The 144,179-nt window shown below is 38.9% G+C and overlaps 3 protein-coding genes, 1 long non-coding RNA gene and 3 pseudogenes across 4 annotated transcripts in view; 3 read left to right on the top strand and 4 right to left on the bottom strand.

Annotated features, from left to right (window-relative positions):
- LOC141840864 (tRNA threonylcarbamoyladenosine dehydratase 2) overlaps nt 1–31,738 on the bottom strand; it is a 41,502-nt gene extending 9,764 nt beyond the window's left edge. The window contains exons 1-9 of the mRNA XM_074728950.1: nt 31,565–31,738; nt 31,320–31,381; nt 24,403–24,508; nt 22,136–22,283; nt 19,845–20,057; nt 16,706–16,840; nt 13,173–13,307; nt 10,916–11,131; nt 10,005–10,129 (exon numbers count right to left, since the gene is read on the bottom strand). Of these exons, the coding sequence (XP_074585051.1) occupies nt 10,005–10,129; nt 10,916–11,131; nt 13,173–13,307; nt 16,706–16,840; nt 19,845–20,057; nt 22,136–22,283; nt 24,403–24,508; nt 31,320–31,381; nt 31,565–31,656 (1,232 nt within the window). The 5' untranslated portion in view covers nt 31,657–31,738. The remainder of the gene's footprint in view (nt 1–10,004; nt 10,130–10,915; nt 11,132–13,172; nt 13,308–16,705; nt 16,841–19,844; nt 20,058–22,135; nt 22,284–24,402; nt 24,509–31,319; nt 31,382–31,564) is intronic.
- Nucleotides 31,739–75,353: 43,615 nt separating this feature from the next.
- LOC141822965 (plasma membrane ATPase 4-like) lies at nt 75,354–85,146 on the bottom strand (annotated as a pseudogene).
- Nucleotides 85,147–95,548: 10,402 nt separating this feature from the next.
- Nucleotides 95,549–96,620, bottom strand: LOC141832733 (uncharacterized). Its single transcript, XR_012602138.1, has 2 exons — nt 96,542–96,620; nt 95,549–96,076 (listed from the first exon to the last, which is right to left on the bottom strand). It is a non-coding gene; the product is annotated as an uncharacterized LOC141832733 (long non-coding RNA).
- Nucleotides 96,621–101,926: 5,306 nt separating this feature from the next.
- On the top strand, nt 101,927–103,718 carry LOC141822956 (uncharacterized; annotated as a pseudogene).
- A 401-nt stretch (nt 103,719–104,119) lies between these two features.
- LOC141822948 (uncharacterized) lies at nt 104,120–106,183 on the top strand (annotated as a pseudogene).
- A 631-nt stretch (nt 106,184–106,814) lies between these two features.
- On the top strand, nt 106,815–115,937 carry LOC141822938 (putative methylesterase 14, chloroplastic). Its single transcript, XM_074710236.1, has 6 exons — nt 106,815–107,205; nt 107,773–107,948; nt 111,151–111,390; nt 111,456–111,599; nt 111,944–112,078; nt 115,284–115,937. Exons 1-6 carry the CDS (start codon nt 106,815–106,817, stop codon nt 115,560–115,562), a joined length of 1,365 nt encoding a protein of 454 aa, XP_074566337.1. The 3' UTR covers nt 115,563–115,937.
- Nucleotides 115,938–116,007: 70 nt separating this feature from the next.
- Nucleotides 116,008–117,533, bottom strand: LOC141843344 (phytolongin Phyl1.1-like). Its single transcript, XM_074731426.1, has one exon. The coding sequence runs from the start codon at nt 117,075–117,077 to the stop codon at nt 116,271–116,273; it is 807 nt and encodes a 268-aa protein (XP_074587527.1). The 5' UTR covers nt 117,078–117,533; the 3' UTR covers nt 116,008–116,270.
- Between the last annotated feature and the right edge of the window lie 26,646 nt (nt 117,534–144,179).

Below are 144,179 nucleotides of genomic sequence, written 5' to 3'. Positions count from 1 at the left end.
AATTTTGTTCTTTTCTATGGAAGAACGATAGAGAAGCTTGGTCATGTTGGTAGGGAGTGTGTACCAAACTTTGTCCATCAATCATGATAGGGAACAATGAGTTTTTTTGAGATAGACGTGGAGTAATTTCACCCCATTCTGAAGCACAACTATTGTTTTTTATTGTCATTATTGTCTATTAGGTTTTAAAGTCATGCAATCAAGTTTACAAAGCACGTTGGTCACAAGGAGTTCTTCCATATTTATGAAGTGGATTACTTTTTTATTTTTATTTGTTGCTTGGCACAAGTATGTTTGTATTACATTTTTCTTCCTCATTGATTAGGGATAGCAGATGTTCCACATAGACACAATAAATAATCTTTTATATGAAGATTTTATTGAGGTCCACCTTAAACAAACTCAAGTTGTGTCATTGACGGGAAGATGGAAGCCTAGAAACTTGAAAAAAGTTCTGAAAATGACTAAAGAGAATAGATCCATGGCTTGTAAAGCAGGTCATATTTTTTTTACTAATAGTCATAAATAGGTTATTGCAAAACTTGATAAGTACCTCATGAATGATATCAATGATACAACTACTGAGAATTGAACTAATCTACAATCTAATGCAGAGAAGGAAGAGCATAATTGAAGAAAATAAATTAAAAATAATTTCAGATTGGCGATTCAACAATAAAAAGAAGCAAATTAAAGAATAATCTAGAATAAAATGTCTGCATTAAATTAAAATTTTGAATTTTTTTTGTTATTTGCTAATTATATCTTCTATTTAGGAAATAAATAGGGAATTTAGAGATATTTTCTTATCATATTTGCCTATTTAGAATGTTTATTTATCTAATTTTAGTTAGGTTTATAAAAGGAGTTTCCTATTAGAATATTTATTTATATAATTTTAGTTAGGTTTATAAAAGGAGTGCAGAATCATTTATTTTAATTATCTTGAATTGAATTAATAAAATTTTCACTTATCTTCTATAGCAGAGGATAGTGTTTTATTCGTCCATTATGTTGCATCAATTGGTATTAGAGCCGAAGCTTGCATTCCGTTCTATACCTCCTTCCCCAACCAATCTCTAACTCTGGTGATCTCCTTCTCTTCGTTGACACGATTTGCTCCTCCTCAAGCTTTAATCACCTCCATAGCTCATCTACCCACATCCACTGCACACCAATGATTTGCTTCGATCAGCCAACTTCTCTTCCTCTGGTAGATCAACAACTAGAAATTTGATTATTTTTTTTTGTTTAGCCTTTAAAGAATTGCTACTAGAAGAAAAAAAAAAAACTTCAGACCCCTTGGCACAACACTCTTCTAACCAATACATGGACTTTGTCGTGTAGAGGCTCGCATCAACTCCATTTTAAAATTACTATTAATTAAATTTAGCAACTAATCAACTTCTATACATTATCTATATAACTCATATATCATCGTATTTCTGTATAGTTTTATCATCAACTCTGTTTGCTTACCTGCCTATTTTGTCACAATTCCAAATCATTTTAGTTATCTAATTTCCAACTTGTTTCATCATTATTTTATGAGTTCTAACTTGTTTCCTTAAAATTACTATATTACTTAATTTATAAATCTCATTACTTGCATTTCCGCATTGGTCTATGATATCCCTAGCATTAGAGAGATAAATACTAGACGTGACGTTCTTGAATACAAGCTTAAGACCCTCTCATGTAGAGTGGAAGATCTACAACAATTTAAAGTTTATGTTGTTGGTACAAGCTTATGGTAAAAGACAAGAGTCCTGAGCCCGCAAATCACATATCACACATAACTCAACAATCATCTAGCATCGGTCATGCTGGGACTATCAATCGGTCATTGATGAACCACTTCCACGACACCCAAATCCAACCTAGATCTAAACCTATATCTATACCAGAAATAGATACTGCCCATTTAAATTAGACACCCCTAGTTTTGATGGCCAACTAAATCCAAACACATTGTTCAACTAGATCGCTTAGATTGAGGACTACTTTGACCAAAACGATGTGACCTAAACTAAACAAGCATGATTTACAAAAAGTAGATTCAACCAAGAAATATTGGCATCGTGTCCAATATTAATATGCCGCAAACAGCAAAGAACCAATCCCACAATGGATAGAGATGAAATGGATTTTAACAAAAAAATATGTTCCAATATGCTTTAGAAATCAAAAGAGATTAAGCAAATTAGAACTAATTGTAATTGAATATCTAAGTAAATTTGAAAACTTATGAATATGTTGTAACCCCAAATTATACTCTAGCAAAATCTTGATCCGCTTCATTAATGCCTTGAGATATGAAATTAAAAGACAAGTCAAATTATTTGCCCTAACCTCGATCGAAGTGGTCGGACAAAAGGCTAAAAAGATTGAGCAATTTGTGAAAGCTGCTATCTGACAACCATGAGGCCTCTCGTCCAATAGCACTCCTATTTATAGGGCATCACTACAATCGAGTAAACACACTGGCTTGCCCTAGATCTATTATCTATCAAGTAGAGATGAATATAGAAGGTAGCCTAGTGCACAAAGCTCCCACCAATGCGGGATCTTGAGAAAGGTCTATCGTATGCAGTCTTATCCTAAATTTGCAAGAGGATGTTTCCGTGACTCAAACTAGTGACCTCTAGGTCACACAACAACAACTTTACTGTTGCACCAAGGCTCCCCTTCATTTTAGGAAAAACGTTTAATGTTTGAATTGTCATAGTTAGGTTTATGTAGCATTCAAGTTCCACACAAAATGTTAGCCTTAGAACATGAGCACAACCCTGAGGACAAAATGTCACACTCCCCAACCTTAGGTAGTGACGAAGAAATTAACCGCATTGACAAGCACCATAAAAGTGAGAAAATTATAGAAGTGACCATAGAACCTAATATAACACATTGTATTCTTTTCACACCCACATTTGACAACACATAAAAACATACCAGCATCTTCCACACATGCAAGAGTAAGTCTTGCAAAATCATGATCGATAGTGGGAGATGCATGAACATAGTTTCCACACAGGCCTTTTTAGGATTCAAGTCAATCCTAAACCACACTCGAGCCTCTTGTTCACACAGCCCTTACAAGGTAGCATGAGTAAATTAAACCTTCCTTCTAGTTACACAAAGGTGTTTGGTTCCTATATTGGTTCATATGAAGATAAAATGCGGTGTGATGTTCTTCCTACGAGTGTGACTCATGTTATCCTTGGTTGACCCCAACTTTACAAAATCTCTATTACTCACTATAGATGAAAAAACACCTACTTTTTTAAGCACAATGGCCAAAATATTTGTCTATACTCATCCAAACCTAGCAAACTTAGTACAAACCTAAGCTGACATCAAAGCAACCTCTCCGCCTTATCACACTGCCTTAATTTGAAGAAGGAAAGGAGTCAGGACTCATGGTAGCATTAATCTCAAAACATCATAATTGGCCCTGGAGATTCACTAAAAGACCTTTGCTAAAGTGAAAGAGATTTTAAATGAGTTCTAGGATATAACTAGTGGAGAATTATCCAACGAACTCTAGCTTGTGCGCACGATACAATATGTCATTTATATAATCCCATGAACACAAATGCCAACCTACCACACTATCCTATGAATCCCCTAGAGCATGTTAAGTTAAATAGGCAAGTCGAATTAGGGAAAGCACGAGTTTGTGCCTCGTTCTTGCCTTATTGGTCTTGAAAAAGTACGGCTCGTAGAGAATATATATAGATAGTTGTGTCATCAACAAGATCACAACAAAGAATATGTTTCCCATACCGAGACTTGATAACATTGTTGACTTGATAGCAAGGGCCTGTTGGTTCTCCAAGATCGGCTTGTATAGTGGCTATCACCTAATTCAAATCAAGATTGTCAATGAATGAAACCGGCCTTCAAGATGCAAAATGTAGTATATGAGCAGTTAGTAGACTCTCAAATGTTCCTAGTGCCTTCACGAAGTTGATGAACCAAGTCCTAAACCCTTCGTACGAAAATTTCTTATGATCTATTTTGATGATATCCTAATCTATAGCATGACACACGATGACCAGCTGAAGAGCATTTGCCTTGCCATGAAGACCCTTAGGTAAAAAAAAATTTGTTTAAGTTGTTTGTCAATATGAAGAAGTGCTCTTTATTACAACTCCAAGTTCTCTTAGATTTATCATTTCTACATAAGGCATTTTGACAAATCCAGAATAGTAGCCCGAACAACATACCTTTTTAAAGGCTTAATACTTTCATGGCTTTGCAATCTTTTATCATAACTTTAGTACCGTCATGACTCTTGTAATAAACTGCCTAAAAAAGGAGAGTTTCAATGGACTAAATCTGCCTCAACAACTTTTAGGGAGATCAAGGAAATGATGACTAAGGCTCCTATCCTTGGATATCCTAATCTCTCCAAACCATTTAAAGTGTCTTGCAATGCATCTCCAAACCTTTTAGGTATAGGGACACGCTGAGCCAAGAAGGTCACCCGATTGTAATTTTTAGTGAAAACTCAATGAAACTCAACAATGTTATTCTACCTACAATAAAAAGTATTATGTTATTATCCAAGTCCCAAGGCATTAGCATTATTACCTACTACCCCATGAATTCATTTTCCATTCAAAGTATAAAACACTAAGTTTCATTCGATCTTAGAAGAAATTAAGTATTACACATACTAGGTTGGTTGAGTTCCTATAAGAGTATGCTTTTGTTTTAAAACATCATTTTAATGTGGATAACAAACCAAATGATCCACTATGTTGTGTTGTCGCCACATTGCACACCATGAATATGATAGTAGAAGGATTCAACCGACTCAAAGATGGATATATGACACTTGTCCTAACTTTAGGATAATTTTTCAAGATGCAAAATGGAATGATTATGATTTAGTAGATTTTGTAGTTTGGGACTGTTATCTATTTAAGGGCACATGAATCCTATATGTTCTGGCTTTACTTAAAGGTTTCCTTATTTGGGAATTGCATGCAAGTGGCCTAGCTGGACACTTTGGAAAAGACAATACTATTGCCCTTGCATTAGATCGATTTTATTGAATCTTGGTGCAACAAGACTTTGAATTATATCACAATGTCGCACATGCCAAACGGCAAAGATAACTAATCAAAATCTAAGAATGTACACGCAACTATCTATACCCTATATGTCTTAGAAAGACATTACCATGGACTTTGTCTAAGGACCACCTAGACCAACCGAAGCCACAACTCGATTTTAGTAGTAGTAGACAATTTTTAAAGAGGAACATTTTATTCCATAAAGTAAAACAAACGATGCATCATAAAGTGAAATTGTACATTTGCATGGATTACCCACACCTATAGTGTTAGAAAAAGATGCGAAGTTAGTTATTTTGGAAAAATCCTATATAAATTATTTAAGAACCAAATTATTTTTTTTTCTGTATTTCATCTGCAAACTAATGGAGAGGCCACATTGTTAATTGTGGTCTAGAAAACTTAAAACTTAGTTGAGGTGTTTAGCGGGTGAAAATTCAGATATTTGGGACTTAATCTTGCCACCTACAATCATTGGTCATAGTCCATTCCAAATCATATATAGGTCAAAAGCTCATCATCATATTAACTTGATTCACTTATCACCGCTTCTTATTCTTTAGAGTCAGCTGAGAGTTTTATTGAGCATATTAAAGAGATTCATACCAACATTAAGAGGAAAATAGCAATGAGACTTAAAATTTAAGTGGATGCATATCATAAGTTTAAAGAGTACAATGCAGGGAACTATATGTGCTTATCCACGTTTATCCATAACGTTTTCCTAAAATTCCTTCAAAAAGCTTCATGCTCACTCCTCTCCTTCATTTCAAATTGTGAGAAAAATTAGGACTAACACTTACATCGTTGACTTGCATACTAATTTTAACATCTACCTAATTTTCAATATTGAAGACTTACTACCATATCAAGAAACATTTGATCCTTGGAAAGGACTTTCAGAAATTGATGTCACTTGGATTACTAAAGATGAGCTTCAACATCTCTCTCCCAAGCTTCTAGAAGAAATGTAGTAACTACCCGAATCAATTTGAGATATGTCGCCACTTTGTACCAATATGCAGGGCCAACAGACTTAATTTATAAGCTCCATCTCTCCAGAAATAGTGTGCAGAGTCATGACTCATTTTTCTTGAGATGATATAGTTAAGTACACTTTTTGAGATTGGGTTTCTGTATATAATTGCTATGATTTTGCACTATAATAACTACCGACTCTAATTAACATCCACAGAGAAAATGAACGTAAATAGATTTCAAATGAGAAACCACTGAAAAATCTCAAATCAGCGCCATATGTTCAACTTCTTTCTTTGTCAAATAATGGAGCTTTAGTTGGATCAATTTTCCTATCCTAAGGTAGCAAGAGGAAACATCCAGCAGCAGTACTATATCTCAAGGTGGTAGAACATGCTTTGTGTTTCTCATAAGTGAAAAGTAGACATCTCTTCATTCATGGCTTGATTCCAATAGTGATCTCCAAAAATTTTGTGGTGTGACTTGGGAATTGTAACAAAGGACAATGAGAAGGCAAACTAATGAAGGATTCAAATGTCCAAAAGAAATGGCATTTGGCAATGAAACACATAGAAGCACACTTATTGCGAACAGCAAGAGATTTGACAAACTTGGGAAGCATTTAGGTCAGTCAAGGACAGTCACTAGTGCAAACTGAGAACTCATAGAACGTATGTCATTACACCAATGATAGAAATCTATTAGAAGAATGTTGGAGTCAAATGGCTTTTGTGGAGACATATGGAATTCACTTTGGATTCATTATGGATACACGAGAAAATGGTGAAGCAAAGGTCAAGGAATAGTTTCAACAAATACAATATTGACTAAGATATACTAGTGATGCAAGAGGATCCGAAAATTTTTATTATTATTTTTGATAATTTTTGAGTTTTTGGATAATCAAAATATTTTGGTAATTTCTATGTTTTGTATTTTAGTATTTTGAGTCTGTTTAAGATTTTTAGGATTTAGCATCTGTTAAGATTTTTAGGATTTAGCATCTGTTAAATTTTTTTCTTTTCTGTTAGGATTTTTTTCTTTCTTTTGCACCTTAAGATTTGGAGTAATTTAAATAATTATTTAGTTTATGTTTAGAGTTATGTTTTGTGGATTAATAATATTGTCGACAATGTCGTTTATTTTTCTATTTCTTAGTATTCTTAATCAACAAATCTTAGAAGATCATTTCCGACGTTCATAGTTGAACCAACGGAATTAATATTCTCCACAGGATAATCGCTATCCCGTCCAACGTCAATTGGTATCAGAGCCTATCAAATCCGATGGATGGTTGTCGTCGTCATGATCGTGATCGTGATAGGCAAATTCCGACTGAGGAAGCCTTGCACTATGGTCGTAGCACCCGAGACGAGATATTTGAAGATGATATACAAAGGCAAGTCACGAAATTATCACAATGTCTAGCGGCGCAAAATCTTAAAGGTCGTAAGTTCTCTTATCTTAATTCGGATTCTACTTTTGTGAAACCTTATCACAATTGCGAGAACCATGGTCAAGAAAAACGGTATGGAGATATTGGCTTTCCAGTTGATCTTCTTGAGTTTTTTGGTACGTTTCAAGATGAAGAATTTGTTGATTAGATTAACAAAGTGGAAAGAATTTTTTATTATCAAGAAGTGTCCGATCGCATGAAAGTTAAATTGGTTGTCATCAAGCTCAAGGGTTGAGCATCGACGATCACGAGACCGACAAGGCAAGGTCGAGATCACGGATTGAGAGAAGATGAAAAAAAATAAAAAGTTACTTTCTTCCCTTTGGTTATACTCAAACTTTGTTCCAGGGGCGATTAGGTTTCATCATGGAGGATGATTGACAACCAAGATGACCTGGACAAATTCGAAGATGAATTGGAGGAATTTAACCCAAAGTTCGCTTCTAAATCTGAATCAAAAGAAGATAGTGATGCACACGCCGATGTGCGAGAAAGTAAGCACAAACACTCCAAGCGAATCTCTAAGATAGAAGATCATCAAACAAACCTGTTAACATTCAGATGCATATGGCAATAATAAAGGTTCATACAAGGAGGAGGCAAATTTTAGAAATTGGCAAGCATTTCAAAATTTCTTACTAAATGCTAAACAAAAATCAAGAAGAGTTGATGAAGACATGTTCGCAGGAGAGAAAGATCTTATATCAAAGAAAAAACAAAGCAAACATAAAGGTGATCCCATGGTTCCTCCTGAACAGAATTATAGTGAATCTGGAAGCTTAGGGAAACTCATTAATGTAGGTGTGGGAGATGGTGAGAGGGAACGCCGGCCACGCCAACCATACATTGGTGGACGCCAAGGTGGTTATAGAGGTCGTGGTGGTTACAAAAATTGGGAGGGTGGAGACTCTGAACGGCCTCCACGGTGAATGTATGAACGGAGGAGTGGTACTAGTCATGGATAAAACATGATGGATATAGCGGCGGCAACTAGGGAACAACAATTGATGAAACTACAACACAATTTGAAAAAGAGGAAATTGTTAATGTTGATGAAAAGATTATTGTTACTAAGAAGCGGGAGATGGATCAAGTGTCATCATCTGAGTTGAACAAGGATAGCACAGTTAATGAGGAAAAGGAAATGGATAAGGAGATGACTTTGGAGGAGTATGAGAGAGAAAAGCTTTACTTGCAATGAAAAATGAAGAAAGAAAAGTTAAATTCGATGACGAATTGTAGTCCATGAAGCAACTATCAATGAAAAAAGACAACAATAAAATTTTCATTAAATTGGGTACTGATAAGGACACAGGAAAGAAGAAAGAAGATGTCGATAAGGATGGAAGGAGCAAAAAAGCCAATGAGCATAACCGAGTTCTTTAAGTCAATTGATGAACCAAAACCAAAGGAGGGTGATAGCATCGGAGCTGATCCAATTAAGGACAAACAAACCACTGATGTGCAAATTTTCAGCATTTATACAAATATTACGCCTAATTTCACAGGCCCATTGAACGATGAAGACACATCTTTTGAAAGGAATTGTAAGATTGAAGATAACAACAATTTGTTCATTTCTGATGTTAAGGAAGATGAGGTGGCAGAGCATCTTCAGGAAGGAACCACATATATTCCGATAACCAATAATACTAATCTACTTTCTATATCCAAGTTTTTAGATGAGATGGAGCATGGAGGCATAGTCTATACTTTGTTGCCTTGCAAGAACAATACGATAGACATAGATCCTGATTTACAAGCAGAAGTGCAACCACAATTAGGAGGTTTTATTGAGTTGATGCTAAATGATCTTCCTCTTGGGCTATCACCTGACACTACTCTAAACTCGAAGATAATTTTGTTCAACTCGAGACGACTGATGCAAGAGGATCTAAAGATTTTTATTATTATTTTTCATCATTTTTATTTTTTGATAATTTTTGAATTTTTTGGTAATTAAAGTGTTTTTGTAATTTCTATCTTTTGTATTTTAGTATTTTGAGTCCGTTTACGATTTTTAGAATTTAGAATCTGTTAATATTTTTTTCCTTTCTGTTAGAATTCTTTTGCACCTTAAGATTTTGGATCTATTTAAATAATTATTTAGTTGATATTGGGTTATATTTTGTAGATTAATAATATTTTTGACAGTGCCGTTTATTTCGTATTTCTTGGTATTCTTCCAAATCAACAGATTTTAGAAGATTATTTTCAATGTTCGCAGTCGAACCAACGAAATTAATACTGTCCACGGAATAATCGTTATCCCGCCCGATGTTAACTAGTGACAAAACACTAGATCATAACACATAAGAGCAGAGAAAAATTCTATATGCCTAACTTCAAATGCAACTATAGCTAGAATATGAACTATATAAAATTAGAATATAAAAGAGAACAACAAATAGTCAATTAGAAAAGTTTTGCAACAAAGATATTTCCCTAACAAATTAAGCATGCATAAATCAATAGGGAATTAATACCTTACAAGCATTAACTCATTAACAGACCGCCACATTTTGCGCCCAACATTTGTCAAGGATTGATCCCTTGCACTTCTTCCATGCCATAACTCTTTGACGACATACATAACTTCTTCGACATCAACCTTAAATTCCATCAAGAAGAGTTAAGGAATACTAAAAGAATTTCAAGTTATAATAAATTCTGAAAAGGTAGAATAGATGTTCGGCCATCCATATTCTAAAGAAAAAGAATACAAATACCCTTGCTATTGATTTAACATTACAATGATTTTCTAGTTACCATAAGTAAATAAAAGAGCCATCATTTAAGGCAATGCCTTACCTAGGTACTAGAGAAACAAATATACCAAGCATTAGAAGACACATCGAACATCCACACTAAATAGTGGAGCCTAATATTACCTCAAAATATAAATATCATTGTATTTTAGCCGCTTAATGTCTTCTCCAGAAAAAAGAAAAACAGGGACTACATTAATCAATTTTCTTTGGCGTAGAGTGATGAGTTAGTTGCATTCTATTTATTTATTTTTTTACTTAATCTATTTCATATGTAACTTTGCAATCATTTGGATATCCATTGATTATAAATAACAATATGGTTGAATATTTTCTATGATTTTATATTGATGGAATTCTCTTGCACTACTATGATAGTCAGTAATCTAAGTAAAAATTGGATATCTTTAGATCTATATCATACGGTTCTGAATAATATAAGCATGCCTTTGTTTCCCTCTCTCTCTTGCTGATTTTTCATTTATACTTTTACACTAAAATAACACTAAATCACCACAAAGTACATCATCCAATGACAAATTGACTGAAGAAAACAGAAAAATATAAATAAATGCATATGAACACCATAGCAGTGAATACTAAAAAGGTAAATAATGTGAATGTCATACCAAAACTTCAATGGAGGAGCCATAAACTGACTCTTCATGCTCAACAAGGCGGTTATGAAGAATCCGATAATGATCCAAATCCAAATTAACCACAGGTTCCATTTCAACAGACAATCCCGATAACATAGTCACAACATATGAGGCCATTATTTGCCCAAAAATTGCTGGAATAGTACCCAGAACAGGTATGATACGAACTCTGAAACCTGGCACTATCTGGCAACATAGTTTAGTTGATATTAGATGCCCCAACTAACTCCAACTTATAGCTTTAATAATGTACTGCAATCATCGTAATTACAACAAAGAGAACATATCTGAATGTCATGAAAATCTGGAATGTAACTGTCAAAATTTGATATTCTATGATCTATAATTGATAATCTTAATAGCTTAAGTGCAATATAAACAAAAAATTACAAATAATTCACCACTTCTAGACCTAAGACCCTATTAAGGCATATAAATGTTTTGTAATTTTCTTTTGGATGAAGTTCAAAAGTTTCAGAAGAAAAGCACAATCCAGAGAAAATGAAAACCTGTTTGGGATTAGGAAAAAAATAGCAATTTTGAAAGAGATAACAACTATGAAACCTTGAACGGAAACAAATAGTGTCATCTTTCTAGATCAAAAATTCTATTGTAAAAATCTTGAAATTGATTGATTTAATAATTTTTTCATCTTGAAAGTGATGAATGTATATAAAATCTTGACCCCTTTCAATGCATGCAAAAATATTTATCAAATATAACAAACTAGCATAATATTCATACAACGATTCTATTTTAAATTTTTTAGCATAATCAATTATATTAATTTATAGAAAATATAATATTTGTCATATAATTGAATAATTTACAACTCCAAGTTTGCATTCAAATACACCAACAATAAAGTATAGACTTTCTATTTTAGAGCAATGGAAAAAGAAAATCTGTTAAGAAAAGATATACAATATCAAAATTACTACAGTAACAGAGTTAAGATAATTTGTACAATAAAAAGTAAAAAATTTGAAAGTAATTTTAGCAAGATACAATCTAGATACAACATTAAATAAGTTGATAAGGAAACCAAATTTGATCAACAAACATTCAACTTGCTAAATATTTTTACTTTATTGATATCAATATTCAGCCAGATTTAATAAATGCATTCCATCAAGCCATACACATTCCTATGAAGACTCGATAGTAGCTTGGTTTAAGTATGTTGTCACAATTGAATGTCATTAATATCAAATAACATTCAACACAGACATTTCCACAACTTGGGAGAGCCCATCAAAGCCCACATTTGTTATTTCACCCTCTCATAAATCATTAGGAATATAGAGAAAAAGGACACTTAAATAGCCACAATTTGGGAAGTTCATTAAGAAAGGAAAGGAAAATTAGAAAGGACACTAATTCCAAAAAAACAAAAATTCTACAAGGATTTATTTGCCATAGTGATGCCTGCATCTGTTATGGTTCTTAAAAATTATAGAAAAGCAAGTAGACCTGACAAAAAAGCAGGAGACTTATTCATCCATCAATTCAAGAATTTTTCCTGTATGAGGAAAACATGTAGATGAAAATTTTAAAATGGGCTACTGAATAACTTTCCAATCTGGTAACATAAAGCAATCAACCATTGGAAATTGAGAGAAGATGAAGAGAGAAACCATATCAAGAGAGTGAGACCAATAGGGGATAAATTCGGAGGTCACGGGCTGTAAAAACATCTTCCTGTCACAAAATGGTTCATAGATTACTAAGATGGGAAGTGATTAGAGAAAATGGATGATGTTAAAAGCAAAGGGGATTATGAGGATTTAAAAGGATAGGGAAAGAATAGGACAGTTTTGTTGCCGGACAAAAGAAGGTAGAGACCACAGGAATCAAGGCAAGAAGATTGGGGCAATAATGATATAGATACAAATTGCAAGAATTGGGGGATAAGGCGATGATGTAAAAGATTTGGTCTCTGGTAACACTTTGATGATTACTAACTTTCAACAGAATTTTCAAAATAAAAAAAAAAACCCCTTTTTAAAAACAACTTTTAAAAATTAAAGTATTTGGAGATTTTAATGGTTACTTGGACGTTAAACATATTTTATTCACTCATTTCCTATTTATTATAAAACAAAAACTGAAAATTGAAGATTTTTGGATTCCAATGGAGCCTAATATCCCCATCATGCCTGTGACTAAAAACAATGTCAATTAGGTAAACAATGAAAAGAAGAGACTGCTAGAAGAGATTTCAAACCTGATAGTCTGAAGGATTTTCTTCTTCTCCAGTTAAACTTTTAAAAGGAAGCAACTTCATCTTTGGTTTCTCCAAAGAAAATACCACAGGTATTCCACCATCAATCCCATGGTCTTTTCTCAAACGGTATCTGACCTTTAAGGAAAAAAAGAATAATTTATTCTCAAACAATTTTAAAATAGATTAAAAAGGTTAAGAAATGCAAATACATTAAAAAAGATGGGGAAAGAAGAAAATGGCACATAATTAGTGCATAAGACTCAGCTAAGAAACTAAAACCATCATTTAGTAACAAGAACTATATGGGAAAGTTTTTCGTCTAGTGCTTTTGTTAAAAGTTTAGAGGAGCTTGTCTCGTTGATGACAAATTTAATGCTTCAACATTTGTATGTCATTATCATCCAGTGCAAATGAAAGAATTGTCATATTACCCAAGGTTTTAAAAAGTGACCTCACCAATCAAATATGCAATCTCTTACCATTTTAGACGTCAGATTGCATTGCTTATTACAATATGCAGTCCTAGGTGGCTCTTTGCAATAGCTTCCTCACCTAACCCCATCATCAACCTCAATCCTCTCCTCTCTTGTGCAACAGTCATCATCTAGAAGGCCTACTCTTATATCTATGATGCCTTCTTGATAGCTACCACCTAAGGACCCATCATATCTACCAAGCTCCTTGTAATCATGCCCTCTCCCTCGTTACCCTCAATCAAGGTTTAAAATATCGAGCCGTACCGAGGTTTCGATCCCAGACCGGAACGATACAATTTCGGTACCGTATCGTACCGTGCCGGTATAGTTTCGGTATTTTTAAAATATAAAATATATTAACTAAAATAAAAAATTTAATCTAAATATTTAAAAATAAAAAATAAAATATTTTTTAAAAATAATAAGCTAATTTTATGGATTTTATTAAAGCCTATTTAAATTATCCCGAACTATAGCTAGGAATTGATTATTAAAACTTAATTAAATCCTAAGTTAAAAAATAAAAAAATCAAAAATCGCGCATCGCGCGCTGCCCGCGCGCGGAGGCGTCGTCGGGCCCGGGCGTCGCCTCCGGTGGCGTCGCCGAGCTCCGAAGGCCTTGGCCTCGCCGCACCCAAGCGACGCCTTCGTGTTTCCCGGCCAGAATCGCGGTGCCGGTGCCGGTCCATCGGCGGAACAGTAAATTTCGGACATATCGGGCGGTTCGACTCGGTATTTTAATCCCTGCCCTCAACATCACCACCATCAAAAAAACCATGGGTGAGATATTAATAGTAAGCACTATTAGTAGTTTAATTGTGATCAGAAAAAATGTGTAGCTGCACTTAGCAAAGCATTGACAAATTGGATAATGACAATGTTCTTAAGTGATCACATGGTATGGCCAAGAACCTTTTTGGACTTCAACTTTATCTACAACTTATCTGCATACCTAACAATGAACTCTAGAGAGGTCGGAGGACTAGTTGCACCAAGATGAGCACTCTTGTTGTATACCGAGGTTTAATTATGGAGTATTAGGATATTGGAGAGTTAATTGAGGTGATTAGCAGTATTTATGATTGAACTGGTATGTGTATAAGCTAATTTTGTGGCACTTAGATCTAATTTGGTTTCAATTTGGAGGGAGAATAGGTCGACATTGATTTGGGTTTCATCTGGTTCAGACTAAATTTAGAGTTTTGGTTGAACCAATGTTGAAACCCATCTGAACCAGTTTGATTCAGTTTGGTTTAGCAGATTAGGTTGGGTTTGTCAACAACGTATATATTAAAACCCTCCCCAACTCCTTTTCAATCACACAAACCGCTTCCACCAATTCTCACTCATGACACCACCTCCCTAGTTGAGATCTATGGGTGAACCACCCCATTTTCCTAACTTTGAAACTGCTTGACTGCCTCCCTCCTATTTCAAATAGGAACTGTAGAAAGATTGCTCCACAGTTTCAGCAGTGAGTGTCGAGTTAAGTAGAAATTGAGGTAAAATCAAGAAACCTTCCCACTTTCTCATGCTTTTGGGTTCTTTTAGGAATATATTATCATTCTGTTGTTTGTACATGATATCAGCTTATTGAAAGGTAACAATTGAATGATATGATTAGTGTTTAGACAATAACAATCTTTTACTCAAAGTATGCTCATCTACCATTGTGTAAGGATTTATTCCATTGAATTGGGTTTCCAGCCAAAAATGATTTGTCAATGAGAGGACAAATCAAGGAGATGAGCTTATTGTATGATTCTTTTAACCTATGTAACGTGTTGTGTTGCCTTTAAGATCTTGAATGCAATAAGCGTCGTGAGAGGTTGAGGGATAGTGCAGTCAAACAAGCACTTTGCATGCAACAGTAACAAGAACAACCACTACCAAATGTGCAAACTGTTTTGGATTTGATCATATTGATCATTCCATCATTGAACATGATGAAACCACTATCAAATGTCCAAATTATTTTGGATTCAACCAAGGTTTAAAATTTTGAACCGTGTTGGAGTTTCAATTTATGATCGGAACGATTTGATTTCAATTCCGCATCATGTCATACTGATATGGTTTCAATACTTTTTTAAAATATAAAATATATTAATTTAAAAATACTTTTATTAATTGATGTTTACTATTGAGTTATATTTAAGATATTGAATGTTGAGCTTAAATTTTAATATTATCTCATGAACTATTTGATGCTTATTGAGTAAAAGTCGATTTAAGTTTAAATGAAATCACTAAGTAAATATGGTAGGATCAAATAGGTTTAAACTAGATATAAACTAGATTTATTTTGATTAATTTAAAATTAAACCAAATGTATATGTAGAATAATTTAGTTCATTAGTAGTAGTATATTTTATAAAATCAGAAATTACATTATATTTAATTTCTTTTATCTTTCTTAATAATCTATCTCCTGCACTTAAAAGTTTTTTCTCTATATTTACTTTGTGGACGAATAAAGAAGGGAAAAAGATTTTTTTTCTCCATCCTTAAAGAGGTTAAAGAGATTTTTTTCTCTCTTTACCATCGTGGACAATTGGATGGGGAAAAATTAATAAATGGAAGGAAAAAATTAACGAGGAAAACAATAATGGATGAAAGAGGAAAAAATTAAAAATGAAAAAAATTAATAGGGAAAAAGAATTACATATTTATAAAATAAAAATTTATCTAAAATTAAAAATTAAAGAGATAAAAAAACACAAGGTCACTGCAGCCACCACAAACCTCACGAGGTCGCTGCGACTCGCGGAAGACTCACTATGCCACTACCAATGTCTATCGGTGAGTGAAACTGTCGGTGGGTGAAACAATAAATTTTGCCTGTGTTGATTGGTACGACTTGGTACTTAAATTCATGGATTCACATTGATTATTCCATCATTGAACATGAAGAAAAGTTCATGTTGACAATAATACCAAGACATTTGATCTTCCAAATGAAATAATCCTTGATTTTGTCAAATGTGAAAAATAATAATAATGGATAAACCTAAAAATAAATCATAAGTAGAAGAAGCATGTGAAGTATATTATTACCGCTCGAGACAATGGGTCATTGATTGATTCTCTCAAGTCAGCAACACGAATTCGCGTTGGATCAGCTCTAGCACCAGCACCCATTGCTGAGAGAACCTTCAAACCTCTGCGCACACAAGCAGCAAGGAGAGCAACCTGAAAGATGACATAACCATCTAATAAGAATAAAAAACCAGAAACCAAATCTCAAATTACTGAGTAGAAAAAAGTAATTTTCATCCTTTAACATCATGCAAAGCTAATGCATAAGGACAAAATTGTTCTATATTGTTCCATATTATCTTTGAGATGCTAAGTGCTAGTTATGTTATAAAAGCTTATCAAATCTAAATGTGAAGGCAATCTTAAGTTAGTGCTCCAAATCTTTCAAGTCAAACAAATACAAAGATTCCATCAAGAGAACTTGTTTATCCATTAATCTTAGGCATTGCCCTAAGACCAAGAAGAGCATCCTAGGCCACTCGTGGCCTCCATCTCGCTCTGAAGGGAGGCAATAAAAGCTTTGTTTCTTGCACCACATAGAACGTCAAGCACCTAGGCCCAAAGTTGGGTTCTCAACCTCACTACTCAAGAGACATCATCGACTACTGCTCATAGAGAAATGTTTTACCTCTACACTTAAAGTTTGTTGCCACTACGGAGGAAAGGTGCATTTTCTTCCTAGGAGGTGTTTCAGGTGTTTAGGACTTGTTCATTTAAATGAATAAGTTAAATATAGATGGATGGGTGGATGGACTCCTATATCCATCAGTTTGATTGTTCAGTTGGACAGATAGATTGATCAAAAGGGATAAGTATTAAAATTCTATTTTATCCCTAGGTTTTGATAAGCCCAAATCAAGCTAACTGCAGGAAAGACGAATGTTGATAATTCCTATAGCAAAGAATATAAGAGGGGCTTTAACCTTCACTAGGGGATGGGATTCAAGAGGCAGAGTGCTTTCTAAAGTCAGAGTTATTCCTATATTTCCTACTACTTGTGTTGATTCTTACTCCTTTGGATATTACATGCACGAGCAATTATGATGTCTTTACTTATGCACTGAGCAAGCTAACGCAAAAACAAAGTGTGAGGATTTATCAATTGTCTCTTTCATTTATAGTTTCAATGAATGTCGAAGGTCAATTTAAATGTTTTATTGGATAGGTACATAGAGCTATATCACAGAAATAATATGTAAAGATAAAACATGTAGCGATAAGATAATATTTAGTTGGGAAAATGCAAAAAATTAAATTTAGTGCATATTATTTTTCTATTGCTTCCTACCACCATTTCCATATATATATATATATATATATATATATAGAACCCATTATATTGGTCCTTCTGTCTTCCACTGATACTTATGTAGGTATGCAATGATTAACACTTTTTATTAGGGTAGTATGAGATGAGGTTGAGTCAAGTCAAATACTTGTATACTTGTATCATCCACTTATATCAATTCAATTTTTTAACCATATCATCTCAATAGAAAGGGAGCCTTGGCACAATGGTAAAGTTGTTGTCGTGTGACATTATCGTTACGGGTTCAAGTCGAAGAAACAACGTCTTGCAATGTAGGGTAAGGTTGCATACATAAACTCAATATGATAAAACCCTTCCCTAGGACCCGCATTGGTGGGAGCTTTGTGCACCGGGCTATCCTTTATTATCTCGATAAATTTTTCTTTAATTTATCATCCAATTGGAGTGCATCTAATTGCAATCGGATATTGGAATTTGTTATTCTATCTAATTTAATTACTATAAACATCCAACTTAGCATTCTAATCTCTCCTATAATATTCTTTTACATCTTACTTTCTAACAACCCGATACTTTGATCCATATGATTGGCATGTTGTACCAGGATCTTATAAAATTTCCTTTTTTGCCTAGGCATCACATGAAGAAGCTTGCGGGTTTCACAAACATGATAACAATTGTCGTGATCTTCTTTTTATTACTAAAATTTTCTTTCATCAATTCAATTATAGTCTTACTTAGTCAACCTTTAATTTTCTAAAGTTGTTCTTCACAATTCAAATTTTTTATTTAATTTATTTACACGCTCATCAATTAACATAATATATTCTACAAATAAATACACAAAAACATTTATTTTGAACATAAATGCATTTATCTACCACTAGCATAAAAAGAGCATATAACAAATCTTTAATAAAAATCTATAGTCATACAAAAATCATTTGGCACTCTCCCAATAACTCCAACACTAATAACTACATCCATTGTTTGAAATCTCATACCGTGACAAGCGGCACAATCGAATCCTATCATTCCAATAAATTAACAAAACTCGATACTACTTGATATATGCATTGTCTACTATGTCATTGTGTCAATCATGTCAATCGTGTCATGACAACACTCGACATTCCTTGGCATAATACATCACAGGTTAAGATGAATTAAAATAACGTTGTAATTTTTAAACTTCTGCCCATATAAGAGAATATTAACATTTTAGATAAAACACAAATTTTATGACGAACATAAATACATAGGTGTTTTATCTTCTTTTTCTTCTTTATGTTCATCCTTCTTTAACCTCCAATTTGCCACCAGCACAATACATCAAAACCTTAAATAGTATCATTCAACTCCAATACTGAAACTCTAGCACGACTCAAAATTTTATTCCTTACTACATCACCATATATTTCCTTAATTATAGTGTATCTTTCTCTAATATCTACTACAATATATGTCATGAGACTGTCATTAATTTTACTAAAATCAGTATAAATCATAGGAAAATATTTCATTATTCAGCATATTTTCCAACAGTTGTCACATTAAAAAAAATAAAGTTTTGTTGATAATCTCCTAGACATGAAACCATGTTAATTCCAAAGATATTTGTCTCGTATCTTCTACTTCTAATTAAGTAGATTTTTATAAGACCTGCTAAAACCCCTACTCGCTACCCAACTTCTCCCCTCCCAACCTAAGTCCTCCCATCAAACCTTGTTACATCACATTGACTCCTGAAACCATCCTACTAACTACTACCATCAAAAGTAAATAGATTAAGCAGGAGTGAACCAAATATTTGAGTAAATCTAGTGCTGATACATGAATGTGAACTTTATTGGTTCACAGGCTAACCCTTTTGCTGCAAAAGAATACCTTGGTGTCAATATTGTCGATGCAATCAAGAACAAAGTCAGGGTAGCCTGACAGAATTTCTTCCTCAGATGATGCATCATACATCTGAACTTTTACTTCCACATGACTCTCAGGGAATACGCTTGCAAAATGCTTTTGCAGACAAAGGGCCTTAGGGGTTCCAACATCCTCTCTGTTGGCCACAGCATGACGATTTAGTGATGAAAGTGACACCTAAGACACAAAGGCGAGATTGTTAGATAAGCCATTGGAAAATATACTTTTAGATAAATCAAGTCATATGAGCCCAATCATCAATCAGTAACATGAATCAATGCCCTCTCTTAAACTATATACAAGTCTGCAAATAACAAGCTCATTTGGATCCATTTAACTTATGTTAAAGACTTTAAAACAAAGTTAGCAATGAGTGATCACATTCCGACATTTCATTGACATAAACTGAGAATCAGGAACGCAGGATAGATAGGAAGCCCAACTGGAGTTAAGCAATATCCCATTCAAGGATAGATGAATGAGTAGTTAAGGTTTTTTTCTCTTTCATTTTGTACTTCCCATCATTTAGTCATCATTGAATTTGAATGGATGCAAGAAAAATAAGCTATCTTGGCACCACATTCTTATAAAGTTCAGTAAATTGATACGAATTGATTGAATCATTCTTAAATAATAATAATAAATAAAAATGTATTGGAAATTCATGACAGAAATAAAGTATAATAAGATTTTACCAACCCCTGAAGAAGAAGCCTTTTGACAACCCTTGATTGTGTTTTTCTTGACCACACAATGCTAAAATATCAGTCACAATTTAGCGCATAATTAACAACACAAAACATGCTGCCTAATGTTTACATAGAGTGACCTACAGCACCTAATTTTTGTACAATTTCAGTCAACTAAAATCCAAGATCCATCGAATTTGCAGTTGAATCAACTGAACACTCCAGTCGAACAAATCATCCCTCGGTCGACTCAATCTGCTCGAGAATCGTGACTATACTAAGCTTTCACCTCACAAGCCGACATGAAGTTCTAAGATCGGACTTGACTGCAGACTACGAACAAAAATAAGAAGGAACCTGTTGTTCCTCAGTCAAAGGCTCTTTACAACCCAAAGTAACTAATCCTACCCATATCATTCCACGATATTGGCCAAAGACATGAACTCGAGATTATAATTCATACATAATCTCTCACTAGTCATCAAGTCTTCATTTGTCATAGCTTTACGTTGTCCGAGAGTCCACCTCTCATCATCTTTAGTCTTTCAAATGCATCAATCCATCCTTGATAGATCACTTATGTATTCCAACTCTTTAGTTCGCCTCTTATCAGTTCCTTAATCGTTTCAATCATTCGAATGTGTGAAGCTTACTCCAGATTCGCTAGGTCACCAATGGAGCTCTCCTCGTTACAAGTCATCAAAGTTCTCGACTTATCAACTGCTCTATGCTCCTCTTCCTAGAGTGCAAACCATAATCACCTTCGAGACAATAACTTTTCTTTTCTTTGTCTATTCCATGAACCAAACACAACATTAGATATTATTGTAGTCATGTGAAAGCCCACTATATATATATATATATATATATATATATAATATATATATATATATATATATATATATATATATATATATATATATAAGATATTATCATGATAATGCATGTTCATGATCTCACTAAATTTACAACTTTAGACAAATAAATATATGGAAGTTATATTAATTTATCTAAAACAATAAACAAGAAAAATTAATTCAGTTACATGCTTGTTTTTTACTTGATCTTCTGCCAAGACTATTTCTGTTTTGTATTGGGTTTTCTGCTGAATGTATGTTGTTCTAGATGGCTTAAATCATATGTTGCCCTGTTTGTACATCCATGTTATTGACCAATCCTAGAATGCCAAATCTGTCATTTTGAAGTCTGAATATTGCTAGCAGCTTTATTTTATTTACAACTATTCTTTTGTTTCTGTTCTGCCTGTGATCTTTGCTGGTCTGACCAGAAACAAGTCGGCATCCAACACTTAACTGGCTTAAAATTGGGTAGTTCTCACTTGAGATAATTTTTTGAGTTGGACTAGGCTGGATAAACCTGAAAAGAATGGGGTAATAAAGAGCGTAGTTTTTGAAAGATATCAACTGCATATTTCTTAATCTTTCATTTATTATTCTGGATTGGGACCTTTTTGCAGGTGCACTAGTTGCTATCTTAAGCATACAATTGTGTCAGATTGTTGAAGCCGTCCTAACCAGGAGTTTTGAGAAACATGGAGAGGGGTACCTGGTCAAAATCCACAAGAAGGAGCCTGCCAATACCAGATCGCAAAAGCATGGAAGCAGCATGACTACCAACTCCACCAAGACCAACAACAATAACATAGGCATCCGATACTTTTCTTTGAAACTCAAAACCAAAGAATTGGATGTTCCTGAAAAAAAAAGGAAAATGATCCCACTCAGAAAGAAAAAGAACAGAAAATATGTCATGCATCAGCTGTGTACTAGTCCTAAATGAACTGAAATAAGAATACGATGCACCATCCATATACTGGTACAATCAAATTGTACCTTAACCAACCTTATTTTAGTACTAATAGTTAGAATGAAGTAAATTAGCCAGTTATCCAAACAAAACATAGAATTTATCAAAATATAGATTTTTCACTAATCCTCTGTCCATATATTAAAAGAATTAATCTTATTGCTGAATTTGTGAGCACACTTCAATTATGTGATTAAATGAAGCATGTTAGCTTAACTAATGACACAGCAAGAGTAGACTGATTGTGACAATGATTACCTTTTCAAAATTATACCCATGCTTGCAACTGATTCATGCATTATCAGATTGATTCTAATAAACTGATTCAATATGAACCTGCAATACGAATGAATATTTTCTTTATGATCATTAGTCCTTACTCTTCTATTCATGACCCATGATTATACTCTTGAATATGATTACTGTTCTTTTGAACATTTGGTTACTTTCAGTCTTTCTTAGCATTGTTTATTAATTTCTTAAAAATCTGTTTATATAATAAATTTGACTTTATCACTCAATTTAAATGCCTATTTAACTTGATGTTTTTTATTATTAATTTAACATTATATTTGACTTTCTGGTAGAAATTCCCACACACTCATCCACAAAATGCAAGAGACCATGTATGTCAACAGTGGTACCTTTTTGGTATTCAAATTGTCATAGGTAAGGATGGGAATCACTGTCCTTTCAATTATGGTAAATTTGTGCCACTACATCTAGAGTAATAGCTTAATCTGTTATACTTCTTTTTTGTTTTTTTTTTATGTTGACTATGGCTCTTGTTAGCAAGGATTGTGATTGGTTTGCCATTGGATAAAAGCATGAGAAAGGTGGTACGAAATGTTGTTCAAAGTGGATAATTCTCCTTATATATTTGAGGATACTATGTTCTTGATTATAACATCTCTTTACTTGATCTTTGGAAATTATTATTGTTTGCCCAAATTTATTAATCATTTATGTTAAACTTGTACCATATCAGCACCAAAGATTGTTGGAGACATATTATCTAAATTGCTTCTGTATTTGATTTCTATACCTCATTATTTGAAATCTTTGCTTTTAAACCTTATGTTTGACCTTATTTAGGAGAACCTCACTTAGAATGTCACTGGTATGTTGCAATAATTTTCGTGTTCTAACAAGAGTAAATATGCAGAGCAAATGAATGGGAGGAATTCTAGATTGATAGTTGATATGTATTATTCTGTTTATGTCAAAAGAAAAGGATGCTCTTTTTGATAATTTGTAACAACGATTTATACACGATATAATTTTTACTGTTACTTCATATCTGAGCATAACATTCATATTTGCTATAGCAATTCAATATGCAAAAGATGGAAAATAGCTGAGCAAGTTAAAATTAATAAATTTGGAAGAAAACCACCTTTTATCTATTAAGATTGCTTGAAGAAATCTTAGCATTTTAAGTATAGTCATGCTATGTTAGCACAATAATCAAAAGTATATTTTTTATTATAAAATTTCAATTAACCCAAAAAATGGCAACATTTTTAATCATTCCTTGTATTTTTGCTTGTCTCAAAGTCCTTCCTTAATTTTAGATACTGATTTCAATTTGATTCTTTACCAAGAAATTGTAAATCCATATTTTTTGGACAAGATGCCGAAAGCATAAAATCATTCTCAAACTTTCCCACCATTATGGACATGTGGATATATTTTCTTTCTCATATTTTAGGAGAGAAGAGATTCGTCTAAACAAAAAGAACTAGGGCTCCAAATTAAGGAAATCATAAGTTCAAGGACTAATCTGAAAATGAGGTAACTTAGGAGTGAATCATATATGTAGCTTACTATCTACTCATTGTACCTTTTCTAAATAACCAATAGTTGTACGAGATGCTTGACTCCCTATCGTTCAAAGTGACAAAAATAAACTTCTAATTTTTCTAGTTTCCATGCACAGTTATCCACAGATCTAGTTTATATGTAGCAAATATGTTTCTTGACTGAATCAGAAAATTAGTAATCACCTTGTTAATTGCTCAGATACTACCTCATCTTCTAAATCTAATCCATGCAAATTCTTTAGACTATCCTGACAGCTAGTTCTGCATCCTGCAAGTGTTTTTTTATTATCTGCGCAAAGTTAAGATGGATAAAGGTTAGCTGACATTGAAAAATGTGATGACAATAATATCTACAGAAGGCAAAAAAAATACATGACATAGATTATAGAATTCAGATCATACAGGTCAAAAGATGCAAAAAAAAAAAAAAAACCACGATGACAACCAGTCTTATACTAACCTGTATGACATAATGTATGGTTTGAGTACTAAAATTGTGCATTAAGAACCTCTGAAAGCAAACCTATTTTAGTTATCCATTATAGCATCAGTACATCTCCAAAGAATAGTCCATGAATGAGCTAACAGTCTCAGTCAAATGTCATACGTGGATGCATCATTTGTCTCTACTAAACTTTATTAGTGCAGTGTGTACAATCAATCCTCATTCTTTAACAAAACTGATCAATTTCATTCTGCTCACATGGAGCACGAGAAGAATATAAGCAAAAACAAAATACAACATGCTGAAATGAGAACCATACAACACATGCTGAATTTCAGAGTTTGAATCCATCCATACCAGTATCAGTGCTCCTCCTCACTACAACCATGCAAGAAGTGTTGTCACTACTTTCTAGCTAAAGAGGAAGAGCAAGACAAAAGGAGGCGGATGGAGTGAAGATGGCATGAAAGTTAGAAGAGGTTAGGAAGAATAGAAGTACTACTACAGTTTACTACATCTGTCAGTTCGTAATTCTCTATTCTACATAAACATTAAATGCCAAATAGACCTCTCAGATGATAGAGTTAAATGCAAAGATTGAAAATTATTAAATTTGGAGACATTTTAGTTTCAAGAGATGTGAAAAGCAAAAAATATGAGTAGTGTTCCTTATTTATCCAATGAAAATTTGGGAAATACATGTTCAAGAATATAATAGCTATTATCACACATATATTGTAACCCTCTAATTTAACCTCACTGAATGAGCCATATGCTAATAGAGGAACTTTGTAAGCTTAATGAATTAGCAACTGTTAATTTAGGTTTAAGCATTGTGGACTAGTTGTTAGGCTTTCAAGTTAATAGTTAATTCATCCAAACAAGTGGTGACAATTGATATCAAAGTAGACCGAGGGGCTATGACTTGAGCATTTGGGCGTTGTCAGGACATGAAGCCTTAAGTGGAGGGAGATCATAACACTCCATTTTAGTGCCCATACAGCGAGTTGTAGGCTAATAGAGGAGCTTTATAAAATTAGATGAGATAGGTATTATTAAGTGAAGCTGAAGCATATTATGCCAATGGTTGGACATAGCAAGCTAATAGGTCAATTCTCTTATCTATCTAAGCAGGTCAAGACAATGATGTAACACCTATTTTGAGAGGAAAAAAAGGCAAAGGCCTAGTTGGAAATTGTAAAAGCTTAAGGTTTTTTGGCAAAATTGCCAGTTAAATCCCTAGCCTCTTCTCCCTACCCTTGCTTCATCTCCATCGATCACCCAAAAACATCATTCTTCCCTTCTCACGAGCTTGGTGACTCGATCAACAACCCATCCCCCATGTGACCATGTGACCAAGCCCATTCTCAATCACGCAATCAAGAGGATCAATTTACCACTCATATAAACTTCTTCCTCCCTGTGAGATTCAGTAGCCTTAGTTGTTGCCAACACATTCTGACTTCAGCTGCAACGATGATCATGAGAAAAGGTCATCCTCACCTAGAAAGCTTTTGTTGTCGTCATCACTCCCTCCCCAAAAGAGTGTCAAGTGGTTGCCTCAAGCAATCAATTGGTTGAGAATTGGTTGAGGATTGATATTTGTGAGAAAAGGTTACCCGACAACACAATCCCTACACATGCCTCTATTTAAGCTAGATGAACGCGTTCTAGCTATCACTTCTTTGGGCATCTACCAACGAGCCCTTTGTGAAGCTATTAACCAATATTGGATTGACCATCTCTTCCTAACTATTCTTTAAACTTGAAATTACTAATGATCATAGTTATTTAAGGTGTGAGATGTCCAAAAGCTTATAGGTGTCATGGGGCCCGAGCCGCATGGCCCAAGGTGAGATGCATGCCTTACCGAAATAAAGCACTCTGGGTATAAATTTTTACAATTCAAACATATATAGGGAATTTCTACCAAAATATTTCACTAACAAAACTATTAAAAAAATAACTCGGTGCACGAAACTCCCACCAATGTAAGATCTCGGGGAATGGCCAATTGTACACAGCCTTATCTTGCTTTGCAAGATGCTATTTCCGAGACTCAAACCCGTGACCTCCACCTCTAAGTCACACGACGGCAACTTTACCGTTGCGCCAAGGCTCCCCTTTATTAACAAAACTATAGTCCATAAAATATTAAACAATAATGTAAATATAAAATTCACTAGCAAATAAATACGTTATACGCATAATTCAAATTAAAGAAAAAAATTTCAAATATCTAAATCATCAAAATCTTCATCATCTTCCTCAATCATATCATTATCAACATCGCCAGATGTTTTAGATTTATAGCTAGCTGAATCTTCATCAATTTCCTCAATATCAATTTCTTCCTCCTCTTAATCAATAAGTTGACTTGTAGAAGATCTTCTCTTAGTTTTTTTGATGTTGTTGCCCTTACTTCTGTTGAAGAAGATGAAGCTTGAGATCTAAAACTATAGGCATCTTCACCAACTCTAGAAGCTCATGCAACTTCACTCCAAGTCAAATTATCATCATCAAATACTAAATAATTTGCATCTGTACATCTCGCTTCAATGAAGCGAGAAAAATCGCACCTGTCTCCTCTCACAAAGCGCGCGCTGAAGCAGACTTCTTTCAAGCGGTGCGCCTGGGTCACTACCAGGCACAAGAGGCTCGCTTGGCTGCGCCTAGGTGCAAATAGGCAAGCGTCTTTAATAACTATGCTAATGGCATCCCATAAAGGGTAGCCCGATGCACGAAACTCCCGGGATCCCAAGGAAGAGTCTATTGTACGCAACCTTACCCTGTTAATGGCATCTCATAGGAGGATAAATTGTTTTAATGCTTGTGGGTTACAACCTTAGAAGGTTGCATATTGTTGAGCATTTGCATGCTTTGTGGAGTTTAGTGAGTAATTGATAGTAAACTTGGACATGTCCTAATAAATATAAATTTTGGGATATTGTGATATAGATAATTAGGAAACTATATTGCATGATAATTGTACCATAAAAGACATTTTCTAGAAACTACAACTTCCTAAGTAGTCAATAGTCTTGACACCTAAAGCCTAAAGGTCAAATAGAACTTATATACTTAAATCGATAAAATATGGGATTAAAGAGTTTAATCACTTAAGGACACTATCATTATCTGCAATATAGAGAAGGATTATTGAATAATTGAAAGTTAACTAACCTAATCAAAGAGAAGGATTATTAAATAATTAAAAAACTATCTTAATCAATTAACTAATAGTTATTTATTTTAATTAATTGATAATTCAGTTGAAATAAATTAATGTGTTAATTTATAGAATAATTATGAAATAAAGGATTGATTTGGATAATTAAAATTTAAGAGCTCAAATTGAAAATTAATTAAAAGGGTGGTAAAAATTAAGAGCCTAAATTATTTTAGAAGGGTGGTAAAAATTAATTTAGAGTAGAAATAATTTTAAAATTTACAAGAGTTATAACATTTTAACAGATTGAGAATCTTTTTTATTCTAAAATGAGTTGAATGATTAAAAATTTACTTCCTAACTAATCTCTACTTAATTAGATCTAATTTATCAACCAAGATTAAAAGTTAATTTTTGTAAATATAACCTAGGATTAGATCTATATAACAAGTAATCTCCAACCCGAGACACCCTCTCTCTACATGCCACTATTGTCAATTGCCAACTATAATGATGTATGGGTGCACTAGTTCATCCCTAATCAAATACTAGTACATCCACATTATAACAAGAATTAAAATAGTGTGGATGACATAAAAGTCAAGCAAAGAATTGTGTGACTTCCACAAGGGAAGAATGATTTAGTTTCCTCCTATTGATGTTTATACAGTTAGAGAATGGATGCTAAAAAAACATGCTTCTACACATGAAATGCATTCCCTCTTTGTACAATGGCAGTGTCACAAACATGCTACAATATGCACACGTTGCAACAGTCCTAAACCACACACATAATGTCAATTGTCATGGACATGGTCCGCAAGTTGGTTGTGTCTAGCATTAACCACCACGATCGATTAGTCAAGTGGGTCGCGAATGGCATTGATCGTTAAGGCCTTTGTTCGTGCACTAAGCATCCGAGGCATCGACCATGAGAACTTTATCGGATAGAATCATACGAGGCATCAACCATGGATTTAAATTTCATGTCATGTAGATCAGCACAGGCGGAATTTACTTTTCCGTCCGCCGACCAGCAACAACATCATACCAGCACCGCCACCGTGAGGTCATGGCGGCCTCGCAAGATTGCAGAGGGTGTCGTGGCCCCGCAATAGCCCTCAATGGGGGCGCAGAGTGTTGTCATGACCCCACGACAACCCTCAGCGAGGGCCCAGAGAGTACCGCAACCCCACGACAGCCTTCATCTAGGGCATGGAGAGTGTCATGACCCCAGGATGGCCCTTAGCGGGGGCGCAAAAGATGTCGCGACCACGCGGCGGCCCTCAGCGAGGGCGCGAAGGGTGCCAAGACACCGTAGTTGCCCTCCGCCAGGGGGCAGAGGCTGCCCTCTGTGCAGGCGTTGAGGTTGTTGTAACTCGCGGTAGCCCTCCTCCACGGCACGAAAGGTGGTGCGGCCCCGCAACTACCCTCCACCTGGGCGCGTTGGGTGTCCGCAACGGCCCTCCTCCGAGGCACAGCGGGTATCGCGACCCCACGACGGCCTCCGTCGGGTTGCAACACTTGCGACTGCTACCACGATTTTTTTAAGTTAAATTTTTATTTTTAAAATAGGTCTGTTTTATTATAAATAAACTATTAATTACAAAACTATTATATAGTTGTTAATTATTTATAATAGTTATAAGCATAATATATTATTAATAATAGTAACAAAATATTATGAATTATTTTAATTTTTACGATAATTTTTAAAATTAATAAAATATTTTATAAAATAAATTAAAACTTTAATATATGTTGAAAATTGAATATGAATTTAAAATAATCTAAAAATTTTCTAAAATATAATTCTTAAACATTTCAAACAAATTTTAAAAAATTAAAACTTTAAAATACATACAAAAAATAATTTAAGACTTTTAAATAATTTTATAATTATCTTTAAGCATTTCAAATAATTTTATAATTTTAGATTTAGTTTGAATTTTGAGAATTACTTATTTTTTTAAATAATTTTTAAATTTATACCTTTATGTAGCTGTTGCAAAATTTTAATAGGCATTATCTAATAAGAAAACATTAAAATATGAACTCAACACCTAAAATATAACATCAGTAATGAGAATATATAATAATTAAATATTAATAAAAATAATTTTTACTTAATATACACTTATATTTAAAAATTAAAAAAAAAATATTGAAACCATATCGGTACGGCATAATATAGCACCGTATCGTTCTGGTCCGGAACTAAAACTTCGGTATGCTTGAAATTTTAAACCTTGGCATCAACCAATCACGACTTCACTTGCACATTGGCCTTTTCACACAAGGCTTCAATAGTGTGGAATTCATGAGTAACTTGAAGTGGCAATCGATGAGGACTTCATCCACAAGTGAGCCTAAGCAGCATTGACCATCACATATTTAGTCCACTAACTAACCACACAAGGTGTCGATCGTCATGACCAAGCCTTTTGCATAGGCCACTCAAAGTGTCGAGTGTTATGCACTTATGAGTCAACCTCCATGACTTGTCTCACAGCTAGTCATATGAAGCATCAGCCACCGCAACCAAGCTTCTTGCACAAGCCACTCGCAATGTCAACCACCCCGACTATGTATTCTTAGAGGGTGTATGGGAGTAGCCATAAAGAATTTAATGATAGAATGACAATTAGAAAGAAGGAAGACAAAATTAATGAAAGGGAGATTGATTAATGAGAGAAAATAAGGAAATCTAATGAAAGAGATGGAAAATTTATCATGATGCTCATAAGTACCACTATCCAATGTCATTGTGACATGTTACCCCAGCTCTCAAGTCATCAAGTTAGAAATTGCACTTTTGTGAGCAGTGTGACCTTGCTACTTTTTTCTCTAAGACAAAGTATGCAGTGTTAGTGAGAAGACCAGCCACCCAAGTGGCAATAGTTAAGACAATAGTTAAAATTAATTGGCTGGGAAGATATAAGACAAAGGAAAAAAATTATACTATCAATCTTCCCAATTATCTATCTTCTCATATCTATCTTCTTAATCTACTTTTCTCAGACAGAGCAAAGCCAAGCTTAATCTTCTCTCAGTATGTATCTTCTTAATCTACTTTTTTCTACTAGATGGAGCAAAGTTAAGCTTAATCAAAAATACTGGAAAGATGAGCAGAATAACCTGGTCGATGTCAGATAATTTGGTATTAGCACTGCTCCATGTCCAGACTGAAGTCAAAACCTCTCCACAGCAGGCTGTTATGTGCAAACAGCACCTGTCAGGAGTGAACTTTCACCTAAATTGGTGGGTTTAAAGTATTTGCTTACCCGATCAGTCATGTTCAGTCTGTTTCTATTTGACAAAGTTACTTACTTAAATCATGCCAAAATTAAAGTTACCCGTTTGGCATCACTATTATGTGCCTTGCTATGTCGACTATAAACAAGAAATATGATCTGAATAGCATTGTGAATATAGTAGTAAAAGCGACCAAAACTTATAATTGGGACCACATCAAAATAAACTCACCGATCATGCCATTTTGTGCGTTAAATTGGGAAGAAGATCGACCTTTCTGTTTCTCCTCCTTTCTGCACAACCAACAACGGAACTATTGAAGAAAAAAAATATTTTCAAAGATAAAAGACACTGATATGGCATGATCATGCCAAATAATATAGATTAAATAAAACAAAACTCAAAGGAGTAGACTTTATATAAAAAAAACAGCTAGTAGCGGGCATTCACAACGACGAAAGAATGCTCAAACACACCTAGAAAGAATCCTAAGAAGCGCGAAGGTGCAGAAGGAGCCAAGGAGGGTGCCCGTTCCAATCAGAAGCCACTGCGTCGATCTCTCCGCCATTCCCAAGCCCTGTCTCACCCAATGCTCGTGGTTTTAAACCCTAGTCTCCTAGCGCGGCTGGGGAAGGGAAGGAGTGGGAGACTTATTCTATATATTACACATAATTATAAATTGTTATATGTTATATAGCATATTATTAAATAGTTATATATGTATTTGTTATTTACTATTATATTTTATGGCATTTTACGCATATCATGCTTTTAAATTTATCAAATTACGTATTTTTTTCTAAAATCCCCTCCATCTGAGCACGTTAATCTCACACATTCAATTGCAACTTTTCGATTTACCTCTTTATAGATGATTATGAGATCGACCATGTGAGATCGTTGGAGACGTAGATTCTACCTTTTTGCTGAAGTTTGAACTCACGCGTTCCCTTGACCCACCTAAGCCATTGAAACAAATTTGAAATCTAAAAAAAAATAGATCGCATTCTATAGGATTGAATAACTACGTTTTTTTGTTTTTGCCCAAGGCTACGGTGCAGCAATAAATCATCTCTCAGACATCAATCATAATTTTGAAAAATTAACGAATAAATTTCTCTTAATGAGTAATTGACCTAAGAACGTTTGACTGAAGGGTCACTCGTTGTGAATACTTCTCGATTTATCTTTATATTTGATAAAAAATTTCTGTGGGATCAAATCGATTACCTCAAGATTAATTGACATAAATTTAATACTTAGAGCTAACTAAAAAAATAACTTTTTATCTTCAAATAAGGTTGAATTTTTTTTTTTTTAGAAACTTATGGTTAAGTTAAATAGCATATGAAACTAAGATTTGAGAACATGATTATATTTAAAAGAGGTTCAAAAAATATATTGATATTGGTTTAGATTAAATTCGATAAACTTAAGTTTATTAATGAATTTTGATCGTAGAACAGGATCTAAATTTTAAAAAATAAATATGGTCAAAATTGTGAGAATACAAGAATGCACTGACATTGTTGTTAAGTGAATATGAAAGCCTAAGTGCATCAGTGAGTATGTGATAAAACTACATAACGCTTAATTTGTTTCAGAAACTCACAACAAAATAAAAAGAGTATGGAACCAAGATTGAAAAGGTATGGTTATATTCAAGAGAGTTCCAATAATACATTAGTCCTAGTCTAGATTGAATCTGATAAAACTAAATTCATCAATAAATTTTGATCAAAATTTATTAATAATTGTACAAGATTCAGATTCAAAAACTTACTAATGATTATATAAGATAAATTGAGAAAATTTGAATAAGGTCTGAATCATAAGAACCCCAAAAATATGTGTTATTATTAAGTAAATATAATAAGGTTGAGTTCATTAGTGACTTTGACGCACATGTAAAATCATAACTATCACTCTAACTTAAACTTTAACAAAATATCAAAATCACATGCAAGCTACATGCTTAGGGCATGACTATATTAACATAGTCGACTCAACCTAATTCCAATTAATTATTTTATCTAACAACAAGCCATATAAACTTGATTCCAATTGACTAATCTACATTATCACATATGTCATATGATGGTTGTTGTCTTCCTCTACCAACAATTTTGTTTTATCTATAATCAACAATCCGATTGATTATCTATTTGACTATTTTAGTCAACTCCTAGATAGAGAGCAACCATTTTTCACGAGATAGACCTTCAGCGACTACCTAGTTGACTTAATTTATACTAGTGGACTAAATTTACATTCAGTCAACTACACTCCAAACATAAACCTTTGTTTCTAAGTAGAACATCCTAGCCAACTACATTATCAACTCAACAATCCAATGTTGATGCAATCATGCCTATGAGTTATAATTTTAATGATTGACATTAATAAAGCTTAGAGCACAATATAAAAATCTCACTTGTGCATCAAGTATGCAAAAAAGTCCTTACAAGTAAAAAGACATGATGTGAGGCAAAAGGAAGTCCAAGAAAGTCGAGAAGCGAACTCTTGACGAGAGAAAGTCCTTACAAGTCAGAAGGTTGGATGTAAGACAAATAAAATCCAAGAAGATCAACGATCAAACTCTTGACAATAAAGGAAAGAACGAGCGCATCACAGATTAGATACGCGAAAGGTAACTTAGATGAATGCAGTAAAAACCTCCATCAGTCGACTGATTATAATATCCAATCGACTGATATGGGCATCAGTCGACTGATACTAAGTTTTTTAGCCAGATTTAAAATTTCAGTCGATTGATATTCATGTCAGTCGAATGTATTTTAGAATCGACTCAACTGGTCCTTTACATCAGTCGACTAATTCTGTTTCGGGAGTAAACAGAATAGAATCGACTCGACTGATTCTTCACATCAATCGACTAACGCTATTTCGAAAGCAAATTTAATAGAATCGACTCGATTGATTCTTTACGTCAATTGACTGATTCTATTTTAGAAGCAAACAGAATAGAATCGACTCGACTGATTATTCACATCAGTTGGTTGATGCTGTTTCAGAAGTAAACAGAAGAAAATTAATTCAACTGGTGACTCGATTTATCCATAATAGTCGACTGATACATAAAATCAGTCGATTGACATTTGAAATTCGATAAAATCAGACACGATTTCAAAAGGTTCAGAAGTCGTTATTTATCGATGACCAAATTAGTCTACTGGTATGAGAAAATCAATCGACTGATCTCAAGAGAAACTAAACATGTTTAAATGGTGAGAGTTAGTTGTTGATGGACACTGTTCATGTCATTTTACTTCAAGTTCTCTTGCTACAGTGCTGAAGAATCCATCTGGTGTTCCACTACATAACTTGGAGCAATTTCTAAAATAAGAAAAAGCAAATCCATCAAGATCATTGTAAAATTTCTTCTTCTTCTTCTTTGTTGTTTTTAATTGTTCTTAAAAAATTATAATCCTGCTATAAGAGGGTTTTTCTACCTTCGGGATTTGTCCGAGAAGGAGAAGATTTAGTGAAAGTTGTGAGCTGAGAGTGGATCCTTAGATTAGTCACCTCAAGGAGGTGGATACTAACACTACAAGAAAATCGGTCTTTATTGATGAGTTAGGATTTTTATATACTTTATCGATTCAATTTTGGGTTCTTTCATGAAAATAAATTGCTTAATGATTTAATTTGATTATATTTGTGGTATATTGCATAATTTGAGGCTTGATTAAAATTTTCATGATTTAATGGTGAATTTTGCATTAATTGAGTTTAATTGGTTGTAGGGCTCAAATTGAACCAAGATCGAGCTCAACCATGATTGAATCGAGCCAAGATTGACCCAATTGATCGATCCAACTTCATGAATCAAGACTCAAGTTCGATTAGGATGGAACCCATGCGAACCGGAGCCAATTTGGAGCTAAATTGAGTGAATTTGGTGGAAACGGGCTAACTCAGACTCAAGTCAGGCTAACCGAACCCACTGCTACAGTACCCTAGCTTTAAAGAGAAAGCTACAGTGCTGAAAATCGCGGTTACTGTAGCACGGGTACTGTAGCAGCGCCGTCTTCCTTCGTTTTCTTCGTTTTTCTCAATTTTTTTTCATCGGAAGCTCGGATTTCTTCATCCCAATTCGATTATCGGATTCCAGAGAGCAACCACGACCCTAGTTTGGCAGAAATTGATGGTGATTTCGTCCGGTGGGGGTTTCGCCGGAGGAGTCCGTTTCGCCACAAATTCCAGCCGGTTTCCTTGGATTTAATCCACCGGAGCATTCAAGAATATTAAGAGGGGTTCTCCGAAGGTTTTTGATGGTTCCTGAACTTCAATGTGCAAGCGATTCAAGGGATTTTCAGCTGGAACCTTAAATCTTTGTTTCGGCTCTGTTCGGCGTGTTTCTGAGGGTTTCAGAGCTGCATCGATCAGGAGTTGAATCAAAGCAGTTCAAGCTTGGTTCGTGAGAAGCTAATCTGGGATTTCTGGTCTCTTGATCGGTTCTTGTGTGACGGCAAGAAGAAATCAGTTGAGGGAAGAATCCGAGCTGCCGTTTTATCCCTGTTTTTGCCTGTAGTTTTGTTTCTGTCAATTTCGTTTCTGAACTTCATTTCTTAGAAATATTGTTAACTTGGTTATGTGGTTAATGATCAGTTTTGTTTGAATTTAGATTTGCTTTAAGAATTGCTTGGCTTTGTGTTAACTTTTTGTTCAAATTTAGCCACAAAAACTTAGCCACTGATAACCTGCTCATTACTGTTTCGTGCCCAACAGCACTGTTCCATGCCATTGTGTTCTTTATGTATCAGTTTACTAGGTAGGTTGGTTTGAGTAGGGATTATATTGCTAGCTAAATTGCTTTGTTTGCATTTCATGCTTTAATTGTATGTTTCATGGTTTTGATGATAGGTTTAGCTTGCTTTAGGGTTTTATTTTTAGCATTTTCATTTATTTACTGATTTTCATTTACATTTCATTGCAAAACACCAAAACCCCCATTTTTATTAGAAAACCCAAAAAGAACGACATCGAAAGCTCAAATTAGGCGATTTTCTACTAGTCCTTGGAAAAATACGACTCGAGGCCCCTATACTTCATTTATTTGCATTAATTGTGGGTTTTCGATAAAATCTATAAATTCTAATTTGCAACCCTACTCGTGACATCGGTCGAAAACCGTTGCAAATCTAGGGTTGTCATACACCATTGTGAAACCGATGTCGTTGAGTGATATTACATCAGTTACAAACCGATGTCGTTGAGTTGTATTACATCGGTTACAAACCGATGTCTAAAATGTCAGACCTTTTACAACGCCTTCATAGACATCAGTCGATTTTCTCATAGACATCGGTTTTCCACCGATGTCTATGACTGTTTTTGTTGTAGTGTAAGTAAATCATTTGAGTTAGTGTTGTGGTCATAGAGTGGTTAGTTGGCAAGAAGTTTCATCGACAAAGATCTAATGTGAGCGAATTGAGCTATTCAACCCTCCCTTCTAACTCACAAGGTCCTAACAAGTGATATCAAAGCAAGGTTGCTTTGGAGGACTCACATCCAAAGGAGTCAAGCTTAGAACAACAAAATATCGTTGAATGAAGGTTATAATACTACACGGCCACCATACTTTGAGGGAAGCAATTTCGCATACTGGAAGAGCCGCATGGAATATTATCTGAGAACTGAAATAGATATGTGGTTCTCCATAACTGAGGGCTTCTCCAAACCAACAGATGAAAATGGAAGAGTATTAGAATCCACACGATCGCCCACTGAACAAAAATGGAAGTCACAAGCAAATGTTAAAGCGGTGGTTACCTTGTAATGTGGACTGAGCTCTAAGTAGTGGATTAAAGTCGGTCCATCCAAAAGTGTGAAGGATCTGTGGGATACGTTGATTGAACTTAACAAGGGCACCAAGGATTCTAGAGTTGCAAAAAAGGGACATTCTCATCAACCAAATGCAGAATTTCATGATGAAAGAAGGTGAAACCGTGAGTCAACTTCACGGAAGGTTCAAAGAACTGCTAAATGGACTTCATGCCATCAGAGAAAGGTTAGAACATAGAGATATCATCAGGTATGCCTTGAAATCCTTTCCTAGAGATTTATTGTGGTCATCTATGGTGGATGCCTACAAAGTTTCAAGGGACTTGTCAATTATTAAACAAGATAAACTATTTTGTGAATTTGAATTGCAATATTCCGTATACTTGCGGAACACGCATCAGTTTGACCATACCAGTCGACTGAAGTGGTAAATCCAGTCGATTGGTGACTTAAAAATTAAACTGGTATAAGAGGTGAGTGCACTTCATGGAAGAGGCACTGACCCTCATTCAAACTCCAAGCTCTTGTGCTCTAGTGATCAAGCAACCACCTGGTGTTCAACCCTAAAGCTTGGAGCAATTTTGTGAAGAAGAAGAAGCTCTCTATATTGTAATCATCTCTTTTCTTCTTATTCATTTTTGTACTTGATTTGTGTAACTTGGTGTAAGAAGGTTTCTTCGCCTTCGGTGTTTTAACCGAGAAGGAGAGGAATAGTGGAAGAGTGGCTGAGTGAAGATCCTTAGATTAATCGCTTCAAGGAGGCAGATACCAAGTAAAATACTCTTGTTAGCATTCTAGAGTTGTGAGGGAGTGAAGAAAATCTTTCCTTTATCGATGAAAGTTCGAAGAGAAACTATTCAACCCCCCTTCTAGCTTCACAAGGTCCTTATAGAAATGACTTTGGTTGGTGAGCTGACCTTCTTCTTGGATTTACAAATCAAGAAAACTAGGGAAGGTATATACGTTCATCAATCTAAATATGCAAAAGAAATCTTCAAGAAATTTGGAATGGAAACGCCAAGGAAATATCTACCCCTATGGCCACCAACATAAAATTAGATAGTGATCCAGAAGGAAAAAACGTTGATCCAAAATTGTATCGTAGTTTCATAGGTAGTCTTCTTTATCTTATGGCTAGTAGACCTGATATTTTATTTGTGGTAGGTATGTGCACAAGATATCAATCTTGTTCTATGGAGTCGCATTTTAGTACAGTTAAAAGAATTCTACGATACTTGAAACGAACACAGGATGTCGGACTATGGTATCCTCAAATTGAAACTTTTGATCTTGTGGGCTATTCTGATTCCGATTATGCCGGCTGCAAATTGGATCACAAAAGAACTAGTGGAGGATGTCAGTTTCTTGGATCGTCTCTAATAAGCTAGATCAGTAGAAAATAACATTGTGTAGCACTCTCAACAACTAAAGTTGAATTTATCGCTATAGGTGAATGCGTTTCACAACTATTATGGATGACTCACACTCTAACAGATTATGAACTTACCTATAGAAATGTTCAAGTTCTTTGTGATAACGTAAGCACTATAAATTTGACTAAAAATCCAGTTCATCATTCTAGAATAAAACACATTGAAGTAAATTATTTCATACGAGATCATGTAACTAGGGTGATATTGGACTTAATTATGTTGAATCAAAATCAAACCTAGTTGATATTTTTACTAAACTACTTTTCGAAGCCGAATTTAGCTACTTAAGATGAGAATTGGGAATGTGTTCCATTGCCTAATCAACCACTCCTCCATGATCACTATAGAACCTAAACTAGAATGCATCTCTCACACACTTAGGAAATACCTTGTTTGTGTATTGTGCAATCTAGATGGGATGAGATGCTAGGATTATCTATTTGGTTCATAATGATTGTTATGATATATTACTTTGGGCTAAATGGCAAAACTTTTAAGGAATCATTCATTTGACCAAATATAAGAAAGACCGATACAAAATTAATGTGTATTTGGTTCAAAGATCATAGTTGGACATTCCAATGCTAATTAATCAACCCGATATCTTGATTAGGACTAACAACCTAATGATACGTCACTAAGAATATATATTTACACCTTACTGAAAATCCTACAATCCTAAATTTCATATGGAACAACTAATCTTTAGACATTCAGTCGACTGATATTAGTAATCAGTCGATTGAACGAATACCAATCGACTGTTTAAGAATACTAGTTAACTGGTTTGCTAAAACTTTCGACACAGTAGCGAATTGATTCGATTGGAATTTATTCCAATCGACTAGTTGATTAAAAAGTTCAGCACAGTGACAAATTGACTCGACTAGATTTCCTTCCAGTTGACTGGTTGGTTAAAACGTTCGACACAGTAACAAATTGACTCGATTGAATTTCATTCTAGTCGACTAGTTGGTTAAAACATTCAGCACAGTAGCAAATTGACTCGATTGGATTTCATTCTAGTTGACTAGTTAGTTAAAACATTCGGCACAGTAGCAAATTGACTCGACTGGGTTTCATTGCAGTCGACTGGTTGGTGGAAACGTTAGACATAGAAACAAATTAATTCGACTGGGCTAACTTATAGTCGATTATGGTTTGATACAATCGACTGATTGTCTAAATCAATCGACTGACTTAACACCCAGTGCGAGTTTTAAAATGCTCGATGCCATCGCGATTCAACCTAAACCCTAATCTCGTAACTTTTTCCGCTACGAGTCAATTGTTCTCCTTTTCGTTCTCATTCTTCCGACCAAGCTTCGACATCGCCTCTCCCATTTCCTTTCCAATGATCGTCCTCCAGCCTCCTTCACGTCGACAATCTCTTGGACATTCCGTACGCTGTTACCCGGCAAACCCTACCCTTGTTCCTTTGTTGATTCATGGTCAACGAGATTCTAGTGCCTTTAACCCTCATTTTCCATCTTTAGGATTGCATTAACCATTGTCGTTGGCAGACACTCCAGCTCCAAACTCGTATACATGACGACAATGGCCCCTCAGTAAAATCCTAACCCTACTCTCCTTCCACATTTCCATGTTGTTTTTATCTCTAATCCAATATTGTTGATGCATTCATTCATTCATATACACATAAACATAGACATGTTGAAGTGAGTCAAGGTCCTTCTAGGACCTCCTCTAAGGGCAAGGGCCCTAGTGAACGACCTAGTTCGTTCAAAATCATCTCTGCTTGTTATTTGCATGATAAATTTTTTCGTGAGTAGTGTCCTGATGTCATGGATATTGTCACGCATTATCATTTAGAAATAATCATATTTTGTGACAGTCCCATGCATTTAGATCTGATTGTTGAGTTCTATGATAACCTCCGTTGTGTCAGTGATGACCCTCCCTTGTATTGATCTCATGTGGCCAAACATGAACTTGATTTCTCTCCGATCATTTGGCATTCCTTTTTAGGTTTTCATCCGGCTGACAACGACTTTGTATTTTATCCAACTCTTTACAAGCCTCTTTTGAAGCCTTTTGATCATCTAACCATGGATCATATGTTTGAGTATTTTTTTTCATCGAGCTCAACCACTGAATAAGAAAATTTTCTCTACTCAGGGTCTCTCGGCTCTCGATAATGTCCTTTATAAGGTCATCATCGGATGTGTACTCCCTATTGTCATGCGTGGTCTAGCTTTCATGAGGCTCAGTCATCTATTTCTTTTATATGCATTTCGTCATAGGTTAGATGTCGATATTAGTCTCAATATGTTTCATTGCATTGTGCATTTTACCAAACTCATTCAGAAGAAGATCCACATGTCTTTCCCTCATCTCATTACTGCATGGTTTGCATCTTTAGGCATTGATGTGACTAGGAACAGGACGAACATAAAAGCCCTTATTGATTACGATCGGATTGGACTACGCAATTTCTCCCTAGCTAGGATAAGGGAGGATTTTCATACCATGGAGTGGAATGACAATCATGATGATCATGCTGACGAGCTTGATGGTGAGGAGCTTGAGGGAGCACCGCCTTTGCCACCACGAGATGCCCCTGACGATGATGAGTTCTTGGTGGATCAGGACAATTACTTGGAGGCATCTATTGAGTCCCTCGACACTCGGGTTGAGGAACTACGCCTTGAGCTTGGTGGTCGTTTTAACTCCATTGATGTGTCTGTTGCATATCTGACCGGGATGTTTCAGTCATGGATGTCAGGTCATCCTCCTCCGTCGTCTTCTACTTTCGGTGGGGCATCTGTCAGTCGTGCTCCTCCGGATATGGACTTTGATTAGGCTTTCGTCTTTCACTCTAGGGTGTTTGTATTGTTATATGCACATTTATACTATGCATTTTATTTTAGCACCTTCTGAGTGCTTCTATGTGTGTGATAACTTTTGACGTGAATGTGATCATTCCATTTTTTAATCTAGATCTTAACCCTTTTCTCTAATGTGTGGTTGTATTTGACTTGTGTGTTTGTGTATTGCCTCCATGCTTCCCTAAATTTTTGGATACATATTCCATCTTCGTTGTCTTGGTTGTTGTGTGTGTGCTATGTGCACTTTTCTTTCGCGTGCTCATTATGTGTGCCTTATTTTAGGGGGAGGTGACCCTCATTATGTTTTATCTTCTCCCTCTTATATTGTCCTCATATTTTGATATTTGTCAAAGAAGGAGATAACTGTGCTCTAAAACTTTCGTGTTGCAAACATCAAAAAGGAGAGATTATTGATGCAATCATGCTCATGAGTTATAATTTTAATGATTGACGTTAGTAAAGCTTAGAACACAATATAAAAATCTCACTTGTGCATCAAGTGTGCAGGAAAGTCCTTATAGATAAGAAGATCGGATATGAGGTAAAAGGAAGTCCAAGAAAATCGAGAAGCGAACTTTTGGTGAGAAAAAGCCCTTACAAGTCAAAAGACTGGATGTAAGGCAAATGAAGTCCAAGAAAGTCGATGACCAGACTCTTGGCAAGAGAGGAAAGAACGAGCGCATCACAGATTAGATGCACGGAAGGTAACTTAAATAAATGTAATAAAAATCTCTATCAATCGACTGCTTATAATATCCAATCGACTGATATTGGTGTCAGTCGACTGAAGGCAATATCAGTCGACTGATACTAAGTTTTTTAGCCAGATTCAAAATTCAAGTCGACTGATATTCATGTCAGTCGAATGTATTTTAGAATCAACTCGACTAATCTTTCACATCAATCAATTGATTTTGTTTCGAGAGCAAACAAAATAGAATCGACTCGACTAATTCTTCACATCAGTCAATTGATACTGTTTTGAAAGCAAACAGAATAGAATCAACTCGACTGATTATTCACATCAGTTGACTGATGTTGTTTCAGAAACAAATAGAAGAAAATCAATTTGACTGATGACTCTATTTATCCATAACAGTCGACTGATGCATAAAATCAGTCGATTGACATTTAAAATTCGACAAAATCAAACATGATTTTAGAAGTTTCAGAGGTCGTTATTTGTCACTGACTAAATTAGTCGACTGGTATGAGAAAATCAGTCGACTGATCTCAAGAGAAATTAACATGTTTAAATGGTGAGAGTTAGTCGTTGATGGACACTGTTCATGCCATTTTGCTCTAAGTTCTCTTGCTACAGTGCTGAAGAATCCATCAGGTGTTCAACTACATAACTTGGAGCAATTTCTAGAAGAAGAAGAAGCAAATCCATCAAGATGTAGTTTTTTATTATTCGTATAAAACTGTAATCCTGCTGTAAGAGGATTTCTCTACCTTCAAGATTTGTCCAAGAAAGAGAAGAATTAGTGGAAGTGGTGAGCTGATAGTGGATCCTTGGATTAGTGCCCTCAAGAAGGCAGATACTAAGTAAATCATTTGAGTTAGCGTTGTGGTCATAGAGTGGCTAGTTCACAAAAAGTTTCATCAAAAAGATCTAATCTGAGTGAATTGAGTTATTCAACTCCCCTTCTAGCTCACAAGGTCCTAACATCTAATTGACTTGTATTAATCATAGTTGACTAGATCACCAACTATGAGAAAATTATGGTTGAGTCTACACCTAAATCAATATATATATCTAAAACCCAAACTATAAGTCTCTTATAAACTCTAAACTCATTTAGAGTTTATGTGTCATGAGGCCTTGTCTTCGAATCTTCTATGTTTGCTAAGAGACCTTGCCTCTAGGTCTTTTTCGTCCACTAAGAGATTTTGCCTCTAAGTCTTCCTTTATTAAGAAACCTTGCTTCAGGTATTCCTTATTTGTTTTGTATTTGATTCATCTTAACTTACTAGGACTTCTAATTGTCAAGTGTCTAGTCATCTTTAACCTTCTTGAACTTTTTCAATTGTTAAACATCTAGTCACTTTTAACTTTTTTAGACTTTTTCAACTACTAAACATTCAATCACCTTTTGACTTTCTTAGATTTTCTATCTATCAACCTTTGTTGATCTTCTCCGATCACTAAGTATCCAATTGACCTTAATTTATTTCTACCTTTTCTATTCATTGTACTTGCAATAACATTTCAAATATTTTACATCTGTACACTTAACAAATTTCCTCAATAAATATAATATAATTCTAACTTAAACCTTTTACCCAAATATTAAAACTATATTGGTTGAACTGATCACTTAGAGTACAATTACATCAACAATACCTCAACATCATTTAATCAAATTCGACCACTTAAAACTAAATTGCATTAACAAATACTTTCCATGACTTTACACTCGATTGAATAAGTCCATTGCACACCTAACACATTTCATTTTGCACTGACCCTCAACTTATAACGTTTAAAATTGCCCGCTTAACATGCTTTATCAACACATGCACCCCAATGATCAAACAAATTAAGGAATGGATAAAAGCGATCAGACACAAGAGTTGAATGGAGAAGATGATCAACTAAGAAGAGTACTTATTATGTATCTAAGAGATTCCAATGTAGGAAATTTGTATTATTGTTCCTCCCATTAGCCATTAGCCATTAGCCATTAGCTTTTGCCTAGAGTATAAGTGGCCAACTAGTGGGTTGAAATGCTCATAAACCCTGAACAATAAAATGGACCATGCAGGTCACTACTTTAACCCAAACATATTGCTTGTGATATTATTTGCAAAATGTAAACATTATTAAATATATATAAGTTTGCATGGGTTAGTTAATGATTTACTGATGTGCATAGGGTTCATATTCGTATTTATACTTTATTTGTACATCTTTCTGAGTTTATTGTTATATCTTGTGTGCATTGCATTCCTTATCCGTGCATTTAGGCATATATCTTGCATTTCCTAGTTCGGAGATCTGCTCTTGTTTTTACATGTTTCAGGATGGAAGATGGAGCAAAATCGAGCAAAATCGGAGTTACCATTGAAGACAAGGCAAGACAGGGCCGTGTCTCATAGGCACGGCCGTGTCTATTCAGCTTCCAGGTCATGCTTCACAGGGCACGGGCGTGTGCACAAACAGAAGATCAACAAGCCTTGGCCATGCCTCACTGGCACGACCGTGCCAACATCCCCATCAGCAGCAGAAGAGGCCGTGTCTACCAGACACGGCCGTGTTTCAAAACAGAAGCCAGCCGAGGCGTGGCCGTGCCTCACAGGCACGGCTATGTTTCCAATCAGAGAGAAGCAACTGCTGTTGGTCGTGCCTAAAAGGCACGGCCGTGTGTCAAAACAGAGGAGTCCCTGCAGCTGGCCGTGCCACACAGACATGACCGTGTCCAGCAAAATGAGAAGAGACGGGCTTTGGCCGTGCCTCACAGGCACGACCGTGCCTTCAAACAGAGACCCAGCTCTTCTGGACCGTGCCTCAGAGGCACGGCCGTACCTTTGAACAGAACCCTGACTGCAGTTGGCCGTGCCTAAGAGGCACAGCCGTGTCTCATCCAATGAAGGTGCCCACACGGGACCGTGCCTCCCAGACACGGCCGTGTGGGCGGGGGTGTGCTGACTCGGAGACTGCCTATAAATAGGTCCTCTTAGAGACCTAGAAAAGGGGGGAGACCTTGGAGAGCCACCGGAGCTGTTCTAGAGCCACCGACGCCTGTTTTGGAGCAAGATTCGACGATCCATCCACCGATCCGGCTGCTCCATTCCTTCCACATCTCATCTACGTGGAGATTGCAGTCCGAGGAAGAACGATAAGTCTTATTTCCTACTTTTCATTGTTGTATCTCCGGATTAGGATGAACTCCTTCTTTCCTTTGTATTGTAACCTCCATGATATGGAGTAGTTCCCTAGATTCTAGGATGTAGGATGAATCAGATGTATTGGATGGTTGTACTTTGGATTTGTTAATCTACCGATTTCAATGATTTGATTGTCTATTGCCTTGTGGATTTATGCTTGTGTGATGAATGATTAAATGTGTGTGTATGAATCCATGAGGGTAGGGATTAATTGTGAATGGAGGAATCATTAGGTCGTACACCGGGGCGCTTCGTGACAGGAAGAAAGCCTTGAACCGGGCGAGTTTCCGAGGGGTTTCTTGATTCATAGTTAGTTTCTATGAGGGATAGTTAGCGGTCATCCATTGTTGGGGAGAGGTCCGTAAAAAGATATCCTGTGACAGGGGATAGGGTTCTTTTAGTATTCCGGGGCGCCTGAGTGACACAGGAAAGCCTTGAACCGGGCTTCTAGAACCATCTCAAACCGACAATGATGACGTAAGAACACCAATGCTTTATTCCGAGGATACCTGACGAGGTCGAATTGGATATATTGGTTAGCATCCCTACAATTGAACAATTATTGAGGAAAGGTAGAGGATCCAAGTCAATCAATCAATACTCTGAGGAGTCCGAAGTCCTAGGATCGTTTCACAACCCATTGTCACAGTCGATTCCTTTCTCCGGCTCTAGGATAAAGTACTCTAGAATACTCCCTTCTCCCCCACAACTGCTCATGCTCAGTTTTCTCTCCACCTTTTTGTGCTAAATCTAGTAAGTAATTCCACGGTCCCTATGGATCGATATTTTTATTACTTGACGACAACCCGTATACTTGCGGGGAGCCCATCATCATGGTTTTGGATAATAATATAGTGCTTCAAGGAAGTTAACTAATGTACCAACATACTGCAACATTTTAGTAGCGAAAGGTGAAATTGCCACTTTGATGATCCTTTCAGGGCAGCCTCATACTTCTTGAAAGGGGATAAATCACTAGAGCTTCGTCCAACAACAATAGTGCGTACCGAGGAGTGAGACAACCAAACATATTGATAGCAACACTCCTACAGAAACCATCTGCACTAGCCCGTGGAGACAACATACTGCAACATGTTTATTGAAGCGTACATCGATGATAATACTTATCATTTTTGATGATTGAATCAAATTCTTCCTCTCCCTTGGCATGCATATGCATTTGGCCTAATATTCATGGAAGAGATGAGCAATAAGTTTTATGCAATAAGTTTTATGAGATGACCATCTATGTCAGTTTTTTTCTTAAAGATCCACTTACACCCAATGGATTTGATCCCCTTAAGTGGATCAATCAAAGTCCATACTTGGTTAGTATACATGGATTCTATTTTAGATCTCATGGTCTCTAGTCATTTCTCAAATTTTGAGCTCATCACAGCTTTCTGATAAGATGTAAGCTCATTCAAATCAATAAGCATAACATCATCGTGGTCAGACAAGAGAAATGAATATCTCTCAGGTTGACAATGTATCCTATCAAATCTGTGTTAGTGTCAGCCCTTAGTGCCAATCATGAAATGGTTGTTTAGGGAACATATGTATCATATTCATTAATAAAGGCAAGATTTGCTTATTATACTTATTTCTTATCCGTGCTATATGAATAAATATAATAGTGTCCTTGAGTAGTAGGTTCTTATCTACAGCATATCGATTGGTAGAATTGATAGTGAGAGTCTGTAGACATATATAGAACACTACTCTTATCTATTCCTAGTTGAGCATTAATATGCAAGGACAATATTAATGCGTTGAGACTAGCATGTAGGTCAATTGATGACTTAATCTCATAAGTCATGGATATGTGATATCACGTTGATATATGGGTACATATTAGAGACTATGTACTGAATTGACCCGTCATGAGAATGTTTCATGGATCGTTATATGAGTATCATAAACATTCTCATGTGACTATTAGTATGAATAGTCCTTAGACCTGAAGTCACTACAGTTTCCTACATAATGAGTTGTATACTTTGACTTCGTCAAACGTCACCCATAACAGGGTGACTATAAAGGCGATCACTGGGTATGCAATAAGTTATGCGGAGGGATGTGAGTGATGTAAATGAGATCTATCTCTTCCATATGACAGAAGTGATATCTATGGGCCCCTTGATAGAGTAGGATTGCAAAAATACATTATCATGCTCGAATAAGTCAATATGAGATATTAAGCTTATTTGATTGAGTAGTCTACTTGGAGATTAAGATATTCATGATTGATAAGAGGATGACACGGTCTATGTCTCATTGATCAATCTAGATATCAAGGATAGAAGGACTAAGTCATACAAGATAGTAGTCATGGAAAGGTTGTGTCGGATCTCGACATTCTCGTCACTTGGGTAGCAATGATGTATTGCTAGATGTCGCTCATTGCTTATGTCTCTAAAATGGTTTTAAAGACATTGCCAACGTTACGAGAACCTATTGGGTCACACACTTTGGACATGTGATTTGGAGATGATTCATGTGATGGATCATTAGGCCATTAGATTGAGTCTAATATAGATTAGACTCATTGAGTGGGACTCAAGATAGACTCATTGAATTAGACTCGAGTTGGACTCAAGTCAATTCGGATTGAGTGAGACTCGAGTTGAACTCAATTCAACTTGAATCCATTAAGAGGGCTGCATAATTATCATGCATGAGATTAATAGGGTATTAATTCTCTCATCATTAAGAGGGTTGCATGAGCATCATTAAGAGGGTTGCATGATCATCATGCATGGCATGCATGGGATTAATAAAGGTATTAATTTCATGGAATCCCAAGAGCCAAAAATCCTTCATATTCCATGGTTGGATATAAAAAGGATTGAGAGGCTCTTGAGAGAAGGATCTTGGTCTTCTTCCTCTTCTTTTCTACCTCTTGGCTGAACCTAACATTGTGGCTAGCACCACAATCTGGTTCCTCTCCATCTCAGTATTTGTGTGAATACCGTGGAAGCGTGAACACACTGATCATGCTGAGATCTGTCAACCTTTGAAGCAAGAGTTGCTGTCGGGATTACGAAGGACTCGCATCAAAGGTAACCTCAATTCCAGTAGATAGAATCGATAAAACGAATATGATTTTCACATGGATCTCTAGAGGGATCCTTTTTCCACTGCGTTTATGTGGCTAAAATTATTTTTAGGCACACGTAGATCCCTACAATCTACGTAGAGTTTGGTCTACTTGAACAGATTGTTGCTCCACAACTTCTTGTGTAACAAATTTATGATCCACAATACTTGGTGGTGCATGTTCAATTTCTATCAAGGCCTTAGTATTATTTTCTATATCTTGAATTTCTTCAAGATGGATTTTACTCCCACTAGTTCTTCTAGAAATAATCTCTCATTCTAGAAAAATATTATTTCTAGTGACAAACACTTTGTCTTGTGTGGGATTGTAAAAGTAATATCCCTTCATTTCATTGGGATATCCTACAAAATAATACTTATCATATTTGGGTCTTAATTTATCTAAGACTTGACATTAAACGTAAGTCTCACAATCTCAAATCTTCATAAAAGACATATTGGGACTTTTTCTAGTCCATATCGTATATGGTGTCTTTATGATGACTTTAGATGAAACTCGGTTAAGTGTGAAAATAACTGTCTCTAGAGCAAATCCCCAAAAGGAAGTAGGAAGATCCATTTGACTCATTATCGATCGTACCATATCTAATAAAATATGATTCCTCCTCTTGGATACACCATTCCACTGTGGTGTTCCAGATAGAGTGAGTTGAGATATGATTTCACACTTAGCTAGATGGTCATGAAACTATTGACTAAGGTATTCATTCCTCCATCTGATTAAAGTATCTTAATATTTTTATCAAGTTGATTTTGTACTTCATTCTTGAATTCCTTGAACTTTTTAAAGGATTCCGACTTGTGTTTCATGAGATATACATAGTCATATCTACTGACATTATCAGTAAAAGTAATGAAGTACTGGTAGCCTCCTCTAGCTGCTACATTGAAAGAGTCACATACATCAGTATGTATGCATTCTAACAAGTCCATTGCTCTTTCATCGTGTCCACTAAAAGGATTCTTTGTTATCTTGCCTAGAAGACAAGATTCTCATGCCTTATATGATTCAAAATCAAATGATTCCAAAAGTTCATCCTTATGGAGATGTGATATATGACTCTCATTAATGTGACCCAAGCGACAATGCCAGTGATATGTTTGGTTCAAATTATTAGGTTTGAACCATTTGGTATTTATGTTATAGATTGAGTTTTCGAAGTCTAGAACATAGAGTTCATTTATCAGAGGTGCACTACAATAAAACATATCATTTAAAAGTATAGAACAACATTTGTCCTTTATTATAAATAAAAAACCTTTCTTATCCAAACAAGAAACAAAGATAATATTCTTAGTTAAAGCAGACACAAAATAGCACTCCTCTAGTTATAAAACAAGTCCAGTGTGCAAAGATAAGGAATATGTTCCTATATCTATAACAGCAACTCTTGCATCATTACCTACTCGTAGGTTCACTTCATCCTTTATCAATGCTCTAATCCTTCTTAGGCCCTGCACATTAATACAAATGTGAGATGCGAATCGGTATCTAATACCCATGAAGAAGAAATAGAAAGATTGACTTCTATAACATATATACCTAAGACAGAAGTCTCACTTCTTTTCTTCTTAACTTCCTCTAGGTAAAGTTTATAGTTCTTCTTCCAATGTCCAATCTCACCACAGTGGAAGTAGGTCTCTTCCTTAGGCACCCTACCTTTGAATTTTAGTGCAGTAGTCTTGGCCTTGCCTTTAGCTTGGGTCTTACCCTTACCTTTGAGCTTCCATTTACCTTTGCCCTTTTGTACCATTAGTGCGATATTAGGCTTAGTCTTCTTGAGAGGTTCAACAATTCTCAACATGTTGAGCATCTCAGGCAATGGTTTATCAATTTCATTCATGTTGTAGTTCATGATAAATTGATTATACCCTTTTAGCAATGATTGCAGAATAAGGTCAACGGTCAATTCTTGACCCAATGAAAATTCTAATCTTTCAAGGTTCTCAACTTACCCAATCATTTTGAGTACATGAGTTCCTACAGAAGTTCCTTCTTGTATCTTACATGAAAATAGGGTCTTAGACATCTCAAACCACTCGTGCCTAGCTTATCCTTGATATAGTTGTTTAAGGTGCTCAACCATATCATGAGCATCCATGTTCTCATATTGTTTCTGGAGCTCAGAGTTCATGGTGGCAAGCATAAAACATGACATATCTAGTGCATCATCCTGATGCTTCTTGTAAACATCTTTTTTCACACAAGTATCGGTAGTGATCGGTACTCTGGGAATGGATTACTCTAAGAAGTACAGTTTTGTTCTTGCTTGAGAACAATTCTCAAGTTTTTATACCAGTCTAGGAAATTAGCTCCGTTAAGCTTGTCCTTCTCATGGACAGATCGCATAGAGTATTGGATGTATTTGACGACATGGTGATCTATAATAATAAAATACAGAAATAAGTATCATATCTAAATCATTTAATTATACTTTTAATTAAATAATGTGTCCACTGAATTGTAGAGCTTTGGTAGGGACAAGTCATAGATGTGGGCAACCGCAGTTCACCCACACTACTAGCTACAAACCTAATAGTGATAATATTCTTGTGGGACAAGATCCATATTATACTTTATCTTGAGTTAGCTTTGGATAATCACCTAAGACTTAGTATAATTTAAGTAGACAACGTTTACCAATTACATCTTATGCAACTCTTGTATAGTTAGGTGAACAAGACTATTTTGTTTGTTTGCCCAACTTTTAAGATATGTCTCTAAGTTCTCAATTCAATTGAGGTAACTTAGTTAAGTCTCACCCAAGTTTAATAGTCGGACATCACAATTATCCAGTTACACTTTACCAAGATAAATCGAGTCAGTTTGCTTTAGCAAACCCAACTACAATTGATTGAGGCAGTAGTGAGTACCAAACTTTGGTAGGCATATTGAGTCGACTTAATTATGATAAAATACTAACTAAGCATGCATCACATACAATCATGACATATATCAATATCTAAGTATAAATGTGACGTGGTTATGACCCATCTACTATGATCTTCTCAAGGTAGTGAGAAGATCGAAAGATCAATATAGGGATAACATCTTCTCCAAGTGCTTCCTTTGGTCATCCTGTGTTGTATGCATTCTTCTTGTAACTTCATCATCTAGTAGACTAGTACTCCTTATTTTGTACATTACAAATTAAAGAAAACTCGAGTTACATTCGAGTCTAATCTTATTTTACAACTAGAAATATAAAGGTAAAGGCATGACACGCAGATCGTATTATGAATTACATCATGCACACACACACAAATCTAATCTCATTGGGTAAGAGCCCGCACCATGGCATATAACATCCACAATAGATCTACGACATGATTTACTATGATTGCAAATACGACTTATAAGTCAAAACCTCACAGCGGTCCCGCTAGTCCATCAAGATGAACCCGAGACCCTCCACAATCTGTTAATACATCCTTGCGATAAAAATTACACAATCTGTTCACAATAATTTGTGAAAGTTTTTTACAATCTGTTTCTACTAGATTGACGCAACTGCATCAACCATCATGAAGATCTTAGGTTATAATAATTTGTCGAGTGAAATCGAATTATAACACGTGTTCATAATATGTATGAAGATGCTATAATCCTTTAGTTTGATCAACACAAACTGTTGCATACTCGATAAAATGCTCAAACGATCATGCAATTCATAATAAAACAGGTGTCCAACTTTTATATCATATATAAGCACTAAGCTTTGTATGATCTTTCACAAGTGGCTCTGATACTACTGTTGAGATCTCTTATGAAAAAATAATAATATACGCAGCGAAAAATATGATCCCTTCCAATGATCCATGCATGCAAAAAATTCGTACAAAGTTCTAACTAAGAGTTATACCTTTATTGCATGCACTTAGCATATCCCGTTAGTCCTTAGTTCTTCAGATCTCTGCACGATCAGAATGGTCGTGCCTCTAATAGTATCCACACGAACATGATCTCAATCTCAAAGATGAACCATCTTAGTTGTGCTGGTAACTTGGAATGGTTCACAAGATAAGAGAACCAAAAATACACCTTGTGTGTTTCGGCCAAGGAGAAGGAGAGGAGGAAGAAGAGCGATGATGAGCACTCTCCCTATTTCAAAATTACAAGAAGTCTTTTTGTATTCATCCAATGAATACAAAAGGTTTTTGCCCCTTGAGCTCCCCCTCCTCTTAATGCCCATGAATCACGATTAATACTAAAATTCTTGGTATTCTTTTTAGCTCTTCATCTTCTGTTCATCTAATGAATAGAATGTATCTTGGCATTCCTCTTTAATAATATTTTATTAAATCTTTTAATGAACATTATCCATTATAAGTGGTTGAGTCTAATCTAAATGAGTTTAACTCAGATTAGACTCAATCCCATAATCCAATTAGATTCATTTGAGTTTAAATCAATTAATCCAATTTTGGATCATATTTTAGTCAAACTAAAATCAATTTATCTCTAAAACATCGTGTTCTTTATATGTGACCGAATAGATTCTCATAGTATTGACAATATATCTAAACTGCTTTAGACACATAAATAATGAGCGCGCGACATCTAGCAATGCATCATTGCTATTCAAGTGACGAGAAAGTCGAAATTCAACCTAACCTTTCCATGTCTATTATAATGTATGACTTTGTTCTTCAATCTTCGATATCGAGATTGATCAATGAGGCATAGACTGTGTCATCCTCTTATCAATTTTTGTGTTTCTTGATCCCCGAGTAGACTCACTCAAGCAAATAAGTTCAATAACTCATATTGATTCATTTGAGCATGACCATACATTCTAATAGTCTTTATTCGATCAAGGGACTCACAGATACCACTTCTATCATATGGGAAGGATAGATCCCATCTACATCACTCATATCCCTTCGCATAATTTATTGCATACTCAGTGATCAACTTTATAGTCTACCTTGTTACTGGTGAGGTTTAACGATACCAAATTATACAACTTCTTATGTAGGAAATCGTAGTGACTTCAGATTTAAGAATTATTCATACCAATAATCACTATGAAAAAGTTTATGACACTCATATAACAATCCATGAAACTTTATCATGGATGGTCAATTCAGTATATATTCTCTAATATATACTCATGTGTCAACGTGATATCTTATATCCATGACTTGTAAGATCAAGTCATCAATTGACCCACACGCTAATCTCAACGAATTAATATTGTCCTTGTATATTAATATTTGACTAGGAATAGTTAAGAGTACTGTTCTCTACATTATCTCACTATCAATTCAACCAATTGATATGATACAGATTAGAATCTACTACCCAAGAATATTATTATATTTATTCATTTGGCACAAACATAAAGTAAATATAATAATCAAAATTTTATCTTTATTAATAAAATATAATACAAAAAGTTTCCTAATCAATCATCTCATGATTGATTCTAGCTAGGACTAACAGATACCTAGTTCATTAGAAATGGCTTTCGGAAATTGATGATATATGGATCATTGAAGATGAACTTAGAGAGTTCTCGCTTGAGCTTCTAGAAGAATGGAACAACAACCATTTGATTCAATTAGAGAGATGCTGCCACCTCATGTCAATGTACGATGTCGACGGACTTGATTTCTAAGCTCCATCTCCTCACTCCATGGAGTCAAGTTCTTTTTGATTAGGAAGAATAATACAGAAAAGAAAATAAATCATCATAATAGGTAACAATTAAAGAAAAAAATTGAAGATAATTCCAAATTAACACTTCAATAATAAAAGAAAGTAAAAGGAAGAATAAAATGATTGTAATAATTAGATATTGATTTATATTTTATATTTAGACAATAAATAGAAAATTAATTATAATCTTACTAAATTATCATTTTTTCCCTTTATTTAATATATTTATTTCTATATTTATTATTGAGTCAAGCATCGAATTTCTACTAATATTCTTCTCTGTGTGAGAGTTTACTCCTCTCGTTGAGAATTGTATTTGTTCTTCCGCTGTGCTACAACAGTTTCCGATCAGTGGGTGTTAGCATACCAATTCATGTATATTTTATGATTAGCAGTTCAGTGATTAGTTTTCATATCATTTTCACTTATCAATTAGTCTATTTAATTTGTGTGTTGTTTGATCACAAATGAAAGAGGCAGAATTTGTCTCCCTGTTTTCTCTATATGCAAAACTTGTTTGTTTATCATCAAGGCTAAGAATGAGGCGCTCAGAGAGAGAGAGAGGGGGAAAAACAAAGATAAAGAAAAATACAACCTTTCGAGTAAAGACGAACCTTTGGAATGAAAATTATTCATGTTGAGATCCGCTTCTGGGTGTGCAGCTTCTTCAGCACCTCACTTAGGGGAGCTTGGGTAAGGACGAAGGGGGGGGGGAGCTTCCGAGTTCTGTGAGCACAAGAAACGTGAGTAGGAAGGCCAGAGGTTGTCCCAGCGCGACCACTCCAATGCTTAAGTTAGCTTCTGTCGAAGGAGGGGGAAGAAAATGAGAGTGAAAAGAGAGAGTGTGTGAGATCACATACCTCCCTTCAATACAGAGATATCCTTTTATACAAGTTGAAGGCTTTATGTCATATCATGGATGTAATTGGAGTCCCATCACCGTTATGAATGTGTCAGGAAGTATGGTATAGTCAGCGTATATGTCCCGTCGCTGACTGATATTTAAGAGGGTCCTATCATACACATTTGTCAAGGCATTGGCCATGATGAGTTCGCCAAGGTGGCAAGAGGACATTCACAACCGTATGATGAAGGAGTGGTCTTTGGAAAAGAAGGAGAAGGCTGTATGAGGCTAGGACGAGACGGAGCAGTCGGCTTGTTGATAACAGGCATTTTTACATATTTAATTAGAGTTATTTTGGACCGGTTTGACCATATTTCATGACATAAATAAAGTTTGTTGGGCTGATTCTTCATTTGGATGAATTTTTTGTATCATTCTATTTTTTTATTAATTTATGGGAATTTATGGATTTTAATTGTTCTATTTTATTTTGCAGGAAAATTTGAATGAAAATAAAAATAATTGGAGGATTAAATTGCAAGGAATCAAGTTGGGCTCGTGCTCAATTGTCTTAATTTGGCTCAGCTCTGATTCATTAGGTTCAAAATCAATTCAAGTGGCTCAATCAATCCACTCCAATGCAACACAATCTAACTCAATTGGGTTCCAAATTTAACTCAAACCACAGCCCAATTAAACTCAAACCACAGCCCAATTAAACCCAAATCACAGCTCAATTAACCCGGGTCATTTCCATCAGCCGATTCGGTTCAATTCCAGCTGCGGTTAAACACCGGTTCAATTTGGCGGTTCAGGCTTTGGTTCAGTGCTAGGGTTTAAAATCTCACCGGTTCACACATCGCAGAAGGGGGCTCGAGATCGCGTTCACTATTCTCTTCTCCATCGCGATTACTTCACTGTTCATCATCTTCGCCGAGCTTCCTCCTTTCTTCTCCGATCAGACACAGAAGTGGCGGCCAGAGCTACGTTGGATGAGCGCCGACCATCCATTGGATCCTCCACCGTGAGCGGTGCGTTCCGGTGTGAGATTTCGTCCCCGGCAACGGCGCCAAAATTTTGATGCGGTGTTTTGCTATGGGAATTATTATTATGATTTACATTATTTCCCTTTATTAAATGTGTCACTTATACCCATCAAAATTAATTATTTATTTACCAAACCCCTAACTATCGCTAAAGTAGTAAAGAGAGGTCCGGATCATCTATCTCGGACTCAATGATGAAAACTGTCCTAGACTTATATATGGTGTAGGGGTTTCTACTTATTGAGTTTTATTCATTTTCATAAATACAAGCAATTTCATTTATTCACAATTAAATTAATAATTAACAAAAGAATTCTAATATACAAAGTTTACATTCCTAAACCTACAATTATTACACAATGATACATTCACCTTATACAAACCAACCCACTAACAATATACATCTAAACAACATATCTACAAATTCAAACAAGAATTCACACGTGCCAAAATACAATAACCACTACAATCACTTTTATATACAATGCTAACAACCTAGTTCAATATACAACTACAACATACAACATGATGTCACTCCTACAATATGTACATGCATACAACATACATGTCATACAAATGCTATAACATACAACGCATATCTACAATACATTCATTACACAATATCAATATTCATTATACAACATCATACAATATGAGTTCGATACATACAACATACACCATAAATTCTACCCAACCTACAATTTATTAACCTAATGATCATGATCTTATTCTAGAATTACAACAACATAACTGCAACTATATACATCTCAAATATACATTTCACACCACTCAATCCATACAACCCATGTACAAGCATCGAACCGGTTCCATTGACTAGAGCATTAATAAGATTTCGACCAACCACAATTCCATTAAACTAACCATCATGCATGAGGACAACAATCACAATGTAACAATGCTGAATCGTTTATTCCATTCAATGTCAACATCCATACATGAAACAAGATTTGGCTCTATCAAACTACAACTCAACACCCATAAACCAACAATTGCAATTGCAACATTAAGGATGAATCATACAATGAAAACCATGAATAACAGTAAGTGAGCCTATCCTAACCAACAAAACATTTTTCCCCATTCACATCGAGCATTCACAATTTAGACAACAACCATCAAGAACCAAATCCACATCAAACCACAAGGAATAGGTTGTGATTTACTCATGTTTACAGAACATCATAACTAAGAATGATTCAGAAGTTAAGTTCTAAATTAGGATTAGAGTCAAAGTTAGAAAGAATTTAAAGGTTAGGAATCAGTGTTAACATTAGGGTTAGAGTTCAATGGGGGGTTTTGATTCGATAACTGAAAGCAAACCGGAACAATTAAACACAAGGAACACGAATAAACATAGAACAGGAGAGAGTGTGGAGATTTTCTTCCCTCCCCAAATAGGCACAGCACAAAGGAAGTAGAACGTTGGTGGAATTGCGCTAACAGGACCATGGACCTCCGCTGTCCCCGGAAATGGCAAGGTAAGGATCGATTGTCTCCCTGTTTATGATCCTGGCGGCGATTTGTAGCAGGTATTAGGGCAGCGGGTGAATGATCTACGCCTTCATCTATCCGATTGAGTCTCGCTGGCGGCGATTTGTAGCAGCGAGATCCATGGTCCTGTTAGCGCAATTCCACCAACGTTCTGCTTCCTCTGTGCTGTGCCTATTTGGGGAGGGGAAGAAAATTTCCACACTCTCTACTGTTCTATGTTTATTCATGTTCCTTGTGTTTGATTGTTCCGGTTTGCTTATGTACGAATCAAAACCCCCCATTGAACTCTAACCCTAATGTTAACACTGATTTCTAACCTTTAAATTCTTTCTAACTTTGACTCTAATCCTAATTTAGAACTTAACTTCTGAATCATTCTTAGTTATGTTGTTCTGTAAACATACATTAAATCACAACCTATTCCTTTGTGGTTTGATGTGGATTTGGTTCTTGATGGTTGTTGTCTGAATTGTGAATGCTCGATGTGAATGGTGAAAAATGTTTGTTGGTTAGGATAGGCTCACTTACTGTTATTCATGGTTTTCATTGTATGATTCATCCTTAATGTTGCAATTGCAATTGTTGGTTTATGGGTGTTGAGTTGTAGTTTGATAGAGCCAAATCTTGTTTTCATGTATGGATGTTAACATTGAATGGAATAAACGATTGGCATTACTACATTGTGATTGTTGTCCTCATGCATGATGGTTAGTTTAATGGAATTGTGGTTGGTCGAAATCTTTCTAATACTATAGTCAATGAAACGTTTCGATGCTTGTACATGGGTTGTATGGATTGAGTAAAATGTATATTTGAGATGTATATAGTTGCAGTTATGTTGTTGTAATTCTAGAATAATCATGATCATTAGGTTAATAAATTATAGGTTGGGTAGAATTTATGGTGTATGTTGTATGTATCGAACTCTGATATTATATGATGTTGTCTAATGAATATTGATATTGTGTAATGAATGTATTGTAGATATGCGTTGTATGTTATAGCATTTGTATGACATGTATGTTGTATGCCTGTACATATTGTAGGAGTGACATCATATTGTATGTTAAAGTTGTATATTGAACTAGGTTGTTAGCATTGTATATAAAAGTGATTGTAGTGGTTATTGTATTTTGGCACATGTGAATTCTTGTTTGAATTTGTAGATATGTTGTTTAGATGTATATTGTTAGTGGGTTGGTTTGTATAAGGTGAATGTATCATTGTGTAATAAATGTAGGTTTAGGAATGTAAACTTTGTATATTAGGATTCTTTTGTTAATTATGAATTTAATTGTGAATAAATGGAGTTGTAGATAGGAATGAATAAAACACAATAAATAGAAACCCCTGCACCATAGGTCTAGGATAACATTCTGTCATTAAGTCCGAGAGAGACAACTCGGACCTCTCTATATTACTTTAGCGATAAATAGGGGTTTGATAATAAAATAAATAATTAATTTTGATGGGTGTAAGTGACACAGCAAATAAGGAAATAATGTAAATAAATAATAATTCCCATAGCAAAACACCGCATCACTTGTCTCATGTCCGACTGAGTCGACTCGGCTAGGAATAGGAGCGCCAGGGGCCAGGATCGACTCGAGGGGTTCGGCGGGTGTTCAAGGGGACGAGATTTTGAGCCGACTCCGCCTGAGGGTGAGGAGTCGGCTCGGTCGGCTTCGAGAGTGGGGGACCTTGCTGAGGAAGACTCGGAAGAGTGGCAGAGGCCTTTTATCCGGTTCGGATCTGATTCCCCTGACTCGATATGTCCGCATTGGCTTGAGGAGGAGGTTTTGGAAGATTCGGCTCGGTATGGGCTATAGGGTCCATGCCATTGAGTTTGATACGGTCGCTCCTCGGACTTGACTAACCACGCCCTACTCCTTACTACCATAACACAACCCTCTCCACCAGTCTAGTCGAAGGAGACGTGAGCTTGACTGACTAGACCAGCATGTGTGGCGATCGTGAGTCAAGTCAGAGTCTGGCCGATGCTGTGAATAGTTGCACTATGTTCGTCTGCGAAGCGGTGAGGTAACGATCCACGTGGCCTCAATGATGACAAGCGTGGTTTCCCATGCTGCCCACGGTGTAACGCGCTGATGATGTGGTGACGTCATTTCCAAGGCATCATTAAGGAAGGCGGGCCGGCGTGATGTCCGATGGGACGCGTGAATCGTCATCATAAGGCAGCAAATCCGCTTAGAAGGGTGAGATTATCGGACGGTTGTCAACGGCTCCCGCTCATTCTCCGCCGACTGATCAGACGGCTCCAATCGGCTAGGGTGTAGGATATATGGGGAAAACGGCAGTCGTGGGGCGGCTACGCGATCCTTCTTTCAGTTCTTTGTCTTCCCTCATTCGATCTTCCTTAACCTTCAGCCTTCAGGTGCTCTTCTTGCCCTCGTTCCTTTGGATCAAGTAAGTTTTGATTCCTCTTCCTCTTTTATTAGCAAATGGCTTTAGTCGGGGAGGTAGGTCCCTGGTACGAATAAATCGAGTCCACCTTCCCCCAGTCATCCATCTCTCTGATGAGATTGGCTTATGAGATTCCGACGAACCTTAGGATTATGGTACCCGAGTTGAGCCAGAGACCTTACTCACCACCTCCAGATTGCTTAGCTTTTTTCAAAGGCCAGCTCGAAGGTGGTCTTCGGTTCTCGGTTCCGGAATTTTTCTGAGCCGTCTCGACTTATTTCCATATCCCGCTCAACCAATTCGCCCCTAATTCCTTTCGACTCCTTTGCGGAGTTGCCTTTGTCTTTCGCCTGTATGGAATTCCCTTACGCCCTTCTATCTTTCATTTATTCTTTTATCCGAAGAAGAAGGAGGATGGTGTCTTCTTCTTCAACGCTAAACCTGGGGTCAACTTTCTGGATAAGTACCCGACCTCCCACAAGCATTGGAAGGAGAAATTCTTCTTTGTCCAATTCCCGAATCCGCTTCCTTCTCCTGCCTGGTGGCAGCGCGAACTTCCGACCCCTCCTATTCTGAGATTCCGTAGGACCGATCCCGAGGTCATGGCGATGGCCGAGTCATTGAAGGGACTGAAGTTCGACGTCAATCGGCTCGTGACTGAAGAGGGATTGCTGTACCGGGGGGGGGGGGGGTCTGAGCCCGATAGCGGCAAACCTGTCACAACCATTTGGTAAGAACTAGGAGCGCCCAAACTTTTGTAAGAACTAACTGATCTTTTCTGGTTTGTGTGCAGCTGACGTCTGGATGGCGGCTTCAATGAAGAAATACTTGAAGTGGGACAAGGCGGTTCTCGGCGCCTTCGCGACTCCTACTGCTCCAGCCACTACTCCAGGTGCGGGGGCCCGAGAACAAGAGAGGGCTGAGGTTGCGGCGCCCGAGATCGAAGTCTCAAATCGGGCCGAGGAGCCGGCCCGGGAGGAGGAGGGGGCGTGAAGGACGCAGGCCGAGAGGGAGCGTCCACCTAAGCCCTCCAAATCCCACAAGAAGCATTATCACCAATCCTTGGGGAAGGAGGAGAAAAAGCCGAAGCGCACAAAGAAGGTAGGCGCTACCGAGTCCGGTGATGACTAGCTATTTGACCGGATAGATTAGGATTATTTTGGACCGATTTGACCATATTTCATGACATAATTAGAGTTTATTGGGCTATTTCTTTATTTTGGAGAAGCCCCAGCGTAGGAGAGGGCTGAGGAGGTGGTGCCCAAGACCGAAACCTCTAGTCGGGCGAAGAAGCCAGCCTGGGGGAGTCAGGAACGCACAAGGCGCGAGTCGAGAAGGAGCGTCCCCAAAAGGCCTCCAAGTCCCACAAGAAGCATCATCACCGATCTTCGAAGAAGAAGGAGAAAAAGGCGAAGCGCGCAAGGGAGACCAGCGCCTCTAAGGCTGGCAAATCGGCCCCGAGTCCATCTGGCCTTGAGCCGTCATCGCTACCGGCCGACTCGAGACGATTGTCCCTGTCGGTAGAGGCTAGTCGCCCGGCTCCGGAAGAAGAAACGGCTGCGACTGTGGCCGAGATAGAGGCGGGAGCGATCGAGCCGACCGCTCCAATAATGGAGGCGGTGGAGAGGGCGCCAACTCCGGGCGACCAAGTATCTGGGACCGAGCCGGTGGCCATGGTTTCGGTGTCGGGTGCCAAAGGACCCGTGGGGTCGGGTCCTGCCGATTCTGCGGAAGGGGGGCAAATCTCCCTCCCTTCAACTGACTTTTGCGGGACGCAAATCGCACAAGTGCCCGCGGACGTGCCCTTCACCCACGAAGAAACGCGAAGCGTGATGAACCGCATCCGCTCCCTGCGTTGGGCGGATTCCTTTCGAGGGATCACCCCCTCGGAGCTTAGCTACCGTGGCAACTATCATTTTATGCGGGTATGTTTATTGCTTAGCTATTGAATTAATTTCAATAGAGATAATCGATCCTTATACACAGTTCTGGGCCGAGCACTTGGAGCTGCACAGCCGACTCCTCCACTTGAACCACCAATTCACCGCGGTGGACAAGGCGTTAACCGAGTTGAAGGCCCGAGTCCTTGCGTTGACTCAGGAGCGGGACGAGGCGCGGGTGAGGGCGACCAAGAGCAACGAAGAGGCTGACCAATACCGAGCCGAAATACTCGAGGCTCATGACAAGGTGGAGGCCCTAGAGGGCAAGCTGGAGGAGACTCGGACTAAGGGCCGAGAGCTATTACAACAGACTCGAGACCAGCTGGCCAAGCAGGAGGAGGATCTGTCCCGGATCCTCGAGGAGTCTACCACCTTGAAGAAACAGGCGGAGGAGGCCGCCGAGGGGCGTAGACGCCTAGAAGCGGAGCTACAGAAATCTCGGACCGACTTGGAAGGAGTCCGCGTCGAGGTGGCCGCCTACAAGGAAGGGGAAGCTGGCCGCATTAAAGCCGCTAAGGAGGCCTGGTTGCAGTCTGAAGAATACCTCGACCAATTCAAGCAAAAGACTGCCATCATGCTTCAGCGAGGGTTTGAGGGGGCGCTGAAGCAGGTGGGCGAGGCGGGGCTATTCCCCTCAACTTTTTTCTTCGACAGTTTAGACATAAATAGAGTATGGTCAGAGTTACCCGAATCTGAGAGGAAGGGGTGAGGGTCTAAGGTGTCATTGTAGAACTTTTATCTTTGAACTTCGACCTTAATGAAAAACTTTTTATCGCGTCTACTTTATAATGGAGATTCGATCATGTTGAGGAGACTTTGTGTTTGTAAACGCTTGGTCCCTGCCCCTTGAAAGCTGGAGACTTCCCAATCGGGTCTTACATATTTCGCACATAAGTGATGGGGATACGGGTCTTCAATTTCTCTAAAGGAAATTCTGAATGGAATCAGGACGCGGGATCGGCTTAGGTGAGCCCTCATTTCGAGCGAGGATCTTCACAAGGATCTTGCCAGAGATGCCTACTTTATTCGGACGGGGAACCGTTCCAAAGTCTCACTGTCGGGACATTATTGAAGGTGGTCTCTGTTGGGATCGATGCGTTCGCTAGAGGGGGGGTGAATAGCATTTTTTGATCTTTCTCTGTGAGATAGTTAGCGGAAGCAAATAATAATAAGAAAGAAAAAGATCAAATGCTAACCCGGTTATTTACTTGGTATCCACCTCAGTGAGGTGACTAGTCCAAGGATCCACACACACCGCCGACGATTCCACTATGAAAAATCTCTTTTTCAAAGAGCACTTTGAAGGCGGAGAAACCTTTACAAATCGATCTCTTCCTTTCACAGGATGTTTAATGAAGTTTAGAGGAAGAGGAATAGAGTTTACAAAGATTGGAGTTCGTGCAAGAATGTAAGAGAATGAATCACTGCTTCTCCAATCGTCAAACTGTGTTTTTATAGAATTATGTACATCAGTCGACTGCTCCAAGGGTCTGTCGACTGATGGACTTCAACGGCTCTTTAATCTACGTTTAATTGCCCAATTATCGCCCCAACGGTAGTCTGTCAGTCGACTGCTGCAGTGTCAGTCGACTGATGTCAGTCGACTGATCCACTCGACCAGACTTTCTGTTGCCCGCCAGTCGACTGAAACTATAGTCCAGTCGACTGATACTTTTGAGTTCGCTATGTGTGTGCTTCTGATCAACCATTAGTCGACTGGATCACAATGCAGTCGACTGACCAAGCTGAAACTTCCCTTTCAGCTTCTTCTTCAACGCTTAACCTTGACGCAAGCCTTCAAACGCCTTCCACAAGCCTCATGCCCTTCCTTGCATTAGCTTGAGACGTTTCCCTCAGCTTCGTCATGCTAAGTCTTCCTTTGCCAAGAGGTCGCGCCTCTGGGGCTTCACCATTTGCCAAGTCTTCCAACCTGGACTTTCCTGTGAACTCAATTCACACACGTTAGATCACCAATATTGCCTAACTTAAACTCTTTTTAGTCAAACATTAAAATCCAATTCACTTGGGGCAAGATTGCACTAACAGTCTCGTCTACCTGGGGCGGCTCACGACGCTTCTGAGTCCGAGTAGAATGAGAGCTGTGAGCACTCGGATCCCAAATGGTTCGGCAGTCCGCACCTAAGTTCCTGGACTACTCGATGAGTGAGGATTGACTTATTGATGGCACGCTGTGGCGGCGCGCACGTGCGCAGGATGGTCGGGGTCTTTTCCAAGGAAGCATTTAATGAAACACGACATCCGATGGGACCTGCGGATTATCATCATGATGGCAAAAGATTTGCTTAGGGTTTTGCGCCCATCATGTGGCTGATGTCGTCCTTTGCTTTATATAACAGCTCGATCAGACGGTCATGGAGTGTCGAGGTTTTGAATAAAAAGGGGGCTGAGGGGTGGGCGCACAGCGCCTTTATCGTTGTTTGTGAGGTGATTTTGGGACTTCGTCTTCTTCCCCGACGCTCCGACGAGCTGTCTTTCCTCTCCTGTAAGTTCTGACCTGCGTCTCCTCTTGGCTTTGTTACCCATCCCGTAAAAGTCTACGTTTGAGGTTCTTTAGGGATGTCGTTAGAGTCAGAGGACGTTGAGCTAGTGTCGTCGGAGTCGGAGGAGGTTGAGTGGGCGTCGTCAGAGCTAGAGGAGGTGGAGCGGGCATCGTCGGAATCAGAGGAAGTCGAGCTAGTGTCGTCGGAGTCGGAGGAAGTCTGGCACGAGTCAACAATCTCTGCCTTCACCGTCGAGTCCCTTTTCCTCCTTAAGCAGATGTACGCCATTCCTGATGAATATAAGCTTAAGGTCCCCAAGCACTGACACCGTCCTAGCCTTCTTCCTTCTGGTTACTTGACCTTCTTTTTGGACCAGTTGGAATGAGGACTTAGGTTTCCTCTACCCGAGTTCTTTCTGGAAGTCTCGAGGTACTTCGGTATTCCTCTGAATCAACTGACTCCGAATTCCTTTCGACTTCTTTACGGCGCTTTCCTAGTTTTTAGAGTATACGGAGTTCCGTTGAGTCCGAGTGTCTTCCATTTTTTCTTTTTTCCTAAGATGAAGGAGGACGGCGTATTTTACTTCAACGCCCGAACCGGCTATAATTCCTCGACAACTATCCTACTTCTAACAAGGGTTGGAAGGAGAGGTTTTTCTTTATTCGCCTCCCGAGTCCTTGTAATCTGATTACTGAATGGCAAAGGGAGCTCCCGGATCAGCCGTCATTAGGAGCTTATATGATGTGAAACCAAAGAGAAATATCTCAAGAACCTACAACGAATTGAAGGAATAAAGAAAGGAAAGTCTAAATCAAGAAGAAGGATGAATAGAACCTTGACCTGATACTTAGAGAAGTCGAACCTTGGTATAGATGAAGAGGAAAGACACCACAACCTTGGGATGGAGGTTGATAAGTCTTGAACGCCACAAGGGGATGCCTTGATAAATTCTAGTTCAATGAAGAACCAACAAGTGAGAGCCTCACCTTGCTTTAGATTGAAAATATGCCAAAAAATACATGTGTGACCATCACCCACTTTATTTATAGCTATAGGGTGACCTAAAAACCCTAAAAGGCCAAAAGGAAGCTCATTTAGTAAAGGCCTATGTAGACTACTTAGCCATTTTTTGCTTATGACTTCATTACAACTCAAATAAAGCTAGAAATTGAGCATAAATTGAGCCTATATATCTCTACTACATAAACATGAGACTAAGTGACTTCTTAAGTCCATCGAAGGCTTGAATTAAGTTGACTAAGCCGCATGACTTGCTCTTGATCAAACCTTCTTCAATTATAACTTTGGTCTTCACATCTTCAATTAGCACATTAAGTGCTTCCTTCATCTTCTTAGTCTTAGCTCTTGTAATTGGGCCTCCATTGATGCATAATGGATCATCAACAACATTTAGAGTGGGTTGAGTATGATCCATATTAGCTTGTTGGACAACTTATTCACTTGGGTTGACTTCATCATTATAAGGAGGACTCGGTCTTCTAAGAAGCGTCTGGGTTGCTGAGTGGTCTAAAATACGATGTCGAGAGACTTGTGGGTGAAGAGGGACTTTTGTACCGAGCCGGTTTGAGCCCTATAGCAGCAGAGTTAGCTCAGCCGATCGGTAAGTCTGATTATCACTTGGGCCTCCGAGACCTGATTTAAGTTGGTTTCTTATCTTGCAGACGAGCTTTGGATGACTTCTTCGATGAACAAATACTTGAAGTTCGACAAGGGGTCGTTCGAGACAATGGTAACACCTCCCGCCTCAATCGAGGCTCTGGAGGCAGAGGCACTCGAGGGTGGCGCAGAGAGGCCGGCTCCTGCTGCGGCTTTGGCCCGGCGGTCATCTTCCAGCTCAGGCTCGAAGCGCCCTTCCACCTCAACCAGTAAGGATAACCGGCCGGAGAAAATAATGAAATCGGCTTTGGCAGGGTCCAAGCAATAACAGCCGCAGGCCACGATGGAATCGACATCACGAGGGGCGGATGAGATCATCCACCTAGATTCCGATTCTGAGGCTGCCATACCAATGATTGTGCCGAAGGAGGCCTCGGAGACGCCGGGGCAGGTATTGACTCCGGACGAAGTGGCGGTCGAGCCGAGAGAGCCCACACCGGCTCAACAGGAAGAGATGACCGAGCCACGAGGAGCATCGTCGGCCCGGGTCAACGAGGCAGCGGGCGTGATTGCACCTGATGTTGTCCCTTTGGGTCCATCCTCGGGAGCAACGGGGATTCCGCCGCCTTCCAATCTTCAGCCAGAGTCCGAGCGGGAGCCTTCAAGAACGAGACTCAGTGTGGCAGCGGACGCGCCCTTCCGGTAGGAAGACGTTACTGGAGTTATGGACCGAATACGGGCCATGCGCGGCACGGACAACTTTTCGGCACTGACCACCCTGGATTTGCTAAACCGTGGAAGCTGTGACCTAATGAGAGTAAGTTCTATAATGGTTTTTCTTGCCCTAGCTGCCATCTAACAGGCGAGGTATGCTGTAGGTCTGGGCTGAGCACCTTGAGTTACACCATCGGCTGCCTGAGATCTATCGATACATTCACTTCTTGGAACAACAATCCGAAAACGTGTCGGCTCGGGATTCGGTACAGTGGTGAGAGCTTAGTGACGCCTGCGCCACGGCGGCTGCTGCCCACGCGGATGCGACTGTGGCTCGAGTGGAGGCGACGGAGAGTTTCCAAGAAGCCCATCGCTACCGAGTCCGGATGTTATCGGCTGAAGACAGGGCGAAGACTTTAGAGCTAGCGGTAAAGGCCAAGGAGGAGGAGTTGCAGCAACCCTGGACCTAACTGGCCTAGTGGGATAAGGAACTGGCGAATGCGCGAGAGGACTCCTCTTGAATGAAGGAGCAGCTTAAGGACCTGAAGGAAGGACAGCAGGTCGTTGGTAATCTCCTGGCCGAGTCTAGAAACGAGCTGGCGGCCTATAAGATTGACGAGGAGGAGCGACTCAAGGCAGCCAAAGAAGCCTGGGTGGAGTCATCGGAGTTCATCGACCAGTACCAAAAGGAGACGACGAAGATGCTCCAGTACAGCTTTGAAGGAGCTTTAAAGCAAGTGTGTCAGGCGGGGGTGATTCCTCCTAGCACCTCCGTATACTTTTTGGATATTAACAAGGTGTGGACCGAGCTACCGGAGTCGGCTAAGAAGGGAAACGTGCCGAGGCCAGCTAAGAAGAAAAATGCGCCGAGGCCATCTAAGAAGAGTATGCCGGAGCCGACTAAGAAGAGTGTGCCGGGGCCGGCTACGAAGAGAAGATGATGTACCCGGTCCGACGACTTATGTAAATTGCTTTCCCCTTTTGTAATGAAAACATCTTCTTGCTGTCAGTTTTGTACTTGTTTGTCTTGCTAAGGTATTCCACATAATTCTTCGGCACCTATTGTCTTCTTTCACGCGGTCGAGGCAAATCGCTGAGTCCGATATACCTAGTGTTTTAGGGAATTGTGTAGAGAGACTAATGAAGAGCGTCGCCATTGGGGGGAGAAGAAAGGCGAGGCCCTGCGGAACCGGGATTAGATCCTCCCACCTTATGAAGTGAGAGCCCGAGACCGAGGGGTCGGCTCCAGTTATCCTCGATTCGTGCAAGGCTAGGCCCTTAAGGAGGGGGAGGGGGGGCGGGTATAACCAGAGCGAGTCGACGTCCGGGCGCAGAGCTCGACGCTTACAGCGCTTGGGACGGGAGAGTTTTACCTCGTGGAGAGTTATCGGAGTCGGAACAGGCGCAAGACCCGAAATAGGCTTCGCTATGATTGTATCGACTCCGGGGGAGGTTGAGTCTTGTCAAGGACATTTGTGGAGGGAGCAGGTTCGAGACCTGAATTGAGCTCGGCCCTAGCTCGGCCCTAACTTTCCCGTCTCAGTTAATAAGTCGAGAACATATTTTCTCTAAGATAGAAATATACCATTTTTACTCCTCATAACTTTAACACCTAAGAAATACTTTATCACCCCTAAATCTTTTGTATGAAACTGAGTGAGAATGAAAGATTTGAGAGATGAAATTCGCGTAGTATCACTACCAATAATCACAATATCATCCACATACATAACTAATAGAATAGTACGAGCTTTTGATTGATTGTAGAACACAGAATGATCAGACTTTCTTTTCTTCATACTAAATTTTTCAACAACCTGACTAAATTATCCAAACCAAGCACGAGGACTTTGTTTCAAACCATACAAAGTTTTTCGAAGACGACAAACTCGCCCCATCTCCCCTTGAGCAACGAAACCAGGAGGTTGCTCCATATACACCTCCTCTTGAAGATCACCATGAAGAAAAGCATTCTTGATATCAAGTTGATGTAAAGGCCAATGATGAGTAGCAGCAAGAGAAATAAATAATCGAACAGATGTCAATTTTGCAACAGGAGAAAAAGTATCAGAATAATCCACACCATATGTTTGAGCATAACCCTTAGCAACAAGACGATCTTTTAATCTAGCAACTGATCCATCTGAATTGACTTTAACATTGAATATTCATTTGCATCCAATAGCTTGTTTTCCTGGAGGTAGATCAACCAAGTCCTAAGTATCATTATCATTTAAGGCTTTTATTTCCTCTATCATTGCATTTCTCCAACCGTAATGAGATAAGACCTCACGAACAGTTTTAGGAATAGAAACAGAGTCAAGTGAAGCAATAAAAGAGCAGGAAGAAGACGACAAAGCCATTATTAGAAACAAATGAAGAGATAGGATAAGTACACTGGCGTTTACCTTTTCGTAATGCAATAGGAAGATCATCATTCGAAATTGGATCTGATGACGAAGTAGTAGATGCAGGACATGAGTCAAGAGGTTGACGTCTGGAATATACTTCAACAATAGGAGGCTTGACAAGAGCTGGTTTTTAAGATAGGTGTGAAGGATATAACAGAATATATCAATAAATCATTATCTTCCTTGTGAGAAGTCGAGATATGTGAGGATGAGAAATAAGACGTGTCCTCCATGAAAGTAACATCGATTGAAACAAGATATTTATTAATACTAGGACAATAACACCTATAGTCTTTTTGAAGACGAGAATAACCAAGGAAAATGCATTTCAAAGATTTAGGATCTAGTTTAGTGATATGTAGACGAACATCTCGAACAAAATAAGTGCTACCAAATATCCTAGGGTTGACAGGAAACAATGATTTGTTAGGAAACAGAATTTTATAAGGAATCTCACCATGAAGAACAGAAGATGACATACGGTTAATGAGAAAACATGCAGTGGAAACCTCGTCTGCCCAAAAAGATTTGGGAACATTCATTGAAATAAAAGAGCTCGTGCTGTTTCAAGAAGATGTCTATTCTTACGTTCAGCCACACCATTCTGGGATGGAGTATCAACACAAGAGGTTTCATGAAGTATACAATTCTGACTCAGATTGAAATTACTGGACGTATATTCCTTAGCATTATCACTTCGTAAAGTACAGATAGTCATATTGAACTGAGTTTTAATTTCCGCAACAAAAGCACAAAATAGAAAAAATAATTCAGAACGATTTTTCATTAAATATAAACAAGTTACACGAGAATAATCATCCAAAAAAGTGACAAAATACCTAAATCCAGGTTCAGACAAAATAGGACAAGGACCCCAAATATCAGAATGAACTAACTCAAAAGGACTAATAGCACGCTTATTTATCCTTGGACTTGAACTCAGACGGTGATATTTTGCAAACTGACATGGCTCACAATTTAATGAAAGCACGCTACTATATTGTGGACAAAATTTCTTGAGCAATGGAAGAGATGGATGTCCTAACCTACAATGAGCCTCAAAAAGAGAAGTGTCCTCGAGCAAGCAAGAGATCTTGGAACAGATGTATCAAGAATATAGAGACCTCTATTTTCATGTCCTTTACTAATAGTCTTCTTCGTCAAAAGATCCTGAAATAAATAATGATCGGGAAAGAATGAGATGCAACAGTTAAGATTGCGAGTTAACTGACTAACAAAGAGAAAATTAAAGGATAAATTGGGTAAATGTAAGACAGAGGATAAAGAAAGCAAAGGAGTGGGATTGATAGTTCCAGACCCACGAACGCAAAGAAGAAGATCCATCAGCTAAGGTAACAATAGGAGTATTGGATTTTTGTGTGAAAGTAGAAAAGAGATTAGAATTACCTGTCATATGATCCGTGGCACCAGAATCAATGACCCACTTAAAGGATGAGGAAACAAGACATGTATTGTGGTTACCTGAATCAGCAATAGCAATGATAGAGGAAAATGAAGACTTAAGTGATTCCTGATATTGAGAGAACTTGGCAAATTCTTCTGCAGAGACAAGCACCGATTTATCAGAGGTATCAGGAGTTGATGCAATATGAGCCCGATGTTTTTGCTGATTTTTATACTGAAGCTTTCTGCACTCAAACTTTGTATGACTCGGCTTGCGACAATAGTTACATGTAATACCACTAGAATTTGATATCTGAGTTTCAGAAGTTTGTGAGTCTCCTCCTTTGTTTCTATTGTGAATAATTGATCTTTTTGATACATAATTATTATTGCGACTCACCAAAGCACCACTAGGTGGAATAGGTGTGGTATTTTCTGTACGGAGAATACGGCTAAACACTTCTTGTAGCGAGGAGACCTCAGAACTAGATATAATTTGTGATTTAGCAGATTCGAAGTCAGGTGATAAGCCAGCAAGGAAACTCATGATAGCCATCTTCTCTCGTTGACGTTGTTGAACCTTCACATTAGGACTAAAAGATATTAACATATTAAGCTCCTCATATGTCTTTTTGAACGCTATAAAATAATTAATTAGAGGTTAATCTTGTTTTTCCACATGGTAAAAAGTTTTGCAAACCTTAGACATACGGGTGAGATTTCCTTTCCCAGAGTACAAAAAATCTAGATAATCCATCAATTCTTTAACAAATTCACAATGATTAATCAACCCAATTACCTCATTATCAATGCAATTTCGAATCTGAAGGAATAAGCGAGCATCTTCTCTGAGCCATGTCTGTTTTGAATCATCTTGTGGTGGATCATCAGTCAAATGTTCATCTTTGTCAATACTTCGTAAATAAAGACGGACAGTTTTACTCCAATCTAAATAGTTTGAACCATTTAACTTATAATCCGTAATTTTAGACACCACAGACACCATATCCATCACGATTAAAGGTTTATGCTCAGCCATAAAATTTTATTCACAAAAGAAGTCAAATAATTCTTAATGCTGTGAGACGAAGAAGAATACCAAATTTGAAGGAAGAAATCGAGGCAGTAGCGGCAGACCAAGAACTCACGGCGATCAGAATAGGGATTGTTGTAGTTACTGGAGGCTGAGTGGAGACACCAACGGTGGAACTGAAGCGGCAAAATAGAACAAGAAGTCGAACTGCGGCAAAACTTAACGGTGGAACATAACAGAAAGCCACCAGATGAAATTGCAGTAGAAAGGGCACGATTTTAAGAAATCGCGGCTAGGGTTTGAAGGGGAAGACGGCGGCCAGCGTTTTTACTTAGAAGAACTTGCGATGGAGAGAAGCGGAGGTCTGTGCGACGGCAGGGGAAAAGTTGCAACTTCTAGGGTTTTCGGGGCTTCTCAGGCGGACGGCCGGCGCTAGGAGAGGTCTCCAGAACAGCGGGGCGGCAGCGCTAGGTTGGACCGTCTATGCGCGACAGCGGAGGCGGCGACACAGCAGAGAGGTTACGCTGTCGTTCCAATCTCTACACCAGCAGCCATGCGTGAGCGAGAGAAACCGAGGGATCTCGATTTGCGTTCGCGATGGAGAGAAGTCGGCGCCAACAATTCTCTGTTTCTCTCGCGGGGAAGGAAGAGAAATCGGCGCCGAGAAGAAACTCCCGGAAATAAAACGGGCGTAAAAAATAAACCCTAATTTTGCTCTGATACCATGTTATAAAATAACTAAAGAAATCTTATTTCAATTACAAGATATAAGGCCCTATTTATAGTTAGAGTTTAGGGCCTATTCTAGAAAAAGTCTATAAAAAATAACGAATATTTATAACTAATAAATCGAATAAAGGCAACATAATGAACTTCATCTTACGAAAATGAAATGAACCAAATTGGTTTGGTTCTTAATGGAAGAGATTTTGACAAATCGAAAGCGATGATGAGTTTCGTCTTATAAAGACGAAATAAACAAAACTGGTTTGATTCAAATCATAGATGATTTGGTTATTGAACCAAATGATTCAATTTTGAACCAAATTGAACCAACTTGGTTTGGTTCATAATGGAAGATATTTTAGCAAAATCAAAAGTAATGAGGGGTTTCGTCTTGTGAAAACAAAAAGAACAAAACTGATTTGGATCAAATCGGAGATAGTTTGGTTACTAAATCAAGCGATTTGGTTTTGAACCAAATTGAACCTGGTTCCCTACAGTAAACCCTAAAATTTTGATTCAGCCTCTTTTTCTTTCCCTCCGGTTCGTTGCTCACACGCACACGCGACCCGCCGCCCACGATTCCTTCTTGCGCCCAAGTTCGCCAGTGAGAAGGTCGGAAGGAGCATGTATAAGGGAGGCCTAGTAGCGTGGGAGCTCCGATCAAGAGAGGAACCCTAGTGCCGCCATTCTTCTTCTTCCCATATCACGTAGCACGCAGTGTCGTCCCCTGCTTCTCTCGAGCATTGTTCGTGCGAGCGTCACCGGCCGACCATTCCCTCGCGTGAAGAAGACTATGCGTCGCTCCTCTCTGATCGTTATTTTCCCTAACTTGGGAATCACGATTTTGCTAAATGGAAAAATGCAATCGTGTCGACCTTTCCTCCCAATCACACGATCAGGCACTTCTCGACCGACCGCGTGAGAGAGAAGATCGTCGTCGTTCTTCTTCTTCCCTGAATGCGCAGCACGCAACGCAATCCCTTGTTTCTCCTAAGTGTGGTCGCCGCCTTCCTTCTTCACCACCGAAAGCTAGCCACCGGATTCAGGGGATTCTGCTCGGGTACTAGCCGCCAGTTCCTTCCCTGATCGCTACATCAACTCGATCGTGAGGCTTCCCTATTGGCATCTTCCGGTGGTTAGCGACCAACCACTGAAAGAAAGGATCCCAGCTGCGTCTCCTCGCTTCTTCACTGCCGATTGACGAGATCATGGTCGGAAGCTCGTGAAGCGCACCCGAGCTTGCTGTCCCCGATTAGAGTCGCTACCAAAGCGTCAGGGTTTGCTGTCGGAGTGTCAGATTGCTAGAGTTGCTGCTGGTTTATAGTCGAGTTTTTCCGCTAGAAGCTTGTGAAGTATTCGGAGAACGTTCCATTAACATCAAAAAGGTTTCAACCATTTGCCCTAAATCGGCAATCAAAAGTTGACCACCGAAAACTACACCGAGAATACGATTATTGGTGATAGTTAAAAAATCATGAAAAATATCTTCGACAAGTGTTGTTAAGCGTTTTTGATATTAGGATTTTCTCTTAAATTGATTATTGCCAATCATTGTCTAGTACCGAAGATAGTGACGCGACTCATGACTTCGGAAGCTATGCAGAAGAGAACTTAGCATGGATCACAAATAGAGACAGAACTTTGACAAGGGCCGCTCGATCGATGTCAATTCCAATCTCGCTGAGCATCATACGCCAAGTACGCATAAAATATTTATTATTCTAAAAATTTTAAATTTCAATTATGTCATGTACTTATTGTATTCTACATACATGTGTCGCGAGTGTTGTAATAATTAGGTTTAATTATTATTGTATTTTCTTCCGCTGCGCACTTTTGCGAAACGTGTAAACACGCGCAACACACTGAGACGATCCCAACATTAGGGGGCGACAATGATGACCAGAGTCGAATTTCCAATACAAACATCGACGTGTGGATATTCGCGGTTGAGGAACCGGAGGCGACTATGATTGAAGGGGAAGATAGGCGATTGAGGAGGTTGGGGTTGGGAATCTAAGCGCGAGGAACAGATGGCAAAGGAAATACTTGTAAGCTACACGGAGATGCCTAGCCAAAATCACAATTCTAGGAAGAGAGAAGTAAGGGGGCGGTGAGGGTTCTGTTGGACCACGTTGCTCACTTAGTAGAATTCAACAATGACCTGGCTCGCCAGGTTACTTTTTTAAATATATAATAAAATATTAAAAAATTTATAGAGAATATGATATTTTAGTAATTAATCCTAAAAAATATATGAATCCTAATTGAAGATTTTACACCATAAATTTTTGCATTCACTTCATTATGGGCCCATGATTTTATTTTGTTTCTCACTCCCAAAGTTATAAGTCGACAAAATTTAAAAAATATTAAAATTAATGTAGTAAATAAAAATTAGAAAATTAAGGTTGGGAAGTATCATTATTTGGCTAAATTGAGACATCGGCTATTTGGAAAACCCAAAGAAAAAAAAATGGGACCAAAATATTTTAGAAAATCTAGAAATTGAAAGGCTCAACAATCTTGTGGAGCTTAATCTTCAAGAATGAAAAAGAGGCCAACTAATTCCGGCTATGTTTGTAACAGTGCTAGGATATTTTCAACTCATTTCCATGGGTGATACCCTTAACTAATGTTTTGGCTTAGCAAATCTAACTGCCCATTATGGTTTTTAAAAAGATCATAACTCAAATACAAAATGCACACCATAAGATAGCGTAAAAACTCAAGTAAGGGCACTTTTATTTTTTACTTAGTTCACAGTCTCTGACTGCTACTCTAAGGCCCATAGTTTTTTACTGCTTTCGTTGGGCACTAATAAACTCGTTCTTGCAACGATAAAGAGTTTCACCTCACAAAAAATATAGGATAGTAACACTTTTACCGTACTAAGAATTAAGTACAATAGATGAAATAAAATAAAACCACTATTTTACCGACAAATGAATTAGCAATTGCGTGAGGTTGTTGGTGCAGCATCTCGACGTTGCGACAACATCTTGGGAGCTTTGATTGCGTGAAGATTCGCCATAGAATGAGCATGAATGAATGCGTTTAGGTTTCCCCTCACAGCTGTTTATATGGACAGATCCAGGCGCCTGGATCTCCTTTCAGGCATCTCCACGTTGGTCAGTCGATTTGTTGTCATAGCTAACTTAACATCTCCGGGCACTTATATCCCTTTCGGGCACCTAGAATGCTGGCGTGGAGGTTATAGGATCAGCCTTGGCTTCGTCGCATCTTATCCTTCTCCGAACGCCTAGAGTCTTCTGAGCCCTTGGAAGCTGAGGTGTTCCTGGCCAATCTTGACTTACCACCTCATCTGTTTCACTGGCCCGAAACGTTGACATCCGGGCGCCTGGATCTCTTCTGGGCGCCTGAATCGTCGAGGCACTCAGATCCAATAGGGGCGCCTAGAACGCGAAGTTTCAATTTCTTAACTTCCTGCATCACAGAGTTAGCACAAGATATATTCTATAAGAAATTAAAGTTAGATAGTTTTACAACTATTTTGTTTTAAGTTTCTAATGAAATCCTAGGTCAGACCAGCGTCTACTGTTCCCTTCAAGGGAACGGATCCTCACCTACTCCTCACAGGAGAATTTACCTTCTGCCAACCATTTAGTTCTCCAAACTTGATTGGATTTTTGCTCAGCGTCTGATCCTCGACCCCTAAGACTTTCTTTCAACGTCCGGCCCTTACTGACCCATAGATCTGTTAGACGTCCGGTCCACTGACCTACCTAGACTTCCTACTTAATGCTTGCCCTTGATCTGCCAAGTGTTACTGTCCGGCCCACTTAACTAGGACTTCCTTACTCGGTCCATTGACTAGCACTTTTTTGCCCAATCCACTGACTAGGACTTCTTTGCCTAGCCTCCAACTAGGATTTTTCTATGCTACCTGCACACTTAGATCAACTCGTTAGTTAACCACACAACCTTAACTCGAATCCTTTGTCATGATCAAAATACCGATTCGATTATCTAGTGCTCGCTGCACCAACATTTTCTACTCTCTCAATTTGTTATCACAAACTCATTGGTGGAACATAGACATGATTTGATCATCATTTGTGGCAAAAGGTCATACACTAAACGCATGCGCCTCACATGGTTGACCCCACAATTGTCTGTAGAGAAGTAAATCAGGAAGCTGAAGTTGGTCCCCATATGGGAGGATAATTCCAAACTTCGCCAGGAATCGACCCTTGCTCAATGTAACAAACCTACCATATAGTTATCAACTCAGCCATACCCTAAAGGCGTGATTTGATCATCATTTGTGAAAGATGATTGGTATGTCTGAAGATCATCAAATAATTGATTATATTTGTGCATCCTATTGATACAACATCTCCAAAATCATGCATTATTATTTGTTCACTCTTGTATAATATAGGAAATCAATTGGTATGTGCTTAAGTTTCAGGAGCATCTATTGGTCAAGGAAGTTTGTCCTATTTTATTGTCTACCATTTAATGTTTTCTTCTCTATTGTAAGATGATTCTCACACTATGATGCAAGAGCATCCAACAGCACGATTAATTTATGTCCTCTGATATAGTTATATTCCTTTCCGAACAATGACGAAAAGAACTCGAGGCTACCAGCCTCCCTTTTGGGCCTTAAAGGATGATTGGGACTACCGACAAGGAAGATGACCAACCCGTGGCCTCCTGACGTGGTTGGCACGGTTGGATTGCAGCACTATGATTTACTTGAACTAGTTCATCAAAACATATTTGATCTTTTAACTTTTTCTTTTATTTATTTTAAATTTTTAGGATTAGTTTTCTTTTCTAAAAATTAGTTTAATTTTTATCTTTTTAATATTATTATTTTTCCTTTCTAAATGTGAGTTTAGATTTTATCTTTTTAATTTTTTACCTTTTCTTTTTTCCGTTTCAACTTTTTTTTATTTCTTAGACTATTTAAATAGTGGTTCTTGTAAAAAATTTGATTTAATAATATTTTTTACTTGTGTCATTTATTTCTCTATTTTCTGATATTCTTTTGAATCAACAGATGTTAAACAATTAATTATCGATATTCGTAGTCGATCAACGAAATCAATATTGTTCGGAGGATAATCGCTATCCCGCCTGATATCAATTGATATCAGAGAGTGGCGTAAGGAACGAGCATGGCATTGTTGCGGTAGCAAAGCAACGTCGCATTGATGTGGTTCTGAATGATGAATGCATGAGATTCTTGCTATTGTTTGCTTTGGTGAGAAGCATTGCTTTTTTTTGGACTTCTGGTGCTACGTCCTCAACGATGAAGCCTAAGAACTCATCTCGTAGATCAAGCGTCTTCTAGGTCTGAAATTTTCAAATCCTGAGGAGGTGTCGAGGGTGGTCAGTCTACCCAAGGCTATTGATCCAGACCGCCTTCTTAAATGGTGACCCGTGAGCCCGATAGACAGAAGTTACCATTTATCACGTTCAAGTTCGTCAAAAATTTAGGGACTCAAATGCTACTGCCGATTTTCTTAAGTTCAAAATCTTGGAGTTTGGCTATTGCACGGAAAATGTTGGCGCAGGGCCACTCCTTTCTGTAGATTTGCAACCTCTTCTAAAAGTACTATGTTCTAATTGCATTATTAATTCAAAAGCAAGTGCAAGGATTATTAAGGACAAGTAAACTAGAAATCATGTTGACGAGGTTTATATGTTGACCAACCTCAACGAAGAGTTGATAGCAGTGGAAAGGCTTTCGAGAAAGTCAGTACAAAGACTAATTGAGTTGAAAAATGAAGTGCTTCTACTTGTCAACGATTATAAGGACATACTTAAGTTCAAAGACAAAATTATGAATCTTTTTCTTGAGCGACCACCTGACACTACTCTAAATTCAAAGATGAGTTTTTTTAGCCTGGGGTGACTGATGCAGAAGGATCTAAAGATTTTTTTTTAATAATTTTTATTTTTAATAATTTTCAGGATTTTGGTATTTAGAGTAGTTTTAAAAATTTCTATAGTTTATATTTGAGCATTTTAAGTTTACTTAGAATTTTTAGAATTTTGAGTATATTAAGAATTTTTTCTTTCTATTAGGAATTTTTCCTTTTTGTACAAGTTCGAATTTTGGATCTATATAAACATCTTGTTAGTTGATATTTTAAAAAAATTAGTTTAATAATATTTTTGACAATGTCATTTATTTCCCTATCTCTTTGTTATTCTTCCGAATCAACAAATTTTAGAAGATTATTTTCGGCATTCGTAGTCGAACCAACGGATTCAATACTGCCCACAATATAATCGATATCCCGTCCGACATCAGTGGTATTAGAGCTCTTAGATCCAATGGATCATTGTTGTGGTCATGACAGCCAGATTCTGACTGAGGAAGTCTCGCACCATGATCGTAGCACTCGAGACGAGATACTTGAAGATCTATAGAGACAAGTCACGGAGTTATTCCAGCATCTAGCAGTCCAAGAACTTGAAGATCGTGAGGTACGTTGTCAAGCTCGTGATAGGTAGGTTTCAGTTGAGGAAGCCTCACACTAGATCGTAGTGTCCAAAATCTTAAAGGTTGTAAGTTCTTTTCTTTTAACTTGGATAAAATTTTTCTTGAGAAAGATAAGGATGATAAGATCGAATAGTCGGTGATCTAATTTATGGTGAAGCCAATATATAATGAGGTATTTTGTGATGATGATTGTGAGATTTTGGTCACATGTGAGATTCTAGATGATAAATTATCTGAGGATGCAGTGCATGTTTTATCAGAAGTACAATAACTGTCCAAAGATTAGGCTCACATTAGGAGGTAATTTAATTAGGTTAATTGATGATTATGGGTTTTCCCGAAATAGTAAGTTAGTTAGACTCACATTAGGTGTTAATGAAGAAAGGAATGATGTATGAAAAGATTTAAAACTCTGTTTAAGTCTAAATTAACCAAATGGTGGTAATTTGATTTAATTAGGTTAATTTATATTTAATTGGAATTGTTTAATTAGATTTGATTAGATTAACTTTAAATTCGGCTGGGGTTTACTTTGTCGTAAAATTTAATATAATATTGTATTTAGATGATGTTGTATTTTTATAATTTACAGGACCTTGATTTGTGAATCCTGTTGTATTTGAGGGTTCTTATTACGACATGCGTCATACCAAGTGGGTACTCCTGCACTTGATCAATACAGATCTTTTTATAGTGCATGATTTAGTATAAATCTGTTATTAATTATCCTGTTGCTATTCTTATTACATTCGTTGTTTGATACTTATTGTTGACCTTGATATAATCCTATTGTCATCAATACAGTTTCATTAATTGTTGTTTATCTGTGTTTGACTTATTATGATTGATGTTGTGTATATCGTGGTAGATGTAGTAGTTATCTGTTGAATTATGCATCATAGCATCATAATATGTTAGCTCTCACTGCCTGTGTGAGTGAGAGCATTATCGCACTGCCTGTGTGGGTGCAACGCACTGCCTGTGTGGGTGCAACGCACTGCGTGTGTGAGTGCGACTAGGACTAGCTAGATAGCTCTCCTAGAATACTGCCCCTCCCCCTCGCATGTAGCTGGCCTGTTGCTGGAGCGGGTGATTCCTGTTGTGCACTCCAGTTCACTACATAGTGTGGATGTGTGGGGGATGTTGAGTGCAGACAGTGATATTTTTCCCGCTCCCCACTCACGTATAGTGGTATGTTGTTGGAGTGTATGCAGTTGTCCTGTTGTGCGTCCCAGTTCACTACACTGGATGGGTGTCTGGGGTGGCGAGCCGACAGTGACCATGCATATTGTCGTTGATGTGTGTTGCATATGTGAATGTGTTTGTTGATAGTTGTTTGCTGCATTTATGGTTGTTGCACTTATTTGTTATATGATTATTGCATGGTGTGACATGACATGCATTATTCTCATATTGCATAATACCTGTTATTTGTATGTAGTATATTGACCTTATTTGTTATGTATCGTATGGAGACTGTTGTAAGATCGAATTAAACGCTAGAGGGGGGTGAATAGCGCTTAAGCGTTTTTCTCGATTTTCAAAAATTCAAGCGTTCAATTACGTAAATCAGATTGTAGCGGAAGACTAGTAAAGTAAGAACAAGAATGACACATGTTATTACTTGGTTCCGAAGGATGCTACTCCAAGGCCCACGATCTGTGATTATTTTCGTACAAGCAATCTTCTTACGGAAACAAGTTGTAACGAATACAAAAAGATCACGATAAAACAAAACTTTATCGGATTAATAATTCGAATACAAGTATTCGTTACCCAAGCACCGGAGCTTCATAAATCTTCGATCTGGTGCGATTCCGACGTTACGACGGCTTGGATAGATGCTGCTGCTCGCTCAGGACGTCGTCGGCTCGACAAGACTTGATCGTGGAAGTATGGAATGTGTTATTAGAAGCCTCTGGTCGAAGTCCATTTTATAACCCCTTCAGGTCGACTGGAATGCATCTCAAGTCGACTCCACGTAGACCACGATCCTCTTTCTCCACGGCTGACTTGACCTTCAGGTCGATTGGAATCCTCATTCAGATCGACTTGAATCTGACGTGAAGGGTGTTGATAGACTTCCTTCGACTTCCACTGTGCTTATCCGATCTCAAGTCGCCTGAATCCATATTCCGATCGACTCGACCGTCCAGTCGACTCGAACCCCGGCTTAAGTCGCTCAAAATCAAAGACTTCAACTCTCCAATCTGCAAGACAAGTTAGTGCCAAATATACAAAAACACAGATTGAAAAGTCAGTTCTCTGAACTGATTTTTAGTCTTAACTTCAAGTTTCCAGTGAAACCTTGGGTTAGACCAACGCCTACAATTCCTCTTCGGGAACGCATCCTGACCCACTCCTCTCAGGAGAATTTACTTGACTGTCAACCAAGTCCTCCAGACTTATTGGACTTTTTGCTCAGCTTTGTCCTTGGCCCCCAGAAATTTTCTACTATGACTCGGTCCTCCAGACCGCCCAGACTTCACCAACCCTCTGGTCCTCCTAACTGTATCCAATTGGACTTTGGTCATGCTTCCCGATCCTTTAACACTGCATAGGCTTGCACCTGGTGCATTTGACTTACCAAGTCTTCCGCTTGATCCTCCAGACCAGGACTTGTCATTACCTAGCCTACAACTAGGACTTTGTCTTTTGCCTAGCCTCAACTAGGACTTTTACCTGTACTCCCTGCACACTAGATCAACATATCAATCCAATAACACACTTAACATGAACCTGGTGCCATTATCAAAACCAAGGTTCGATCATCTAGTGTTTCCTGCACTAACAATCTCCCCCTTTTTTATTATGGCAACTCAAGTATCAAGTTAAGGAAAAAATTAATTTATAATAGAAAATTAACTTATAACATATCAGAGTTTTTAAAAATGTCATGCATGAAATGCAACAAGTGTAACCTAAACTCCCCTACTTCCAGGGCTCCTTCAAAATTTGTACTTAGTTAAAAAATAAACAATATTTTTTGAAAAAATCTTTGTCAGTTCTCTCCTCCTGAACTTGATATTGCTTAGTTTTGATCAAAATTTAAGCAAAATTTTTCAAGTCCTTTAAAATAAACCATTAAATTTTGAGAACTTTGAAAAACTTGAACTTTTTCAAATAATATAGAATTTTGAAGCCCCTTGAGCTTCACCACCGACTCAACGTGCCCTTTCAACGTGTGCAGTTCCCTCATCCTGCACCAAGATTAATGCCAATAAGTACTGTGAATAATTGAAAAACATGGATGTTTTATTACTAGTTAATTACCTTGCAATCTCCGCGCGCTTCTTGGCCTGCTCGGCGATCTCTGACAGCTCCTCGTAGCTGCTTTTGAGATGGGGAAGGTATTGGCAGCTGTGTTAAGGCCGTGCAACGTTCGCTGCGCCAACGCCCACTGCGCCTCCCTTTCCTCCTTGCCGTAATCCTTCTTCGTGGTGAACGCAATCTGCCATGCATGCATTTCGACGATATATGATCAGATAATTGATCAGTAGATTGATTAATTAGTTTCGATGGAATATATATAGCTAATGGATCATGCATGACCTTGTTGTTGAGGACGTTGCCCCAGGCCTTGCCGCTGAGAGCGTAGCGGATCATGAACTTGAGGACGTCGAGAGGGAAGTAAGTGACGATGGTGTAGAGCCAGATGACGCCTGCCCATCCCCATCCCATGCCTGGATCTTGGCGAAGCTCCATGATGCGTACACCGCGACTCCCACGAAGCATACACCGCGATCGTCGTCGCCACCAGTTGGGCCACCAGGAACGCGGTCACGAGGAGAAGACCGGGGCGTTCCAGGAAAGACCAGCTCCTCGACCTGGTCACGAAGATGAGCGCTTGGCTGATGATGCTCACTTGGAGGTACAGCGCTGCCATCAATTCGTGAGGACTGTCCCTGATCGATCTCACCCCAAACTTCTCCTGTTCAATTATTAATAAATACATTAATTATATATAATATATTCATGAGATCATAGAAAACAAAATGCAGAGAGGTAGAAGAATTGAATGGAATAATAATGAATGCTGACGTACGGGAAGAAGTCGGTGTCATGGGCGAGGTAGAAGAAGACGACGGTCATGATGGCTTGGTAGGTGCCGAGGACCACGCCGGTGGCGAAGATCTCCCGGAGCTTCCAGGAATCGGGTAAGGGAGAAGGCTTGACTCTGTCCTTGGAGATGGTCATGATGGTGCCGTCGTTGAGGATGGCGATGATGAGGACCATGAAGGGGGAGAAATCGAACTGCCAGATGAGGGCGATGAGGAGGAAGCCGAGGACGATCCGGATGGTGATGGAGACGGCGTAGATGGTGTAGTTCTTCATCCGCTGGAAGATGGCGCGGCTGGTCAACACGGCGCTCACGATCACGCTCAGCCCTGGTTCCGTCAGCACGATGTCGGAGGCGCTACGGGCGGCGTCGGTAGCGTCGGCCACCGCGATCCCGATGTCCGCCTTCTTCAGCGCCGGCGCATCATTAACGCCGTCACCGGTCATGCCGCAGATGTGCTTCCTATCTTGCAACCTCTTCACGATCTCATACTTGTGCTCTGTATGCCACAAATTGTTAGGACTGATCCACTAAGACAAATTCCATGCACATATATATATACAACAGGACATGTTAATTTCCAATGCTCACCGGGAAAGACTCCAGCGAAACCATCGGCCTTCTCGATGAGCTCGTCGATGGGGAGGCCATTGACGTTGTCATTCTTGTCGCCGAGGAGGGTCGATGAAGGGTACATGTTAGTGCCCATGCCAAGCCGGCGTCCGGTTTCCTTGCCTATGGCGAGCTGGTCGCCGGTGATCATCTTGACGTTGACGCCAAGGTGGAGGGCGCGGCGGATGGTCTCTGCGCTGTCGTGCCTGGGCGGGTCGAAGAGGGGCAGGAGGCCAACAAACTCCCATGGGCCGCCAGCGCTCTCTTTGCTCGCCTCGGGGACGTCCTGTCTCGCCACGCCGAGGGCGCGGAGGCCGCGGTCGGCGAACTGGTCGATCACCTCATGGACCTTCTTCTTGACATCGGGTTTGAGATCGCAAAGGTCAATGATCTAAACAAAGCAATCATTTGAAGGTCATAGAAATGTTAATTGGGGAAATTAAACGAATCAAAATTAAGTGAAGAATCGAATTCGTTCATGCCTGCTCTGGTGCGCCCTTGCTGGATCTGTGCCATTTTCCATCAGAATCGATGTAGGTGATTGCAGTGCGCTTGTCGACTGGATTAAATGGCAGGAAATGGACCTCCTTGATTCCTGCACGAAGCACAAATATGATGCCTTAATAAAAGTTGTTATCGCTGCTGGAATGCATATACACAAGGAATTGAAGAACCCTCCTTTGGACAATGTTAACAAGCATCAATGGCATCCTGGTTCTCGACCCTAGAAGCCCTGGCAGCGTGAAGCATTTAAACAAATGTATCCTTGTCGATGCTGCTCGTGAATACTTCGATCAGGTTCTTGTCCACAGTGAGCTTGTTGAGGGTGAGCGTCCCGGTCTTGTCGCTGCAGAGCACATCCATTCCGGCCATTTCCTCGATGGCGGTCATGCGCTTGGTGATGGCGCCCTGCTCCGATAGGCGGTGAGACCCAATGGCCATGGTGACCGAAAGCACGGTGGGCATGGCGATGGGGATGCCTCCGATGAGGAGGACGAGGAGGTTGTCGATGCCATCGCGGTACCGGCGGTGCTGGATCGGGTACATGACGACGATCTCGACGAGCATGCCGAGGGCGATGGAGCAGATGCAGAAGTTGCCGATGGCGGTCAGCACCTTTTGGAAGTGGCCGACGTTGTTGGTGCTGTCGACAAGGTGGGCCGCCTTCCCGAAAAAGGTGTGGACGCCGGTGGCTATGACCACGGCCTCGATCTCTCCCTGCTTGCAAGTTGAACCAGAGAAGACTTCGTCACCAGGGTACCTCGTCACGGGAAGGGACTCCCCGGTGAGGGCGGACTGGTCGATCTTGAGGGATCACCCTCCAGAAGCCGGGCGTCGGCCGGGATGATATCGCCTAGCTTGACGCTGATGATGTCGCCGGGGACTAGGATCGCCGCCTCCTGCTCCGACCATTTGCCGTCCCTCAATACCTTCGTTTTTTATGTGCGTGATGGCAAGGCCGGCCATAAGAGCGGCGGCGGCATTTCCCGCATTGTTCTCCTCGATGAAGCTGATTGTGGAGTTGATGAAGAGGAGAACGATGATGCCGACGAAGTCTTGCCAATCCGGCGCCTCCCCCTATTTCGCAATCACAGATCAAGATCCCCAATCAAGCCAAAGCGATGGCCATGATTGCTGCCATCTCCATGACCCACGAGAGAGGGTTCCACATGAAGCCCAGGAACTTGAGGATCTTGCTCTCGTTCTTCTCCTCGAGCTTGTTGGGTCCAAAGATCTGGAGTCGCTTCTCCCCCTCGGCAGAGCTCAACCCCTCTTTGCTGCATTTTAGCTGAGCGAAGACTTCCTCCACCGGAATGCTCTCCTGCAAATAACCACATGAGAATGCTGCAATAGGATCTAAAGCTTCGCTATTCTCATTATCACACAGACGAGATGAAGGATCGAACCAGATCAACTGTCTCGTTCTTGATCTGGTCCAGGGATATGGATTCGTCGGCGGCGGCCATGTTTATTGCTTCTTTTTCTTCTTCTGTGATTCGAGCTGTTGCTCCGATCAGATCTTGGAACGATTTATTGGATAAGGCGAGAGGAGGAGAGCGGGAGAAGCATGTGCTTCCAGCTCTTCTAGCCCTCCTTCTCGCTCGCTCAGCTCACGAACACGAGACGAGAAACTGCTTAAGCTTTCATGGCTGGCGAAGGAAGGAGGAAGAGACGCCTCCATTAATAAGGAGGAGGACAGAGGAAGAGGAGAGGATCGCCGATGAAGCCGCTGGAGGTGGCGGTCTACAAGAGGCGGAGCCCTGGAAGCAGGAGCGGGATGCGCGGGCGACGCCCAAAAATATCAACGAGAATTTTGAATTTTTCTATTTAAAAATATCCTCAAAAATAGCATTTCATCTTTAAAATCAACGATAATTTAAAGTTTTTTTTCAAATATCATCTCTATATCAAATCTAAAACACATAAATATTCATAATTAGAATCTAAAAACGCCAAATTAATTAGTAAATTTGAATTTGATTTTCAAGTAATTTAAGTTCAGTTTGATATTTAGAAAATAAAACTTTCATCCCTTTCCAAACTTTCTTCCATGCTTTGGTTTCAATTAAAATTATTATTATTTTCGTTGAGATTACCTCTTAGACTCGTCACTCGTCACCTGACATATGAACTGATCGTGGAGGAAGAAAAGAGGATGACGGGTTCTGCGATCCTGCAAGAACCAAGAAGATGAGAATGGAGATCAGGGATGCCCTAGCTCGATTACTTCGATGCTCAAGTTAGTTTCTGAATCGACGAAGGAAGAAGACAGAGCTGAATCAAGAGCGCGTAATGAGTGTGTGTACTTGTATCTATGAGGAGTGAGAGTTATATAGCAGATGGTGAAAAAAATAAAAAAAACTATCTTGACCTAATTAAGGAGAATATCTGTGAGTGAAGATTCTGTCAGAAGGAATGTCCCATCCAAATAAAGAAAGTATTCTATCTCTCAGTCAATCATTCCCTCCCCTCCAACTTAGAGAGAGAAGCTCTTCCTTCTCTCTAGGATTGCCCTAGAGGAAAGGTGGTTGGCGGTTGGTTAGGGAGCGACAAAGAGGGCTTTGGGCGGCTCCGGTGATCTTCTCCGAAGCTAACATTGGGTCTCCTTGCTGGGGCGTGCACATAGGTGTTGGTTTCCGGCCGAAGGTGTGAGCGTGACTTTGACGAGCAAGGTGAGGCGAGCAGAGTGGCCTTGGCTAGTGGTGGCGTGGACTGGGCAGGAGCTGGGCGCCTGGTGCAGCCTATGCAGAAGTTGGTGTGGGCTGGTGCAGCCTGTGCAGAAGTTGGGTGCCTGTGCAGAAGTTTAGGGCGTGCAGCAGCCTGTGTAGGGCTTTGGTGCAGCCTGTGTAAGCAGCTAGGCGCAGGCTGGGCAGGAGTTGGGTGCGGGCTGGGCAGGTGTGCGGCCTGTGCAAGGATTTTGGGCGTGGTTTGTGCAGTAAGGAGCGCCTGGTGCAGCCTGTGGTCACAGCAGGTGGCTAGTGCGGTTTTCGCAGAAGCTGGCTGCCTGTGCAGGGTGTGGTGCAGCCTGTGCAGAAGCTGGGCGCCTGGTGCAGCCTGTGCAGAAGCTGGGCGGAGCGGGCGTGCAGGGCAGGTGTGTGGCCTGTGCAAGGATTCTGGGCGTGGTTTGTGCAGTAAGGGGCGCCTGGTGCAGCCTGTGGTCACAACAGGTGGCTGGTGCGGTTTTCTGGATGTTTCGATGATCCCTAGTGCTTTTTCCGATGAACATTGGAGCCTTCTCACATTGGCTGGAGGTAGGGAAAGACTCACTAGCAGACAACATGGTTGGTGGCTGCAGCAGGTGTCAGGACAGTTTGGAGCTGACTGTGCAGGTGCCAAGACAGTTTGTGTTAGGACCGTTGGAATTAAAATATCTCCACAATGACATGATATTGTCTACTTTGGACCTAAGCCCTCATGGCTTTGTTCTTGAGCTTAACCTAAAAGGTCTCATACCAATGGAGATATCTTTTATCCTTTTAAACTAATGATCTTTTTCATATGTTTTAGATGTGGGATTATGTTTGCACCCTTGCAACCCAACAATCCCCCCTCAAACAAAGGACCACAGGCCCCCCTCAAACGGAAAGCCTCCGTTTGATGTCTAAACCTTCGATCCACCAGGACTTTCTGCCCGCAACTAGGACTCGGTCCACCCAACCTACTAGGACTTCCTGCCCCTAGCTAGTCGCAACTAGGACTTTCTGCCCCTCGGTCCACCCGACCTACTAGGACTTCCTGCCCCTCGATCCATCCGACCTACTAGGACTTCCTGCCTAGCCGCAACTATGACTTCTTGCTTGATCCTCTTGATTCAGACACGAGAGCACCCACTTCCTTTGTTTTAAGGTTCAACTCACATGGTTAGATCTGTATCATAGCTCTTCCTGCAGTTAGTCCAGTGAAGAGCGGGTTGACTCTGATACCACTTGTTAGGACCGTTAGAATCAAAATATCTCCACAATGACATGATATTGTCCACTTTGGGCCTAAGCTCTCATGGCTTTATTCTTGGGTTCAACCCAAAAGGTCTCATACCAATAGAGATATCTTTCATCCTTTTAACCCCATGAACTTTTCCATATATTTTAGATGTGGGACTATGTTTGCACCCTTGCAACCCAACAGTTTGCAGGTGCCAGGACAGTTTGTAGGTGGCTGCAGCAGGTGCCAGGACAGTTTGTAGGTGGCTGCAGCAGGTGCCAGGATAGTTTTGGGTAAGGGGGCAGTGTGGTAGCTACTGTTTCCTGTTTCTTTCATCAAAATGGCAAAGAAGAAGTATAAGCAAAGAGAGAACAGCAAGATGCGCCAATCAGTTGGAGCCACACACCTTTATAGAAGCTGCAGAAGCCTCATTCAGTCAAGCAGTGATGGGGCAGCAAGCACAGGTGGCGCCACAGGGCGCTGACAAGGCAAAGGCAGTGGTTAATGCTGACGTGGAGGCTGCTGACGTGGCAAACGTTGATGTGGCTGTTGATGTGGCGCGTGCGGAGGTGGCAAAAGAAGCGGAAGTGGTGGTTGAGGCAGAGACGACGGTGGTAACTGGACCGGTGCAAGCGGCGCCTGCTGGACAACCAGTGGATGGTGCTACTACGGGGGTGCCGGCCAAGCCATGGGTCAATCTTTTTCGCAATAACCGACATTCCAACTTGGCAACTCCCCTAGAGCAACATGTGGCGATGGGCAAAGCGGTGAAGATAGATTTTAAGGACATTGACACCGTCGAGCACGCTATGGGTTTTTGTCTAGTGGGGTGCTTCATGGGGCGGCACCCGGGTTGCAAAGGAGTGGAGGCGGTCATCAAGAATTGGAAGGCGGAGTGCACCTTTCACATGCATAATAGTGGATGGATCATCTTCAAGTTTGGCACGGCGGAGGATCGGGATTCCATCTTGTTCGGAGGTCCGCACTTTGTATATGGCATCCCGCTCTTCCTCAAGATGATGCCTCCTTGTTTCTTGTTCGAGGAAGATGGGCGCTTTGCCCCGATATGGGCACAAATTCATGGGCTTCCCCCCAATTGTTGAACGCCAAAGGTGCTTAGTCGCATTGGCTCGGAGATTGGACGACCGCTTTACACGGATAGGCTCACTCGCACGAGGGAGCGTGTTGCTTATGCTCGGATACAAGTGGAGGTGGATATGATGAAGGACCGGATTGTACGGGTTCCGGTGGACTTGCCGACGGGGGTGAGCGTTGATCTTACAATTGATATGAGGTAATCCCATCGTACTGCAGGATATGTCAACGGCTAGGGCATCGGGAGGAGTTGTGCAAGGTTGTGGTTCGAGCAACGGCGCAATTCCACGGTGATGTGCCCCTTGTGCAACACAGTGACAATCCGGGGGAGGGGGCTGCCTGCCCCCGGGCGCCAAGGCAATGGGTAGCGGGTGCAGCCTGCTGAGCAGCGCCCACAGCCTAGTGAGCGACGCACACAGCTTGGTGCGCAGCACTCACAGCGTGGTGAGCAGGGCCAAGTGCAAGGCCAAGGACAGCGCAAAGCAGGGCGTTCACGCAGCAGGCAGCGGCGGCATATGCGGCAACGTGCACGCGCGTGCAGTGCGCCGGTAAAGCAGGCAGTGACAAGTGGCAGTCCATGCAGGGGGGCTGCTGGTGTGCGGACAGAGGCCAGTGAGCATCCAGATGTGCAGAACCAAGTGCAGGAGCTAACTCGCAGTCCTGGGCTAGATGTGCATGTGCAGAATCAGTCCGGCGGGCAAGCCGCGATGCGGCTAGACAGTCCGTTGCGGGAGGCTGTGGACAATGCACGTGCTGAGCCGTAGAGTGCTTCCAGCAGCACTGACACTGCTGTCCAAAGTGTGACTTTGAGCTCTATGGACACGCGGACGATGGATGACGGTGCGAGCAGTAGCAAGACTGCTCCTCTAACCTCCAATACTGGAGTTGGGGTTGTTTGGCAACAGGCAGGGCGACAACGGGCGCGAGCAGCCCATGCACGTCGTTCATGAGGATAGCGAGTTGGAACATAAGGGGATTTCACAAGCCCCTTAAACACAGGGGGTGCAACACCTCCTCGCTAGCAAGAATATACAAGTGATGGCGCTCCTCGAAACGAAGCTTATGGCGGAGCAACTTCCTCCGATACTTCATCGACGGTTCAATGGTATGAGTTTTGTACATAATTTTGGAAATTCTAACCGTGGTCGCATCTTGATCTTATGGGACACACAATGGGGCACGGTGGATGTTCTTGAGGTGGCGGAGCAACACGTGCATTGCCGGATCGGATGTCTTGTCACCAAAAGGACCTTCTTGGCTACGTTCGTATATGGACTTCATTCTATTGTTGGGCGGCGGCCACTATGGGACTCTCTCTTGCGGCTTAGTGCGGATATCATGGAGCCATGGATTCTATTGGGTGATTTCAATTCTATATTATCTATTGAGGATAAAGAAGGTGGACTACCGGTTACCAACTATGACATCCGAGACTTTGAGGCATGTGTACAAGCGTGCGGGTTGGAGGATCTTCATTCTCTTGGATGTCGTTTGATTTGGACGAATGGTATCACATCTTCCAAACTTGATCGTGCTTTGGTTAATACTTATTGGTTAATTGATGAATATGATAGTCTTGCGGAGTTCACGGCCCCCGGATGCCTATCGGACCACTCGTGTTGTGTTGTTAAAATTTTAGCACGGGAGAATGAACCTATGCGGTCGTTCAAATTCTACAACATGTGGGCGCTTCATTTGAATTTCCATGACTTGGTTGCGACATCGTGGAGTGAGCCGGTTGACGGATATGCTCAATTTGGCCTCAAGGCTAAGCTCACAAGGCTTAAGAGGCGGTTGAGGGCCCTTGATCGGGAGCATTTCAGTCATATATCTGAGCGAGCGCGTCGAGCGAAGGAGGAATTGGAGGCTAAACAGTCCATACTGCTTGACGGGGTCAGTGGATCAGGCGGTGTGCGCGGTGCATGCGTGGCTCGAGCAGACAGCGCACCGCGCATGGCAGACGGTGCGGCATAGGATGGGGCAGGCAGAACCTCTGACGGTGATCATGGCACATGCGTGGCTCGAGCAGACAGCGCACCACGCATGGCAGACTGAGCGGCGCAGAACAGACAGGCAGAACACTTGGACGGTGCGTTCATGGCACATGCGTGGCTCGAGCAGACAGTGCACCACGCATGGCAGACGGAGCGGAGCAGGATGGGGCAGGCAGAAACTTTGACGGTGCTCGTGGCACATGCGTGGCTCGAGCAGACGGTGCACCAGGCATGGCAGATTGCGGCGGTGCAGGGCATGGGGCAGGCAGAACCTGTGACGGTGCACGTGGCACATGCGTGGCTCGAGCAGACAGTGCACCACGCATGGCAGACTGGGCATCACAGGATGGGGCAGGCCGAACCTTTGACGATGCTCGTGGCACAGGCATGGCTCGAGACAGCAGTGCACCAGACATGGCAGAGTGTGAGCAGCAAACCAGAACAGGCAGGAACCTTATGACGGTGCGCCTGGCACATGCGTGGCTCGAGCAGACAGCGCACCACACATGGCAGACAGAGTGCACAGCGCACCACGCATGGCTCGAGACACCACACATGAGTGCTGCAGGAGTTCAACGGAGCTGCTGCCTATGCGGCCTTGCGGCGTCGTGCCACATTGCTCGCCGATGCAGAGAGGCTCTTCTACCAGCAGCGAGCTCATGGGGCGTATCTTCGCGGCAGCGATCGGTGCACACGGTTCTTCCACGACTTGGTGAAGCGGAATAACAAGAGGAATGTCATACTTAGCATTGCCAAGCCATCTGGGGAGTTGACGGACAACATGGAGGAGGTTGCGGAGGTGTTTGTGGACCATTTTTGCAGCCTTTTGGGCACTGTTGAGGGCTGCAAGCCACTGGACAGTGCTGCCCTGACTGGAAAAGCGGCTTACGGAGGTGCAAGCAGAAGCATTGGAGGCTCCGGTCACTGCTGAGGATGTCTGGGCTGCCTTATTTGACATTGGAGGGGATAAAGCGCCGGGGCCAGATGGATATAGCTCCAAATTCTTCACCTCGGTGTGGGATACGGTAAAGAATGATTTTATTGCAGCTGTGCAGGAATTTTTTCGCACTGGACAACTTCTTAAGCAATGGAATCACACCCTTATAGCCTTGGTTCCTAAGGGTGATCATGCACCGACGGTCAATGACTATCGGCCTATCTCATGTTGCACCGTCTTCTACAAAGTTATCTCAAAGATCATGGCGGAGAGGCTATCGGAGGTGATGGATGATTTATTGGATCCGGCTCAAGCGGCTTTTGTCAAAGGTCGATCAATTGGTGAGAACATACACTTGGCACAAGAACTCCTCCGGAAGTATGCACGCAAGCGGATATCACCACGGTGTATGCTAAAGGTGGATCTCCGGAAGGCTTTTGACACGGTTGATTTGGATTTCCTTATGGCGGCTCTTGTTGGTTTTGGTTTTCCCCAACAATTTCGGCGATGGATATTTGCATGTGTCTCTACCGTCTCCTATTCCGTTAGCATTAATGGTGTCATGCATGGACATTTTAGTGGGTGGCGAGGACTACGGCAAGGTGACCCATTATCTCCCTTGCTTTTTGGATTATGTCTTGAGGTTTTCTCACGGAATTTGAAGGTGATGGCATGGTGACCCAGTTTTCACTATCACCCCATGTGTGGGGAGGTGGGGGTCACTCATTTGGCGTATGCGGATGATCTACTATTATTTGCCCGGGCGGACTCTAGCTCGCTCATGGAGATCTCTCATTGCTTGTCGGACTTTGGTGATATGGCGGGCCTTCGGGTGAACCTTTTGAAGTCCAACATCTATATGGCGGGGTGGATGATCGAGGGAAGGCGGACCTCCTCCGTATTACGGGCTTTCATGAGGGCACTTTTCCCTTCCGGTATCTTGGTGTGCCTTTGGCGGCGGAGAAGCTTCGGATTTCTAATTATGCGCCATTACTTGATGCGGTGAGGCGCAAGATAGGTGGATGGCCCAAGCACACTTTATCTTATGCGAGACGACTTGAGCTAGTGCGATCGGTGCTCCAAGGGGTGGAATGCTATTGGCTCTCCATCCTCCTGATTCCGAGCGGCGTGGTGGACAAGGTATATGGCATTTGTCGCTCATTTGTTTGGTCCTCCAAGCACCCCATTGTGTCTTGGGCTACACTATGCCTTCCAAAGGAGGAGGGAGGATATGGTTTGCGGGACTTGCGTGCATGGAATTCCGCTTTGTTATGCCGAGCCTTGTGGAATCTACAACGCAATGCGGACTCCCTTTGGGTAAGATGGATTATCATCATTATCTTAAGACTTTGGACATTTGGCATTGGCAAGTACGCCCCTCCGACTCGCCGTTGATGAAGAAATTGGGGCAACTTCGGGATGTCATTTTACAACGAGCAGGGGGCGTGCAGGAGGCTCAGGAGCTACTGGACAGCTGGTATTCGGAGGCCGATAGCCCATATGCAGGCCCCTGGTGCCGCTGGACGGAGCACCAAGGGGTTGCGGATGGACAGTGTGCGGACAACATGGACGACATGGGCGGTGGCCCGTGGTGCGGCCTAGCAGAGCACCATGGGGCTGCAGACTGGCACCAGGCGGACGGCGAGCTGGGCGATGCTCATGGTACAAGCTATGGAGCTCGAGCAGACAGTGGTGCACGCGTGCATGGCAGACAACGCACCGTGCATAGACTGTGACAGTGCACTATGCCAACCGTGGCTGGGAAGACCGGCACACACAGCCGTGGATCCACTTGCGGCAAGCAAAGCACATCATGGGGGCTGCGAGCACTGGCATGAGCATGCATGCATGCATGGCGGACGGTCGAACCTAGTATTGTGGCTAGCTTGAGCGGTGCACGTGGAGGCGCAAACACACTGATCGGCACAGACGTGCTTTGGCAAGGTTGCTGTCAGAATGTGCACAGCCAGTGGCGAGAATCATGCAGCCACCGCGCACAGCCATGGCCTCGAGCAGACGGCGCACATGGCGCACAGGCGTGGCTCGAGCAGGCAGCGCACCACGCATGGCACTTGGTTCTGGAGCAGACAAGCGCATTGCGCATAGGCGTGGCTCGGCACACAACGCTCCCATGGCACAGGTGGCTAGCAGGTGCCTTGGCTGGTGCGCACAGGCGTGGCTCGAGCCAGCGCACCATGGGGCAATTGGCATAGGCGTGGCTCGGCTAGCGGTGCCCTATGCAGCCAGCGCACCATGGGGCGCATTGCTGCTCGACAGCGGTGGCACTGCTGGACAGTAATCGTAGTGGTGCTCATGGCACAGTCGTAGCGGACAGCGCACCATGCATGACATATTGCGTACATTTGGGTAGTAACCTCGACAGTGCACATGGCACAAGCGTGGCTAGCGGTGCCCTATGGTGCGGGTTGTCAGCGCACCATGGGAAAATTGGCACTGAGCGGACAACTAACCTCCAGCGGGCTACGTCTCACATAAAGCAAGCACGAGCAGGCATGACTTACACATTTTTTCAGCCGCGAGGTGCTGTGGTGCCTTGGGCGGCGGCGGTGTGGCGAGCAGGCATTATGCCTAAGCATCATTTCACATACTGGCTAGCGGCACATGGGAGACTACGCACAGCGGATCGCATGGCGTATGAGCCGATGAAGGAGTGTTCACTGTGTCATTCTGCAGAGGAATCCAATGCTCACATCTTCTTTCGCTGCTCCTTCACTAGGCAACTATGGGACATGGTGCGGAGATGGCTGTATATATGGCCACAGATATACACGATGCCTCGGCTCTTCCGAGCTTTCCGACATGAGATGCGTGGGAAGGGATGGGTGAGGAAGGCGCGCGATTTAGCTATTTCCTGTATGATATTTCTTGTTTGGTAAGCTCGTAATCGGAGGCGTTTTGAGGGCCATGAGTCTAATATTGAGTTCCTCGAAATACATACTCATGTTCATCGCTTTGTAGAAGCATAGCTTTTGTACTTCATTACATTTCATCTATACATATTTACCTTTTCTCAAAAAAAAAAAAAATCTAGTGTGAGAACCTGAAAAGTTTTCACAAGAAACGAACAAAGGCCGAAAGAGAAAGCAAGAAAGTCGAAGAGACGACGACGACCAATGGAGATGATCAACAAAGAAAGACAAGTAGATCTAGAGCAATTTCGGAAGAGCATAGTGGAAACGACCTAAATTATGTTTGTGGGCAGTTAAGTAAAAAAGGAGTATTTTGGATACATATCCATTGAAAATTGCTCATTTTTTTAAAAATTTTCTTGTTCCATAATTGTGGTGAACTGAGAGTGAAAGACGGACGAAGAAACAGGAGAAAGAAGAGGATGACTTATCTCTTCATTCATTCTTCATCGATCCTAACAATCCAATAATACTTTAATTTATCTGGCGACGCGAGAGTTGAGAAATACAACTAACTAAAATGAGGGAGGTGGACGAGATCAAGGATCAAGCCAGGGAGTTGATGCATCACCTAAAGAAAGGCCTGAAGAAGGCGAAATCCTCATGCGAGAAAGGCTGGCGAAAAGCCACCAAGGCAGCAGTTACATGGAATAAGCTCCCCTTTCCGATCAAGAAGAGAATAAAAACTAAGACAGGCCAGAAATCTACTACACATGATTTTCAATAGTTAGGGTGGTAACTTCTTCTGCTGCTTGATTAGCTACCTCCATTTTGTGTTTGTGCTTGTCTCTCATCTGTTCATTATATTCATTTTATGAAGAATAATGGAAATGCTTGATTATTGCTGTCAGAATTCGAAAGCAATATATATAACAACGAGTGAATCTATCAATTTGCTTGCTTGTGTTTGATTTACTTGGAGGGTTTGTGAATTCCCTCCAAGTAATGGAAATGCTTGATGGATTTACTGTATTTGAGATTGCATGGTAGATTCATTGAAAAGTAAAGTACAACCTTCAAGTTTTATAAGATGAATGATTTACATTTGGACACTTCAGTATCATTCAAGAAATAAATGTAGCAATTCTGAATCAAACCATGAAGCAAATAGATGAAGACCTGAAGCAATGGTTACAGCATTTGCTTGTAAGCACTTGTAGGGTGAGGCATCTTGCAACAGATTGAATTATGTACAATGCTCAATCCAAGTTAGAATTTTGTTGAGATTCTTCAAGCAATGTCGGAAATAAACTCACTAAAATAAGAATATGTTTTTTTCTTCTTTTTTATTTTCTTTCACTTTTTCCTCTATAGAAAAGAATATGAATGTGGCAAACTGACTAAAGTAAATCAATATATTAGCCGGTTCCATATCAATAAATCAAACGGCTGATGAACATTAGCAGCAACAAGAAAATGGACCTTGGGCGCAACAATCTTCTACCTTGAGAAATGTTATGAGCATCGACAGTGTAAATTGCGCCCGTCCTGTCATCCTGGACCCTGATGCTCGAGGAGCCTGAAACAAGAAACAGCATTAGCAACAGTCAATCAAACCACAGTACACATATGGGAGGAGGTAGCAGATAATATTCTGAAAAGGTTGCATACACCATAGACGACATTCTGAAATGGCTGCATACATCATAGAATAGTAGTTTAATAACAACCTAATGGCATTATTTTGGGGCCCATCGTAGATGGAGAACTAAATCTTGCGGGTTGAGCGATGAGGTAGGGATTGTTGAACCAATTGAACTTCTTGCCCTGTTCCAACCTACTCGTCACTCACCCTCTCTGAATTACAATGCACAGTAAAGTTTGTCTTATGTATTTTTCTCTATCACTAATGGTTCATCTTTGTTTCATACCAAAGCCACCCCATAATAAATCAGTATTAGCACATCAATCATGGATAATAAATAAGTAGTGCAATAATAGTTTAATGTGCAAAACAAGAAATAGTAAATTAAGTTTGACTTACAGTTGTATTCTGTCCATCCAATTACTTGGTTCTCAAGATCATAAAGAACTAACTTATTCGTTAGTGCTAGATCTGCAAATAATGTCAAAAAAGAAGAAAATGTGAGGTGAAGCTACTATGATGGTTAAGATATGAATTGCATATCTGGAGAAAAATCATCATTTTGAGGTTGCTAAGTTACTTATTGCAAACAATAGATTGTGCAAAAAAGGAAAATCATAAAAAGTAATTTGAAATGCACGTAATGAGTCAAAATTGTTTGCTCATACACACCTTGTAAACAAATTAAAGAATCCTTTGATAAAAAACTTGTGAGCTTATGGTTCTTTTGAAGATCATTATAATGCTTCTGTTAAGAATTAAGAATAGTATCTCACCACTGAATTTGTTAACATGAATAAGAAAAAAAATAAAGAAAATTTTGAATTATGTGGCAGAAAAATTCAAAAATTCCACCATGATATGCCAACATTTTAGGTTTTATCTAGCTTCGGTTTCTGTTTGGAAGATTCAGGTTTAGCATCTAGTTTCAGATCTTGACACAAAAAACTGAAAAAAAAATGACTTGGAAAAAATGTAATAAAGTAAAATATTCAAAAATAAATAATATTATTTTAAAACAGCTACAAATTTTGAGAATTTTGAGGGAGGGGGGAATACAACTAAGCCCAACCCCTGATGGTGAAAAAATTTGAGAACTCAAAAACTAGCCTGGTTTTGGTTTCTTTCCCTTTCGCCCGAAAATTTTTGTTGGTCAAGTTTTGGGACCATGCCAAACCCGTGTATCTAATAAGCATTTCAAGTATCTCTTGACATGAAATCTTGAAAACCCACTCATCTTGAAAACAACTACAGTTCTTTAAGCTACCAAGCACTGTTAAGTATCAAAATGATAACTTCAAATCTTTTGAATCATCATTTCATACTGGCCCAACTTATATGGAGGAAAAATTATCTTTCCTATGATATTCAACTTTATTATTATTTTCATATAATCACTATATGGACAAGAGTAGTGTGTATAAGCATAAAAAAATCTCCCTGTCCAAATTAGAATCATGAAGGAAGAGCTCACTACTACCCATCAAAACAAAAACTAGATGGTGGATAGATCTAAATAAGGTAGATATTATACAAACTCCTAAATGGATCCTAGTCCCCAAAATGGTTATTTTGTTAGTTTATTCCCTGAAAAGAATTAAAGCTTCACATATATGCATGGGGTATTGGAGAAATATATAGTATTCACTGGTATTCAAGTGTGATACTTAGGAGGTGTTTGGTTTTAAGTTGTATTTTTTTTTAAATATAAATGAAAGTTGGGGTTGAAATATATATAAATGTATAAATTGGGGTTTAAATTTAAATTTAAAAAATCATTTGAAAGGTTAGAAAAGGTATTTGTAGAAAATGTAAATGTAAATGGAGTGTTTGGTGAATAGCCAGTGAGGTTGAGTTGTATTTTGGATGTCCATTTACTTATTTACCTTTACTAAGAAAATTAAAAAAATCCTTATATATTTTTCACAAGGGTAGATGTGTAATTTATAATTAATTAAATAATTTTATTAGGGTTTAATTAGATTAATTATTAGCTTTTAATTAAAAAACAGGTTGGCAAAAAGGATCTCCATAGGTCCTTTTTGCCAACCCCCAATTTCCAGTTACCCCAACCCCATATGTACATTCACCATCTAAACCCAAACACCCATCATATGTCCATTGCACAAATTTCAAGAACTCAATGGAACATTTACATCTGGGGAACCTTATACCAAACACCCCCTTAGTGCAAACAGTCATGTTGCATCTCCATCCACTTGGTCTTCAGATTTCTCATTGTTTTGCTGTTAGTTCTTTTTTCCTCCTCTCTCTCTGCTATTATTCTCCTTCAAGAATTCTTCATCACATTTCTCCTTTCAGTTTTTTATATTTTAAGTGCTCTTCAAAACTATTACTATAAATTCAAGGTTGTTGCTTACAGAAATAATAATCATCATGATTACGGTATTTGTCCGATGCAATTTAAACTTACATGCAAAACTTAGGGCATATTTCAAAAGTTGTTTTAAGTCTCTAAAAATTTGTCATATTTGTTAAGTTAAGCTACACTTAGAGGAACTGATTTTTTTTTTTTTACTTTTGGTTTATAAAAGGGGTTTGATTTCTCATGTAATCCACTCTTAGATTCAATGAAAATTTTCAATTCTTTGTGTGACTTCATTTAATCATAAAAAAAGTATCATCATATTAAATAGTTTGATCATCCATCACTAAAAAAGGGAAAATAAAAAATACTATAAATTTGTATCGGCAATCACTTATTTAGTTTAGCAATTAAAAAAAAAAAAACCCATCATCCTTTTTGTTTTATAAGCATTAGTACTTACTAGTAATCTTAGATTGACATGATGGAAAAAAACACCATCATTATTGTGAGATAGAGGTAGCAATTGGGTCAGCCACCTGCAACATGCCCTAGTCTAGGCTATCCTCGAACAATGTAATAAGATGTTGGTAGTGCTGTGCTGGGCCAGCTTGCTGCGTGGGTTGAGTCGAGCAGGGATGACAGCCCACAGGCTAGATGAAGCACGACACAGTCTCTGACATCCTAACATATAATGTTCTAGGTAATGTAATGTTGTAATGGGTTAAGCATGTACAGATGTATGATAGTCTAGTTAAGAGCTTGGTTATCTAAACTTAAGGATGCTGTTGATCAAGTTCGAGTAGACTTTCAAAGGATTGCTGATTACTAACGGTTGTAGGTAGTTGGAGTTCAATTTTTACAACTCGATCAATAGCATGGTTAACCATTAGTTCAATTAAGCGTGTTTCCCTAGTTGTTCTTTGTCAGTAGCTCAAGTCCTAAACCTTAGGGTAACTTTCAGCATCGTAAGCCAACAAAGAGGATTTTCCAACTTGTGTCAGTCAACTAGACGTGACCATCCAATCAACTAGATTAGTCTACGACAAGAGAAAACCTCCAACATACTGATTTTGAAATTTCATGATATAGAATATTTCTGTTTAAACTTCAATCAACTAGATCCATTAGGAAATCCACCAGAAACACCTAGTCAGTTGCCTATGAACAACATTATTGGTTCTAATGTTCCAATTTTGTATATCAAGTCTACTAGTCAAATGAAAACGTTATACAACTTTTCGAGGTGAACATTGAACCAAGGTATATATGCTTTGTGGCCCGAAGTATGCGGTATTCCTTGAACTTAATAGTCTTGTTGATTCCTTAAAATAGGAACATGAAGACATCCAGTAGGAAATGGAGGAGATAATATAAATTCCTCCCGGACAAACAGAGCATCCATATGTTCTAGTGAGAAAATTAACGACGACAACAAAAATACCCGAAAGAAAAAGCTCAAAAGCAGCAGGTTTTGATCTCGCGGCTGACAAAGATATTTACATAAATGCGAGAAGGACATTTATTCCCACCGGCATCAGTATGGAAATATCATTCGGATCATACGGTAGAATTGCAGCGTGCTCACGTGTTGCTTGAAAGTTGGGCTTGGATGTCGGAGCAGGCGTCATCGACTCCGACTACAGAGGTGAAATTATGATAATAATTTTTAACCATTCTGACCATGAAGTTGAAAATTTTCTGGGACAACCCATTGCACAGATAATAATTGAAAAAAATCCTTACCCCTGATATTTATGAAGTCCAAGTTCTAGCGGAATCAGAACGTGGACAAGGGGGTTTTGGTTCAACATCTAGCCAGGTAACCGAAAATGTTGAATTTATTGAAAATAATTTATTATCAAAAGAAGACCCCAACTAGAGAACAAAGGATGAAGAATTTATTGAGGAAATTCTATTACCTAAAGAAGAAGCTTCCCAGCCCGGACGACCCAATTATGTTACATTACAAGAATTGCAGAAGAAATGGGCCAAAGGAAAACAAATTGTGTGCGCCCTTTTAGAGCAAGATTCGTCAATTCAGGATCAGGAGAATTTTTTGAGTAACCATGCAAGAACTGCAAGCTCAAGGGCCTCTATACTTTGGTCCATGGAATACTCATTAGAGGAACTTGATACGGAAGAAGATGACTTCATAGGCACACTTCAGTATATGACCTCTATTACAACTCTAGTAGCTGACGAAGATTTGGACGAAGATTTACCCCTAAAATGGGATCGATATCCAGAGGATTTAGATTTTTACAACCCCTTTGCCGATGGTGCAAATAAAGATGCAAGGATTTCCCAAAAACCTACCCAAGCATCAACCAAGAAAATATGGGATACACTGGGAGAACCCAGTGGCAAGTTCGATTACTACGTTTCATATGCAATCCCAGAGCAACCTTCTTGGTATTGGGATTATATCCCCACAAACCCTTCTTGGGATGATGATGAAGATAATCCTACCCTTGCGGAAGAAAGGTTGACTGAACAAGCAAGGTTGACCGAACAAACTAATCAAGAGGAAAGACTAACTGAACAAATTGATCAATCCCTGGTAGATCTGACTCAAACTCAATTATTGACAGCTGGCATGGATTATCCTATTCTCAAAAGATTGGTAGAAAAACAAAATCAACATTTATACTCATCCAGTACAACAGCCCTGTCTCCATACAGACCAGCACCAGATGTGGCCATGGGACCACCAGGATACCCACCAACAAGGGCAGGTGCAAATACGACCCCTAACCTCCAAACTCCTCAGGAGCCACAAGCACAAAACATTAGGTTTCGAGGAGGAATTAATAATGGGATGTGGACACTTCCATCAGCCCAGCAACAAGGAGGTGCAATATTTGTAATTCCGACCCTGTTGGGATTATTCCATGACGCTTTCTCGCGATGGGAGTCAATTACCAAAAACTTTGTGGCAGCAAGCACCCAGCATCTCTCCTTCCCTCTATATAAGGGAAGTTAGTAAACCCTTGCAGAGCACGAATCAAACGATCCTTGAGCTCTACTTGGGGAATTGTAATCGTCTTGCAAGCTAATAAGAATCTGTGAGTTCTCTTTCATCTTTCTCCTTATTTCTTTTTGGTTTGCAATTCCACCCCACACCCCACTCCGACCTGGTATCAGAACCTGGATTGAAAAGATGACTATGGTTATAGCGTAATCCCTTAAGGTGGGGATACGAAGGGAACGGGGGGAAGATTTGATCAGAAACTGCTAATCTTAGCTGTTGGTATTATGCAAACCAGGAATAGCAAAAGAACATATCTTAACTTGGCAGTAAGAGGCAAGAAGCCATGTAAGCCCAAGGGCACACCTGTGTGAGCTAAACTTGGGGAGGAACTGCCCTGCTAAGTAGCTAATGATCACTCCGGAACTCTTAACCTAGAATATCCCTACCTCACCACAAAACCAAGTTAGAATACTTCTTCCATTTGATGAATAATTTCGCCCTTACCAAAGAAACAAAATCCTATAGAGACGCTATTCAAGCCACAGAATTCATTGAACCACCATCCGTTGATTTTGTTAGACCAAGTGACTATATTTCTTCAGCCAGTAGTGCTATCCTTAAGCAGAACAACACACATCTCCAACTACTTGTCCTGATTGCAGAAACCTTGAAAGATATTCAAGCTGATTTGAAGACAATCCTTGAACTACAAAGGGAAGGGAAAACTCCTACTAATATTCCTGATTCCCTTATTGACAAACTACAGAAGTTATCCTTAGGTCCTGCTGAAAAGCCAAAAGAAGGCAAAGGCAAACTCCGAGTGTTCAAAGATCCCTACAAAATTCTGAAAGAAGAACAAGAGAAGCTCAAGAATGGCGTCTGGAACCATCCAAGAGCATCCATCTCCCTCACAAACTCCTCTCTTTGAAGATCAGATTCGGGAATACAGACGCAACCAACACAGAATTCATAATACCCAGCAAACATTCAGAAGACTAGGAAGAAGATTGACCAGCGGAACCTTGTAGCAGCAAATTGACCCTCAAGCTCGATTACAACTCTCCATACAAGAACGTGCCGCCCTTGTACCAGCTGAAGTCCTCTATCATTCCTGAAGAGATGATGCACACCATAGGGTGTATATGCATAGATTTGAAGAAGCCCTGCTATGTGCCAGCAACAACCAACAAGACAGAATGTTTATTCAAGAAGAAAGCCATAATCAACTACAACGTAGTCGGATGCAATACATACACATTGGTATTCTTCAAGTACGCATCCAGATACAACACAGACAAGCAGAGGGAACTATGACCCTCATTGTCTTCAGAGACAACCGTTGGCTGGGTGACTAGTCAATCTTAGCAACCATGGAAGTCGACCTCACCCGCGGAAGTCAACTGGTATATATTATACCTGATATAATGATGACTATTGGTGATTTTTACAGGAACATCTAGATCTTCATACTCACGCGAGGATATGAGCAATGGAGAAATAGTGAAGCAAATCTCTTAATCACAAGAGGAATGGTTGGGCGTCTCTCTAACACTCCAAATGTAGGCTTTGCCTATAAAATACAAGGAGTGGTAGACTATCTGACAAGCTATGGAGTCCGTGCCTTACCAGGACGAAGGTATTCTACTACAACATTACAAGGTCTTGATTGGGTAATCAGGCCTACAAGAGATGAAATTTCTATGCAACCTACTGAAGTCAACTCAAGAAATATGCTCGAAGGAAACATAACCTTAAGTTTCCAAAATTATATTGCTACTCACATTACAGAACATCCCCACTTTAACCAAAGGGATGAAGAAGTTCAAGAAGAGGAACCCAGATTGTCGCATACTCTTGCGGTATTCCTTGAACTTAATAGTCTTGCCGAGTCCTTAAAACAGGAACATAAAGACATCCAGAAGGAAATAGAGGAGATAATACAAATTCCTCCTGGACAAACAGAGCATCCATATGTTCTGGTGAGAAAATTAACGCCGACAGCAAAAATACTTGAAAGAAAAACCTCGGGAGTAGCAGGTTTTGATCTTGCGACTGACAAAGATATTTACATAAATGCGAGAAGGACACTTATTCCCACCGGCATTAGTATGGAAATATCATTCGGATCATACGGTAGAATTGCAGCGCGCTCAAGTGCTGCTTGGAAGTTGGGCTTGGATGTCGGAGCAAGCGTCATCGACTCTGACTATAGAGGTGAAATTATGAAAATGATTTTTAACCATCCTGACCATGAAGTTGAAATTTTTCAGGGATAACCCATCACACAGATAATAATTGAAAAAAAATCCTTATTCCTGATATTTATGAAGTCCAAGTTCTAGCGGAATCAGAACGTGGACAAGGGGGTTTTGGTTCAACATCTAGCCAGGTAACCAAAGATACTGAATTTATTGAAAATAATTTATTACCAAAAGAAGACCCCAACCAGAGAACAAAGGATGAAGAATTTATTGAGGATATTCTATTACCTAAAGAAGAAACTTCCTAGCCTGGACGACCCAATTATGTTACATTACAAGAATTGCAGAAGAAATGGGCCAAAGGAAACCAAATTGTGTGCGCCCTTTTAGAGCAAGATTCTTCAATTCAGGATTAGGAGAATCTTCTGAGTAACCATGCAGGAACTGCAAGCCTAGAGGCCTCTGCACTCCGGTCCATGGAATACTCATTAGAGGAACTTGATACTGAAGAAGATGACTTCATAAGCACACTTCAGTATATGGCCTCATTACAACTCCAGTAGCTGACGAAGATTTACCCCCAAAATGGGACCGATATCCAGAGGATTCAGATTTTTGCAACCCCTTTGCCGATGGTGCAAATAAAGATGCAAGGATTTCCCAAAAGCCTACCCAAGCATCAACCAAGAAAATATGGGATACACTGGGAAAACCCAATGGCAAGTTCGATTACTACGTTTCATATGCAATCCCAGAGCAACCTTCTTGGTCCCCACAAACCCTTCTTGGGATGATGATGAAGATAATCCTACCCTTGCAGAAGAAAGGCTGACTAAACAGACAAGGTTGACCGATCAAACTAATCAAGAGGAAAGGTTGACTGAACAAATTGATCAATCCCTAGTAGATCTGACTCAAACTCAATTATTGGCAGCTGGCATGGATTATCCTATTCTCAAAAGATTGGTGGAAAAATAAAATCAACATTTATACTCATCCAGTACAACAACCCTGTCTCCAGGGACTTAGAAAAGTTATCCTACAACAACATAAAAGATATCATTCAATACATGAATGATTATATGAGGATAGCTGCAAAGACTGGACGTTTATATACAGGGCCTGAGTTATCCGAAAAATTTTGGCTCAAGATGCTCGGAGAACTCGGAAAACGTATTAAAGCAGCATTTGATGCAAAATACCCAGGTTTGGTTGTTGGCGTAATTCCAAGAATTTTATTTGCTTATAAATTTCTAGAACAGGAATGCAAGGACGCCGCTTTCAAAAGAGAATTGAAGAATTTGTCCTTTTGTAGCCAAATACCAATTCCTGGCTATTACCAGAAGAGCCAGAGAAAGTATGGGATTCGAAGATCAACAACTTATAAGGGCAAGCCCCATGAATCTCATGCCCGAATCGAGAAGCGAAAACACTTAATCCGGAATAAGAAGTGTAAATGCTACTTATGCGGACAAGAAAACCATTTTGCCAGAGAATGTCCGAACGAACAAAGAAATGTGAAAAGAGTAGCAATCTTTGAGCAGTTGAACATTCCGGATGACTGCGATATTTTGTCGGTACAGGAAGGAGAAAATCAAAATGATGCAATCTTTAGCATCTCTGAGGGGGAGGATGGCACTGAAGACTTACAAAGGTCGATCCAAACCCTTTCCTTTTCTAATAAATCCATTTTTATGCTGATAGGAAAAAAGGATGGAGGATATAAACCTCAGATCAGACTTAATGAGGATTTGCCAACATGATTGGCGAAGCAATGAACAAGTTCTGCCACCACAACCAACCGCGTGTACGTGCTGCAAAAGAGCTACTATGCGAAGAGCAAGAGTGCACTGCCCGAACTGCTTGCTTACTGTATGTAACCTTTGTGGCCCTTATTATTTCAATAAGCAAGTTCCAGTAACGCCTGCAGCACCAGTACCCTTTCTTCCAAATAAGCTGATTCAGGAGCAACAGAATTATATTGCTTGGTGTGAAGCTAAAATTACACGGCTTCAGCAAGAAGTAGCCTTCTTCAAGAACCAATACGAAGCCCTATTAATGGAAAAGGACTTCGAGGAAGATTTCCAATAGTTGGATAAAGGCAAGGAAATCTTAGAGGAAGCTGAGGAAGAAAAAGCTGGGAAGGCTGGGGAAGCCGCTAGTGTTCTATTGGAAAACATAACCGCTAAGGAAGGAGGGGGACCAAGGTTAGTACGTAATATACTGTATAATCTAACCGTTGAACTTGATATCCCAAGAATTCCAAAATTTATGCTTCGAGCCATTTTGGATACAGGAGCAACCACCTGCTGTGTGCATCAAAAATCAGTCCCAAAAGAAGCCCTCGAAGACAATACTTTTGTGGTTCAGTTTAGTGGAATAAACTCTCAACAGACCGCACGGTTAAAACTGAAACAGGGAAAAATGTTTATTGGCGAAAATATCTTTCGGATTACCTATACATACAGTTTTCCTATGGTTCTCGGAGATAGCATGCAGATGATCATCGGATGCAACTTCATCAGAGCAATGCATGGTGAAGTTCGAATTGAGGGTAACATAGTTACTTTTTATAAAAATCTCACCACAATTAATACTTTGCCCTCAGCTACATCAGCAGCAGCCCTTGAAGAACTAGACATGGAGGAAGAAGAATATATTCAAATCCAAGAGATGGTTCATTATGGCGCGGGACAATCACCACAGGAGTTCAAAGAAAAATTCCATCTACTACTGGAAGCATTAAAGGAGCAAGGCCTCATTGGAGATAATCCTCTTAAACACTGAGCAAAGAACCAAATTGTGTGTCATCTGGATATCAAGAACCCTGATTTTACAATTGAAGACAGACCCCTTAGACACCTTACACCGCAGCAAAAGGAGTCTTTTTCTAAGCATGTGAAAGCGCTACTTGATATCAGAGGTCATCCGTCCGAGCACAAGCCGCCACAGGACGACGGCAATAATAGTGAATTCAGGGACTTCTATTGACCCAAAAACGGGTAAAGAAATCAAAGGTAAAGAACGTATGATTTTTAACTACAAGCGCCTGAATGACTTAACCCACAAGGATAATATAGTTTGCCCGGGATCAACACTATTCTCCAAAAGGTCAGCAACAGCAAGATCTACTCAAAGTTTAACCTGAAAAGCGGGTTTCATCAAGTGGCGATGCATCCTGAGTCCATACAGTGGACCGCCTTCTGGGTACCTGATGGCTTATATGAATGGCTTGTAATGTCATTTGGCTTAAAAAATGCCCCTGCCATCTTTCAAAGGAAAATGGACAATTATTTTAAAGGTACTAAAGATTTCATCACTGTTTACATTGATGATATTTTAATATTTTCCAGGAGTATTGAGGAGCATGCTCGGCACTTAGAAATTATGCTTGAGATTTGCAAGAAGAATGGAATAGTCTTGAGTCCTACAAAAATGAAGGTTGCAGTGCCAGAAATTGAATTTCTTGGGGCAATTATTGGGGATAGAAGAATAAAATTGCAACCCCACATCATTACTAAGATAACGGAGTTTCAGGATAAGGAATTGCAATCTACCAAAGGTATAAAGTCTTGGCTTGGGCTACTAAATTATGCAAGAAATTATATCCCAAACCTTGGTAGGCTACTATGCCCATTATATGCAAAGACAAGTCCAACAGGTGATAAGCGGATGAATAGCCAAGACTAGGCTTTAGTAAGAGAAACCAAGAACATTGTGCAAAAGATGTCGGGCCTATAGGTACCACTCGAAGAATGCTTCGTTCTGCTCAAAGTGGATGGGTGTATGGAAGGATGGGGAGGCATTTGTAAATGGAAACTCTAGAAATATGACCCCCGAGGAACAGAAAAAATTTGTGCATATGCTAGTGGCAAATTTAATTCTCCTCTGGATGCATTGAAGATTTATTTCCTAGATAAAAGGGAGCTAGTAATTCGCACGGATTGCCAAGCAATTATCAGCTTCTTTGGCAAATCTTCTACCAACAAACCCTCAAGAATCCGCTGGGTGGCATTCACAGACGTCATTACGAGCACAGGAATATCCATTACTTTTGAGCATATTGACGAAAGGGGCAATCAGCTAGCTGATGCCCTTTCTAGACTAATTAATTTTCTCGTTTTGACAGAATGGCCAGACCAGGGAGCCCTAGACAAATTGGGCCTAACAGTAGCAGCGCTGCAAGAAGTAGGGGAGAGAGACCTGAGTCTAGAAGCATGCAGTCAGATGGCCCAAGCTCTTGTGAAATTAGGCCACTCGCTGAAATGTACCAACAGTTTCTCCTCAGAGAACGTCAGGAAAGACGTGAGATCTCCCGGGAAGACTGGGAAAACGCATAATATCCTTGGAGGACTACAACAAAATTAATGAACAGTTGCATGACATCCAGCAGCACGACTGCCAAACAGGCCCTCCAACAGCTCAGGCTGCTACATTCCATGAAGCTACAAGCTTGGACTAAAAGAAGCACGTGCAGAAACTGGTGGAGTGCCTGGCTGCCAGTAGTACAACAGATGGATGAGCAGTTGGAAATAGCTGTAAAGCTAACAGAGGACACTATCAAAAGGACGGCTTCTTTCAAAATATGATGCTTTTGCGGACATGGTGGACCTACAGAAGGACAAAGTCACAAGCACCACCAACTCATCATATCCTATCGTATCTTGTAAAGAATGCAATAATGTAACTGAGTGCGATCACAAGCTATAAAGGTGATCGGCGTGATATAAAGTTAGGTGATCACAAGTTGTAAGTGACCTGACCAAAAGTTGATTCTCTCTTATCAGAGAAGAGGAGAGCATGTGATGATGGCATCACAATCCATATGTAATGAATGATTGAAATCAAAGTATTAAGCAACTCATTGAAGACGTTGATCAATCAGTTGTTTCTCTGCAATATTTCCTGAGATAATAAATGTAGCATTGTAATGGAGCATGGTAACCAGAAGCAATGAAAGGAGCCTGTACATGGTGACCTAACTTTGTGTACAAATAGTAACACAATCAAACTAAACACTCATGATTCAATTAAGTGAACAAGCTGATCAAGCCAAAGTGTTCGCCTTTGTTCCCTCTTCATTCATCTACCCAAGCTTCTCTAGATCTATGTCTTTGCAGTTGAATTCTATAACTCAAACCCATTCCACACTCAGAGCCGCAACAATTTACATAAGGTATCCAACGAACATAGATACTTTGCCTGGATTAAATGACTTGAGCATCCTTTTAGAAGATGGACTGCCTGAATTACAGAAAATATACATGACTCGGAGGCCAGATTGATTAACTGAAGCCAATTACAATGCACTTCTACCCAATTAAGCCCTATGTGATTTAATTTCAACCCATTTTCACTCAGAACCCAACTTACATCAAGGATTCAATTGGACTTCCCTAGCACAACACAAATTTTCCTAATTACTACTTGATACCATGGTTTGAAATCTCATACTGTGCCGGGTAAAACGGTTGAAAGGAATCGTTTTGGTAAAATTACCGGAACTTGATATCTTTCGACACCAAAGTTGAAAAATCTTAAGCCATGCCATAATGTTAGTCTTTAACTGGAAAGATATTGTTCTGCTACCGTGTTGACGCTATGATGCATGGTGCCGGTGATAGATTGAAGGTTGAAGGAGGAAGGAGATGAAACAAAGGAAGGAGACATTGTCTGTAATGAGTGGTATTGAGTTTCGATAATTTACTAGAATGATATGTTTTGATTGTTTCGCCTACCATTGTACAAGATTTAAAACCATACTTAGTACAATGCTTCTTTCCTATGCTCTATCTTCTTTCTTCTTCAACTCTAATCCATTATCGACACCTTTCATAGCATGATATCGAAACAATATTATTCCAGTCAGAGACTGAAACTTCGACACGGCTTGAGATTTTAAACCTTGTTTGATACAACTCAAGTTAGGACTAATTACATTCTGAAATCAGTTATACTCAAATGGAATACGCTCAAATAACTATAACAAGATTGCACTCAAATCAGTTAGGCTTGGGTGTCACGTCTACTTGCCCACGTCTGTATGAGCTTTAATCTGACCCCCTTTTTTCTTGGCCTCAATAGGACCCAATTGGATAATTGCTTGATTCTTGTGTACATTGCATTCATTTCCATGCTCAATGTTTACTTATAAAATACACTACCTACAGAGCAGAACAGATTTAGCACCTTAAACATAGCCTACTAAGTCTCTTCTTTCCAACATACATATCATACTTGGTTCCAAACTTAGCCTACAAGGTAACACCACAGTGCTTTTGACCTTCATTATCCAAATAAGACCCTGATAACAGGAAATGCCCAAATTGGGTCTTATATTCTAAAATATCCAACTTAAGCCCTTCTCATTTTTTTGCAACCAAATTACTGATGATTATTGAAAGAATGAAGCTGTTTGGTGGAACTAGAGTGATTAAAAGGAAGTTTTTAAAAATTTAAAAAACATGAAGCAAATGTTCATTTAAGGAAATCTGTTTTTATTTAAAAAAACAACTAATTAATTTCATTTAGTCAATCTATTTGTTAAAACATCTAACTTAGCTAAATTATTTGTTTTTTCTTTTTTGTCTTTAATAAATAAATAAAATTGAATTATGTCAAAAAAAAAAAAAAGAGATGGCACTCATTGTGTGAAATCAATTCTCTTGAATAATTAAAAAAATGGGAGGTAAATGTCCAATTAATTTTAGTGGTAAATATTTTTATTTACAAAACTAATCAATATATTTGATGAAACTATTTGTGAAAGTAACTTGATGGACTGAACTTAAAAAAATAGTTCTTCCTTTTGTTAAAACATTATTTTAGTTAGTCTATTTGTTTTGTCAAACTGCCTGGCTAGTTGAAATTTAAGTTTTGTCTTTTTAAAATTTCAAATTTAAAAATGTAGATTTACTTATAAGATTAAATGGTATTTACTCTTTTTTGAATTTTTTTTCAATCATTAAAGTTTTTTGTAAGCCAACTTGATTCAAAAAATCAAGCTGCTTTCGTAGTCGAAGGGATTTTGCTTCAGAAAAACAAGAGGCTTGATTTAGACAGTTTGGAACATATTTGGTATTTTCGAATGTTGGGAGGCCATATTTGGGTAGTTGCTTGCATATTTTTGCTTAAATCTCTCTCATCTTAGTTAATCAACATGTTTTCTATGTAATATAATTCATTTGCTCACAGTTTAGGATTTCTCTACACTATACTCCGAACTTCTTGTTTCCTGTTTTAGCATAGTGCATTATGATTTTCCAAATGTTCTTCTACATCTGTTTTCACTGGAGTTTGAACTTCTAATTGTAATTGAGAATTCCATATTATTTCCACTAACTCTTTGAAGCAGCATAATTCTTCTTTCATTCTTTTACGTAAACTTTTTGTTATTCTAGCTTTAGTTTTCTGGTTTCTATCACTAGTTATTAGACATTTGGTAATTAATTGTTGTTTTAGGTGAAGAGACTGACAATTTTTTGAATCTTGGAAATTGTAATTTCAGCCGCCACTTCAACTTGAGCATCTTGAAACTAAGAAAATTATTCTAGTCCATGGAGAAGGTTTTGGAGCTTGGTGTTGGTATAAGACTATCTCACTTTTGGAGGAAGTAGGGTTGGATCCAATCGCATTGGATCTCAGAGGCTCTGGGATAGATAACACAGATCCAAACACAATAGCAAATTTAGCAGATTATTCAAAGCCTTTAATTGATTATCTTCAGAGCATCCCAGATGATGAAAAGGTAAAATATCCTTTTTGTGTGGCCTTGAGTCTTGAGCTTGCTTATAGTTTTGTAAATGTTTCCAGGTCATATTGGTAGGCCATAGCTGTGGAGGCGCTAGCATATCTTATGCAATGGAGTGCCATCCAAAAAAGATATCGAAGGCGATTTTCCTTTCTGCAACAATGGTATTGGATGGGCAGAAGCCTTTTGATGTACTCTCTGATGAAGTAAGTATGCCTACAGTGGAATTTATGTGCAGTATCAATGTGCCCAATTCTGCTAATTAGCATGTTCCTCTTGAACTTGATTTATAATATTTAGATGCTCTGGTCTTGTATGAATCTTTTCAATATTGTCTATCTGTTTATTTAGCCATAAAATAATTTGACTGTTTATATTATTACTGTTATGAGTATAGATAAAGGTTGAAGGACTGGTTTATCTCAACATGGATAATGTACAGAAAGCTTGTTATCTCGAATTCAAGTTCTTGTACCATAGAACTACATTTTCTGCTTCTGTCTCTTGTTTAGTGTTATCTTAATTTTCCACATCAACATTCTTGTTGCAGTTGGCATCTGCTGACGTTTTCCTAAAAGAGTCACAGTTTCTAGTTTATGGAAATGGAAGAGAAAAACCTCCTACAGGGCTAATTTTTGACAAACAACAGATCAAGGGACTATATTTCAACCAAAGTCCTCTCAAGGTTTTGTAGCACATAACTCTGCCCTTTTCCATTTGACAATATTTATTTTATTTTGCTTGAAGTCCTTCTACTTGTTAGGATTGAATTTATTATGATTCTTCAGTGTGAAAACTGAAAATTCATGATTTTAAAAAGTACCCGCTTTGACTGTATATGCAACTACTAGGAAAATTTGAGAGGAACCACATAGGTGCTGCATGTGGCATATGTGGCCTGCAAATATAGTGATATGGGTATAACTAAGCATTAATAGGGCAACCGCGAGACAGATAATGTGTGGAATGTATAATATCATTACTTAAGAGTAGTGTTAAAAAATCAATGTGATAATTAATCAGTCAATGCTAAACAGACATGGCGAACGAGGTATTTAGAAAATAGTTGGATAATAGCTCGATTGGGACACATGCTCGATCACGTGTCAGTTTTACAAGTGTGAAGCCTATAAAAAGGTAACCCAAGGGAGCAGCAGGGAACATGCTCCATTAATTGGGCCAAACAAGGTTAATTCGCAGGCAACTTCTTATCTCCTCTGTAGACCTTCCATATTCACAATTACCTTTCTAGATTTACTTTGCTTGAATTGAATCCACCTTGGCCAAGTTGCACATTGACCAGGTTAAGTCTACATCTGAACTGTTCCCAGTTTGGTCTAGCTAACAAACAATTCAACCGAGCCAAGTTCACTTCAGTTGAATTGCACTTGATCTTCTAGTACTCCAACACTAAGCTGACATTCAGTCCTGCATTTGTTGAATGCAGATAGGTTCCATAATTCAGCGAAATTGGCCACATCATGCCGTTGAAATGAACTTCTATTTGGTTAACAAGACTTTAAGTACTCAGTATGCAAGTGATAAATACTATTGAGATTAACTATATAGATGTTACAAGGTTTGAAATATCATTCTGAGCCACGATTTCAGTCCCTGCCAGAACAAGAGGTGCTGGTTGTGTTGGGTGTTGGTACTAGTAGTTGTGCTGAGCACCAACCTTGACAAAGGAGGAGAATAAGGCAGTCAAGGAAGAGAACATGGTGGAGAAAGAGAACTAGGTGAACAAGGTAGAGGAAGAGGAGAAATTAGGTGGATGAACGAAGTAAAGAAATAAGAGAACGAGGCAAAGGAAGAGGAGTTAGTTGCATACTTCAAAGAAGCTTTGTTACATTAGGAATATGCCATTGGAGGACTAGACATGTTGGGATACCTTTCCAAAAAATAGATTCATCCACTCAAGGACTCAAAATGGCCTTGATCGAACATGATAAACGTTGTGAAAGCTTCACTGACCTTGGACCATATGATAGAAGCTTTGTGACCTCATTCCACGTCGTGGAAGCTTCATCGACCTCAAAGAAAGCCTCCAATTGGTGGTCCATTGTCTTGGGTTTCTCCCAGTGTTTACCGACATTGAGTGAGATTTTGTTTTTAAATATCATCTACTCTACATTATTGATTGATATTGACTTCTATATTTTTATATTTTGTATGCTTGACATATATATTTTTCCCCAAGGATACATATTAATTAGATGTGTTGATTAACTTTACTGTATCTATGTGAGTCAATTTATTAACATAAATATTTTTTTAATATTCTTAATATTGACTACATATGCTTTTTGAAACCTTGGTAAAATTCTTAATTGGTGTTATTAACATAGCATCTGATAAAGCTCAGTGTGCCTTGATTTTCAACTATTGCTGAATGTACAATATTGTTGATTGTCACATAGTTTGGGCAGCATGTATCAGTGTATGAGCAAACACAATCTTCTGGTGAAAAACAGTTTTCAGCATTTTGGGGGAGTTTCTTAAGAGAGCTTGATCTTAGTGATGCTGCAGCTTTGAGAATGATGATGTTCAGTCAAGTTAATGTGGGAAAACTCGCTCATGGAAAGAAGCATGGAATGACTGATATCATGATATGCACCAGTGATATATAGAGAGAGACTATTGAGAAAAGGTAGGTCTACCAATGCTGCAATTGGGGTTTGAATTCACCACCGTTCATAATACTCAAAGAGTGGCATGCAATTGGATAGGATCCAAAAAACCCAATTCCAGTTGTAAGTTAAAAAAAAATCTAATAAACCGTGTTAGCCTTGCACTAAATCTAACTGAAGCCTTGATTCACATGACATATTATGGAAAATAAATGAATTGAAGCCTTGTATTTGTAAGTAGGCCACTTGTCAGGTAGGCTTATTCAAGGAACGAAACTCAGTAGGGGTCACTTGGTGGACACAGACTCTGATTCAAGCTAAATATGGTGATGCAGAACTTATTGGAAGCAATAAGCCTTCTTAAAGCCTTATCATCAGGTGTTGAACCATTTCTATTTCCGTTCTTTTGTAAGGATTCTCATTTATGACTACTCAACCATTACTGTGCCTATTATGGGAAGGTTGTGACAAGATGGTGTTTACATGATAATTCTGATTACTAAATGAGGTTTAATTACATGAAACATATCAACTACATTATAAATTCCAAATAGATTTGTCACAAGGCATATATAGTGCATCACTTTGGTGGATCCATAAAATTTATTTGATGACAATTCTCTGGGGTGCATGACTTGCTGAAACTTTTGCACCATATGGATGCATCAACATTACAATTGCTTTGTTTAAGTTTTGTTTACGCCAACTATACAATTATTTTGTTCAGGTTCATGGACTGTTAAACCTAATTAGCAAGCTGTCTGCTCTGTAGACTTGCTTTCATATGAATTTGATGGAGCTAATATGATACACTTTTTAAGCTCATCTATTTCGTTGTGATAAAGAGAACTTATGTATGTTTTTAAATTTATTTATTCATAGTGCATGTGCCTTTTTTCACTACATGCCACCTAATTTAAGTTGTAGGAAGATGATAATAATATCAGCTTAAGCATGCGAGCTGCTGGTTATATCATCCTCCAATTGATTTAGGATTTCAGAAAGAACCACGAGGGAGGTTCACTTTAAGATTAGTGGGCACATTTGCTTCGCTCGATCTGCCATGAATGGGAACCTCCATGCTAGTTTTCTCCCAAAAATAACCAAACCAATTGGGGGGTTTATAATACAACAGAACAACCCGTAGTCGTACTCCAAACAACTTATTTGGATGTGATGAACTGTTTCTTCTTGTCACACCTTGTTTTCAGTATGGAGCCGATAGCTTGAATGATTTTGAAGCCTGAACGGTGCTTGCAGGATATAGCTCTGGCTGCAGCTTCAATGCGGGCGATCCCACTGGCACCTATAATGGAGAGGTTATCCCTTACCTCCGAGAACTATGGCACGGTCCGACGATATTTTGTCCAAACACTAGACGATCACATGCTGTCACCAGATATCCAGGAGAAGCTGGTTAGAGAGAACCCGCCTCATGGGATCTACAAGATCAAAGGGAGCGATCACTGTCCCTTCTTCTCAAAGCCACAGTCATGGCATAAAATTTTGCTTGAAATTGCACAGCTGCCCGAACTCTAGTTAATGGTTTCCCCCTATGATTCTACAAGTCTGAGGTTGCCTTCCCTGTGTAAGTTATTTCAGAGAAACTGGGTCGCCTCAATATCGTTATATTGTTTGCAAATATGTGCCACGTTATAATTTTTCCTAAGATTATTTGTGATCAAGTAACTAAAATTGCCTTCTACTCGGTTGGCTTTCATGTAGTGAGCCCTCTCTGCAAAGCAGGGGCTATGCAGCAAAAGGGAAAACAATTTCTTTCGGTGTATCAAACACAAAGTAGTAACTTTGCCTGTAAGTTTTTCCTTGTAAAGATATTTCTGCAAAAATTCTACACATAACATTTTACACAAAACAAATAAACTAGTACAATTAAAAAGAATCCCGATAAGAAACCCATGATGAGGCCGAACATATAAATACTATATCATTTTTTTCTCTCATAGTAATAGTTAATATGAGCATATAGTAGAACGTTCATTCCAAGCACTGCCAAACTGTTTTGTGAACCTCACCTCCAAACATACAAAAATTGATTTCAAAAGAGGTACATATGAACTATTGATGCATGGCCGACATCCACAAGAGAAGAAGAAGAAGAAATGAAGAAGAGAAAGGATAGACAAATAATACAACAGATCCCACGCTTCTTTTGGCGTCTGTGTTCGGTATCTGAAGCAAAAACAGAAGCATGAGTAGTGTTCCTGGAATTGTGTTTGGAAGAGATATTCATGAGACACAGGTGAAACCCTGGCACACTGCTAACCAGACTACAAACAATAACAAGCAGATAACCACATCAACAGCTATGATTATCTTCACATGGCGACACCACAGCCTCCTTCCTTGTTGCACGGAAAGCCTCGATGAGCTCGAACTCCTCGGCAGAGACATGTTCGGTGCCACAACATCAATCTTGAGCACACCGCCACCATGATGGCCGACCGCATCACCATCGGTTTGGACTACTTTATCCTTCATCTTCTTTCTATCATGATGCTTGTTCCAATTCTTGCCTAGCAATGGCGCCTTTGTCGAAGTAGAACCGTCGCCCGACGCAACCCCCTCGGAGCCATCATCCAACGAGAAGGCCGATCGAGGCATGTTCTCCAGCGATTCAATGAGCCGCTGGATGATGGGCATCAACTCATCCTGAAAACCATTCTTCGCTACCTTCATGAAACCATCTCGAATGTGCTCCAGGAATCGAAGAATGGCTGAATTTCCGACGCTGGGATCGATGATGGCGAAGTAAGTGTGGCCATCTGCAATCAAGAACCCGAAAGTCCTGGGACCGACAGAGTGGAAGTACCACCGGTGGAAGGCCGGCGCATTCTCAAGGCAGAAGACGGCCAAGCTCTCCAGCTGCGCGTCTTTTCCACTGTAAGAGTAGAGGATCTTGCTTCCTTTGGCCACGCAGCAGTAGACCGTGTTGTCGACGGAGTGATTCATCGGGGAGTTCTCCCCCAACTCTACTTCTATGGACAAGGATGTGGACGAAACGAGCTTCACCGATCTGGAGCGCCGTGAATTCATCAAAGCCTCGAGCTCTAGAGGAGCTCCAAGTTACCATTCGAATTCAAGGACACAGGCAGAGATCGACGCTAGGGTTTCAACGATGATCATCCAAAGAAAGCGTCGCCCGTACCATTTGGTGTCGAGGGGGATCAAACTCTACCCGAAAAACGAAGAACACCACTAAAAAACCGCAAGGAAATCGATCGGAGAAGCAGTCAACTCAGATCGAACAACCAATCCACGACGAATTAGATTTAGGAGGAGCTCGACGAAAAGGAAGCCGCCAGAATTGGAGGAAGGAATACCGTGAATCCGAAGCGAACTTGCGCCGACCGAATTCTCTCATCTCCGATCCATCAAGAACACGCGTGCCGCGGCAGGAAGAAGATGGCAATTCTTCTTTGGAAAAGAAGAAGAAGAAGAAGGAAAAAAAGATGACTTTTGGGTCAACGTAACAGAGAAAGAAGGCATTGATGGGAGTGAACAGAGCATTGTGCCCATCCTTTTCAAGTGTTGAGTGTTTTTGTTGGCTATTAAATATTAATTGGCCCTCTCTTCTGGAAATTTAGCCAAATGCTTCCAATAGAAATTCTACACGTGTTTATCATCAATTATATAATAATAATAATAATAATTCAGATATATTATCTAATTAATGAGAACCGTAAACGCATCTAAGCTCTGACGTATTTGTTAAAATAAAAATATAAAACTAAAAATTAACTTAGAATTGCTTTCGTTAAAGTAGCACTAGAGTTGAAATTACTTGTTCATAGTATAATTAAATTGATTATTATAGAACAAATTTATTATAATGAATAAAAGTTGAATCTTGATAAAGTCAAAGTAATACCAGCTTCTTCATAGTGGTTAATTATGACTTTCTGATTTACCTCTTCACATATCATTATAAGATTGATCGTGTGAGACCGCTAGGATGATGAATTTCAACTTTTATCGTAGAGTTGGAACTACTTTGATAAGAAAAAAAAATAGTTCCACCTTACAATTGTTTTGGTTAAAGCGGCTCTAAGTGATATTGTTTTGTATAAAATAGTTCTAAGGTAAAAATAAAGCGGAGGATATTTTAGGTAAAAATTATAGATCAGAGGTTGTTTTAATAAATTTGAAAGATGAACCAAATTGGTATAGTATGAACCAATTTGGTATAGACTAGGTTGTTGAGATTAAGGACTACTTTAATTGGTATAGTATGAATCAAATTGAACAAACATGATTTGCTAAAAACAAACTTGTTGTTGATTCAATGAAGAAATACTAAAAGAATATCCAAGATCAATACCCTACAAACAAGAAAAAACAAATCACCAACGTGAAACCAATAGTACACTACGTAGATTAATCTAAAATAAGCAAACATTAACCAAAAAGGCCTAATACAAGTTACATTAATCCCTTCTAATTAATTTAATTGAATAATTAGAACAATATTTTTAATTAAAGTTTATATTAGTGAGAATAATTAAATCTTAATTAATTAGGATATATAGTTAACTTAATTATCCACAAGTCCTCCCTTAATCTACATGCATCTCATGTTTAGAACAATTGAGTCTTATGCGTGTGACTCTACAAACTTACACAAAAGCTCTTCAATACAATTATCTTATCATCTTATATATCTATCAAACAGAGAAAATGTCAAACGGTTGAGATCTTATCAACAATCAAGGAAGACAATATCAAACAGAGAATATCTTAACAACAATGAAGGAAGACAATGTCACCTAATTTGTTGATATTATAATTATTGTATGTTATCATTGTATATTTCCTTATTTATTAATCCTTGATTTGTTGATTTGTATATAAACATGTAAGAACCCTTTGTAATGAGATCTCGAATTGAGTTTTCTATTTCAATTGTTATCATGGTATCAGAGCAGCAATTCTTTTCCGCTCTAGCTTATGTTCTTTTGAGAATTTCCTTCTTCATATTTTTTATTTATCCTTTGAAGGATTTGTTCTAACTTGATCTTTGTATTTCCAAAACTTTTGATTAATCTCCATGGATACAAACAGATTCGAAATTGTATCTATCAAATTCAATGGCAGAAATTTTACACTTTGGGAATTTTTGTTGAAGGCAAGGGATTATCTGAAATTCTTGATGGATCGAAGAAAAAAGAAGGTGTTGAGAATATATGATTGGAAAACAAAGAATGCATAGGTAGTTATTGTTGATTCAAATGCACAAATAATTAAAATAAAACGGTAAACATTTATAGTGATTGAATATCGATCCTTGAATATGTTTTTCTTACGAACTGTCTTTTGAACTTTTTGCTCATGTTCTAAAAGACAATCACAAACTCGAAAAGCCCTTCATGGTTCCACAAACCAAATCATTCTCGACAATGGATGTTCCTCTTCCGGAGAGGTTTTCGTAAGGCACACAACCTCTGAAAAATTCAACAGTGCTTCCACAGCACACACACCCCTTGATCTTCGACTTGGACGCAATTTAAAGGCACACCTCAACTACGTCTGCACAACTTGCAGATGTGAGTTGAGAGTTATCTCCAACATCTCTTACTCGTCCAAGTTAAATCACAACGACCAGATTAGAACATCCAATTCATACTTAAGAGAAAATAGTTTGTGCGACAACAAACATATTGAGTGATTAATGCTAAAAAAATTATTACACTTTAGATAGTCACTATTCAAGAGACATCTATCTTGCATCTATCCAGATTAAACTATTTACATTAATATGAATATATCTAATCTCTCATAATGATTATTATGTCAGGAACATATTCAATATCTACAATCAATATAATTATTCAAAATTATATTTTATGTACGCAATAAAAATGTAATTGATTGACATGTGAATAAATGTCGAAGATGTAAATATATTTTAATCTTCCTTTTTAGCTAGAATCCATTCATTTTCATCATTCACTTTCCTAGTCATGTTCCATAGACCGAATCATCCATAGTCATTAGAATACATGCTAAAGTAACAAACTCTGATTAAAATTTTAAGTAGATAACTAAATAGTCACTTAGGATAAAATTGAGATTAACTTATAATCTCAAGGGTCTCATATAGTAGAGAAGCAGGGATCCATTCTCCTACTACCCTTATTGTCGATATAACACATGTGGTATGAATCACATATTACAATATTATTCTCTTTACTAATAAAGAACACATATTTTTTTATTAAAATTTAACATTGTATAGATTTTGATCTTGACAGTCTCAATGTCTAATCTTGAATTCAACTCATGAATTCTAATATGATTTTTAGTAGGTTTACTAAATGGTGAGTACATTTACTCTGATCATCAATTTTCAATGATCTTATCTTGATACAACTATCAAGACAAACCCAACCTATAGGTATATCTCCAATCAGAGCTTCCCACTTATAGGTATGCCTCCAATTAGAGCTTCATTAGTTGTCCCATAAGTAATGGTCTTATCTCTATTTATATTTAACAAATAGATATGATTGTCCATGTGAATGAACCAATCTCAACCTACCAACATGCTCACCGAGATTTTATCCAAATGTAACAATGACATATACACTAAATATATTATAACATTTCACAATTAAACATCTTACAATATCTAATTGTCTTATATTACATTCGACGAAGTCTCAAAGACTTCACATGTCCTTAAAATGACTCTTTAATCAGTGGCTTAGTAAAAGGATTTGCAAGCATAGTACGTGTAGGGATATATTCAAAAAAAATATTTTTCTTATCAATTATACCTCTTACAAAATTATACTTAATAGATATGTACTTATCTTTGTTGTGATACTTGAGATCCTTAGAAAAAACTATGACAACTTTATTGTCATAGTAAATTGTAACTGGACTCTCACTATCCTGAGCAATTTTAATTTAGATGTTTCAAGAATCTTCTTAACTAGACAACTTTTTGCACAATCGCTGAACAAGCCACATACTTAGCTTCCATTGTCGACAACGCTACACAAGCCTATTTCTTGTTGTTCCATAAGATGACACCACTATTCAACAAAAAGGTATAGCTATATATGAATTTTCCATCATCAAGGTCTCCCGTCCAATCTATATCTGTGTAGCCCTTTAAACTTATATTAGATCATTGGAAACAGAGATAATAAACTGTTATCCCTTTGAGATATCTGAATATCTTCTTCATCATTTTTTAGTGTCTTAATCCTGGGTTTGACTGGAAATTGCTAGCTAAGACAATAACATAGCTGATATTAGTAATGTGTACATAACATAATGTACATTAAACTACCAATGACATTGACATATGATTTTTTTTCTTCATCTCAACTATTTTCCTAAGAGTTTTGATATACATATTTTTGCTCAGAACAATACCTTTCACTACAGGTGTTTGTTCAGTGTTGTAATTTGACATATTGAAGTGTTGTACCATCTTAGTGATATAAGCCTCTTGAGACAAATCCAAAAGTTTTTTTGATCGATCTCTCATGAGTTTTACTTCTAAGATGTACTCATCTTCTCCCATATCTATTATGTCTAATTGTGATGAAAGTCATGATTTAACTTCTATCACAAACTTTATGTCACTTTCAGCTATTAACATATCATCAACATATAATGATAAGATGATAAACCTTCCTTTTTTTCCTTTCTTATGTAAACACAATGATCCTCATTGATCATTTTAAAACCATAAGATCAAATAACTTCATTAAATCATACGTTCTATTATTATGATGTTTTCTTTAGATCATATATAGACTTTTTAAGTCTACATACTTTATTCTTTTGACCTTCAACAATGTAACCTTTTGGCTGTGCCATATAGATTTTCTTATCAAGTTTACCATTAAGGAAAGTTATTTTTTTACATCCATCTAATGTAATTCCTATTAGAATTAATAAAATCAACATATCTCCATAATGATATGATATTATCCACTTTGAACCTAAGCCCTCATGTTTTATTTTTGAATTTTTCTCATAAGACCTCATATCAATGGAGATATCTTCTATCTTATAGACTCATGATCTTCTTCATATATTTTAAATGTGAGACTTTGATTGTAATCCCAACAATCCTCCCCCCAAACGAAAGACCACCATACTCCAATCAAGGCTAGCTTGACGTTCGATCTCTTAGCCCACTAGGTCCTCCTTGCCTCGATGTCTGATCCTCTTGATACGTCAAGACTACTAGTATCCAGTCTAACTGACTTACTAGGACTTACCTGTTATATTTGATAGGTGTCCTAAGGCACTCATCTTACATTATACTATTTATTGGATAAATAACAATTCACTATTTGAGTGCACATTCTATATGTGTTTGATTGGATCTTAAACTCATTTACTGAATGTCCGCAATACGATTCATAACATGAGAGAATTTATGATTGGATAACAACTCGTGAGCATCTCTACATGTGCAATTATGAATATATTAAAATTATTTCTAGTCGAGGAATTGATGAGCACAGATGTCATCGACTCTGTTGAGACTAGCACGTTTAAACTTCTTGGTTAGCCAAGCAGCTGATCTCACTACTGGAGACATTGGATGTTAAGTGTTAAATGTGGATGCTGGTTAAAGGTAACTAGTTCATGGGAGTGACCTGCCTTGAGACTTCATATGGTTCTATACATATGTCAATGAAGATCTCAGTACAGCTTAAGTGCGAGTTTTCTTTGACTTGTGGTATTCAAGTCATGGTCAGAGGCTTATACTTTGACATCTTAAGCAAGCATCTCTAAAGAGATGCGGACCTAAGATGATTGGGTATAAGTCGAAGTGGCCGAAGGTGTTTGAATATCCCATAGAGGATTCACCGCTCCTTGAAAAAGGAGGTGTATATCTTGCGATCACTTATCAGGATTATTACTAAAAGTCTTTGGCCAAAGCATTACATGTCAAGAGTACGGTACTCTTAGACGCATGTACAAGTAACTTGAATTCACAAGATAAGAAAATTAGCTTAGGCTAGGTGTGACATAGTCAACCTGGTGGGGACTGACACACATAGACAATGTCCTGAACCAAGCGGGTATAAGATAGTGAAAGGAACGAGACATATTTAATTGGAGTTGTTGAAGGGTTTAGAATTATTCTGGAATCAATAGTTGATTTTTTGATCAATTGGGAATCATGATGTACTACTAGGTGCCACTCATGATCGTTCCATAATTAATGGTTAATTACAGACGACCAACATAAGTGGGAACCTATTAGGTCACACGCACAACAAGTTCTCTGAAGGACTTAAAACGAGTTTGAGAATTGGATTCTCAAAACGAGAGATATAAAGTCTGGTTGGACTGGATAAAGGACAAATGATGGAATTTATCTTGTGAAGATGAAATGAATGAAACTGATTTCGTTCAAATCAGAAGTCATTTGGTTAGTGAACCAAATAATTTAATTTTTGAACCAAATTGAACGAACTTGATTTAATTCATGATGGAAGAGGTTTTGGCAGATTGGAAGCAATGATGAGCTTCGTCTTGTGAAGATGAATTGAACAAAATTAGTTTGAATTAAATCGAAGGTCATTTGGTTATTGAACCAAGCGAACCAAAAATGAACCGGTTCGCTATAGTAACCCGGTCAGGTTCAATCTGAATTAGGTTTTAGTTTTTCTATCAAACCCTAATCGCCGGTTAGCCCTAAACCTAATTTGGTTCCAATTTAAAAGGGAAGCACTGTAGCTTCTCAAATGAACGAGGAAATCGTGATTTCTACAAAGCCTTCTTCCTTCTCCCTAAGAGGCAGCCGACTTCCTCTTCAAGGGCAACCGTTTTCCTCCCTCGCATGAGCATGCTCCGGCGAAAGAATCACCCCCCTTGGTCATGAGTCTCCACCCAATTCCACTGACTGCATGAGAGAATGGAGGGAGGCCACAATGATACCGATGTGTTCCTTTGCTTCGGTCGGCTGTGTGACGCCTGCTCCACTTGGCTCCGCCAGCCGTGTGGGAGAGAAACGGGCGTCGGAACTTTATCTTGTCATTAGGGTTCTCTCCACCATGATCCCGCCTCCGTCCGATCACACCTCTGAGCATTGGTGGTTGCACATCCCTCCTCGATCATGATTTTCCCTGCCCCTACTGAAAATCACGTTGTTTTCTTTCCTCCCCGATTCTCTTTATTGGGCACAAGAGAGAGCGTGAAGGAAAGGGTCTCCAGTGTGTTTGTTCAACCGAGCCCGGTGTTGGACGTTGGCAAGAGACTCTATTTTGATCGTGTAGGAGAGGGAGAGAAAATGCCCTGGTTTGTTTTCTTTTTCCCGGAATGATTTGTGAAATCACTGCTAGAATAAACTGTCAAATTGTTGCCGGGTGTTTTGCCGTTAGGATGTTGTCATTCATCCTCGGTCGTTTGACGACCATCTATAATCCTCTCGGAAGTTTGCAAAGTTTTTGAAGAATTATTCCATCATCACTGGAAAGAGTTTCTGGTCATTTATTCCAAATCGTCAGTCAAAGGTTGACTACCGAAAACTACATCGTGAATATGATTCTCGGTGATAGTTAGAAAGTCCTGGAACGATCGCGACAAACGTTGTTGCATGGTTTCCGAAATAAAGCTTCTCTCGAATCGATAATCATCGATCATCGGCTAGTACCGAAGATGATGATGCGACTCGTGGCTTCCAAAGCCGTCCAAGCGAGAGCTTAATGTGGATCACCAATAGAGGCGGGACTTTGACAAGGACTGCTCGATTGATACCAATCCCGCTCAATGTCATCAATGAGGTACACACATAGAATAATCTTTTATTCTGAAAATTTTAATTTCCTATCATGCCTTGTACGCTGTTATTTCCTATTATGCATGCGTGTGTTATGTAATAATTAGAGTTAATTATTTGTTTATTTTTGTTGTGCACATTTGCGAAACGTGTAAACACGTGCATTGCACCGGGACAATCCCAACATTACCTGCCTCAAGACCTTATCATGAATTTTATTGGGAGCCCCCTACCATTATCCCCATGGTTCGGGCCTCCCCTATCTTCTTTGTTTTTTCTTAAGGTTCTTCACATGACTCTACACAGATCATGACTATGATACTAATTGTTAGAATCGATGGAATCAACATATCTTCACAATGGTATGATATTGTCCACTTTAGACCTAAGTCCTTATGATTTTATTTTTAAATTTATCTCAAAAGACTTCATACCAATGTAGAAAGATATCTTTTATCTTATAAACTAATGTTCTTCTTCATGTATTTCTAATGTGAGACTTTAATTGTAATCCCAACAATTCCAAGTCAAAATTCACTACTATAGCTAAATGACATGAATTGACATAAATTTCATAACAAAAAAGGTCTCTTCAAAATCAATTCTCTCTTATTGGGTATATCCTTTTCTAATTAGACGAGCTTTGTATCAATTAATTGATCCATCCAATTTCTTTTTAATTTTGAGAATTCCCTTATTCCCAATAACCCTTCGACCTGAAGGAAGATTGACTAATTTCCAACCTTGATTTTTTTCATAGACTTTATTTCTTCATCCATTGTAATTTTTTAGTTTTCTCTTACAGTGCATTTCAATACTTCCTTAATAGTTCAAGGTTCTTCATCATCAACTGGGAGAATTATTAATGTTTCATTTTCAATATCAAACTTTTTTTGAGAAATAATCTTATGACTACTTTTTCACAAGTTGGACTGTTGAGAACTCAATTCATTAATTGGCAAATCACTACTGCTAGGTTGACTAGATTTAGGTTTTATCAACTTCATCTCTCACTGGGAAGTCAGTTTTGAGAAAAGTTGTATCTCTCGACTCTATTTCAGAGATAGTTCTATCTTGTTGTTCATCAATAAAAATATAACCTATGGAGGTCTTAGAATGTCTTACTAAGATATACTTTTACCCTTAAGTCCTAGTTTTCTATATTTATAAGTAGTATCATGAACATAGGTAGCTAACCCCAAGGTCTTAGATTACTCAAATATGATTTTCTACATGTTCAATGTTCATATAGGGTAGATGGAATATATTTAGAAGGTACTCTATTCAGTATATAGATCGCTGCTAATAATGCATCTCCCCAATACAAAATTGATAAATTAGCTTGAGTCATCATAAACCTAATCATATCTAGAAGAGTTTGATTTTTTTCTTTCATCAATCCTACTTTGTTGTGAAGTTTTGGGAATCATTAGCTGTCTAATAATCCCTTTATCATTACATATTATTTTGAACTGATCAGATAAATATTCACCCCCATGGTGTTTGCGTAAGGTTTTAACCTTATGATCTAATTGATTCTCAACATCGTTCATATAACGTTTGAAGCAATCTAATGCTTCAGATTTATAATAAATTAAATATATATGACCAAAATATTTTAAGTCATCAATAAATGTAATGAAATAAGAACTTCCATGTCTAGCCTTTACATTCATTGGACCACAAATATCCAAATAAATTAATTGTAATGGTGATTCAATTCTAATAGCTTTATCAAATAATTTTCTAGTTGCTTTTCCAGTAAGACAATGATCACACTGACAACCCTAGATTTGCTATGCAATGTCACGAGTAGGGTTGCAAATTAATTTAAAAATATCGAAAACCCATAATAAATTCAAATAAATGAAGTATAGGGGCCTTGAGTCATATTTTTCCAAGGACTAGTAGAAAATCGTTTAATTCGAGCTTTCGAGTGTCGTATTTTTTTGGGTTTTCACATATACGATGGGGGTTTGGTGTTTTTCAATTCAAAATACAAATCAAAGGTATTAAAATAGGGATGAATGAATGACACTTGTGAATGAAACTAAATTGTCCTTAACCTAGAAATGCAATGCTAGAATTTAGGACTTTAACAACTAAACTAAAACCGTCAAGGGCCCACGTAAGGGCGGGCGTTACAATCATGATCACATTTATGTTGTGTTGTTGAACAATTAGTTGGCTCTTTCATAGTCTGATTTTACTGCCTCTAGAACTTCTTGTTCCTCAAGAACATATTGCATTTTATGATGTCATATTTTGTAGTTATCCCCATATAATTTATTTTCCTTATTGAGTTCAATTATGATGTTCTTAGTAGTCATAATCTAATATAAATAAATATATTATTTAGTTATTTAGTATAATTTATATATATGTAATTTTTGATTGACTCAATGCAAATTTGAGTTGGTATACAAAATCAAGTGATAATAATGTTTCTACTCATCATTCGTATGTCCAATCTAACCAATAGTGATTAATTATATTACACACAACTCATCAAATGAATAAATTATTAAATGAACTAATCATGACATAAACTCATCATTAAATGAACTAATTATTCTTTTAAGACTATTAACACATAACATTCCTTTGTCAAGTTTGTTAACATATAATATACTCTGTTAACTCATAACATAAACAATTTTAATTTAGATAAGTTAAATCCTGGAAACATTCCTTGGCTAATTTATGTGACCTAACGGGTTCAAATCCTGGAAACAGCCTCTTGCCAAAGGCAAGGTAAGGCTACTACTTCGTACACCGGGCTGCCCTTTATAAGTTATTACTACTCCTACTAGAACAAACACTAGTGCAGTAGTATTCGACATAATCCCTATCTTTCTAGTCTCAGCTAGACATTTTCAAATGGACCAACTTCTAAATTCTCTGAATCCACATTTGGATCCTCTTATGGATCCTCCTCGATCTCTTCAGGATCCTCTTCTTTAGGTAGTATTTCTTGATCCACTTGGTGAAGTAGTTATATACACAATTCTGCATATGTGATATGTCTCTCATAGCGCTCCCATATGTGATGTGCTACTTCATTAAGATTGGTTGGCAGTGAGTGCACTAAGACCCAAATCCAGTAGTTGTCCAGGATAGAAAAATCCTATTGCTCAAGTTTCCAGAATAATTTCTCTAGAATCCTAATATGTCCTCTGACTCTATAAGTAGGATCATACACACACTATCTCTTGGATAATCTCTCTCAGCTTATTTTGTAACACATCATGACAAGTCATAGTGTATATCATATGCGTCATCTAAAATTGAAATTAACAAAGTTAGTATAGAACAGAAAAAAATCAATAACAAAATCAGCTTATTCTAATTCAAAATATGCATAGAACCAATACATAGAACACATAAGCAATCAAGAAAAATAAATTTTCTCAATTTTAGAAGTTCTAGTCTATTGGTCCACTGGATCAGTCGACTGATGATAGCTCAGTTGACTAACTAGTTAATCGTCGACTCTGGAAGGCGGATCTTGAGTGGTCCAAGTGCGGTTGAGTGTGTGATCAACTCCTCCTAAGCATCCTGAGTGACATTGCACTTCGTCTGCCCGAGTCTGGTCAAGACAAACTCCTCAAGGCGAAGTCGAGTCCGAGTAGGTTCATCTCGGGCGACTCGGCTAGTGTACCCACTCGACAGAGATTCATCTTAGTGCCAAATCAGCTAGCACAGTCATTCAGAAGATTCGAGTCGCATTATTTGAACTAAATCTGAGTGGGTTCCAAACTCCCACTCAGTAGCCCTGAGTCACACGATTTGATGACGATGCTGACTTCTCGAGCCAACCGAATTTGAGTGCCAAGTCTCAGAGTCAGCTGAATCCGAGTTGTGCGAGTTGAGTCTTAGTTGGTTCTCAACACCCACTCGGCACGCTGAATACCCACTCAACAACCCAAGTCCAAGTGGATTTTAGTCATGGCATGCTTGAGTTGTACCAGCGTGCTAGAGCACTTTAATAATACCACTCGACATCCATGCTTTCATGTGCCAAAGCGTATGATTCACCCCACCATGCGCCTCCTACCTATGTACCTGAATTTACGTCCCTCTAAACCCATGGGGCCGGCTTTAGAGGGGCTGCTGAGGTGGCGAAGCCATTTTTTTTCATGTGCTAAACCACTCGATAACACTCTACTATTTGAGTATGTTCATCAAGTCCCGAGTGCACCCGCGAAGCAGAACTACTCGAGAGCACTCAACATCACTCACCCGTGCTAGTATCACTCGTCGTCGTGTTTAAACAAGCATGATAGTTCCAATACGAACGACAACGAATCCATTTCATCACCATTGAACTCATTTTTTCCGAACAATGCAATCTTCCATGCATTTACAGAAACATGCAACTCATTTCATCACCATTCAACTCATTTAATCGATGTATCAAACATGCATTCACAGAAAATGCATACATGCATAAATTCTACTGTACAGTAGATAAGCATTCTATCGAATTCATATTGTCCATTCGATATCTTGCCTCATTGAAGATCCTGAGATAATTGCAAACTAAAATCATGCATTCAAATTAGCTCTGATATCATTATTGATTCAAATGCATGAATAATTAAAATTAAAATTATAAATATTTACAATGATTGAATATCGATCCTTGAATTTGTTTTTCTTATGAGCTATCTTTTGAGCATACTACTCGTTGTCTGAAAGACGATTACAAACTCAAAAAGCTCTTCATGATTTCACAAATCAAATCTCTCGCGGCAATGAATATTCTTCTTCCAGAGAGATTCCCACAGGACACAACCTCCAAAAAATTCTATAGTGCTAGCTTCCACAACACACGCAACTCTTGATCTTTCACCTGGACACAATTTAAAGGCACACCTCAACCACGTCTGTACAACTTGATCTCCAACAGTTATTGCTTGGATACTCAACTCGATTGAACCTGCTATAATCTTTCGATACTGTTGCTAACATTTGGAATCAACTTAAAAGAATTTATTCTCAAGTAAACTAGTTGAGGCAATTTGAACTTGAATATGAAATAGCCAACATCAGCCAAGAAGATATATAGAGACATTCATAGTTTTTATACAAAAATTTTAAAATTGTGGACTGAACAAGACATGATTTCTTCTTCTATGATTTCTCCAATCCAGGAATACAATATCTAGCAGAAAAGATCTTGCTAATAATCAAGGAAGACAATGCCAACAACCACGTCTGCACAACTTGATCTCCAACCATTATTGTTGTTGGTAATGGGAGTAGTGGAAAACGCGAGCAGTTACCAAAACTGTCCACTTACCTCATGACTTATCCCACTACTCTCTCTTTTTTATAAAGGTGTGCATTCAAGTTTCAAAGAGATGCGACAGAATTTTTTTGAAAGTTGTATGTCTTACAGAAATCTCTCCGGAGGAGGAATATCCATTGCCGATAATATTTAAGTTCGTGAATAGCGAAAGATTATTCAATCCGTAACGCCCTTCCGACGACAAGTATGAAGAATAAGATCAATAAAGATTCACCGTAAGTGTTTACCATTTTTTTTCAGTAATTCATGCATTCGAATCATGCAATAATGGTATTAGAAAAGTAGATTTTGAATGTATGATTTTATTTTTTGATTATCTCTTGAACATTAAGTTTCATAAGAAAACAATTATAAACAGCTGTATTATTACTGTTCATGAAAAAAAATTTATTTTATTTCGCATGAATACTACTAGTTACTCTTATTGTTCATGAAAATAATATAGTTACTATTCATTATTATTTGTTTAATTTACTGTTCATGCGGTTTTTTAGTGTTCATTGTTTTAAAAAATTAGATGCACAGTATCACGTGAAAAAAGTGAATAGTATTAGTAATGTTTAAAAATATATATATTATTTTTATAAACAGTAAGTATACTCTTTATGAAAGAATGAACAATACTTTAAAAAATATAATTAGATTGATTTCAATGTGATTGTTTTTGATTTTTTTTTTTCAATTGGATTGAAACAGAATTAAAAAAATTCCATTTGAGTTTAGTCAAAAGTGCAAGTAGATTAATTCTAATAAGGAGGATAAAGCTTGCTCTCGAGATTAATAATCTATTCGGACTCGACCAATCGAGTACTATTGAGTATTTTTGGTACTCGAGCACAACTACTGAATGATTTAGCGTGACTATCGAGTCATGCTGAGTGACTTCGATACGAGGATGTCGAATGAGACTTAGGCTGATGTTTCGACCTCGGAATTGGTTAAATCCGATTCGGAATCAACATGCATAACTTAGACTCAAAATGTCAAGAAGGATATTCAACGTGTCGAGTGGTTGTTCATAAGAACAACATGGACTCAAACTTAAACAACCTAGACTCAATTGACTTATGGGGCTTATGGAGTCGACATTGTTTGCAAATCAAGTGACTTGAGTATGCCAAGTGGGTATTCGGACTCCGTTAACAGCATGACTCGGGTTTCCCCAGTGGGGGTGCTAGTCGAGTTTTCCGAGATGTACCTACTCAAATTCGACTTCGACTTGTGCAGTTTGTTTTTATCGGACTCGGGTAAACGAAGCATAGTAGCGTTCAGGGTGCTCGGGAGGAGTCGATCACACTTGGACCATTTAGAATCTGGATACAATAGTGATCGGATAGTCGACTAGAGCTCCTAAAATCGAGAAAATTTATTTTTCTTGATTTGTTATATGTGTTCTTAGTGTATTAGTTATATGCTTATTTTGAATTGAAATAAATCAGTTTTGTTACTGGTTAGTCAGTTTTGTATTGACTGTATTAATTTCAATGTCAGATGGTATAGACAATATGCACTATGACTAGTCATGATATGTTGCGAAATAAATTGAGGGAAGCTATCGAGGAGATAATATATGATCCTATTTATGGAGTCAGAGGACATATGGAAATGCTTGATAATTTATTCTAGAGACTCAAACAACATGATTTTATTGTTCTTGATAAATATCAGATTTGGGCTCTGGTTCGATCACTACCGAAACACCTTAATGAAGTAGTACTTTATATATGGGGGCGCTATGAAGGGCGCATCATGTATGTGGAGATAAAAAAAGAGCTACTTCATCGTCTAGTCTATGTGGATGGCAATGGAACACCTTCTAGAGAGGATCCTGGAGAAATTGAGGTGGATCCAAAAGAGAATCTAAATGTGGAATCAAAGAATTAAGAAGTTGGTCTGCTTGAGAATGCCCTAGCTGAGTCAAGAAAGATATGGATTATGTTGATTACTACTGGGTTAGTATCTGTCCTAGTGGGAGCAATAGTTATAGGATCTATGGGGCGCGCTAGAGGGCGGGGGGGGGGGGGGGGGGGTGAATAGCGCGTTCGTCATTTTTCTTCATTCGTTCGTTCTATCAAAATACTTATAGCAGAATTAGTAAATACACAGGGGACTAATGAATTTATTTGGTTTCTAACCCTCGTGGTTAGTACGTCTAAGGCCTATGTACGGAAGACGCCCATCCACTAGTGGTCTTTTTTTTGAACCCTGCTCGGAGGTGGAGAAACCTGTCTTATAGTTCAATCAAATAGTAAAAATTAAATACAAACAAGTAAGTCTAAAAGAATACAAATACTCGTAAGTCGATCTAGAAGTCCTGAGCGTAGCGCACTCCTCTTGGAACTTTCTGGTTGCACGAGCAGGATGTCGTTCTCGTTCAGTAGCACCACAGGATGACGAATAAGGCATAGAGGAATGATGTCTAGTGTTTCATGCTGAGGTTCCTTATAAAGACCCTTCCAGGCGCCTGGATTCCTATCCGAGCGCCTAGATAATATCTGATCCGATCTCCTTGGTCTTATCTGGGCCGATTCTTCTAGTTCCAGACGCCTGGAACACATAGGGGCACCTAGAACTCATAGGGCTGCCTGGAACTCATAGGGGCGCCTGGAATAACATTTGGACGTCCGAATCCAGTCAACTCGGGTTTGACCTAAGTTGACCTCGAGCTTAGTTCGACTGCTTTTGTGTGTTCTTATGCTTCCTTCGTCTTGCTTCCAACTCCTGGTTCCTGCAAGATAAGCATATAAACACGCAAACAACCTAAGCCTACCTATAGTCTGTCTAACCTACTAGGCATATGTAAGTCTTACCTTGTAGGTTTAGCCTACTAGTTTACCCGTGCTTAACTCCCCGTTAGGACTAGTCACTTCCATAGGTAGACTTTCCACCTATCAAACATTTAGTTTGAACTTTCTCTTGCCTAACATCCAGTTAGGACTAGTCACTTCCCTAGGTAGACTTCTCACCTGCCAAACATCCAGTTTGGACTTTCCCTTACCTAACCTCCAGTTAGGACTAGTCACTTCCTTAGGTAGACTTCTCACTTATCAAACATCCAATTTAGACTTTTCTTACCTAACCTCCAGTTAGGACTAGTCACTTCCTTAGGTAGACTTCTCACTTACCAAACATCCAATTTGGACTTTCCCTTGCCTAACCTCCAGTCAGGACTTCCTGCCCAACTTCACTCACTAGGACTTCGCTTAGCCTCCAACTAGTACTGTCAGTCTCCAACTAGGACTTTCTTGCCCAAGCCTCCAACTAGGACTTTCCCTGTCTAGCCTCCAACTAGGACTTTCGTTGCCTAGCCTCAACTAGGACTTCTCCTTGCCTAGTTACACCTGAGTTGACTGATGAACAACAGGTTCAAGCAATAATTTATTCCCTTCCTGATTCTTGGGAGACGATGAAATATAATCTAACACACAGTGAAAGTATCAAGACTTTTGTTGATGTCTCACACCATGTTGAATTGGAGGTAGAGAAAATTGAATCCGCAAGGATTTCTGGATAAACTTTTATAGCTGAAGGTTCTGTTAGAACGTCTGGATATAAGAATAAGAAAAAATAATCCAAGAAGGGAAAGGGAAAAGAAGCTGGTGTTGCTGTTGCTGGGCCCAAACAAGAAGCAATTCAAAGGAAGTAAACATGGAAAGAAATCTAAAAGCAAACTGACTTACTTTAACTATGACAAGAAGGGTCACTTTGTTCAGGAATATATTGAGCCGGAAAAGGTATATCCATGTTTATCTTCTATTCATGAGCATAATGTTACGTTGCTAGTACAGTGTTCTTAACTGATTCTTATCCTTTGTGGATTATAGATTCGGAAATAACAAACCATGTAGCACGTGAGCGAGCTACATTCATGGAGTACCATCGGGTACTAGCTGACAACAAATGGATATATGTAGGAAACAATGTAAGGATTAAAGTTAAAGGAGTTGACACTTGCAAACTCAACCGATGTGGTGGACGTACCTTGCTTCTACATGATGTCCTTTATACTTCTGAAATTAGATGAAATTTAGTTTCTATTAATTGTCTTCTTGGATTGGGTTATTGTATTAACTTTTATAGCCGATGTATGAAACTTCAAATTAATTTGGTGTTAATAGGATATGATTTTTTAACAAATGATTTCATGGTTCTTAATGTAGAACCGAATACTAATTATGAAATTGATGGTTGTTTTTCAAACATTGCTCTTACTAGTGATTTTGATATTAATAATGAAGTTTGGCATGCTAGACTAGGACATATTGGACAAGAATGAATGAATAGATTAGCTAAAGAGGGTTTGTTAGGCACTCATGCTAAGATAAACTTGTCTGTGTATGAGCATTGTCTTGTTGAAAAATCAAATAGGAAACCATTTGGTAATGCTATTAGAGTTGAATCACCATTGCAATTAATTCAATCAGATATTTGTGATCCAATGAATGTGAAGGCTAGACATGGAGCTTTCTATTTCATTACATTTATTGATGACTTCACATGTTTTGGTCATGTATATTTGATTTTTCATAAATATAAAATATTAGATTGCTTCAAACGTTATATGAATGAAGTTGAGAATCAATTGGATCATAAGGTTAAAACCTTATGCACTGACCGTGGAGGTGAGTATTCGTCTAATTAGTTCAAGGCAATATGTAATGATAAAGGGATTATTAGATAGTTAATAATCCCAGGAACTCCACAGCAAAATGAAGTTGCTGAAAGAAGAAAATCAAACTCTTCTGGATATGGTTAGGTCTATGATGACTCAAGCTAATTTGCTAATTTTTTATTGGGGAAATACTTTATTAGCAACAACCTATATACTTAACCGAGTGCCTTCTAAATCTGTTCCTTCTATACCTTATAAATGTTGGACAAGCAGAAACCCATATTTGAGTAATCTGAGACTTTAGGGGTCAGCTGCCTATGTTCATGATCGTACTCATAAATATGAAAAACTAGGACCTAGGGGTATGAAGTGTATCTTTATAAGATATTCTGAAACCTCTAAAGGTTATATTTTCATTGGTGAACAACAAGATGGAACCATCTCTAAATTAGAATCGAGAGATGCTACTTTTCTCAAAATTGAATTCCCAATTAGAGGTGATGTTGACAAAACTATTCCACTATTTGAGGAGGATAATACTTTATCAACGATAGAGGTATCACAAGGGATGTCTAAAGCTAGTCAATCTAGTGGGAGTGATTTATCAATTAATGAGATGATTTCTCAACAGTTTAACCTACGAAGAAGAAGTCGTAAGATTATTTCTTGAAAAAGGTTTGATATTGAGAATGAGGTATTAATGCTTCTCCCAATTGATGATAAAGAACCTCAAACTATCGTGGAAGCATTGAGATGCTCAGTTAGAGAAAAATGAAAAGTTACAATGGATGAAAAAATTAGGTTAATGAAAAAGAATTACGTTTGGGAATTAGTTGATCTTCCTCCATGCCGAAGGACTATTGAGAATAAATGTATTCTCAAAATTAAGAGGAAAGAAGATGGATCGATTAATAGATACAAAGCTTGTCTTGTTGCAAAAGGATATACCCAACAATATGATATTGATTTTGAAGAGACATTGTAAGATACGAGAAAATTGAGACTCGTCTTGCGAAGATGAAATGAACGAAACTAATTTTGTTCAAATTAGAGGGCGTTTGGTTAGTGAACCAAAGACTTCAGTTTTGAACAGAATTGAACCAACTTGGTTTGGTTCGTCATGGAAGAGATTTTGTCAGAAATGATATGATGAAAAACTTCGTCTTGTGAAGACGAATATAACAAAATTAGTTTAGGTTAAATTAGAGATCGTTTGGTTAGTGAACCAAGCGAGCCAAGATCAAGTCTGGTTTGCTACAGTAGAAAATCTAAACCCGATTTAGTTCAACATGAATTAAGTTTTGGATTTGGTTTTGAGGTTACGTGGGTTTGGTTTTGAGTTACGACAGCCGCGAGAGGATTAGGATTAGGGTTACTGTAGTTTCTTTATAATGAAGAAATCACGACATTGTGCTTCCCCAAAAACCGCGATTTCCTCTCCTCCTCTTCTTCTTCTCCCGATGACGCGATCATGCAGTTGCCATCTGAAGCCGACGCGTGGCCACCCATCTGAAATCGACACCGAGAGGAACTCGTCGGCGATTAGGACTTTGACTGACGAGTCCAAGCTCTCGTAGGGGAGTGGCTGGATCCGATCGGTGGCGGTCGACGCGACACAAACTATTGGGGAGGAGCAGACCCAATCTTGATTCGTTAAGAGCGGGTTTTCTTTTGGATTTCGTTGGATTTTTTGGAGTTCTTGATTCAAATTTGAACTAAACTCCCATATTTGGTGGAATTGACGGCAGTGCTCGGCAGTGAGAGAAGGACCGAGGCTTGGCTTGGATCTAGGGTTCCTGATTGAGGTAAACTTTGTTAGGGCTTTGCTGGATTTGTTGGGATCGGTTTTGGGGTTTGAATGCTGACTTTTGTTGCTGTAGGAATTTCAGATTTGATATTACTATGATATTGGGTTACTGTTCGATCGATTCTCTATTTTTGAGGATCTGTTGATTGTTGTTAGATTTATTAGAACTAGGTTTTTGATTTGGAATTGGGGTTGATTAGTGTAAGGGATTGAGCGGGTTTGTAAGTGTTGGTGTTGAAATTTTGATACGATTTTAATGTTATTGTTCCATTAAATTCAATATTATTCTGTTCCGATATATTTCGGTGGAGTTAGGGGTGGTTCTGATGGATTTGTAGGGTTGCTATTAGGTTGTAGGATGAATGGATCTGTTGGATTGAATGTGATATGAAATTTGTTGGATTTTTGCTTATAAAGTTTTTCTCTAGTTAGTCTTGTGAAGATCATTAATGATATATCATAAAACGTTGTTAAGTAATTTTGAGAGTAAGATTTATGTGTTATCTACATATTATGAATCTACGAATTGTAGTCATAAATGAGTAAAAAGAGTGTGGATCGTGAGTGAAATTAACATGTTAACATGAATTGGATCTGGATCTGGTTGGTCAACTTGGTTAGACCTATTAATGGATCTGATTTGGATTGATCCAGTTAAGGTTAACCCTAGTTTTAATTAGGGTTTGAATTATTGTAGAATTTATAATACATTCTGGTATTTAGTGGATGTTGTTACTATAATTGCAGGACCTTGATTGTTGATCCTGTCACATACGAGGAGTATTTGGGGGGGGGGTTTCTTTTATATTGTAACACCCGTATTTTCTCCAATTAAGATTATTAGTTAGATTTAGAATAGTTCGTAAAGAGATGGGGGTTAAGTATAGGTAATCCTAATGAATTCATGAAGATTAAGGAGGGATTAATTATTAGGTTGAATAATTAATCATTAAAGTTAGATAGTTATTAGATTGAGTTTTTATGATTAAACCCACTAAAACCAACCCTAATTAATATCATCCCATTAGCTAATGAAAGCCCAAACAATCAGCCCAATTGTTGTAGCCCAATTAAAGAAACCCATAAACCCAATTTGATAGAGGTTAGTGGGTAGGATTTAAACCCGTGAAACGCCTCGCCCGTTAAGAAAAGCCATCGCGGTTTTTTCTTCCCCTTCGCCCGCGCGACCTACGCCCCGCGAGACCCGCGTCCGCCGCGCGGAAGGCGTCCGCTGTGCCCGATTCTGCCGGCGAAGAGCTCGGAACGGACCAAGGAAGAGGGCTTTAAAGGAAACCCTAGCCGAACACCGAAGCCACCTCAGTTTCCCTTCGCCGCCGCCGCGTGGAAAAGCAGAGCCGACGTCGCCTGACCGCCGCCTGCAGCACCGCGACGCCTCTGCTGCGCACAGAGAACGCCGCCGCCCAGCCAACGCTCGACGCCTGCTGTCGGTGTCCAGATCCGCGGCTGCTGCACCCCCAGCCGCCGTCTTCGACGGCCGCCGCAATCCCCTAATCTACCCTGTCCGCGCAAGGAGAAGACAAAGCAGAGGCGGCTCCCTGCTCCCTTGCACTGTTCGCCGGAGAAGCACGAACGCCAACCCACGCCGTGAGCCTTCACCGCTTGCCGTGGAGAAGACGCCGAACGCCGCCGACCTCTGCCCTGTTCTCGCACGAAGAAGAAGACGGATTTCTAATTAATTAGATTAAGTAAGGTAAGTTAATTAATTAAAGTAGTTGATTAATTAAAGTTTGTTAAACTAGTTAGATTATTAAATCTGATGCTAATCCATTAAATTGTTAATTAATAGTAAGTTAATAATTAATTAGTAATTAGTTAATTGTTTAATCAGTTAATTAAGTAGTTAATTAGTAAATCAATTAATTAGTTTAATAGTTAGTGTTTGATTAATCAAAGATTGTATATGTTTGATTAATCCAATTGGAAAGGTTAATAGGGTTTAACTAATTAATTGATTAGGTTATGATTAGGTGAAATTTAGATAAGATATAAGAATCATTTGGGGTTATTCTAGGATATGTTATTTAGAGGATGTTTTGTTACAGGAATTTGACTCGTGGATCTAATAGTATTTCGAGGCTCGTATTGTGACGATTCATCAATAAGGTAAGTACCTCTCACCTGCAGTATAAGTAGCTCCGTTCGTATGCATAAATCCATAGTTTTAGTTATTCAAAAATTTATGTATGTATGTGGAAATTAGTTTCTCTTACAGAATGTTTATGAAAATAATTTACCTTGCCTCAGTAATTATGGACTCAGTTCGTCCATGGGTGGGCTCCTAGATCGCCCCTAGGCCCTAGATCGCCTAGTATATGCAAGGTTAAAGAGAAAAGAATTATTAAAGAAAGTATTTTACTTTTTATGTGGCATGTGCTTGGACTCAGATCGTCCATGGGTGGGCTCCTAGATCGCCCCTAGGCTCAGATCGCCTAGTAGTACCCTAATGGGTTCGGGATTAGCTACCTCGGATCTATTTAGGGATGCGCGCATAGTTAGCACAATGCCGGGCCCACAGCAGGATGATTATTATTTTCACTTACTATATGTATAAGTTTTCAAAAGTTCATTACTAACTTGAAGTGAAAGTAGTTTTTAAGATCATGTTTAGTTCAGTTATGATTTTAGTCCATGTGCTTGTTATGATGCGTATGCCATGATATTTATCTAGCTTATATGTTTCAGTAGCAATAAATGATAAGCATGAAGATATTTCCTTTCATATTTTTCAAAAGCATGATTTTAAAATATGCATCGTTTTGTGAGTAGGATGGTACTTACTAAGCTTTATGCTTATAGTTTTATTTCCCTTGTACCTTGTACTGCAGATAAAAAGGACCACAGGCCCCCCGGTCTGAATCCTACCAAGACTTTTTGCCTTACCTACTAGGACCTCCATCCTAGCCGCCTACTAGGACTTTTACCCGACCTACTAGGACTTCTCACCTGGTGTCTGGTCCTCTTGATTCAGACACGGGAGCACCCACTTCTTTTGTTTAAGGTTCAAACCACATGGTTAGATCTGGATCATGGCTTATCCGACGGTTAGTCCGGTGAAGAGCGGTTTCTCGCTCTGATACCACTTGTTGTCCACTTTGGGCCTCTCATGGCTTTGTTCTTGGGCTCTCCCCAAGGATGTTATCTTATCTTTTAAACCACATGTGCTTTAGATCTATGTTTGCACCCTTGGGCTAAGGGGTATAGAGTACTCTGATTTGTGTGGTCCTATGACTTCCATGTGGTTTCAAATACTTCCCTTTTAAGACGACTATTCAGATATGGATACATTTACCTGATGCGCCGCAAGTCTGAGTGCTTTGATAAATTCAAAGAGTACAAGGCTGATGTGGAGAAACATCATGGTAAAAGTATCAAGACACTACGGTCTGATCGTGGTGGAGAATACAAACAGCCGTATATATTCTGAACTTGGTACCTTCTAAGTCAGTACCTTCTACTCCCACAGAATTGTGGACTGGGCGTAAACCTAGTCTAAGACACATTCGGATTTGGGGGAGTCCAGCACATGTGCTGAAGGGAGAAGCTGATAAGTTGGAATCACGTACAGAAGTTCGTCTGTTTGTGGGTTATCCTAGAGGAACGAAAGGTGGTTTGTTTTATAGTCCTAAAGATCAGAAGGTCATCGTTAGCACGAATGCCCGATTTTTAGAAGAGGACTATGTAATGAACCACAAGCCCATGAGTAAAATTGTTCTTGAGGAAGTTAGAGGAGATACACCCACTTCAGTACCAATAGTGCAAGATGAGATACCACAAGTAACTGCACCGCGTGTCACAGAAAATGCACAAGAACAGGTGGTGCCTCGTCGTAGTGGGAGGGTTGTTAGACAACCTGATAGATTCATGTTCTTGGGAGAGTCCTCGGACTTGGTCCTTGGTGAACATGAAGCTGATCCCTGGACTTATGACGAAGCACTCCAAGATAAAGATGCAGCATCTTGGCAAAGTGCAATGAATTCTGAAATAGAATCCATGTATTCTAATAAAGTCTGGGAGCTTGTAGAGCCAGCAGATGGTGTAAAAGCCATCGGATGCAAGTGGGTCTATAAAAGAAAGAGAGGAATAGACGGCAAGGTGGAAACCTTCAAAGCAAGGCTTGTTGCGAAAGGGTATACTCAGAAAGAGGGAATCGATTATGAGGAGACCTTTTCGCCAGTAGCTATGCTTAAGTCTATAAGGATTCTCTTATCTATTGCTGCTCATATGGAATGAGATTTGGCAAATGGATGTCAAGACAGCTTTCCTTAACGGAAGTCTTGAAGAAAACATCTATATGAAGCAACCAGAGGGATTCATTGAAAAAGGCAAAGAGCATCTTGTATGCAAGCTTAATCGGTCCATTTATGGACTGAAGCAAGCTTCAAGGTCTTGGAACATCCGGTTTGATGAAGTAATCCAGTCATATGGATTTATTCAATGTCCGGATGAGTCTTGTGTATACAAGAAGTGTGACGGAAACGTGGTGGTATTTCTTGTACTGTACGTAGATGATATTTTACTCATTGGCAACAATGTTAAAATATTATCAGACGTAAAGGAAATCGGTATTTAACAACACTCAAAAGACATCAGTTTTATGTCAAAACCGATGTCTTTTACTTTTTAACAACGCTTTTAACAAAAACCGATGTCTTTGAGAGGTTGATTGAAGCCTACAACAACGGTTTTTGGAGGCTACAACAACGGTTTTAAAACTGTTGTCTATGTCCGCTATTTTGGGACTACAACAACGGTTTTTGAAAACTACGACAACGATTTGAAAACCGTTGTCTATGTGCACTTTTTTGTAACGACAACAATGGTTTTGGAAGCTATAACAACAATTTAAAACCGTTGTATATTTTCGCTTTTTTCTTTCCCTCTCTCCCTCCAAATATTTTTACATCCCGTTGATCTTCCATTGCGCGCTTCTAAAACCCTTAAACCCGACTTCTGTAACACCTAAACCCGACTTCCAAAACCCCTAAACCAGTTTAATTGCGCTGAATAACCTTGTTTTAATCTCGGTTTACTGTGCATTCCTTATTTTAATAGGAATCGCGCCCCTTCCCTCACAAACCCGACCCGTGCTTCTTCCTTCTCCACCGTCTACCGTCGCCGCCCTACCTCATCTTCTTCCTCCTTCGTAGCCGACAGAACAAGCCAACACCGCAGCCCCTTCGCCTTTCACCACCGTCTACTGTCACCGGCCATAAGGAAGGTTGGAGAAACCCTAGCATTGTGACTTTGGTTTGGTGAAGCTCCCTTCTCCTCTGTTTGAGCCGTCCGTCGAAAGGAGCATCGCCGCCTCCCCTGCTCCATCTCCTTTTCCCGATTCTTCCTCGCTTACTTGCTGCCACCGCAACCCTCCTCTGTCGGCACCGCCTAGAGCCAACGTCACTGATGCTGAAGCCTTATTCCCCCTTCCTTAGCTGGATTCTTTCCTTTTCGATTTGCTGCCGCAGGGAGAAGACAGGGGAGCCACCGCCGCTGATTTCCTTCCGCCGTCCTCCGCCCTTGCTGCTTGCTGCCAGCATGGAGAAGACCAGAGCTTGCCGCCGCCGTTCGTGAGGGGAAACTAGGGCAATATCGGTCCTAGATTGGAGGGGTTGTCCGGTGGCATCAAAGGAGCTAAGTCAAGGAGAAGCTAAGCCGCCTTTATTTAGGGTTAGCAATTTCACTGTGGTGTCTACTCCAAAGTTGTGTTTATTTAGGGTTTACCAATGTGCAGGTGCAAATAGGGAGCCATTCTTTTACCTTTGATCATGTATATGGGAGTACATGTTCTCCATCCTCTACCATGTTTGATGAATGTGTTGCTCCACTTGTTGATGGATTGTTCGATGGCTATAATGCTACTGTTCTCGCATATGGGCAGGTTCAGTAGAACAATACCTGAAGCTACTTACTGTTTTCAAAGATGAAGTGGCATATTAGAATGCATACTTAAAGATGTTAGCATTTTGATATTTTTTATGTGCCACAAATTGGATCAGGGAAGACATATACCATGGGAACTGGATTCAAGGAAAGTTCTCAAACAGGCCTTATCCCCCATGTCATGAATGCACTGCTTAGCAAGATCGAAACCTTGAAGCATCAAGTAGAATTTCATCTTCGTGTTTCATTCATTGAGGTAAAACAATAGCTTGTTTTACTTGCTATTCTCACTGACATGTATTGTGTTTGTGCCAATAGTTTTACTTGTTATTCTCACTGACATGTATTGTGTTTGCTCTTAAATTTTATGTTGTCTTCAAAATTGAGTTTTTGTAGATATCTCTAAGCAGGTCAGCTTTTTTTTGGTCTTATGTGCATGTCGGTTTTTCAATGACTTGGACAAACATTATCTTGTATATCCATAATCTTGAAGAAAATTCATGGCTCACAGATTCTAGTTTACTCATATTTTGAAACAAAGAAACTTGGTACAAATTCCATGTAGTATATGTTTATCCGAGAGTTTAAACCCAAATCAGTGTAGAGGTACATAAGAAGAGGAGTTGAACAAGCATTGTTATGTATCACCCCATTTTTGCATAGCTAACACTTTTATCCATTGAGAAATGTTTATTAGACATCTCCTTTAAGTCTTCATCCGATAAGAAGTGGATAATGAATGCTTTAATGAAAAATGTTTGTTTAATGATAAATAATTCCTTTCACAGATGTTATGTATTTGTACTCTATAGCTATGTGTCCTGAAGCATCAAACTTATTTTATTTTATTTTGAGGGTAGGGAGTGTTGTTATAAACCCATCTGGTTATGTTCTTTCTCTTGCAACTTTTCTTTTACTCAAGTAAGCTTTTCTGCAGGATTCGCAGGAATAGCAGAAAGTAAAATCATCGTCTCAGCTTCACACGAGACACAAAGTAAACATCGAAGCCCGACAGTTAGTGAGACTTTAGAACAAGATCCAGGCCGATCATTCATTTTGTGTAGTAATGACAAAAAGATTTCTCACGAAGACATTGGACTAGTAAGATATCCAGTTACTTGTTTCATTAGAATGAGTCAGTTTAATGAAACTTTAAGATGACTAGACGATGTTATTAGCTTGAGTTTATATATTATTATATTTTTTTCTATGTTAATCTTCATGGTTAATTCAATGTAGGATAACGTATATGCACACATTGGTTGTGACTTATCTTTCTGCAATAATTCCTAATTATCAATTCTTTTCAGGTCCAAAATCTAATAGAACATTATCTGTGAAACTGTATATGAATAAAAAGGAGGTAATTAGAACACTGTCTGTTCGAGCTAAAGTAGAAGCTGATTTGACTGCACTTGGTAAGTTTATCTTCCATATATTATCATGGTAAGGTCAAAACTTAATGCAGTTTGTCCTTTTCACATTTCTTCTTTGTGTGTCTGAAAGATTATCAACTCAACTTTCTTATAGCTTGCATATCAAATACATATTTATTGGAGCTTTTCCTTAAAATTATGGCATTAAAATTCATTCATCGAGATGATAATGCCTGTTTTAAGCACATTCTCTAAACATGCAAATGTGTCAGAAATCTTGGTCTGATCTCTCTTTTAATTTACAGTGTGGCAGAAACTTGAAGAATTTGTGGATGGCTTTCTTGGCATGGAGGATGCATATATTTTCATGGAATG

The sequence above is a fragment of the Curcuma longa genome, chromosome 1 (genome assembly GCF_044706935.1).
Source record: "Curcuma longa cultivar G26 ecotype Majalengka, Jawa Barat chromosome 1, ITB_CL_G26_1.1, whole genome shotgun sequence".
NCBI classification, from domain to species: Eukaryota; Viridiplantae; Streptophyta; class Magnoliopsida; order Zingiberales; family Zingiberaceae; genus Curcuma; species Curcuma longa.
Note: the sequence above shows the minus strand (reverse complement) of the source record. Positions and strands in the feature narration are given on the sequence as shown.

What these genes read in the sequence shown, in the direction of transcription:
- LOC141822938 (XM_074710236.1), top strand. Translation starts at nt 106,815, where the DNA reads ATGCATCCTGAGTCCATACAGTGGACCGCCTTCTGGGTACCTGATGGC. An exon ending in GCATCCCAGATGATGAAAAG is followed by an intron (nt 111,391 to 111,455) that starts GTAAAATATCCT and finishes AAATGTTTCCAG; the next exon opens with GTCATATTGGTAGGCCATAG. An exon ending in TCAACCAAAGTCCTCTCAAG is followed by an intron (nt 112,079 to 115,283) that starts GTTTTGTAGCAC and finishes CGGTGCTTGCAG; the next exon opens with GATATAGCTCTGGCTGCAGC.
- LOC141843344 (XM_074731426.1), bottom strand. Translation starts at nt 117,077, where the DNA reads ATGAATTCACGGCGCTCCAGATCGGTGAAGCTCGTTTCGTCCACATCC.